We start from the raw sequence: 128,493 nt of genomic DNA, 5'->3' as shown, positions 1-128,493 counted from the left end.
AGACTTCATTACACCAGAGAATAGTCACTACCACATTAACTATGTAGAGACTTCATTACACCAGAGAATAGTCACTACCACATTAACTATGTAGAGACTTCATTACACCAGAGAATAGTCACTACCACATTAACTATGTAGAGACTTCATTACACCAGAGAATAGTCACTACCACATTAACTATGTAGAGACTTCATTACACCAGAGAATAGTCACTACCACATTAACTATGTAGAGACTTCATTACACCAGAGAATAGTCACTACCACATTAACTATGTAGAGACTTCATTACACCAGAGAATAGTCACTACCACATTAACTATGTAGAGACTTCATTACACCAGAGAATAGTCACTACCACATTAACTATGTAGAGACTTCATTACACCAGAGAATAGTCACTACCACATTAACTATGTAGAGACTTCATTACACCAGAGAATAGTCACTACCACATTAACTATGTAGAGACTTCATTACACCAGAGAATAGTCACTGCCACATTAACTATGTAGACTTCATTACACCAGAGAATAGTCACTACCACATTAACTATGTAGAGACTTCATTACACCAGAGAATAGTCACTACCACATTAACTATGTAGAGACTTCATTACACCAGAGAATAGTCACTACCACATTAACTATGTAGAGACTTCATTACACCAGAGAATAGTCACTACCACATTAACTATGTAGAGACTTCATTACACCAGAGAATAGTCACTACCACATTAACTATGTAGAGACTTCATTACACCAGAGAATAGTCACTACCACATTAACTATGTAGAGACTTCATTACACCAGAGAATAGTCACTACCACATTAACTATGTAGAGACTTCATTACACCAGAGAATAGTCACTACCACATTAACTATGTAGAGACTTCATTACACCAGAGAATAGTCACTACCACATTAACTATGTAGAGACTTCATTACACCAGAGAATAGTCACTACCACATTAACTATGTAGAGACTTCATTACACCAGAGAATAGTCACTACCACATTAACTATGTAGAGACTTCATTACACCAGAGAATAGTCACTACCACATTAACTATGTAGAGACTTCATTACACCAGAGAATAGTCACTACCACATTAACTATGTAGAGACTTCATTACACCAGAGAATAGTCACTACCACATTAACTATGTAGAGACTTCATTACACCAGAGAATAGTCACTACCACATTAACTATGTAGAGACTTCATTACACCAGAGAATAGTCACTACCACATTAACTATGTAGAGACTTCATTACACCAGAGAATAGTCACTACCACATTAACTATGTAGAGACTTCATTACACCAGAGAATAGTCACTACCACATTAACTATGTAGAGACTTCATTACACCAGAGAATAGTCACTACCACATTAACTATGTAGAGACTTCATTACACCAGAGAATAGTCACTACCACATTAACTATGTAGAGACTTCATTACACCAGAGAATAGTCACTACCACATTAACTATGTAGAGACTTCATTACACCAGAGAATAGTCACTACCACATTAACTATGTTGAGACTTCATTACACCAGAGAATAGTCACTACCACATTAACTATGTAGACTTCATGACACCAGAGAATAGTCACTACCATATTAACTATGTAGAGACTTCATTACACCAGAGAATAGTCACTACCACATTAACTATGTAGAGACTTCATTACACCAGAGAATAGTCACTACCATATTAACTATGTAGAGACTTCATTACACCAGAGAATAGTCACGACCACATTAACTATGTAGAGACTTCATTACACCAGAGAATAGTCACTACCATATTAACTATGTAGAGACTTCATTACACCAGAGAATAGTCACTACCACATTAACTGTAGAGACTTCATTACACCAGAGAATAGTCACCACCACATTAACTAGAGTGTTTATGATTCATTTAATGTTGTCTTCATTGATAAAACATTGTTTTGATAAATAAGGACGTTTCCCCGTGACTCCTAACTCTTGTAGGAGTGTAATCTCATCTCCTGACTCCTAAAGGTTGCTTGTTGTCTCCTCTGCAGAAGAGTAAGATTAAAGGGCGCGAGTACACCAACATCAAGTACTCCCTGTCCGACCTGTCGGGGGGGGAGCAGAGCCCGCTGCCCCCCTGCACCCCCCTCCCCACCTGCACAGAGTGAGTACCTGACCCCCCCACACCGCCGGGCTGAGGGCCGCCCGCTTAGTTCCGTATGTGTGTGGCTGTGTGTGTGTGGCCCTGATGCAGAAGAGCTTCAGATGAGATTGACCTTTGACCCCAGGGCTCTGGCAGTTCCGGGTAAATGAACTGACCTGCTGCTCATTTTAGAACGATAACAATAATAAAAAATGTCTGCGTGTCGTCTGCGTACCGATGGCCTTTGGGTTAACAGCTCAGTCGGTCAAGGAACAATGAAAACACTCGACACGAACAAATATATAAATAAATAGATTTTTTAAAACGAAAAGCAGTGAAGTCGTTTCTCCGTTTTATAATCCAAGCCGTCACAGACGGGATGTGAGTGGTGGTCTTGGTGGTCTTGGTGGTCTTGGAGGTCTTGGTGGTCTTGGAGGTATTGGTGATCTTGGTGGTCTTGGAGGTCTTGGTGGTCTTGGTGGTCTTGGAGGTATTGGTGGTCTTGGAGGTCTTGGTGGTCTTGGTGGTCTTAGTGGTCTTGGACGTCTTGGTGGTCTTGGAGGTCTTAGTGGTCTTGGAGGTCTTGGTGGTCTTGGTGGTCTTGGTGGTCTTGGAGGTCTTGGTGGTCTTGGACGTCTTGGAGGTCTTAGTGGTCTTGGAGGTCTTGGTGGTCTTGGAGGTCTTGGTGGTCTTGGTGGTCTTGGTGGTCTTGGTGGTCTTTGTGGTCTTGGTGGTCTTGGTGGTCTTGGTGGTCTTGGAGGTCCTGAAGCTTCGGCGCCGCATGGAGATCAAAGGGTTTGATGTAAATGTGTTCTGAGGTGAATGAATCTGTTTCTCTCTTCAGGATCTCCATCCCTGAAAGCTTCTTCAGGCAGCCTCACCTCGACGCCTGAGACCCGCTGGCCTGACGACACACATACACACACACAGAGACTCCGGCTACTCCTCCTCTTACGTGAGCGTTCTCCCTCTCGTTGACCTCTGACCTCTGTGATGATCCTCTGAAGCCGAACGCCACTAAACCGACGGGTTGTTGGGCGCGTCGACTCCTCGGGGGAGGAGCCTCCTCCAGACCTCCGCTCGCCTCCTCTGCTTGTCTTTGTTATGACCAAAGGACACGAGGAGTTTAGCACGCCTCCATTCGGCCTGCTCTGAAGCGGCGGAGACACGCCCCTCTTTGTGGTTCCCTGAGTGGGGACCTCTTATAGCGTAACACCAGATTTGCTGATGATTCCTAATCCACTTCTAGACATGAATTCCTTTTTGTTCGTTGCTGCCAGAACTGCCTTGAAGAGGAACTTAAATTCAGGCCTTTCTTTGTTATTTTCTTGTTTTTCATCTTCCACGTGGTTAAATGATTTTTTATTATATATTTTTTGGGGATACACACCGTGTCTGATCCATTCCTGAGCGCAAGCCCAACGGCCTTATATATATTATATATATAAATATATTATATATATATTAATTAATATATATATATATTAATTAATATATAAATATATTAATTAATATATAAATATAAGCTAACCTGCGGTTTAGAGGACGCGTGTTAACATTTCAGGCCACGGCTGCCAGAAAAGAAAACTGTTTTGTACCTTTTTGTATTTTTGTTTAAAGTGCGTATTACTTACTTTTTCTTTTTTTCTCCATTACTTTGTGTTTTATTATTTTTGTGTTATTTTTTTAAAGAAATGCCTTTTTTGTGAACCATTTGCCTATTTTTGAGCACCACATGTACTTAATGTTAAGAGTTTAAAGAAGCGATCACACGATATTGGTCATCAACACACACACACACACTATCCAAAACACTCATTTCAAAGTACTTATTTTATTTGAGTCTTCCCATCATGCAGCACTTCTCCTCAGTGAACCGCTTCGTTCTGTAACTTTAGAAACTGAACCGCATCATGAAAACAGTGGTTTTTCTTTGGGGGGGGGGGGGCCTCCTCCTCCTCCTCCTCCAACAAGTGTCCTCTTAGATGATTCCTCTCCTGCGGTGAAAGTGTGTGTGTGTGTGTGCTCTCCCCATTGACCGTGTCAGCGCTGTTGATGCATAGACGTGCCTTCTATGCATATATGCCTATGTGTGTGTATGTGATAGCTATTAAAAGTATATTAAAATAAACACAACAACAACAACAGTGCTCTTTTAGTTCCATCGCCTTTCAAGAACCTGTAAACACTTAAATGTGAATTCTGCAACAAACAAAAAAAAGGATGAAAACAACCGGTGATCGCAATGCAAACAAACTATATTTTTTAACATGTATATTGTACACGAGTACCTTGGTAGAGGAGATTGTACTTACTAAAATAATATCTACTTGCCAATAAGATATACTGTATATTCCTACAGCTTTCCCTGTGTGACCCACAGGGGGCGCTCTCCCCGCTGCAGAGGGTTTATTGTATGACTGTTAACCCGGTTAACTTCCTCAGTAACAATAAATGTCTCTCGCCTCATTAACGTCTGGGTGCTTCTGTTCAGCCATTTAGTTACCTTTTATTTTAATATACATGTATATATATATTTATATACATATTTAAATTAAAGATATGTATATAAATAGTTATATATATAAATATTTATGTATATATCTTTGTTTTTTTTGTTCAGGGTGAAGGTGCCATTTGGGTTTGAGGTATTTGATTTAAGGAGTTTTCTTTTGTTGTTTGAGACTGTAAATGTTTAGCTTCTTTATTTACACTTTAAATTTTTTTTTTTAGAAAAGAAACAATTTATATAATATTTTTATTGTATTTGTAATTTTAAGGGTGGAGTTGCCCAAGAAACTGTCCAGAGGTTTAAATAGTGTCATTCTCCAGGCAGCATATTACAGTAAATATGACTAATATAATAAATACTGTATACAATATATATTTTTTAATATTCATATTATACAAAAATATGTGAATATACATTTGAAAAAGGCAAAAATATTCTGAAAATATAAATTTTAAGTATTTCGTAATACTAAAAAGGAGTGAAGTGGTGAACATACATGTGAGCCCTGAATGAAGTGAGCACTGAAAGGAGTGGAAGTGACGTAAAGACTCATCCCTCACATGGATGTCCATATCTCCAGACGTGTAGTTCCACATCCGGCCACTAGATGTCCTCAGCCTTCAGTCCCCTGCTCTTCATTGGGTATTGAAACCAGCCCCCCCCCCCCCCTGCTGCCAGTAAGGTTCTTTATCTATTAAAGTTGGTTTGTATAATATGTTTTATTTAACTGATGTTTAACTGATATTTATTTAAAAAAGGCTTTGAATTAAATATTTTCAAGGGTTAATGCAACAAAATAAAAACTTTAAGTATTATTAGATATACTTTGATGTAACATGTGAAGTTTAAATGTTAGAAATATTTATATCTATTTATTGAAATACTTACTCAGTCGTATAATTGTATTATTTATATGTTTGTAATATTTCATTTTTAATTAATGAGCATCTCTTCTCTGTAAAAAGCTAAACACGTTTTATGAAGTGTAAATCAAGAAGCTACGGTTGTAAAGGAACCTAGGTCACGTGACCACGTCTCCTCCACTAAGCTCCTAGTGAGGACACTTCGTCGTCTCCTTTGCACTCGTTGAGATTCACCTGAGGGGCGTTCACTGACCTGCTTCATGTCAGACGACTGAACGTTGGATCTCCTCTAAAGAACTCAAAGAATATGATGTCGAATTAAACAGCATTCGAGTTAACACGCAACACACACAAACATGCAACACACACAAACACGCAACACACACAAACACGCAACACACACAAACACGCAACACACACACAAACACGCAACACACACAAACACACACAAACACGCAACACACACAAACACGCAACACACACAAACACGCAACACACACAAACACGCAACACACACAAACACGCAACACACAAACACACAACACACGCAACACACGCAAAACACGCAACACGCACAAACACGCAACACACACAAACACGCAACACACACAAACACGCAACACACACAAACACGCACAAACACGCAACACACAAACACGCAACAAACACGCAACACACAAACACGCAACACACACAAACACGCAACACACACAAACACGCAACACGCACAAACACGCAACACACAAACACGCAACAAACACGCAACACACACAAACACGCAACACACACAAACACGCAACACACACAAACACACAAACACGCAACACACAGAAACACGCAACACACACAAAGACGCAACACACACAAACACACAACACACACACATTAACACAAAACACTGCAACACACATTATTGGAGGACGCCCTTTAAAGGCGACGACCACACGACACTCAAAACTATTTAAAATAAAATGTATATCCATAATTTGATGTTCGTGATATTATTTTTAGTTATTTTTTCTAAGTTATCAGTAGTTCACATTTGTCTTTTATTAATATTTTTACTATGACTGTTTCTTTTGGTTTTCTTTTCTTTTTCCTATTCTGGTTTTATGTTGTTGTTGCTTGTACGACATTTTATGTTTTCATTCATATGTGTGTGTGTACTGTCTGTGTGCCTGTAGTAGTAGTGGGGGGGGGGGGGGGCTAAAGGGTTAGGGGAGGGGCTAAAGGGTTAGGGGAGGGGCCGTCCAACTCCTCATCTCAGAGGAGCCTACAGACCTCTTTGGACGGTCCTCCATTCGTACATTTTTTTTCTGTTAATGTCTGCCAGTATGAACACGTTATGTATGTACTTATGGAAAATAAATTACTTACTTACTTACTTACTTGCTATATCATGCCACTGCAAGCTAATGTGTTGAGACACACTCACACTCACACACACTCACACACACACACACACTGTGGCAACCCGGGGGACTTGGAGGTGAGATTCTGAATAAAATCAGGAGACTCAGCGCAAAATAAAGTGTCTTTTAATAAAACGTATAGGAGAAGGGGGGATGGGCATCTAACGGCAACAAAGGATTCTTCCCGGTCTTTGGTTCTGATCTCCTGTCTGGGACGAGCAGAGCAGAGAGGGGAGAGGGTCCAGTTCCCTCCGGTCTGTTGCAGCTCCTCTCCTGAGGTTCCCCCGTTCCTGCTCCTCTCCTGAGGTTCCCCCGTTCCTTCTCCTCTCCTGAGGTTCCCCCGTTCCTGCTCCTCTCCTGAGGTTCCCCCGTTCCTTCTCCTCTCCTGAGGTTCCCCCGTTCCTTCTCCTCTCCTGAGGTTCCCCCGTTCCTTCTCCTCTCCTGAGGTTCCACCGTTCCTTCTCCTCTCCTGAGGTTCCCCCGTTCCTTCTCCTCTCCTGAGGTTCCCCCGTTCCTGCTCCTCTCCTGAGGTTCCCCCGTTCCTTTTCCTCTCCTGAGGTTCCCCCGTTCCTTCTCCTCTCCTGAGGTTCCCCCGTTCCTGCTCCTCTCCTGAGGTTCCCCCGTTCCAGGCCGTATGTTCACAGCAGCCCAGCCACACCGAGATGCTCTGTTCCTCCAGATGGGGTCAGACTAATGGCTGTCCTCCAACGCAAGGGGCTGCCTAACACCTGGAGGACACAGCGCTGCCACAGGAGCTGCCGCTGAACTGTATCCAGGTTTTGATGGAGTCAGGACCAAGTCTGGCCGCTGTGTGCGTCCCCCAGAACGCTATGGAACTGTTGTCTGAACTGTTGTTGTTTCTTCTGTTGGATTAACGAGCATGTTAACATGAATGGGGAAAGTATGCTGTTCTACTTGTTATAGTCCTCACTGTTACTCCTGTTTATTACCATCACCTGTTCATATTTAGTATAGGTTGGTATGTGTGGCTAAAGTATACATTCAGCTATGTTGAAGCGAGGACGCTTCTTTTGTAAGGGGGGGAGATGTGTAAGAGTAGATTCTATGATATAAACCTAATTACATGTATGACCACTAGTCAGCGCTGTTCAGGCGCCGGCAGGGGTGAGGGTGGAAAAAGAGAAGGAGAGAGGAGGCTTGGCGGTACAGTTGGAAGTGGAGTGACAACTAAAGTTATGAGTAAAACCCAGAACGGCTTGGACTGAGTTATTCCTGCGCACACCCCACATCGCTTACAGTTGTTAACTGTTTGCACTTTATCACTTATTACTATTATTATTAATCGGACAAGTTAGCACTTACACTTGAGCACTTTTTAATATATATAAAATAAATATATATTTATATAAATATAAATGTATTTTAAAAATATATATACATATTTATATTTCAACAAATATAAAAATAAATGTATATATATTTATAAAAAAATTATGTATTTATATTTATATTAATATATTAATATAAATATATATATATTAATGTGAGTATATATACATATTTATATACATAAACATGTATATATATTTATAAATATTTATTTACATAAATATATAATTATATAAGAGACAAACGTACTTCGATCTTCAACGAATTGAAAATTGACCATAAAGATGACTGACTTCTTCCCGCTGCAGACGTGGTCAACAAACGCCCCGAGAGGGACGTGGAGGAACAGCGACGACCCGTTTCGCCGCGTGGCACCAGAACCAACCCGCCGGTCCACAGCCCCCCCCCCCCCCCGCCAGACCCCACAGAGGACTCGGACGTCTGCGACTCGGACAACGACGCCAGTGAGACGATCTTTCCCTCTTAGCCGCTCGGCTGCAGCGGCTCGGTTCTGTGGACTCGCTCGGTGGTTCGTGTGGATCGGGGCCCGCGAGGAGAGAACTCCCAGGACCGGAGCTCTGGAACCAGTCCAATGTGGATCGGCTTTGGGGGGCCGGAGGTCTGAAGTGTGTCTGTCTCCCTGCAGCCACTCTGGGGTCTCTGGAGTTCAGCCTGCTGTACGACCAGGAGGACCACGCGCTGCACTGCTGCGTCGCCAGGGCCAAGGTACTGCATGGGGGGACGGACCACATGGGACCAGATGGGACCACATGGGACCACATGGGACACTATTAGACCAGATGGGACCAAATGGGACCACATGGGACCACATGGGACCACATGGGACACTATTAGACCAAATGGGACCACATGGGACACTATTAGACCAGATGGGACCAGATGGGACCAGATGGGACCACATGGGACACTATTAGACCAGATGGGACCAAATGGGACCACATGGGACACTATTAGACCAAATGGGACCACATGGGACACTATTAGACCAGATGGGACCACATGGGACCAGATGGGACCACATGGGACACTATTAGACCAGATGGGACCAAATGGGACCACATGGGACACTATTAGACCAAATGGGACCACAAGGGACACTATTAGACCAGATGGGACCACATGGGACCACATGGGACACTATTAGACCAGATGGGACCAAATGGGACCACATGGGACACTATTAGACCAAATGGGACCACATGGGACCACATGGGACACTATTAGACCAAATGGGACCACATGGGACCACATGGGACACTATTAGACCAAATGGGACCACATGGGACCACATGGGACACTATTAGACCAAATGGGACCACATGGGACACTATTAGACCAGATGGGACCACATGGGACCACATGGGACACTATTAGACCAGATGGGACCAAATGGGACCACATGGGACCACATGGGACACTATTAGACCAGATGGGACCACATGGGACCACATGGGACCACATGGGACACTATTAGACCAGATGGGACCAAATGGGACCACATGGGACCACATGGGACACTATTAGACCAGATGGGACCAAATGGGACCACATGGGACACTATTAGACCAAATGGGACCACATGGGACCACATGGGACACTATTAGACCAGATGGGACCACATGGGACCACATGGGACACTATTAGACCAGATGGGACCAAATGGGACCACATGGGACCACATGGGACACTATTAGACCAGATGGGACCAAATGGGACCACATGGGACCACATGGGACACTATTAGACCAGATGGGACCAAATGGGACCACATGGGACCACATGGGACACTATTAGACCAGATGGGACCAAATGGGACCACATGGGACCACATGGGACCACATGGGACACTATTAGACCAAATGGGACCACATGGGACACTATTAGACCAGATGGGACCAAATGGGACCAGATGAGACCACATGGGACACTATTAGACCAGATGGGACCAAATGGGACCACATGGGACCACATGGGACACTATTAGACCAAATGGGACCACATGGGACCACATGGGACTCTATTAGACCAGATGGGACCACATGGGACGAGAGGAGAGGAGGAGACGAGACGAGACGAGATGAGAGGAGAGGAGGAGATGAGAGGAGAGGAGAGGAGGAGACGAGAGGAGAGGAGGAGAGAGGAGACGAGACGAGAGGAGACGAGAGGAGAGGAGGAGAGAGGAGACGAGAGGAGAGGAGGAGAGAGGAGACGAGACGAGACGAGAGGAGACGAGAGGAGAGGAGGAGAGAGGAGACGAGAGGAGAGGAGGAGAGAGGAGACGAGAGGAGAGAGGAGACGAGAGGAGACGAGAGGAGACGATTAAAGAACTGAGGAGACGAAACTCAATCAAGTCGAATCCAATAAACGTGAAACTAGATTTAGAGTCCAACATCAAACGAGTTGAATGTAGAGCAACGTTTAATATGTCCTCACTCGAGCACTTGATCACTTGATCACTAGAGCACTTGATCCCTAGAGCACTTGATCCCACCCTGAACCCGGCGTGGGACGAGACGCTGGTCGACCACGGCGTCACCGCCGACGAGATGTCGCGCGAGACTCTCCGGTGAGCGCCGACCTTTGACCTTCTCCTTCCCGCGGCGGCGCGGGCCTCACGGCCTCCTCCTCGTCCGCAGGCTCTCGGTGAGCGACGAGGACGAGTTCATCGGAGAGACGCGGGTCGCTCTGAAGAAGCTGAAGTTCGACCAGAAGAAGAGCTTCGGCGTCTGTCTGGAGCGAGCGATCCCGGTGAGACGAAGGGGGCGTGGCCTCGGCGGGTCGAGAAGGTCGAAAACGGACCGGAGCGATGCATTTAGGAATATTTTAGGAGCGTGCAACGATCTTCTCATTCATGCAGTTCAATTTTCTTTCAAAATAAAAGCGCGAAACGCAAAAGGCCGACAAGGCCGCGCCCCTCTCCGGCCTGCAGCCTCCATGTGAAGCCTTTTCTATTTCTTGGGAGTTGTTCCTGATCCGATGTGAGGTCAAAGGTCAGGGATGTCTATGTGTGCAGATTGTAAAGCCCTGAGGCTCATTTGTGATATTGGGCTATACAAAAAATGTAATTAAGCTACATTTAGCTTAGCTTAGCATAGCATACAGATTGGTGTGACGGGAGGAGATGCTTTTCCCAGCTGCTCCTGAACGCATCATCTCACTCTTCCGGTAAGCTCTGGTTGCCAGCTCAACAGCGAGCATGACTTCTTCTTCTCTCCCTCCCGCTCCCTCTTGCTCAGTGTGTCTCATGTCTAGTTATCCCCCTGCCTCCCTTAATGATAACGATACATGCAACAAGTGTAGTTTATTTGCTAGGTTGGAGGCAGGTCTAAGTGGGTTAGATGCACGGCTCCGCGCTATCGAAGCTCAGACAGCTATGCTAGTTAGCCCGCCCTCTCCCGTAGCCGGCGCGGAGCTACAGTCAGCTGATAGCTGTTCCCCGGCGGTAACCGTGCAGCCGGGTGGTTGGATAACTGTTCCAGGAGTAGTAAGTCTACACAGAAGCCCGCTGTGCACCAACCACTTCACGGTTCCAACCAGTTTTCCCTGCTCAGCGACCCGCTGAGGAACACACCCTGGTTATCGGGAGCTCTATAGTCAGGAAGGTGACGTTAGCGAAGCCGCGGACCAGAGTCGTGTGCCTCCCGGGGGCCAGAGCGGGCGACGTGGAGTCTTGTTTGAAGCTGCTGGCTAAGGATAAGCGGAGATACAGTCAGATTGTAATACACGCCGGTGGTAATGACGCCCGAGCCCGCCGCTCGGAACTCACTAAAATTAATGTGGAATCGGTGTGTGCTTATGCCAAGACGTTGTCGGACACCGTAATTTTCTCTGGCCCTCTCCCAAATTTGCAGACAGACGAATTGTATAGCCGAATGTCGTCTTTCAACCGCTGGCTGTCGAGGTGGTGCCCCGCGAATAATGTGGGCTACGTAGACAACTGGAAGACTTTCTGGGAAAACCTGATCTGATGAGGAGAGACGGCATCCATCCCACGTTGGACGGAGCGCGTCTCATTTCTGCGAATATGACCAAGTTGATCACCGGACTTAATCTATGACAACCCAGGGTTCAGATCAGGAACCGGGAGCAGAGTTGTAGTTTAACACCCTTCTCTGCTCTTCCATTCGAGCAGTTACCCACCCATGACTTTAGAGTAGAGACTGTGTCTGTCCCACGGCCACTTCAATTAAATAAATCAAAAGTAAGCAGAAGAGGAGTCGTACACAATAACCTTATACAAGTTAACACCATTATTTCAGCAGTGCAACAAAATAGGTCTATTAAATGTGGTCTCCTAAATATTAGATCTCTGTCATCTAAAGCTGTGTTACTAAATGATTTGATATCAGATAATCACATTGATTTATGTTGCCTAACTGAAACCTGGCTGAGCCATGAAGAATATGTCTGCCTGAATGAATCGACTCCTCCAAGTCATATTAATACTCACATTCCTCGAGGCACCGGTCGAGGAGGTGGAGTAGCAGCCATCTTTGAATCGAGCCTATTAATTAATCCTCAACCAAAATTACACTACACCTCATTTGAAAGCCTTGTTCTTAGTCTTTCACATCCAACCTGGAAAACACTACAGCCAATTCGATTTGTGATTCTGTACCGCCACCAGGTCCATATTCAGAGTTTATATCTGAATTCTCAGAATTTATATCAAGTTTGGTTCTTAAAACCGATAAAGTTATTATTGTTGGAGATTTTAATATCCATGTGGATGTTGATAATGATTGCCTGAGTGCTGCATTCATCTCCTTGTTGGACTCGATTGGCTTCTGTCAGAGAGTACAGAAACCCACTCACAGCTTTGGCCACACGCTTGATCTTGTTCTTACTTATGGCGTTGACATTGAGCATTTGAAGGTCTTCCCACAGAATCCTCTTCTGTCAGACCACAACCTCATAACTTTTGAATTTATACTACCGGAGTGTACTCCGTTAGTCAATAGTTTCTACACCAGATGTCTAACTGACAGTGCTGTAGCTAAATTTAAAGAAGCGATTCCTTCTGCATTTGATTCAATACCACGTCTCAATATAACAGAGGACTCCTGGTCTAACTTTAGTCCGTTCCAGATTGATCATCTTGTTGACAGTGCCATAGGCTCTCTGAGAATGACACTGGACTCGATAGCCCCTCTGAAGAAGAAGACAGTGAGGAAGAGGAGGTTTGCTCCGTGGTCCCTTTGGGGCGGCTTTAGCTCAGTGGGGTAAGAGGGCCGTCCTGCAACCGCAGGGTTGTGGGTTCGATCCCCGCTCTCCCCATTAGTTGCAAGTCGAAGTGTCCTTGAGCAAGGCACTGAACCCCCAGTTGCTTCCCGGGCGCTTCACCGCAGCCCACTGCTCCTTAATAACTAAGGATGGGTTAAATGCAGAGAACTAATTTCCCCTTGGGGATTAATAAAAGTGTATATTCTAAAACCTCAGACCCGCAAACTGAAGCAAACGTCACGAAAGCTTGAACGCATATGGCGTTCAACTAATCTCGAAGAATCCCGCTTAGTTTGGCGAGATAGTCTTAAAACATATAAGAAGGCCCTCCGTAATGCCAGAGCAGCCTATTACTCATCAGTAATAGAAAAAAATAAAGACAACCCCAGGTTTCTCTTCAGCACTGTAGCCAGGCTGACAGAGAGTCACAGCTCTGTGGAGCCGAGCATTCCTATAAACCTTAGTGGTAATGACTTTATGAACTTCTTTAATGAAAAGCTTTTAACTATTAGGGACAAGATTAATATTCTCTTGCCCTTAACCAGTGCCAATCTGTCCTCAAGTGGAATGGCCTTGGAAACCGCTGTATGCCCTGGTGTATATTTGGAGGGCTTTTCTCCCATCAACCGTGACCAATTATCTTCAACGGTTTCTACTTCGAACACGTCTACCTGTCTCTTGGACCCCATCCCGACGAGGCTGCTTAAAGACGTTTTGCCTTTAATTGGTGGCTCTCTATTAGATATTATCAATGTGTCTCTGCTAACAGGCCACGTACCACACTCCTTCAAGGTGGCTGTTATTAAACCTCTCCTGAAGAAGCCCACTCTGGATCCAGAGGTGTTGGCTAACTACAGACCGATCTCTAACCTCCCCTTCCTCTCCAAGATCCTTGAGAAAGTGGTCGCAAATCAGTTGTGCGACTTTCTACATCATAATAGTTTATTTGAGAAATTTCAATCAGGATTTAGAAAACACCACAGCACCGAGACGGCACTGGTGAAAATTACAAATGACCTCTTAATGGCAGCAGATAAAGGACTCCTCTGTCCTGGTCTTGTTAGACCTTAGTGCTGCATTCGACACCATTGACCATGACATCCTGTTACAGAGACTGGAGCAGTCGATTGGCATTTCAGGCACGGCACTAATTTGGTTTAAATCCTACTTATCAGATCGATCTCAGTTTGTATTTGTAAACGATGACGCTCGATAACCACCAACGTTAATCACGGAGTTCCACAAGGTTCTGTGCTTGGACCAATTTTATTTACCTTATACATGCTTCCTTTGGGCAATATTATCAGGAAACACTCCATAAACTTTCATTGTTATGCAGATGATACTCAACTATATTTATCGATAAAACCAGAGGAGAGCAACCAACTCGGTAAAATTCAAGCATGTCTTAAAGACATAAAAACATGGATGACCTGCAACTTCTTGATGTTAAACTCAGACAAAACCGAAGTAATTTTAATCGGCCCTGAGCACCTCAGAGATCAATTATCTGGTGATGTGGATTCTGTAGACGGCATTGCCCTGGCATCCAACACCACTGTAAAGAATCTTGGCGTTATCTTTGATCGGGACTTGTCCTTTAACTCCCACGTAAAGCAAATCTCAAGGACTGCATTCTTTCATCTACGTAATATTTCAAAATCAGGCACATCTTGTCTCAAAAGATGCAGAAAATTGGTTCACGTTCGTTACTTCGAGACTGGATTACTGCAATTCCTTATTATCAGGCTGCTCTAATAAGTCTCTTAGGTCCCTCCAGTTGATCCAGAATGCTGCAGCTCGTGTTCTCACTAAAACTAAGAAAAGAGATCACATCACTCCTGCACTAGCTGCTCTGCACTGGCTCCCAGTAAAATCAAGAATCACTTTTGAAATTCTTCTCTTAACCTACAAAGCCTTGATTGGTGATGCACCATCATATCTTAAGGAGCTTGTAGTACCATATTGCCCACTAGAGAGCTACGCTCACTAAATGCGGACTACTTGTAGTTCCTAGAGTCTTAAAAAGTAGAATGGGAGCCAGAGCCTTTAGTTATCAAGCTCCTCTTTTATGGAACCAGCTTCCACCTTCAGTCCGGGAGGCAGACACAGTCACCTCGTTTAAGAGTAGACTGAAGACTTTCCTCTTTGACAGAGCTTATAGTTAGGGCTGAATCAGGTTCACCTGGTCCAGCCCCTTGATATGCTGCTATAGGCTTATAGCTGCCGGGGGACGTTTAGGATGCACTGAGTACCTATCTCCTCTTTTCTCTCCTTAAGGATGAATTTTCATCTCTCAATCACACGTTACTAACTCTGCTTTCTCTCCGGAGTCCTTGTGACTTCACGTCTCATGGGGTCATCGGTCCCTATGAGTCGGCATAGATCCCATCTGCCTGATGGATCATCGAGGTCTGGGTCGTGGAATTCCTGCTCCTGACTGCGCCACTGTCCTGTTGAGACTCCGCCCACTGTTGAGACTCCGCCTCCTCCTCCCCACCGCCATCTGCCTGATGGATCGTGGAGGTCTCCATCGTGGAATATGCCTACTATGAACTATTCATACACTCTGTCATATTCATTGAATGTATTTTAACTCTAAATCTGTCCTTCTGTACACATTACATCTATTGCATCTGTCCATCCTAGGAGAGGGATCCTCCTCTGTTGCTCTCCTCCAGGTTTCTTCCCTTTTTTTCCCCCTGAAGGGTTATTTGGGAGTTTTTCCTGGTCCGATGTGAGGTTTTGGGGCAGGGATGTCTATGTGTACAGATTGTAAAGCACTCCAAGACAAATTTGTAATTTGTGAAATTGGGCTATACAAATAAACTGAATTGAATTGAATTGAATTTAGAAGCTGGACTCCTCTTCCCAGTCTTCATGCTAAGCTACGCTAACCTCATCAGCTGCTGGCTGCGTCTTCATCGTGGACACACGGCAAGAAGTCAAACAGGGCCCTGATGATGATGGTGTATTCTCTGTGCAGGTGAAGAAGGCTATCTGCGGCTCGGTCCGAGGCATGGCGCTCTACGAGGACGACGTAAGATGTTCTCCGGACTGTTCCGCAGTGCTCCGTGTTTATCGACCTGCGTATATCTTCCTCCTCCGGGCCGTCAACGTCTCACACGCCGACTCCATACCGATCTAATTAAGCAGATCCGGTGTCAGACGTGATGGATCCACGTTAAAGTTCTTCATCGATATCATGAAGGTGTCCCCGTTCACGGCCTCGCTGCACCTCATGGGGATTCATCCGAAGATCACATGTTTGAGACCAGCTGCTTCACGAAAATACTTTAACAAAAATGAAACTATATATTTGTGACTCATCACAGAAAGGAAATACCAAACTAGACTGTATGTATATATTTTCTTGTTATATATATATATAAATAAATATATATTTATAAATATATATTTATTTATATTTAAATACATTTAAAAAATAAATGTATATATATTCATATAATCTTTTATAAAAAAATTAATGTATGTATATTTATATATACATTTTCATATTAATATATATTCATGTGAGTATATATACAGGACTGTCTCAGAAAATTAGAATATTGTGATAAAGTTCTTTATTTTCTGTAATGCAATTAAAAAAACAAAAATGTCATGCATTCTGGATTCATTACAAATCAACTGAAATATTTTTATTCTTTTAATATTGCTGATTATGGCTTACAGCTTAAGAAAACTCTAAAATCCTATCTCATAAAATTTGAATATTTCCTCAGACCAAGTTAAAAAAAAGATTTATAACAGCAAAACAAAATCAAACATTTGAAAATGTGTTTCCAGGTGTTTCGAGTTAATTAGACGATTCAAGTGATTTGTTTAATACCCTACTAGTATACTTTTTCATGATATTCTAATATTTAGAGATAGGATATTTGAGTTTTCTTAAGCTGTAAGCCATAATCAGCAATATTAAAAGAATAAAAGGCTTGCAATATTTCAGTTGATTTGTAATGAATCCAGAATGCATGACATTTTTGTTTTTTTAATTGCATTACAGAAAATAAAGAACTTTATCACAATATTCTAATTTTCTGAGACAGTCCTGTATATATGTTTATCATAAATATATATATATTGATCTGTGTGTTTGTGTGCAGATGACGGGGTCGTGTTCTGGGGCATCTGATGGTGGGCGTCGTGCGCTGCGCCCACCTGGCGGCGATGGACTCCAACGGGTACTCCGACCCCTTCGTCAAAATGTAGGCGCTGCACTCGTCCTCCAGGGTCAAACGAACGGTCCCAACATGTGGGGGGAACGAGCCGATCGGCTTCCGACGGAGAGGTCGTGAAGCTAGGAGATGCTACGGTTAGCTTAGCACAACTACTAGAAATAAGGGGAAACCGCTAGCCTGTCTCTGTAGACATAAAAGAAACGACCTTGGATTCCCAGTCGTTATGCTAAGCTAAGCATCCCTTAGCTTCACATGTAACAAACACACTTTAGCAGAGAGCCCCTTCCTGTCATCACCACACGCTGTCAACCTTCTAGTATGATTGAAATGTGTTCGCCAGTTCATGTTTACTTTGAATAGCACATCAGAGGTGAGTGAAGCTCAGGTTGTGTTTCTATTTGATGTTTTAAAAGCTGGATTTCAGGTTTAATGTCATGGTTTTAGAGTCGATGCAGAGTGTGAGAGGAGGGATGAAGCGTGTTGATAAGCATCGTGATGTTTATTTGTCATGCTGCAGATGTCTGAAGCCAGATATGGGAAAGAAAGCTAAAAACAAGACCCAGATCAAGAAGAAGACTCTCAACCCGGAGTTCAACGAGGTTTCATCTCAACTTTATTTCTGCACCAACCGAACGTCTTCTCCCTCCCCCGACCTCTGACCTCACCGCTGTTCCTTCGCTGTGTTTCAGGAGTTTGGTCAAACACGGCGAGCTGGCCAAGAAAACCCTGGACGTCTCCGTCTGGGACTACGACCTGGGCAAGTCCAACGATTTCATCGGTGAGTCGTTCCCGATCCGCCCCGTGGAAACGTCTCCTGACACCTCCTCACCCATTGGACGCTCACCTGGAGTTCACGTTGTGGTTTCCAGTCTCCTGTCGTGTCGTCTGGTTCACACGTCGTGTTCCTTCAGGAGGAAGAGGAAAAACTGAATTTTAGATCATGCAGCGCGATCGTTTACATTGATGCTAAGCTAACGTTGTTGGTCCAGACCAATGAGCAGCCTCGTGGGCTCCATGGACGCCTTCAACTCAGAAACATCAGGGCCTCCCGGCGGCTCGTTGGTGGCGTTGAGTGAACGAGCCGCCGGCTGCACGACGTTGGTCACATGTGGTCAAACTATTCACGTCCGCTCACGGTGAACGCTTTGGGATCCTCCCCCTGCCGTCGGCTCCGTGTGACATCGAGCTTTCTGATTGGTCTTCACTTTTGGTCCCGAATGAAATATCTCCGCCACAAAGAGGCGGACGGCGCACAGCAGGGGCGTCAGGCTTCAGCATCACGGCCGCCTCTTAAAGGGCCGGTGTAACTATATAAACTACTCCCGAACATATTGTTAAATAACTCTCTTTGCATTGGATTATTGTTTGTTTGAGTGTAGAAATAGTGCACATCAGAAAATGTCCCTAATATTATAACATACATCCATTTAATTTGAAACCTTCAAAATAAAAGCACGGGATATTCTTCTTACATTTCTTTTAGAAAAGGTGATCGCGTATCTTTCAAGCCATCAGGGGCCACTTAAAGTGACATGACGGGCCGGATTCGGCCCGCGGGCCTCGTGTTTGACACCGCGCCGTACAGTTGTGATGACTTCGGTGACCTCTGACCTTGTCCCGCTGCAGGAGGCTGCCGGCTGGGCATCCAGGCCAAAGGGGAGTGTCTGAAGCACAAAGACAAGAAGATCGAGCGCTGGCACGTCCTGCTGCACGACGACCCCGCCCACTTTGAGGACTGACCCCGCCCCCTCCTTCTCTCTCATGCATTTCATTGGTTCCCCCTCCAGTGACGACAGAAGGAAACTTTTTCCCCGCTTTGTCCCCAAAGGTTCAACGTTCGTCTTCAGGTGACCGACATGGATGTTGACCTGTGACCTCTGGGTTTCTTTCTTTTTTTTAACACTAAACTTCATCCATTTTTAAATGATACCACGTCATAAACTCACAACACATTTTGTGAAGGCGGTGACTACCCCCCCCCCCCCCCCCCGCTGCATCCGCTTCACTCCCGCCATCCAGCGCCTGTTAAATATTAAGTGTGGGATGTTCGTGCAAGAATGATGTGAACAAACTCACCTTTACGTCCTCGTCGTCGTTGTTGTTGTTGTTGACGTGTGCTGCGTCTCTTCTCGTCGTCACGGCGCCTGCAGCTCGTGGAGCGCTCCTCTGAAGAAACGCTGCTGCATGAAGATGTTGATGTTGATGCTGATGTTGATGTTGATGCATGTCTTACCGTAGTCCTGATGACTAAAGACCTCATGGCACCTCCTTTGGCTCCGGTGTTTTCTCGAGGCGAGCTCTGGACCAATGGGAGAGGACGCCGCCTCCTCCCGTCAGTGGGTGAAGGTTCACGGCTCTTTGATCTGTGTCTCATCAGTGAGTTCAGTTAGAAAGAAGAAAAAGAATTAAAGCGGTAATCAATACCGTGCCGAGTTTATTCTGTATTTATTATAGAACGTTTATTCTGATTCTAGGAGCAGTCGAGTGGTTGTAGAGTCGGTTTGTTCTGTGTGTTCAGTCACTTCCTGTCGGTGTATGTTCTACCTGTGTGGTTGTTGGCCCCGCCCCTAATTGAGTCAAACCTGTGTCCAATCAGCTGCACCTGCCGTGTGTTCGATGACGTCACGTTTATTGTTAAACAAGCCAAAAGGTTTAGGGTCTCCGGTTGGAGAGATCATATCACGGTTATGGATCATAACTATTGATTAGTTTGTCACATATTTATTTAAGTCTGTCACATTTGCGTCAGGCCGATGTCTGTGATGTGCGCGTGAGAGAGAGGGGGGAGGGGGGAGGGGGCGGGGTGACCTGACAGGTCACGTGATTCATGCTGATTTGGATGTTGCGTTTGTTTTAAAACCAGTGGCGGCTGGTGAAATTTTTTTTTGGGGGGGCGCAGTTGGGCGACGCGGTTTAAATAGCACTCAACAATGAGAAGAAAAGAGGTTTTGAGTAGAATATTGTAAAAACCAAAGCTTTATTTCAAGAACACAGCGTGCTCATCAACACTGTCCAATAACAACTATCAACACACTGTAACTTTGGGCATGAGAGGTTCAGAGCAGAATTCTTTAAGAAACATTGGGTTGGGTTTTAGAGGTTTGCAAAATAAAAGAGTTTCACCCTCACATGAAAGAGGTTCAGAGCAGATGTTACAGATGTGGAGCGGGCATGGAAGAAGTCGGCTCAGATGGTGGATTTTCCCAGCACTTATTTATTCTGCAGAAGACAACAGAACACACACATTTGCCTTCTGATCTGTCTCTGCACTTCCACTTCCTCAGCAAAATAAAACCATTGTCCATGGAAGACAGGACCACATTAAATCTAAATAATAACAATTCTCATCAAAAACCATGACATGTAACATACAAGGGAAAACAGAGACCCTAATGGACAAAATAAATAACTACATGAGCTAGAGTCATTTCAGCAGAAACAGAGAAAATTCTAACTTTGAACAAAAGGAAACACATAACTGCAGAAGACAACAGAACACACACATTTGCCTTCTGATCTGTCTCTGCACTTCCACTTCCTAGACACGCAAAACACAATTTACACAAGGAAAATATACGTCGGGCGACGGATGTAGCTAAACAAACGGTGCCAAAGTGGCTCAATGAGACCGCCACCAAACGTATATGTTGACGGTCTAAATGACACGACAGCTGGACGCCGTGATCGTATTTGCGACCATTACTGTATGTAACATAAACGGTTAATTTGTATTAAAGAATATAGCCAAAATAGTGCAACATCGTTTTTCACTCAACTCACCCTCAGCAATATAAAACCATTGTGAGCAGGGTTGCCAGGTCTGTGTGACAAAACCAGCCCAATGGCCAATCAAAACCAGCCCAAAACCAGCCCAATATCAGAACTCAAAATATGCCCGTGCCAAACCATATACACTGCTTTTAAAGTCCAACAGCATTGCTATCATTGCCAAATGTATTGTAATATCTACAAAGTAACAACATATGTTTAGTTTGCCAGCATTAAAAGCAGTTTTCCCTAAACAGTTATTTCCCCTATGTCCTAAAATGGCCTTGTGTAATTAGATACAGTATATTATCATAAATAAAGTGTGTACGTGCTGATCTGGAGTCAGTTTGGTAGGATTTGGGTATGAATAAATTATTTCATTTAAAATATGGATTTTTATTTAAAGATATTCATGTAATTTGCATGCAAAATAGGTCTACCGAACCAAGGACAAAAATTCAACCCAACACTTCAAAAGTGGCGATTCCAGGAAAACCCGGACCTGGCAACACTGCTCTATGGGCTGAGGAACATACGGGTCTCTGATCTGCCCAATAATCCAATCGCGTGCGCACATTTGTGCGCCCCAAGATTCCCGGTTTCATCCGCCAATGTGAAGCCGGTCTTTGCCAAAACGACTGAAATGTTGTATCAATGCCGTACACACACATTAGAACAGCGCCTCGAAAAAGGGGAGGGGCTTCTCTCCGTGATAATGGCGATATATTATATTTTTTCACATTAACTTAAGTTGTTGTTGACAGGGGCTGACGGTCTCCCACACACATTTAGCGCGTCAACACGGTATATTTACTATTTAAATGATTTGGCATATCATGTTTTTTGACAGATTTATTTTTTTTCTTCTTCTTCTTTTTTTTTCATCTCCAAATTTTAAGAGGGGCGGCGCCCTAGCGCCCCCTATGGACGAACCGCCACTGTTTAAAACCCGTCCGCGTGCGCGCGCCTCCGCCTCCCCATCTCGTTTAAAACCGACCTGTCTTGACGTCCTCGGGGAGTGAGACAGGTGACACAGGTGTCCCGAGCTCTGCAGCCACCATGACGCACGTCGCTGCCCTCCTCTGCCTCGTGTTGCTGCCGTGGCCCGCGAGCCGGGCAGCAGCCGGAAGCTCCTCGGTCCTCTGCATCCGGAGCGCGCCGTCACCAAACGGAGACGCCCACCTCACCTTCCTCCGGCGCGCCCCTCCGTCCCCGCGACTCTACCACGGCGCGTGGTCCCGGGAGCGCGCTCTGCTCCACTGCGCGTGGAGCGACGACGCGGCGGTGATCCGCGACTATGTCTCCGCGTGCCGGGAGCGCGCGCACGAGTTCTCCAAACATTCGGATGAAGCCGTGGAGTCCGTGTTGTCGGCGGCGGAGGAGGAGCTGTGCGTGCCCGTGGGCGGCGCGCGCACTGCGGGTGAGAGGCCGGAGAGGAGCGAGGATCATAAAGGTCGCCCCGGAAGGTCAGAGGTCAAGACTTGTCCGCGCGTAAAGCGCGCGCTCACGATACCCGGGACTCTGTGGTGCGGCTCTGGCAACAATGCGCCGTCATATGCAGATCTGGGTGAGTCGGTTTCAAACTGATTATTGATTATTGACCATCATGCCCGGCGGTCACGAGATGATTAAAGAGAAAACAACAAACAGAACCACGTGGACCAGCAGGGAGAGGGGGCGGAGCCTAATGCAGCCGGTTTACATCTGCATGGTTTACATTAGTGTTTTCTTCTTCTTCGAACTTTTCCTTCTTCTTCTTCTCTATCGCTGCTGCTCATTACTGCCCCCTACAGTCAAGTGTTGAAACTGTTGAGTCACGTGACCAGCTGGACGGAGATGGCAGCATAAAGCTCAGCTCCTAGCCCAACCTTGTCAAATAGTTGTTTAATTGGTTCCAACCTCGATATTTTATACTATTTAAAGATAGTTAAAGTAGAATGGCAGGCAAAGGCAGATCTCAACGCAACGATAATGATGCCATTGCAGAGGCAGTGCTGGAGAAACAGAAAAGCTACTTCGAGCCACGCTTTGCTCGGATCCAACAGGTGGGGATCGACAACGACGAGAAGCTAACTGCTCTCCATGCACAGCATCTCTCACTGCGAGCCTCGGCTCGATCAGGTCGGAGGTGGACAGCCTAAGAACTACGGTGGAAAGTAACTCAAGCGCTCTTGACAGCCATGACCACGCTTTGAAGAGCTGGAAGTGAAGCTAGCAGATATGGAGGACAGAAACCGAATGTGCAATATTGGTGTCATTGGTTTGAAAGAGGGGCTAGAAGGCTCTAGCGCAACCCAATATCTCTCTCCCTGTCTGAGTGGTTCCCACAACTGGCAGATCTTCAGATCGATATTATGAGAGCTCACCGAATCGACAGTGAACGGAAGAATAATGTCACAACTAATCGCACGTTGATGTTCAACGTGCTTCGCTCCACAACCAGGCAGGCGGTTCTTCGGGCTGCGCGGAGACTCCCACCATCGATGGTCGGAGAACTCGCTTCTCCCGGATTACAGCAGCTACAGTCAAACGCCGCCAAGCTCTTCGTCAAGCTATGGATTCAGCTCGCACCAAAAGGCTCTGGACTCTTTCCTGCTCCACCCGGCAACCCTGGAGATCAAGGAAGGCGCCCAGTATCGAGCCTTCAGCTCCGCTGGAGATGCTGAGCAGTCCGTGAGCCGAGCTCCCTCTCGCCCGCCTGCTGCAAGACGACGGCGGACCGACGGCTGCTGCTCACAGGACCGACGAGAACGCACTGGAAGAAGTGCAGCACTCAACTGTCTGCCTGACGATGGACCCTCGGTTCGTCTCAATATCCCAGTTCTAGTGTTATTACATTGTCTGCTTTGTAGAGACGGAATGCCAGATTGAACTGTCTTCCTATAGCCTGCTCGCTAGGCTTGTTAGGCTAACATAAGTTAACTACGAGGCCATTACGCCTTCGCTTTCTCTGCTTTTTACTGTTGACGAGGAATCTGTTTATTTTACGTTAATTTAATGTGGAACCAGTTAATGTTGTAAACCAGGTACATATGGGCTATGTGTTCCTTTTTACTGCCCCATATCCACTCTGGATCACAGACCTATTCTGAGTGTTAGCTTTCTAGCTATGTTTCCCCCGCCTCCCCCTTTGTCTCATTGTCATGTCGGCCGTGTTCCCTGTCTTGCGTGATGTGTGTTGTGACCCAGCTTTGGATGCAATATTGTTGGGATTCAACGAGGTGAAGGGCGATAGCAATATGCTTCTCCACTTAGAGCGCAGCCTCTTTGATAATGGGTGATCTTACATTTTTAGTTTGGAATTGTGGTGGACTGAATGCCCCTCATAAAGGAACCAGCTCTTTAGGCTTACTAAAAAAGAGAAACATTGACATTGCATTCTTACAGGAGACTCATCTGCTGCAGGCTGATACCGGCCGTTTAGCCAATAGATTCTATCACACAATTGCGTCTTCCTCAGCCAGCACAAAAACGAAAGGAGTAGCCATTGTTGCTAAACGAAATCTCCCACTTAAAGTGCTGTCCTCTTGGTCACATGACACAGGCAGGATTGTGATCTCCGTGATAGAATTCAATACTCGGAAAATTGCTCGTGTCAGCTTATGCGCCGAATGTTTTTGATGGAAACTTCTATAATACGCTCACCAAACAAATGCTGGAGTTAACGAACTGTTCCTTCATTGTTGGTGCGGATTTCAATGCTGTTTGGGACCCAAGTATTGATCGGTCAAATGCAAAGGCCACAGGGGAGCAGGCACAGGCCACAGGGGAGCAGGCACAGGCCACAGGGGAGCAGGCACAGGCCACAGGGGAGCAGGCACAGGCCACAGGGGAGCAGGCACAGGCCACAGGGGAGCAGGCTCAGGCCACAGGGGAGCAGGCTCAGGGGAGCAGGCTCAGGCTCAGGGGAGCAGGCACAGGCCACAGGGGAGCAGGCACAGGCCACAGGGGAGCAGGCACAGGCCACAGGGGAGCAGGCTCAGGCTCAGGGGAGCAGGCACAGGCCACAGGGGAGCAGGCTCAGGGGAGCAGGCACAGGCCACAGGGGAGCAGGCTCAGGGGAGCAGGCTCAGGGGAGCAGGCACAGGCTCAGGGGAGCAGGCTCAGGGGTGCAGGCACAGGCCACAGGGGAGCAGGCTCAGGGGAGCAGGCTCAGGCCACAGGGGAGCAGGCTCAGGGGAGCAGGCTCAGGGGAGCAGGCCACAGGGGAGCAGGCACAGGCCACAGGGGAGCAGGCTCAGGGGAGCAGGCTCAGGGGAGCAGGCACAGGCTCAGGGGAGCAGGCTCAGGGGTGCAGGCACAGGCCACAGGGGAGCAGGCTCAGGGGAGCAGGCACAGGCCACAGGGGAGCAGGCTCAGGGGAGCAGGCACAGGCCACAGGGGAGCAGGCTCAGGGGAGCAGGCACAGGCCACAGGGGAGCAGGCTCAGGCCACAGGGGAGCAGGCTCAGGCCACAGGGGAGCAGGCACAGGCCACAGGGGAGCAGGCTCAGGGGTGCAGGCACAGGCCACAGGGGTGCAGGTACAGGCTCAGGGGAGCAGGCTCAGGCTCAGGGGAGCAGGCTCAGGCTCAGGGGAGCAGGCTCAGGCTCAGGGGAGCAGGCACAGGCCACAGGGGAGCAGGCACAGGCTCAGGGGAGCAGGCTCAGGGGAGCAGGCTCAGGGGAGCAGGCTCAGGCTCAGGGGAGCAGGCTCAGGCCACAGGGGAGCAGGCTCAGCCTCAGGGGAGCAGGCTCAGGCCACAGATGCTCTGAAGTCATGGGCCAACAGTTTAGGGCTTATAGATACCTGGCGCAGTGAACCCCACCTGTAAGGATTACTCCTTCTTCTCAGGTAGACATAAATCTTTTTCCAGAATAGATTTTCTTTTTGCATCCCCTCATTTATTCAACTCAATTGATAAAGCGGTGTTACTTCCAATGGCACTATCTGACCATAAAGGGGTCTTCTGCTCCACCACCCTAGGCCGACTGTCTCAACGTGCTGCTAGATGGCGTTTCAATACCTCTTTATTAAATAATGAATCCTATGTCACACAATTCATTGCAGAATTCCAGACGTTTGCAGAAATTAATGTTGGCTCTGTAGAAGACCCAAGGATTCTGTGGGACGCAATGAAAGGTTTTATTAGGAGCAATACCATTCTATTCTGCTCTAACGCACGCAAAGCTAGGACACCAACTGTGAAACCTTGAATCTGAATTCACCAGATTAGACTCATTGATGCAAACAAACTTTACTGACCAAATAGCTTTAAAACGATCACTAGTTAAGAAGGAAATAAACAACATTCTGAAACGCAAATCTGAATTCCTAATTCATAGAACGCGACAGCGCTATTACTTCCAGGGTGCTAGACCTAGTCATTTACTTGCCATGAGAATCAGGTCAAGTGACCATTTTTCAGATATTCCGGCTGTTAAATCTTCAGATGGCAATATCAGAACTGACCCTGTTGAAATAAATAAATCTTTTCAGACATTTTATTCTAATTTGTATCAATCAGAGGTTACTTTGGATAAAACCCACTGTGACGGATGGTTAAATCAGCTTGACTTGCCCAAGTTATCAGTGGAGGAATCAGCTGACTTAGACAATTTGGTCACTAGAGACGAACTAAGAATGGCAGTACAGAATATGCAAAGGAACAAATCACCAGGTTTTGATGTAACTTTTTGGGAACAGTTGGGTCCATTCCTTCTTGACATGATTAACTTCTCTATTGGAAAGGGTGAATTCTCAAGGGATGTTAACACAGCTCTGATATCCTTCCTCTTGAAAAAGGATAAGGATCCTCCAGAGTGCTCTAGCTATCGTCCTCTTAGCCTGTTAAATTCTGACTTGAAAATATTTGCTAAACTCCGAGCCCGTCGTCTGGAGTCTCATATGTCAAAATTAATAAACTCTGACCAAACAGGATTCATAAAAACGAGATTGGCGGCAGATAATGTTCGACGCCTTCTCCACATTATTGATGCTGCAGAAGTAAGACACCAATGTCACTTCTCTCTTGACGCAATGAAAGCTTTTGATAGACTTGAGTGGCCATTCTTGTGGTCAGGCTTAGAGGTGATGGGCTTTGGTAACACTTTCATTGGCATGATTAAAGTCATGTATTCTAACCCTTCAGCCCAAGTCTTAACAGGACGCACCTCCTCCTCTTTGTTCCCCGTTTCCAGACCTTCACGCCAAGGTTGCCCCCTGAGTCCTGCACTATTTGTCCTCTCTCTTGAGCCTCTGGCTCAAGCCATTCGCCAATCTGTCGTGGTGTCACCAATATGCATTTGAAATACGCAGCATCACCTCTCATTGCTTGCGGATGATGTGATGGTCTTTTTGGAAAACGCCTCTCAGTCTCTTCCACATCTTCAATCCTTATGCGAGGAGTATGGAAGCTTATCAGGCTTCAAAATTAACTGGTCAAAGTCTGCTTTGCTCCATCTAAACCACTCTGCGTGCAATTCAATCATCTCTGCCAACATCCCCATTGTTAAACAGTTTAAATACTTGGGTGTTGATGTTTTTCCTTGTTTAAACAAGATTATTAAGCATAACTACTCTATTGCTCTGAACAACATATTGAAAGATATGGAAAAATGGATGAGTCGTCCTATGTCTATTCAAGCCCGTGTCTCTGTGGTTAAAATGAACATCTTACCCAGGATTAATTTTGTGAGCTCTATGCTTCCTCTTTCTCCTCCTTCTGACTCCTGGCATAAATTAGAGGCAGCAGGATCGAAATTCATTTGGAAAGGCAAGCGGCCACGACTTAAAAAGTCTACTCTACAGAGGAGAAAGGAGAACGGTGGTCTTTCAGTTCCCAACTTTAAACTTATTTTTGGTCTTTTGTCTTAAGGCCTCTTCATGGTTTGACCCAGATTCCTCAGTGTGCTGGCGTGCTTTAGAAAGTGCTCTGACAGAACCATGGTCACTTCATGACGTTCTTTTTGCCAATATCTCTAACAAACAGTGCCAGCTGCGCTTTGGCCCCATTGTCTCTCATCTTATCAAAACCTGGAGATTGGTTGAAACATATTGCCATGGACCATGCAATTGGCAGACACTCTCTCCACTATTCAACAATAAAGCTCTCCTGATTGGTGGGAGGCCCATAACAGCTCCGCATTGGGAACAGAGGGGGGTTCATTATCTAAAAGACATTTTTAACGAGACCGGCTTGTTATCTTTAACTGACTTACAAAACGCATTCAGTCTCCCACGTTCCTCATTTTTCTTTTACCTTCAATTAAGATCAGCGCTCAAGGCGTATGGTGTCCCCTGGCAGAGAGCTTTGCCCATCCATCCTATCCGGAGATTATTTACAATGCAGGCAAAAACCAGCGGTGTGGTATCTAAGCTCGATCAGTTTCTGGTGACACCTGGCCGCCTCAGCCTTCCTATGGAGAGGGTCTGGGAACGGGATTGCCCAGACCTGGTCACTGGTTTTGACTGGCATGATGTATGGTCTAATATCTCAGAAGTATCACGCAATCCAGACCATCAGCAAATTCACTACAATTTCATTCATAGGACGTATCTCACCCCTGTGAAAATGCATCACATGAAAATAATTACCAGTCCTTTATGCACTTTCTGCCCACTAAACACTCAAGGAACATATCTTCACATGTTCTGGGATTGCTCCCCTGTTTGTCAGTTTTGGAACAATATTGCGTCCAAGTTATCTGTCTTGATTAATGTTACTGTGCCTGTCACTCTGTGTTTTGATTCTAAATGTTTTTGATTCAGACTTTCAGCTCTCTAAAATCCAAATGCGTGTTGCATTTGCTGGACTTACAGCTGCTAAGAGAATGATTGCAACCCGTTGGAAACCACCTCATGACTTGTCTGTTCGAACATGGACGCTTTCCTTTTTGGATGTGGTATATATGGAGATCTCTCCAGCTCGCATCAATGGAGCATCAGAAAAGACTTTGGACACTTGGGTCAACATTGCTGACTCTTTGAAACATATGCTGTCGATGTGTGCTATCGCCCCTTACTTCTAGTTGAACATGTCCTTGGTCCCTATCAATGTTATTTGTCTGTCTGTCTCTTGTGTTGTGTGTATATTTATGTCCCCCCCCCCCTCTTTCCTCTCTGCTTTATAGTTCTGAGAGACTCCTTTGGTCTCAGCATATTGTTTGTAATTTGAAAGGGCACCATGTGTTGGTGTTCCGCCATCCTGTGTGATTATGCTAAATAAAAACATTTGATCGCAAAAAAAAAAAGTGTTGAAACTGTTTGTTCCAGGAGTAAATCGTAACATTTTGAAATCTTGTCGCTGAACGACTCGAGATGAAGACAAAACATTTCAACTTTAACAAGTCGTGCAGAAACACCGACAGGCCACGCCCCCCAAAATGATCACGATGAACGTAAACAACAACAAGAAGATCTGTCTGTCATCTGAATGAAATCGCAATTGTGTTGTGGTGATCGTATTGATCTGGTGATCGTATTGATCTGGTGATCGATGCGTCTCGCAGGAGTCTTTGCCGACACCGACCGCTGCTGCCGGGAACACGACCACTGCCAGCACAGCATCCCGTCCTTCAGCTCCCAGTTCGGAGTCTTCAACAGGAACATCTTCGCCATGTCTCACTGCGACTGCGACGACAAGTACGGAACCTACTCGCCGCCACTCGTGTTTCCTGTTGTTTCTCTGTCTCTCCCTCTCTCCCTCTCTGTCTCCCTCTCTCTCTCTCTCTCACTTTGTCTCTCTCTGTCTCTCTCTCCCTCCCTCTCTCTGTCTTTGTCTCTCTCCCTCCCCCTCTCTCTGTCTCTCTCTCTTTGTCTCTCTCTCCCTCTCTGTCTCTCTCTGTCTCCCTCTCCCTCCCTCCCTCTCTCTCTCTTAACCCAGACGCTCCGCCGCTGCAGGTTCCGCGTCTGTCTGCAGGCGGCGGGCGGCCGGGTCTCAGCGGTGGTGGGCTACATGTTCTTCAACCTGCTGAAGGTGCCCTGCTTCCTCCTCTCCTCCCGACTCCAGTGCACCGAGAGGAACTGGTTTGGCATGTAAGCAACAAGAGGAAAACGTCTCTAAGCTAACGCAGGGAATCAAAACCTTGTCTCTTTAGTTGTTCTGGTCCTACTGTTAGGAGACAGAGCTAGGCTAGTGGGTTAGCCCCCTGTAGCCAGTCGTTATGCTAAACGGCTGCAGGCCAGTTAGCTTAGCATGTGCTCAGCATGTGCTTAGCATGTGCTTTCAATCCTTTCATTACATTTGATTTAGCCGACTCTTTTACCCAAAGAGACATACATCATGTTCTACAGACCGTAGAGCAGCTCCGGGGAGCAGCTCAGGGTTGCGTGTCTTGCTCAAGGGCACATCGACTGAGCCAGAAGGTGAGTGTGTGTCTTAGCCGCGAGGCGTTTAAATGATTTCCCCCTCCGGTGTGACCTGCAGGTGTAAAGAGCGTAAGATGGGGATCTATGCCGTGGTGCACCCGCCCACCCGGTACCAATCCCCCAACGCCACCGCGCCCACAGGGACGCTCTGGACGGCCGCCCTCGCCCCGCCTTCCTGGAGCTCCGACTCGGCCTCCGGCGGCAACGTTAGCGCCATTAGCAATGTTAGCGCGGTTGGCAACGTTAGCGCCGTTGGCAACGTTAGCGCTGTTGGCAACGTTAGCGCTGTTGGCAACGTTAGCGCGGTTGGCAACGTTAGCGCCGTTAGCAACGTTAGCGCTGTTGGCCACGTTAGCGCCGTTAGCGCGGTTGGCAACGTTAGCGCCGTTGGCAACGTTAGCAACGTTAGCGCCGTTAGCGCGGTTGGCAACGTTAGCGCTGTTGGCAACGTTAGCGCGGTTGGCAACGTTAGCGCCGTTGGCAACGTTAGCGCCGTTGGCAACATTAGCGCTGTTGGCAACGTTAGCGCGGTTGGCAACGTTAGCGCCGTTAGCAACATTAGCGCTTTTGTCAACGTTAGCGCCGTTGGCAACGTTAGCAACGTTAGCGCCGTTGGCAACGTTAGTGCTGTTGGCAACGTTAGCGCTGTTGGCAACGTTAGCGCCGTTAGCAACATTAGCGCTTTCGTCAACGTTAGCGCCTCTCCATCGGAGGGCCTCGCAGCACCGTCAGCGGAGAGGGAAGACGAAGCGGGGAACACTTCACCTGCCGGGGAACAATCTGCGCCGGATGTCGCAGGTATTGAATCGTAATAATCTCGTAAAAGTTCCCAAACCCCCGACGGTAACCGTCGTCTCCGCAGCGAGGCGGCGCTCTGAAGGCGGCGCCTACCGGGACCGAGACCCGGCCTCCACGACCCGGAGGTCAGGACCCCACTCTGACACACAGACGGTCAGAACCGCAGCTCCACAAGAGACTTGTTGAGCATCGTTTTGAAATCACTCGCTTGCCTGAGAAGTAGAGTGACCGGCGTAAACAGGAAGTAGAGTGACCGGCGTAAACAGGAAGTAGAGTGACCGGCGTAAACAGGAAGTAGATTGACCGGTGTAAACAGGAAGTAGAGTGGTTGCTCAGTTCAGTTTGTGTCGGTCTCTTTTGAATAATAAAAGGTAGAAATATTTAGTGTGTGTGTGTGTGTGTGTGTGTGTGTGTGTGTGTGTGTGTGTGTGTGTGTGTGTGTGTGTGTGTGTGTGTGTGTGTGTGTGTGTGTGTGTGTGTGTGTGTGTGTGTGTGTGTGTGTGTGTGTGTGTGTGTGTGTGTGTGTGTGTGTGTGTGTGTGTGTGTGTGTGTGTGTGTGTGTGTGGTGTGTGTCTGTTTCCTCCAGTGTGTGTCTGTTCTCCAGTGTGGGGTCCTGAATCTCAACCAGTGTGTGTCTGTTTGTTCCAGTGTGTGTCTGTTTGCTCCAGTGTGTGTGTGTTTGTTCCAGTGTGTCTGTTTCCTCCAGTGTGTGTCTGTTTGTTCCAGTGTGTGTCTGTTTCCTCCAGTGTGTGTGTGTTTGTTCCAGTGTGTGTCTGTTTCCTCCAGTGTGTGTCTGTTTGTTCCAGTGTGTGTCTGTTTCCTCCAGTGTGTGTCTGTTTCCTCCAGTGTGTGTCTGTTTGTTCCAGTGTGTGTCTGTTTGTTCCAGTGTGTGTCTGTTTCCTCCAGTGTGTGTCTGTTTCCTCCAGTGTGTGTCTGTTTGTTCCAGTGTGTGTCTGTTTGTTCCAGTGTGTGTCTGTTTGTTCCAGTGTGTGTCTGTTTGCTCCAGTGTGTGTCTGTTTGCTCCAGTGTGTGTCTGTTTGTTCCAGTGTGTGTCTGTTTGTTCCAGTGTGTGTCTGTTTGCTCCAGTGTGTGTCTGTTTGCTCCAGACTCGTCCAGACTCTGTCCAAACAGAGCCGGCTGACCGAAGTGCAGACGGTTCTTCTGGGCCGCGTTTCTCAATCCTGCTTCGTGCCACGAGACTGCACAGTGGGCAAAATGTAAGTATGTGATCAGTGTAAAAATAGTTTTTCAATTTCTCAATTAAAGTAATACATTTTGTGTAGGGCTGTGAAACGATTAAAAATTGTAATCAAATTAATCACAGGTTTCTGTGGATTAATCATGATTAATCCCATATTACCGATATTCTCGGTATATTTTTGTGAGACCATAAAGATTTATGACAAAAGACGGATATATACATTTATACACAGGGGTGCACATCACTCTTTCAGTGAGTTACTCAGGTGAGTACCAGGAGATGGTGTTTGGTACTCACTCCATATGTAGCGTCAGCTTTTGTGAAGTCCACCTACGGGGGGGGGGGGGGTTCTAGTGAGAGTGTGGCGCGCCGGCATCGGAGCTCTGCCGCGCGCGAGCCGAGAAGAGTTGTTGACAATGTGCGCGCACACGCCGGCATCGGAGCTCTGCGGCGCGCGAGACGGAGAGCCGAGAAATGTTAACGCGACACTAGAGACAGAATGACACGCTGCTGTAGAGACGACCAACAACAGACGTATTGGAAGCTCATTCTGCACATGCGTTAAAAAAAATTAGCTAATTAATCCTGTAATTTAATCATAACGCGTTATTGTTCACAGCACTAATTTTTAATTAATTTTAAAAAAAAAAATTACAAATATTTTGTATTAAATAATTACAAAAATAGATTTTATATATATAGTGTGTGTATACATATATATGTGTATTTATTTATTTTGTAAGTATATTTTTATTTTATCTATATTTATTTGTGTGTTCGTGTGTGTGTATATATATATATTTATTTGATATATAATATTTATTTATTTATTTTATAGAAAATAAATATATATACTTCTTTTGTGTGTGTGTGTGTGTGTAAATATGTATTTTATATATATCATTTTCTTCTTCGTGTACCAGCTGTACAGCGGACCTGGTGCGGGCAGAGCTTCCTCTGGAGGACCGGACGAGCAGAGCCGACGCGGAGCAGCAGCGCCCTCTGCTGGCCGGCCAGCAGGAGGCAGGCAGGGCGGACAGGAGAGACGGAGCCGTCCGGCTCCACCGGCTGTGTCTCAGGCTGCTCCGCCACAACCGGACCAGAACGCGGGGTCAGGGGTCACGTGGGTCGGCTGTGAGGACGAGGAACATCACGGAGGGGCCAAGTGATGGATCTCACTGAGAGGACCCGATGTTATTCCAGGTCACTTTCATTTAAATCCAGCTCTCATTTTTATCTTCTTTTTTTTTTGCACTTTTCTTTTATGAATGACCAGATTCATCATTTCAAGTTTTAATTCATTCATGGAAGAACAAACCACACTACTACGAGGAAAACTGTTAACTCTGAATTCAAACAAGATGTTAAAAAAAGAAATGGGGAAAAAATGAGGAAACTGGAAGTTTTTAAATAAATATGACCTGAAACAAACTGAAGTATTTATGTAATATGGACCACTTTGAGTCTCTTTATCTATTTGGTACAGATATTCGCAGTCCCCAGAGGATGAACCCGACAGATTAATTGACCACAAGCTCTCATGAAAAGCGTCCGTGAGTTTGATATCAGTTTAACTTTTCCTTCAAAAATAATGAGATTAATCACCTGTTTGAAGGCCGTTGTGGATATTTGTAATGTGTTGTAGATTTATTCAAATTATGTTATTTGCAAAGCTAAAGTAAGAGAAACAATTGTGTAAATAAAAACTCTGATATAAAACTGAAATATTTGATTCCCGATGCGTGAAGAAACTAAACGACTTAAAGTAACAGTTCGATTGTTTGGGGGAAGACTTTGATCCGGTTAGCCTAGCTTAGCATAAAGACTGGGAGGAAGGGGAAACTATCCTGCAGCGTAAAACATCTAATTGTTGTTTTTACACTTTTAGTTTGTTGTGTAATGTTGGTCCTGTAAAAATGAAGCTAACTGATTAGCCTAGCTTAGCATAGAAGACTAAGTGGCTAAAAAGGGCTAACGTTGCTTTGGTTTGTTTGAACTCGTACAAACGGAAATGTAAAACTACAATTTATAGAAGCTCATTTATTGTAATCATTGGAAAAATGAATCCCAGTCCAGGTAACTCAACTCCTCCGTGACGTCACGAGCAGGAATTGAACCCTCCGCAGGACCCGGATCTCTTCCTCTCATCACGTGGTGAACGACTCAAAGGACTCCAGACTCCTGGTTTCAAGTATTATTACCAGCATGAAGTACTTAAAGTATTACAAGTGGCCCCTTAAAGAGAGTTATTATAAACTGAGTTATTGGAGTAACTGAAGTTCTGTATATATAAGTTTAGATACTCTGTGTACTTTAAACTCAAATTATTCAAACTGTTTACCGGACGAATAAAAACAATTTCAGATTAATTAAAATATGAAATCCAAACTTCCTGTTTGTGGATTAAAGTAGAATCGACCAATCCCGTCCGCTCTAGTGTGACGTCATCGCGACGCGTTGATAATGAAACACCGTCAGGCCCGGGACGTTGTGCAGGAAGTACAATGTGTGTATAAGTACACACTATGTGTATAAGTACAAGAGTCCTGGTGAATATCATCACCACTAATAACAGAGTGGTGCCTTCAGGCGTGTGTGTGAGAGTGTCTATGAGTGTGTGTGTGTGTTTGTGTTTGTAAAGCTCTGATGAAGTGACCCATGCCCCCCCCCCTTCTGCTCCTCAGACCTGGATCTCCTCCTCTTCCTCCTCCTCCCCCTCCTCTTCCTCCCCCGTGGTGACGAGGGTCTCCGGCCTCAGCAAGGCGGAGTTCCTGGAGTGCGTGCGTGCTGTCTCCTAGTCTCCTAGTCTCCATCTCTGTCTCCTAGTCTCCATCTCTGTCTCCTAGTCTCCATCTCTGTCTCCTAGTCTCCATCTCTGTCTCCTAGTCTCCATCTCTGTCTCCATCTCTGTCTCCATCTCTGTCTCCTAGTCTCCATCTCTGTCTCCTAGTCTCCTAGTCTCCATCTCTGTCTCCATCTCTGTCTCCTAGTCTCCATCTCTGTCTCCTAGTCTCCATCTCTGTCTCCTAGTCTCTGATTCTCCGTGTCCTGACTGAAGGCCTGAGATCATTTCCTGTCCGCTACCTGCTCGCTATACATTCGTCTGATTAATTATTAATTATCTAATTAATTATTGTCCGACGCCACTCTGTAAAGATCTCTGTGTTTTCCAGTCGTCGCGATTTTATAAAAGCTGCTGAAAAGAATACATGAGGACGAGGTCGGGATGTTTTCTACTGAGCGTCGGCGAGGGACCTTCAGGTCCTGCCGACTTTACTACGAACCAGACTCATATTTAGAGATATGGAAAGACCTGGACAAATAAAAAATTTCCTTTCCTTGTTTTTGTTTCCATAATTAATTCTGTTTCCACTCATAAACTCACCAGAGTCCAGAAGTCGAAATATTCATGTGAACTAAATACATAAAGTACTGTCGTTAAAGGCCTGTTGAGGTACTTGTACTTCTACTCACAACATTTCACTTTAATTTAATTGATATATTTACTGGTTACTTTATATATTTATATTTTCCACAACATGAGAGCAGTTAATGAAACCTGAAACATCATAATAACTCTCTTACTGGATAATTTATACAAAAGTCTGTATATTAAACTTTAAAAATGTAAAATCAAGAATATGTGGAAATCTGTATTTTTGTGTGCAGAGGATATTGTAATTTAAAAAAAAGTTTTAAACCATCAAACAGTTTATGAAGCGCTTAAAAGGATCATGATGCACAGATCGAAAAAAAATAAAAGAATTGTCTCATCCTGAGACTTTCAGTTACAAAAAACATTTTTTAAATGTAAAAACAATCAGACGCCACAGCTGGAACAAAAAAAGGAAATAAAGATCAAATACATATCAGATAGCAGAATAACTTTAGAAATAGAAGCAATAAATACAACCAAATGAGAGTTATGACGATAAAATATATTTATTCTACAAATATTGGTAAATAAATATGAAGACATGCTAAATCAATTCCAAGAGTTTCAGACACTCGAGACCTTTCTTCCCCAAGTTGCTGATTTAATATTTGTCATGAAAGAATTTAAACAAACACATTCAGACATATATATATATATATATATATACACACATATGTCGGATTTGCAGAAACATTTGATCAAATAAATCATATTTCTTAGAGGATTACAATGAAAGTAAGTAGTTAGTAAGAACTCAGATATTTTACTTTAGTAAATGTGAATATAGTAATACCACAGTGTATAAATACTCTGTTACAAGTCAAATGTAAAAATCCTACTTGTAAAAGTACGAGTATTAGCATCAAAATAAACTTAAAGAACCTAAAGTAAAAGAACTCTGAAATGCAGAATGTAATATACCATATATATATATATCTATACTATATATATATAGATATATATAGTATATATATAGTATATATTTTTATATATATAGTATATATATATATATAAAGCTGAAACTCATTTTTATTACTGGGGAAATAAATAATATTAATATATCAGCATAAATTTGTTGATTTATATATTTGCAAACTTTGCAATAATAATCAAATAATGATGTAAAATACACGTAGAGTAAATAAAAAAAAAATGATTTCATAAAGTAGCATTAAATGGAAATATTCAAGTTGAGTACAAGTACCTCACAATTGCAATTAAAGTACATTTATAGTGAATGTACTTTACTTTCTAGCACCGTCAAAAGTTCAGGAAGTGAATGTATTGTGTCTTTTCTTTCTTTTTATTCCAGTGTGTCTCTATTTAATTAAATATTAAATCATATCAAAGGTATTTCCCCCTTAGCCAATCGCAGTTTTCCTGGAGGGCGGACCGAGCTTGTTGATAATTCTCTCTGGTGTCCGTCCCCAGCGCGCAGGCGCAGCCCGGGTGACGAAGATGGTGTTCATCAAGGAATAGTGAGTCCACAGAGTCGTTTTTAAACGCGTCTTTTGGGGCATTCGCGGTCTCGTCTCCGTCCATCCGACTTTCTAACGTTATTGACTAAAGACGCGCGCGTCGTTCGGCGCCGTCGGCCGCGTGATCCCCCCACGGAGCCCGTGAAGCCGCCTCGCGCACCCCGCTCTGCGCGAGGCGGCTCGGGACGTGGATAACGGGACACGCCGGTCTGCGGCGCTGCTAGCTCCGAGCTAGCGGATAATTAGCTTCCTCGTGGAAACGAGAGCCGCGAATAAAAACTACACGAGCGCGCGCGGTTCCGTCTGCGAGACTCTAACGGGTGGGACCCTCTGGCCGCTGCCCGGTTACCGGCTCGTTATGGCGTTATACCCCCCGTTAAGCTTTTGAGTGACAGATTAAGGCTCCTTTTTAGCTGCCGCCGCTAGCGTGACAATCATCTCCCCGACCGCGGGCGTGCATGTGTGTGTGCCTCGCGCACGTTTCGACGCACGTTAACCGGGTCCAACCGGAACGTGGGCGGTTCTGTGTGAATTCGGCCGTACTTAGAGGACCGGTGCCGGTCCGCGTTGCGGTTGTGCCCTTCAAGCCGGATAACGGGACTTGTTGTAGCCGAGGGGCGTTAAACTAGCTCCGCTTGACCCGCTCCCCGTGCTGCGTTCAAGCACCGCAGGAAACCAGCGTGTTGGTTGTGCTTTTGTTCTTATAAAGAAGCCTGGAGACGTTTGCATCTGCAGCTTTGCATCTGTAGCTTTGCATGCTGTGTTTCTGCAGCGGCGACATCCACCGATATCCATGGAGTAGTAGTCCTAATACTTCTCAGAATCTCACTTTAATTCACACGGTACGGAGAGAGAGAGGCACGAGACCAGCAGGTAAAACCAGATATAACTACAGGAAATAACGCAGATATATTGAAGATGATTTTAACCAAGTGGTCAGTTAAAATCAGATGATGGAGAATATTTTCTCTCTAATCTAGTCAGACAAATCATCATGTGGTTAATCTCGATTCCTTCATAGCAGGCCTCTTGTTTACTTGTTTACTGCGGATAACTGAAAACATGGTGTCCGATCTTGGAGACGTATGCATCTGGAGCTTTGCGTCTGTAGCTTTGCATCTGTAGCTTTGCATGTTGTGTTCCTGCAGCAGCGACATCCACCGATAGCCATGGAGTAGTAATAATAATGAGTTGTCCCCCAATACACGAGAACACAACATTAAAATACCATTCGGATGAGTTGTTTGTTGTTGTTTACTTTCAGCTGTCGCTCTGTGTGTTTTAGGCACAGAATCAAACGCATTACTTCTTAATATAAATACATCGTTTTACTTGATGCTTGTTTCTGAGAGGGAACACAAAGTTGTAATCTTGCATAAATGCAAAATAAACGTGTGTTTAGTGGCTCACTTTGTTCCACTGACTGCAGACGTGCTTCAGATCTCGTCAGTGACTCCAGAACGGATCCTAAATACCGGTTTGATGTTCTGCTGCTCCGGCAGCTGACCTCTCACCTCTAGCGTGGCTGAAGCTGTTGAAGCTGCTCTCGATTCGCCTCCCGTGAGGAGGACTTATCGTAACTACGCTAACCTGCACGACCTCTCGACCTGCGACTCGTGACAGATTTGTCCTTTTCTATAATCCAACAAATCTATTTCCAGTGTAAACCTGCTGCAGCGTGAACGCCGTTATTCTGGATTTATAATGAATATTAGTGACTATTCTGGATGCAGTTGGACAGACGCTGGTCTCTCTGGAACAACACAGGAAATAATCAAAGTGAAGCGCAGGTTGTTCTTCTTGCTGACTTGATCTAGAAGCAAAAACACAAATGCTTTTGAATGATAATCCTGAGTTACAATCGGAGCGATGAGAAGACAGCAAATCTATCGCTGCTTCCACAGATTAACGTCTCAGCTCTGTCCAAAAAGCTTCAATTTAAAATAAAAACGATATAAAAACTGATAATTTAGCTGATTTATTCTCCTTGGATCCTTTCTGCTGTAAAGTTCCTGTTGCGGGTCCGATTGACCGTATCCATCGTCTTTGACGAGGCTGTTGCACGACGTCACGACGGCCGAGTTGTTTACGTCGGATCTGACCGTCTTCTTGTCCTGAAAGCAACGGGGAGGAAAGTGAATTCCTTCATGCTGTAACAGTGACATATGGGCTAAATATGCACCTGTTTAAGTCTTGTCTGTTTGGACAAGATATATATATATATATATATATAGAGAGAGAGAGATACCGTTTCCCCTTTAAATCAGGTGTATATATCTACCTGATTTAAAGGGGAAACGGTATTTGTTGGTAAAGCCTGACAAACAGGACATCCTGTTTCTATATTTAACTTTTCAGGCGTCTGCGTCTCCAGTTGATGCCGGTTGCATGGTGGTGATTGTGTAGTTCATCGTTCATGAACACAAAGCCCCGCCCCTCTTCCTGGAGGCGTCATGTGTCTTGTGGTGATTGTGTCTCGCTTGTCTGTTGTTAAGATGGCGCGGCTGTGTCCAGACGCCGTCGAGGTAGCTCCGCGGAGATTGTGCGCTCTTTTAGTTTTTGTGTTTATTTTTAATGTTTTCTTTGCCACAAACACATCGGCACTAACAGCATACGACCACAGCACACTTTTGGACATAAACTTTTGCGCAAAACAAGGGTTTTTGTCCACTTTTTCCATCGATCCAGCGTGGCCGGCAGAGATCGTACGAGCGAACCACAACAACAACAGTGGAGCCGCTACTACGGGAGACGACGAAAACATCGAGGGAAACGGAGCGGAATTGGAACAGACTGAGAGTTCAAGCCCACCGCCACCTCTGCCCAGCATCCTTCTTGCTAACGTCCAGTCTCTGGAAAATAAGATGGATGATGTTAGGCAAGGATCAGATTCCAACGGGACATGAGGACTGTAATATCTTTGTCTGGCGGAAACATGGCTGACCCGCTGGTGCCGGATCGAGTCATATGCCCAACCGAGTCCTTCTCTGTTTTCCGTGCAGACAGAACGGAAGAGTCTGGTAAATCTAAGGGTGGAGGGGTTTGTTTCATGACAAACAACATGTGGTGCGCCCCCAAGAACATAAAGACCCTTCCTCGTCCCTGCTCCGAACCTGGAACATCTGACGATCTCATGCCGTCCATTCTACCTTCCCCGGAGTTCAGCTCGGTCATCACCACAGCCGTCTACATACCACCACAAGCGGACACCGACGTAGCACTATCGGACCTACATGATGTGTTATGTCGGCATCAGAACAAGTATCCCGACGCGGCTGTGGTGGTGGCTGGGACTTTAACAAGGCAAACCTAAAAAGTCATGCCGAACTTTCACCAGCACATTACGGTGCTACCAGAGGGAAAGAACGTTGGACCACTGCTATCGCCATTCAAGAGAGGCTACAAGGCTGTCTCTCTCCTCCGCTCGGAAAATCAGACCATGCCGCCATTTTTCTGCTTCCGGGTACCGCAAAAGATCGCGCGGAAGCGGTAGTGACGAGGAACGTGAAGCGGTGGTCTGACCAATCAGAGGCTGAGCTACAGGACGCTCTGCGTGTCGCCGACTGGGACATGATCCAATCCAGTTCCAGTGACGTCAGCGAGTTTTGAAGTAGCAATGAGCCTCATAGCAACGCTGGCGGACACCATCGCCCCACGGTAAAAGTTAGGGTCTTTCCTAACCAAAAGCCGTGGGTTGATAGATCCATCCGTGAAGCTGTGAACGCCTGCATTGCTGCCTATAACTCCGGTCTTGTATCCGCAACATGGACGAGTACAAGGCAGCGGTCTATGGACTGAGGAGGGCGTGAAGGAAGCCAAAAGGAGGTACCGAGACAGAGTGGAATCACAGATGGAGCAGCGCGACACCAGGCGCCTATGGCAGGGGCTACGGACTATCACAGACTACCAGAGCAGACCCCGCGCTATGGTGAGTGCCGACGCATCCTAGCGGACGACCTGAACTCATTTTATGCACGGTTTGAGGCTAGCAACAACAGCGCTAGCTCGCCGCTAACAACAACACGTTAAGCGTAGCCGAGGTGAGTTCTACCGCTGGGGATGAACACACACTCTGTGACCGAGCACAGTGTGAGGAGGGCTCTGTTGAGGGTGAACACCAGGAAAGCTGCAGGTCCAGATGGCATATCTGGGCGAGTACTGAAGACCTGTGCTAACCAGCTAGCTCCAGTGTTCACCACAATATTCAACCTCTCCCTGGCTGAGTCCGTGGTCCCCGCCTGCTTCAAGAGATCCACTATTGTCCCTGTGCCCAAGAATGCTTCTCCAGCATGTATGAATGACTACCGAGCGGTGGCCCTCACCTCGGTGGTCATGAAATGCTTTGAGAGGCTGATAAAGGACTACATCTGCGCCTTCCTCCTTCCTCCATGGACCCGCTGCAGTTTGCTTATCGCCCAAACAGATCCACGGATGATGCTGTCTCCCAGGTACTGCACACCACACTCTCTCATCTGGACAGCCAGAGGGGGCTATGTGAGACTGCTGTTCATTGATTATAGTTCAGCTTTCAACACCATAGTCCCTCCAGACTGGCCGGCAAGCTGATTGAGCTGGGACTGAACACCCCTGTGTGCTTGGATCCTGGACTTCCTGACCGCCAGGCCACAGGTGGTCAGGGTGGGCAGACACACCTCAAATCCCTCACCCTGAACACAGGATCCCCCAGGGTTGCGTCCTCAGCCCCTACTGTACTCCCTGTACACACATGACTGTGTGGCCAGGTTCAGCTCCAACACCATCATCAAGTTTGCGGATGACACAGTGGTGGTGGGCCTGATCTCCGACAACGATGAGAAGGCCTACCTGGAGGAAGTTGCTGATCTGTCACTCTGGTGCCAGGACAACAGCCTCATCATGAATGTCACCAAAACTAAGGAGCTGATTGTGGACTTTAGGAGGGTACAACAACAGAGGACGTACTCACCACTGGGGATTAACGGGACTACTGTGGAGAGGGTGAGCGGGTATAAATACCTGGGAGTCCACATCACCGAGGATCTGACATGGTCAACAAACACAGACACTCTGGTGAGAAAGGCAAGGCAGCGCCTCTACCACCTCAGGCAGCTGAGGAAATTTAAAGTTTCCCAGAGGATCCTTCAGTCCTTCTACTCTGGAGCTGTAGAGAGCGTCCTGACAGGAAGCATCACAGCCTGGTTTGGCAACTGCTCCGCTCAGGACAGGAAGGCTCTGCAGAGAGTAGTGCGTTCGGCTGAGCGCACTATTGAACTACACTCCCACCCTGCAGGACTTGTACACCAGGAGGTGCAGAACCAGAGCCGGCAGGATCATGAAGGATCCTCACCACCCCAACAACAGACTGTTTCAGCTGCTGCGGTCAGGCAGGCGCCTCCGTAGTCACGCTGCAAGAACAGAGAGACTGAGACGGAGTTTCTTTCCTCAGGCCATCAGGACTGTGAACTCCGACCTCACCAGGACCCCCACATAGACCCACACAACTGCCCCTCTTAGGCACACACACACACACACACACACACTTACTGTAAATATTGTGTTGTTTTTTATTGTAAATAGTGTGTACTTGTTGCCCTTGCACATTCCTGCTGAGCATTGCCACTTTCATTTCACTGCACACCCTGTGTGTGTATGTGACAAATAAAAAACATCTTGGTTGTCGTGGTGATTGTGTCTCGTGGTTGTCGTGGTGATTGTGTCTCGTGGTTGTCCTGTAGCTGCTGACTGTTGGAGACTAAACTGATTTTCCACTTCATTTCTTTACCCCAGATCTGGTCAGAGTGAAGTTCCTCCACAGGCTCCTCAGTGCCGTTCACACTCTGACACATGATGATGTTGTTGTTGTTGTTTTCTCTCTGTACACACTAATGTGTTCCTCTTTGTTGCCCCCCAGCCGTGTGGTGTTGCCGGTCTCTGTGGAGGAGGTGAGTAACCGCTGTCCCGACTGCTCGGCTCCTATAAGATGCGTATTGTTATGCGGCTGAGTGCTGCGTTGCCTAGGAGACGGGTCCGCCTGTTGGAGAGCGCCGTGTGACGTCTGGAAACAACGACCACGACCGTCTCTCGTCGTCTTTCTCTTTGCAGGACTCGCTTCTTCCTGTTTTTATCCACCCTGCAAAAACAAACCCGACCGGCGAGCCCGGCCCGAGGTTCTTTCCTCTCCGGTGCCGTACCGTACCGGAGAGACATGGCGAGCTTCCTGGAGGCGGCGCCGCTTTCACTTTCACTGACGCTCTGATCCAAAGAGACGTACAGCCTGCTCCTTTCACCCCGTGGACACGGCTGCAGGGAGCAACTCTTAGTGCCTTGCTCAAGAACTTCCAAAACAGGCGTTCCAAAGCTTTTTCAGGAGACTAGAACACAGCCTGAATTTCCTGTGTAGCGCCAAGTGGCTGTTAGTGGTACTGCATCCTTAACTTCAGGGCCCTGCGGGAAACAATCACAGGATTCCTTCTTCCTGCAGTTCACCTCCATTTTTAATCTTCTTCGTCTTCTTCTTCCTCTTACTTCATCTTCTCCTTCTTCTTCCTTGTCTTATTCTCCTTCCTCTTACATCTTCTTCGTCTTCATGTTCTCTTTCTTCCCTTTCTTCTTCTTCTTTTTCTTCGTGTTCTCTTTCTTCTTCTCCTTCCTCTTACTTCTTCTCCTCCTCCAGTATCAAGTAGGGCAGCTGTTCTCGGTGGCCGAGGCCAGTAAGAACGAGACGGGCGGCGGCGAGGGCATCGAGGTGCTGAAGAATGAGCCGTACGAGAAGGACGGGGAGAAGGGCCAGTACACGCACAAGATCTACCATCTCAAGAGGCAAGTGAAGGGTTCTCCAGGTGAAGGGTTCTCCAGGTGAGAGGTTCTCCAAGTGAAGGGTTCTCCAGGTGAGAGGTTCTCCAAGTGAGAGGTTCTCCAAGTGAGAGGTTCTCCAAGTGAGAGGTTCTCCAAGTGAAGGGTTCTCCAGGTGAAGGGTTCTCCAAGTGAAGGGTTCTCCAGGTGAGAGGTTCTCCAAGTGAAGGGTTCTCCAGGTGAAGGGTTCTCCAGGTGAGAGGTTCTCCAAGTGAAGGGTTCTCCAGGTGAGAGATTCTCCAAGTGAGAAGTTCTCCAAGTGAGAAGTTCTCCAAGTGAGAAGTTCTCCAAGTGAAGGATTCTCCAGGTGAGAGGTTCTCCAGGTGAAGGGTTCTGCAGGTGAGAGATTCTCCAAGTGAAAGGTTCTCCAGGTGAAGGGTTCTCCAAGTGAGAGTTTCTCCAAGTGAAAGGTTCTCCAGGTGAAGGGTTCTCCAAGTGAGAGGTTCTCCAAGTGAGAGGTTCTCCAAGTGAAGGGTTCTCCAGGTGAAGGGTTCTCCAGGTGAGAGATTCTCCAAGTGAGAAGTTCTCCAGGTGAAAGGTTCTCCAGGTGAAGGGTTCTCCAAGTGAAGGGTTCACCAAGTGAGAGGTTCTCCAGGTGAAGGGTTCTCCAAGTGAGAGGTTCTCCATGTGAAGGGTTCTCCAAGTAAAGGGTTCACCAAGTGAGAGGTTCTCCAGGTGAAGGGTTCTCCAAGTGAGAGGTTCTCCATGTGAAGGGTTCTCCAGGTGAAGGGTTCTCCAAGTGAGAGGTTCTCCAAGTGAAGGGTTCTCCAAGTCAGGTTCTCCAGGTGAAGGGTTCTCCAGGTGAAGAGTTCTCCTGAAAGGAAACCGTTGCCGCCGCTGGGTGACATCACAGAACTGAGGTGGCGTCAGCTCGACCTGACGATGTCCAGACGCCGTTACCTGTTGGCCGACGCCCCCTCCCGGAGCGAGGAACCGAAGGAGGGCGACACATGAGACCTGTAGCCGTGGCAACGGGAACGCCATCTGGTTTTCCCGCCCTCCCCTCTGGAAGCGGACGGCGCTCGACAGTAGAAGCGTGTTCACATGAAGCCGCTGACCCCCGACCCGTAGACTCTGTAAGAGAAGTGGCCGTCGTCGTGGTGATGACGTCGTCGTGGTGATGACACCCGCCGGCCTGACGTTTTAAAATGTCACGTTGGGGATTACAGCCGTCACCATTTTGTTTTTTCTCGCAAACCGGTGAACGTGAAGTGACCATATATGGACATGATGCAAGTCTGGTAGAGAGGCCTGTCAATCAAAGCAGCCCATTCATAAAACCACCTCTTATTATCACCAGAGTAACTGGTTCTTCTGGTTCTTCTGGTTCTCAACAACAAGTTAATTTTAAGTCTCCTCCCAGAATGAATCCTCAGCGTTCACTCGTCTCTGAAGACGAGTCCTGGACGTAACCGTCTCCATCGAGTGATCGATTGTGTGGCTTCCTGTTGCTCCGCAGTAAAGTCCCCGGTTACGTGAAGATGATCGCACCAGAGGGAGCGCTGGTGTTCCACGAGAAGGCCTGGAACGCCTACCCGTACTGCCGCACCAGTGAGTACCCGCCCAACCGGGGCTTACCACCTCATGCTGTGTTTTCTATGCCAGTTGAAATAGATTCTGTTTGTATTGACTCTGTTGTCTCTCCTCTTCCTTTCCTCTCCCTCCTCTTCCTCTCCTCTTGTGTCTCCTCTTTCTTTCCTCTCCTCTTGCCTCTCCTCTTGTCTCTCCTCTTCCTCTCCCCTTATCTCTCCTCTTCCTCTCCTCTCTCCTCTCCTCTTCCTCTCTTGTCTCTTCTTTTCCTCTCCTCTTGCCTCTCCTCTTGTCTCTCCTCTTCCTCTCCTCTTGTCTCTCCTCTTCCTCTCCCCTTATCTCTCCTCTTCCTCTCTTGTCTCTCCTCTTCCTCCTCTTGTCTCTCCTCTTCCTCTCCTCTTGTCTCTCCTCTATCTCTCCTCTTATCTCTCCTCTTCCTCTCCCCTTATCTATCCTCTTCCTCCTGCCGCTGCAGTCGTGACGGTGAGTAGTTTTTATGTCTTTTACTTTACGGAGAAGTTTGCTCTGATTCACTTTTTAAAACTTGTGAAATAACATTTAATTGTTCAAAAATAATAAATATACTTATTTAGGCTCACAGTATGTGATCAATTGTCATAGAAATGTCAATAATAAGACTATTAGACAATAATAAGACTATTAGGCAATAAGACTATTATACAATAATAAGACTATTAGGCAATAATAAGACTATTAGACAAAAATAAGACTATTAGACAATAATAAGACTATTAGACAATAATAAGACTATTAGGCAATAATAAGACTATTAGACAAAAATAAGACTATTAGACAATAATAAGACTATTAGGCAATAAGACTATTATACAATAATAAGACTATTAGGCAATAATAAGTCTATTAGACAATAATAAGACTATTAGAGAATAATAAGACTATTAGACAATAATAAGACTATTATATTTAATATTTTTGTATTTGATTTGTCATTTGTGTTGTGTGTTGTGTATGCATGTGTGTTGTATATGTACATATATATTGTTTTGTATTTTACTTTTATTTTACTTTGTATACTTCTATATCTTTCATCCCTGTTTCTTATATTTTGTGTTTTTTTTAATTTATTCTTGTGTGTTTGGTTTATTGGTGCTGCTACTGTCACGACAAATTTCCCCTTGGGGATTAATAAAGTATATATCTATCTATTTATCTATCTATCTATTAGAGAATAATAAGTCTATTAGACAATAATAAGACTATTAGACAATAATAAGACTATTAGACAATAATAAGACTATTAGGCAATAATAAGACTTAGATAATAATAAGACTATTAGAGAATAATAAGACTATTAGGCAATAATAACACTATTAGGCAATAATAACACTATTAGGCAATAATAAGACTATTAGGCAATAATAAGACTATTAGGCAATAATAAGACTATTAGGCAATAATAAGACTATTAGACAATAATAAGACTATTAGGTAATAATAAGACTATTTGACAATAATAAGACTATTAGGCAATAATAAGACTTGGGCAATAATAAGACTATTGGGCAATAATAAGACTATTGGGCAATAATAAGACTATTAGGCAATAATAAGACTATTAGGCAATAATAAGACTATTAGACAATAATAAGACTATTAGACAATAATAAGACTATTAGACAATAATAAGACTATTAGGCAAGAATAAGACTATTAGACAATAATAAGACTATTAGAGAATAATAAGACTATTAGACAATAATAAGACTATTAGACAATAATAAGACTATTAGGCAATAAGACTATTAGAGAATAATAAGACTATAAGACTATTAGAAACTGATTTAAAGTGTTTTCTTAGATTTTTATGGAAGAAAAAACAGACAATCATATTAAATGTTATTCTTATTTGTGGTTATTTATTGTTAAATTTTTTAAACAACTATTTACAATTGTTAATGAAATTCTTTACATGCATACAATTATTTCTTTGTTTTTTTCATAATATTTATTTTTATTTATTGATTTTTGTGTGTGTGCCTACCTAAAAAGCTATTAAATGATCATAATCCTCAGAGGTCATTGTGGGTCATCTGTTGCCCCTCTAGTGACATCAGGGTCAGCATTATATTTCTTAGGGGCAGGTTGACCTTTGACCTGCTGTGTTTGCGGCACTGATTGTAACTTTAATGATATAAAGATGGTAATAACGGTGTAATACTGGGATATTTTGCCGGTAGAGTACCCGGTACACGGGTACTACGGTGCAGCAGACGTTCACCTGCACGCTAACGGAGGTTTAACGTAGACCTGAGCTGCTCCGCTAGTTCCTGCATGAAGGTCCTGATTGGTTAATGGGATTCAGGCCGTGGTGTCAGAACGTCTCACGGCTTCTCGCTCCTCCTCTCCTCAGAACGAGTACATGAAGGACGACTTCATGATAAAGATCGAGACGTGGCACAAACCCGATATGGGGACGATAGAAAATGTAAGTGTGGTTTGTTTTGTTATTGCCCTAAAACACTTTGTCCTACATTTCCCACAATGCAACACAGCAGCCATCTTTCATGCATTCTCCCTGACTCCATGAAGTGAAATCAGGGGAGGAAAAGGTTGAATCTCATTTGTTTACTTCATTTGCTCGGCGCAGGTTTGAATAAACAAAGTGTTGTTGTGTTCCCAGCATGCCGAGCAGCGCTTCACCCGCCTGTCTTTTCTCTGTCAGGTCCATGACCTGGACGAGCAGACGTGGAGGACCGTGGAGGTGTCGCCCATCGACATCGCCAGCAGAGAGGAAGTCACCCACGGCGTGAGTTTGTTGTTGTTGTTGTTGTTTTAATGCCGTTCACAAAGCGCGCAGCAGGAATGTCTCCACCCCGAGGAGGAAGAGCAGCCAGAGTCTCTTAAGTCTTGTGTTGCCTTCAATGTCTCCACGGATCAACTCAACTCAAGTTAACTGCATTCTCTCTCCTGACCACCAGAGGGCGACTCCTCTGGTTGTATAGAAGTCTATGCTTCATGTGTTAAAGCTGCATTCTCTCTCCTGACCACCAGGGGGCTCCTCTGCTTGTATAGAAGTCTATGCTTCATGTGTTAAAGCTGCATTCTCCTGACTCCACCAGGGGTTTGACAACTTGTATAGAAGTCTATGCTTCATGTGTTAAAGCTGCATAGACTTCTATACAACCAGAGGAGTCGCCCCCTGGTGGTCAGGAGGGTAAGTCCGTTTCTCTCAGGATCCTAAACTTCAGTGTTTTTCTTCTCGTTTCAGGACTACAAGCCAGAAGAAGACCCCGCTCTCTTCCAATCCGCCAAGACGGGCCGAGGACCCCTCGGACCCGACTGGAAGGTAGAGACGTGGAGGCGGAGCTTCCCCAGCTGCTGTCTCCCTGTCTCTGAGTGTTTAACGCTCTCGCCTCCTCCGCAGAACGAGCTGAAGACCGACTGCCCCTCCATGTGCGCCTACAAACTGGTCACGGTGAAGTTCAGATGGTGGGGCCTGCAGACCAAAGTAGAGAACTTCATCCACACGGTAAAGACTCACGTGGACTTATTATACCTTTTTAATGCAGTGGTTTATGATGTCATCATCTACATTTATACGAGTGGAAACACTTTAAATACACCTGCAAGTGTGCACTTTATAAATATCACAATTTTTACATGTTCAAATATTATGTGATTATTATATGAATTGCTTTGATTTTCTGTGAGTGTAGTTCCTCTTTTGGACAGCAGGGGGAGACATTTCCTTCAAATTGAAGGCAGAGACGGTTGATTTTTTTTGACTACAATTTGGGGGAAACGATCCGACGTGGACCCAAAAACCAGGAAAACGACGAGTCTTGATATATTTGTCGTCTTCTGGTTCCTCCTCACAGCAAGAGAGGCGTATCTTCACCAACTTCCACCGCCAGCTGTTCTGCTGGATCGACAGGTGGGTGGGCCTGACCATGGAGGACATCAGGCGGATGGAGGCGGAGACCCAGAAGGAGCTGGAGGAGGTAAATATCTCACCGGGGACCGGAGGGGAGTTCTCCGTGGTGAATGGTGGATGATGACATCATCTTTAACCCTCTTTACTCCCGGTCAGATGCGACAGAAGGGAGACGTGCGAGGCACCTCTGCAACAGACGCGTAGAGGCCGGTGGCTGTAGGTCAAAAACACTAGAGGCAGGCTGAGTAAGTCTCACCGTGGGGGGCTGCATGCGCACGGACCGCCTCCTCCTGCCGCTGGCTCACTAGCTCCTCCCCTTTTCTGTTTTTAACTCCACTTCATTTCTCACCTGCCTGACATTTTGTTTGTTGCTCGTGTCGCTCGACGCTCTTCATCAACTCACAGCTTCACGTTCTCGTCTTCACGTTCTCCTGCACTCGTCTTCACACCTTGCTGTCACTGTTTTCCTTTCTGTCTGTTTTCCGACGGCACTGAACTTTTTTAAAAGTTGGAATTTCTGCAAAGTTTTAGATAAAAAGAATTAGGCTGCACTAATATTATTATTATTATTATGCTATTAATAGAATTAGATTCTACTGGTGGCTGTGGCTGACACTTATCCCCAATATCTCCATCCGCAGGTTTTCAGATGTATTACACAGCGGGCTTAAGGAGGGAGGAGAGGAGAGAGGAGAAGAAGGGAGGAAGAGGAAGGAGTGAGGAGAGAAGGAAGGGAGTAGGGAGAGGAGGAGAGATGATAGAGGATATAGGTGGGATAGAGGAGGAGAGAGAAGAGATAGGAGGGGAGAGAGAGGAGAGAGAGAGGAGAGGAGGGAGAGGGAGAGAGGAGGGAGGAGGGAGGAGAGAAAGGGCGAGAACTTCATAAAATGTGACGACAGACTTTTCAAAACTTTGATTTGACCGTAAAAAGCCTTTTCAGTGCAGCCCGAGCTCGACTGTTTGTTGTGCAGGTGGAGGCGCCGCTCTAACTCCTCCCCCTCTCTCTCCCCTGCTCTAACTCCTCCCCCCCTCTCTCTCTCCCAGCTGCGTAATACAGGTCCGATTCGAGGCACCAGTGCTGCTCATGAGCAATGAGGCAAATCAACCAAACCCGTCACGATGACGTCATCAGAGACAACGTCCACCACGATGAGGAGGAGGCCTGGCGCTGCGTCTTCTCCTCCCCGTCTCCCATGATGCATCGGGGGGTTTGATGATGAAGATTGGTTAACAGTACTGTACAGATTCTACCCCGATCACAAGCCTCCTGTTCACAACAGAAAACATGGTGTCGCATACATATATATACATATAAATATATATATATGTGTGTGTGTGTAAATATATATAGAAAACAAACAACACAAAAAGAAGAAAACAACTCTTTGCACAGAAATGGCCTGATATGTAAATGTTAGTTTATTATTACAATGGGCTGTGTTTGTATTCAGGTGTGTGACCCGTGACTCAGAAGGTCAACAACGCCTTTTGGAATCCATTAGAATGTTTTTCGGTTCAACATTTGGTCTCGGATGACTTCAGCAGGTTTTGGACCGTTTATTCCCACCTCCCCTCGTATTCTACCCGTCTGTCCTCGTCCCTCAGTGTCGTCTGTACTCTAGTCCTGGTGAAGATGTGTCTGGATGTTCCTCCTCCTCCGGCTCCTCTGTGTGGACCTTAGTCTGGAATATGGATGCTTTTTTTATTTTTCATTGTTTGTTTCTTTTCATTTTGAGGCTATGGTTCAAAGCAAAGTTAATAATGCTCATGCATGATGGATAATTCTCTGCTAATGTCCCCCCCGACCCACCCCCATCCTCCTCTTCCTCCTCCTCCTCACAAGTGTATGTGGACAACAGCAACTCCTCGCTAAACTGTCATTGCATGTGTGCAGCAGCTGTCACTCAAGAGAGAGAGTCTGTACCATATGCCTGTGTGTGTGTGTGTGTGTGTGTGTGTGTGTGTGTGTGCGCTTGTTAGTGTTACCAGCCGCCTTCAATCTTAATGAATCATGGTCGGGTGGAGTCTCCACAAAAGCTTCTTTTATTTAATTTTTATATATATATATTTATTTATATGTATATTAAAATAAAAGAAGCTTTTTTTTCAAATATATATATTTTTATATATATATATATATCCCCTCCTGGTGTTGGTTGCAGCTGTGGATCGACGAGCGCTCTGTGTGTTTCTTAAATTTGATTTAATTCATCTGAACGGTTTCTGGTTAAACATTGAATAACTTAGTTCCATCTTTTTATTTAATAATGTTGTTTCTGCTGGTTTGACGCGTCCCGTTGGCCCCTGATCCTCTGGAGGTGCTCCATGTGTTCTCTGATCATGTGATCCAGACTGAGTGGGTTTTATGTCTCATGGTAACCAGTGTGTGTGTGTGTGACCGACCGGTTTAAAAGAGAGTAATAAGTGTACTTTATAATAGGCCCATTGTAGAAATGGACACGTACATACAAACACTGACTTGAATGGACGACTCGCTGCGACTACGTGAGTCGGGTCCGTCGTTCAATACCGCTGACGAGGCGGCGCTCGTGAACGTGCACGGCCCGGAGACGGGCGTGCACGAGCGTGCACGAGCCGCTAGGTCAGTACGCGAGAGGTTTCCTAAAAATAAGATGAATAATGAAACGACTCCACATTTGGATCTGCATGCTCAACAGCTTTTTATTTAATTATTATTATTTTCATTTATTTTTGTTTGTTTGATCAGGCTATATATATATATATAATATAAGTGTGTATATATATATAAATGTATATTTATATATAATATAAATGTATATATTATTTATATATGTAATATATATTTATATATCTTTATTTATATATAAATAAATACATATTTAAATAAATAAATAAATGCATTTTAAAAAAGGAGGGGAGGGGGGGGGCTTTTCCTCAGAATCAAACCCCTCAGATCCCAGACTGGGAGTGAAGAGCCTGACCGGTTTGAGGATGTCGGGGTCCCGTAGGGGGTCGTGTGGGGGCGTGGCCAGGGTCTGACTCTGGGGGGGGTGGGGCTAAAGAGCTGAGGAGCCCAACACACGGCTCTCTTTACTGTCTTTGTCGTGATCATGAACACGCACTTGCAAAATCTACTGTTTTTGTGTTTGACAGATTCACGCCGTACTCTTGTTTTCTCTTTTCTGACAACATTCAGGGGACTTGGAGTGAATGTAATACGATTAGTTCATGTTTGTTTTGTTTCCACGGCGCTCAGGCTGTGACATGAAGGTCTCGACGGTGGAACATAACTATATCTAATAAATTTGATCAAATAAGAGAATCATGTTTCCTGTGTGGGCGTCTCGTGTTGGGGTCGTCAGGGGTCGCCTCCTGTGAAGGGCTTCAACAGACTGAGGATTCAGGGATATGATAAGAGACTCAGACGGTAACGATATCCTTCAAGTACGTTAGGGTCAAACTTCAGGGAGGAGGGGAGAGGAGGGAGGAGGGAGGGGAGAAGAAAGGAGAGAGGATGGAGGGAAGATGAGAAGAGGGAGAAAGTAGTCTACAGTTTTACATATATATAAAGTAAAAATGTATATCTCGCAACCCTTCTCCAGCTGCAACATATAACATAATCATAATATACATTATTCTGAAATGAGTCATTTTACTTTCACTTCTTTAAGTTTATATACTTAATACAACGACATCATACCTTTAGTAGGAATAGCACATACGTGTAGAGTCATAGAGTACTTCTACAGCATTACACACTTCAATGCACACACACACACATGTAACGTTAACTTCTATGGAGGACTCAAAATGACATGTATAAATAAATAAATGCATGAATAAATATAGGAATAAATATAAATAAATAAATGCTTAAATAAATATAGGAATTAATAAATATAAGTTATAAATCAACAGGACATCATTAAATAAATATATCTCTACATTTCTGTATTTCTTCATTTATTTATTTCTCTATTTACGTGTCCACACGTATTTCTTCATTTATTCATGTGTGACATTTACGTGTCCGTCTATTCAAATGAGCTGGGGCGGTGCGAACCTCTGTCTGAAGCATGATTGGTCACAGGAGTGTGATGCACCTGGTGTGTTGTGCTCTACTACTTCTGCCTGGCACATGACGCTGAAGTTCACTCGCTCAGCTAACCGTTAGCAGAAGTTAGCCTAGACAGCTTTTTGACTTCAGCCGTTTATCATTTCCAAGAACACTGAGTACAGACTCGTGTTCTTTTGGAATCTGGTCTTTGGAGTCTGGTCTTGGGAGTCTGGTCTTGTGAGTCTGGTCTTGGGAGTCTGGTCTTGGGAGTCTGGTCTTGTGGGTCTGGTCTTGGGAGTCTGGACTTGTGAGTCTGGTCTTGGGAGTCTGGTCTTGGGAGTCTGGTCTTGGGAGTCTGGTCTTGGGAGTCTGGTCTTGGGAGTCTGGTCTTGGGAGTCCGGACTCTCAGGACGGTCTTTCTGGTCTTGTGACGTCACCACATCAACTGTTCTTGCTCATGAATTTACTCCACTTATTCACTGTAAAATACTTTACAGTGGAGTAGAATGTGTTGCGGTGTTCACTGTTTGGCGTAGGCTACGAATAAACGGTAATAACTAGTGATGGTGAGATGAAGCCTCATGAGGCATCGAACCACTTCAGCCAATTGGTTCGAGAAAGGGTTCATTTCTCGAAGCTTCATGTGCTCACGACACCCCCTAGTGGCCAAGTGCATAATCACAGGCAGCTGTATCTGAACCACATCATGTGATGCATTGAATGTGTGTGTGTCTGTTATGGCTGTTGGGAATGACTATGAATTACAAAAATGTATGACCAAATCATTTCTGTACATAAATGATCACATATGTGCATAATAAAATATTTTTTGAATGTATTCTGTGTGTGTAAATGTTCCCAAAATGGTAGTATCATATGATACGGCAGGTTGTGTAATAATGTTATTATGTAACTTTAGGAAAATGGCATGGGCTTAAGCAGGCAGAACAGTGTGTGTGTGTGTGTGTGTGTGTGTGTGTGTGTGTGTGTGTGTGTGTGTGTGTGTGTGTGTGTGTGTGTGTGTGTGTGTGTGTGTGTGTGTGTGTGTGTGTGTGTGTGTGTGTGTGTGTGTAACTAGGAAGAGGGGACTGAATATGCTTGTGTAACTTGGACAGTGATGTACAGGACAAGGGACATTTTATTCATTTTTTTCCAGAAATAACAGTTTCTCAACAGTTCCATCTTATCACCTATCCTTCTCTCCTCACTCTCCTAACTCTCCAAACTCTCAACCAACAACCCACATGTTGAATGGAGCCTGAGGGGTTTATATCGCTGTCAAACCTCCCGGCAAAATCTGAACCGCTTCCCGAAGCAGTCACGTGGTACAGCCGGGCAGCGAGGCTTCGGACGTCATCATGTTTGGCTCCTCCCCTAAATGAAGCAAGCCTCGATACGCGCTTCGAGGAAACGCCCCCTCCATCACTCGACACACGCTGCGAAGCGTCGGCACATCTCGTAACAACACTAGTAATAACTATACAACGTCTCGTAGCTTTCCTGACCCAGGGTCGCTACAATATGAAGTTATGAATCTTAACCTTCAGTCAAATTGACGTAACGTTATCTTTTAATAAATAATAAACTCTTTGTGCTCTTTAGATCCTCCAAAACCTAATTATATCTCATGTTTAGCCGCTACGGAGACGTCAGAGCCAGCGGAGCATTTCAAAAAGTCCTGCCGAGATCAGGCTTCTCTCGGGGGCCACACAGCGCGCTGAGCGCCCGGAGCTCAGAGGTCCCGCGAGCAGGACCCCAAATCTCCGTCGCATATCCTTATTAGGCTGAATCTCGATAAACCGACCACAGATTTGATGCTTAAACAACTAACTTCTCGGCTGAAACCATCCTTAAATTACATTCCGTGACTCAACAACAGTAGTTTTTAGAATGTACAGACAAGAATGCATAATAAACGCTGTTCGTCTACAGATCCAAGTGCTAGGGATCGATTGCTTCTGTCTTGCTCCCCGACTTGACCAATCCTGTTCAACACTGAGGTTCGGACCGCCCAGCTCATTTGAATATACGGACACGTAAATGTCACACATAAATAAATGAAGAAATACAGAAATGTAGAAATGCATTTATTTAATGATGTCCTGTTGAGTTACAACTTATATTTATTCATTCCTGTATTTATTCTTGTATTTATTCATGCATTTATTTATTTATTTATTTATTCATACATAAGTCAATTTAAAGTCCTCCATAAACTTCAACCCGTGAACTCGTGCGAGGCAGCGAGCATTGCGCATGCGTGAACACCCCCCCCTCCCCGACCCCCCCCCCCCAGCAGGTAAACTCCACCATGGCGGCGGCGCGAGGACATGTGCAGGATCCCAACGACAGGAGACTCAGACCCATTTACGGTAAGGACTCACCGGGGACTTTGAGACGTGTCTATGTGTGCGGGGGGGAACATCCTCTTTACCGGGGCCGGTTGGAGCCACCGGGAGCCGGCCGGGCCCCCGGTGAGGCCTCGCGACAGCTCCGAGACCACGGTGTCTGCTGCCTCGCTGCGCCCAGTGACAGTGCACCTTCCCCGGCCTCACACTGGCCGTTTGACAGCTAGCTAGCTAGCATGCTAATCTGTCAGCCAGCCGGGCTACAACCGGGAGTGCTTTGTTTTAGTTTTTTAAAAGAAAAAATAAATAAGTTTGTTTATTCATTATTATTGTGGTTTACGTAATTTGTTGTTGACTGGGGTTTCCGGTCTGGATTTCTGTAGCTAGCTCTTAGCTCCCGGTTAGCATCAGGTTCATAACAGTGGAAGGACAATGCTTCATGCTAACTAGCATGGAGCTGTCACATCCATGCAGAGAGGGGCTGATGCTCAATAACTCTCGTGCTCTGTGTCAGCGATGGAAGAAGTATTCACATCAGGTACTAACACCACACTAGATGTACTTCATTATACAAGTACAATGCATGCCTTTTAAAAACGTGGATACAAGTATGCATCAGCAGGAATGTCCTCAAAGTATGAACAGTAGTCCTGCTTGAACACTCATAATGTGCCACAACTGTACAAAGCTCCTGAATAAATGAGTATGTTGCAAGTTAACTCTTTTATATCCTGTTTATTATAATTATAATATATTCTACATCATGCATCGGTTTGCTATAAAATCATCATATGTGTGTAGCGTAACCGTAAAGGTGCGAGTTGTTCGTGAGTAGATCCCACGAGCAAAGTCAACGGACGGACGCGGATTGGGAGTTGAGAATATTTCAACTTTGGCGAATATTCGCAACTCGAAAGCCAATCGGCATTGAGCTGCTCCTCCTGGTGAATCCAACCGCTGCTCTAGTGGAGCTGAAGAGACATTCAGAGGTACAGGTGAGGGTCACCGAGCTGTGTGAGCCTACGGGTGATGTCATATATATATATATATATTAATGCTTTGAACCAAAACACAGGGGCGTTGGATGTTCAGACGTGTGTGTGATGTCCTCAACGAGCACTAGTGCTTAGTTCTTCATGGTGGATGAAGGAAATTATATAGATTTTTTTATGGAGATAAGTCCCGCCCCTCGCTTTTTCGTGCGGGTAAACTGTCGCGAGTGCGAACACGGCTCAACACGTCATCCTTTAGTTCATCGTGAACATGAAAAACTCATCCGACGAGAAATCACATTACAAACGTACTGGAGTACTTTCATGCAATTTTTCAGTTGCCGACCAGTTTTCTTCGGGACGCTCCGTCGTGAAAGCGTTCAGCGGCGGTACATTTCAAAATAACAGCTCGTCGCTCATAAATAAGTCGACTCGCCAACTTTCGGTTCGTCCAGAGAGAGAATAGACGTGACGTCACCGCGGCCCAGCTGTCCCGAGGTGTCTCCATTTGTGCCCGTCTGCGTACTTTACCATTTCAGAACCATTCCGAAAGAGTTTACGGAGGCGGCTTTACTGGGGATAAAGAGGCGGGGCCTAAAACAATAATGTAAAATACTAATTAATGTCTTAAAAACTGATTTTGTCCGAGTGCCACAAGGTTCACACTTTCTAAAATGGTCCGATCTCCTAGATCTAGTGGTAATACACGCATAGTTACATCCTGTCGCAGTCCAGCTTAATCTGTACTTGGTCTAAAATGTGATGATGTCATCATTGATGTGATGATGTCGTCTTGTGTTTCCCCAGATTACCTCGATAATGGCAACAATAAGATGGCGATACAGCAGGCGGACAAACTGCTGAAGAAACACAAAGACCTGCACTGTGCCAAGGTGAGCGGCCGGGTCGTCGACTGCTGACGTCGAACGTCTGAACGGAGCGATGAGAGACTTCTATACAACCAGAGGAGCCCCCTGGTGGTCAGGAGAGAGAATGCAGCTTCAACACATGAAGCATAGACTTGTATACAACCAGAGGAGTCACCCCCTGGTGGTCAGGAGAGGGAATGCAGCTTTAACACATGAAGCATAGACTTCTATACAACCAGAGGAGTCACCCCCTGGTGGTCAGGAGAGAGAATGCAGCTTTAACACATGAAGCATAGACTTCTATACAACCAGAGGAGCCCCCTGGTGGTCAGGAGAGGGAATGCAGCTTTAACACATGAAGCATAGACTTGTATACAACCAGAGGAGTCGCCCCCTGGTGGTCAGGAGAGAGAATGCAGCTTTAACACATGAAGCATAGACTTCTATACAACCAGAGGAGTCGCCCCCTGGTGGTCAGGAGAGAGAATGCAGCTTTTCAGAACTGGAGGTTACTGCCTGGCTACCACAAACACAACATTGTGGTAAAGCCTTTCTGTGAACTGTTGGTTTAATGTGAAGAATAAAATAATGTATTCATATAGTCTCCCTCCCTCTCTCTCTCCCCCTCTCTCTCTCCCTCTCTCTCGCCCCCTCTCTCTCTCTCCCTCTCTCTCCCCCCTCCCTCCCCCGTTCAGGTCCTAAAGGCCATCGGCCTTCAGAGGACGGGGAAGCAGGATGAAGCTTTCACTTTGGCCCAGGAAGTGACGGCTCTAGAGCCCACTGACGACAACTCGCTGCAGGCTCTGACGATCCTGTACAGGGAGATGCATCGTCGTGAGTCCACACACACACACACACACACATACTCACACACACTCTCACTCACACACACACGAGCTGTGGAGTGGCCGCCTGTTGAACTCGGTGTCGTCCACAGCGGAGTTGGTCACCAAGCTGTACGAAGCCGCGGTGAAGAAGGTTCCCCTCAGCGAGGAGTACCACTCCCACCTCTTCATGGCCTACGCCCGCGTCGGGGAGTACAAGAAGATGCAGCAGGTGAGGAACTCACGGGAATACAAAGATGGAGGTGTAATCAGAGTATTGAAGAGAGGATGTTGACGGCTGCCTCTCGGCCCTGTTCACAGGCGGGAATGGCCTTGTATAAAATCGTCCCCAAGAACCCGTATTACTTCTGGTCTGTCATGAGTCTGGTGATGCAGGTATGGCCGGATGTTTTTTAACATCCATTTTTTTCAACTATTACAGTCCCTAAATATTGTCATTATTACTAATAATGATACAAAATGATGTTTAAAAATGTCCCAAAATTGTTACAAAAAGTCAAAAGTTTCAAAAAGTCCCATCAAAACGTAAAAAATCATATTTTTTTAAGTCACAATTTATTCTTCAAAAAGTTAAAAACAAAATTTCAGTCACCATTTTTTTTTCTTGAAGTAACATATATTTTTTTGTCTAAATGTTTTCTTTAAAAAGTCCCCAAAACAATTTCAGTCACAATTTTTGTCTACAAAAAGTCACAAAATTGTTTCAAAAGCCCAAAATAAAAATATAAGTCACAGAATTCTGTTACAAAAAGTCCCAAACTGTCGATATGACTGAGCGTGCCGCTGTGTTGTGCAGGCCATCTCGGCTCAGGACGAGAAGCTGTCCCAGACCATGTTCCTGCCTCTGGCCGAGCGCATGGTGGAGAAGATGGTCAAGGAGGAGAAGATCGAAGCGGAAGCAGAGGTGAGTAGCCGTGACCCGAGGAGGAGGAGGCGGGTTTATTCTCTCCGTTTTGCACTGTAACAGAAAAGTGCTGTGAACAACTCAAACGTGTCTTCAGTGCAGAATGTTTACGTCTTTAAACTCGAGTTTAAAGACGTAAACATGAAACGCTTGAAGAGGTTTCTCCCCGTTTCAAAGTTTTTTGGGGAGTTTTCCTGAACCGATGTGAGGTTGTTGAAACTGTTTCTACATTTTATTTTATTGTCTTCCCGCGCCCTGTAGGTGCAGCTGTATTATATGATCCTGGAGCGTTTGGGAAAGTGTGTCGAGGCTCTGGATGTGATCAGGGGTCCACTTGGTGGTAGGTGTCCGCGTGTTTCTTCATCAGAGGTCGATGACGATGACAGTTACTAGGAGGAGCTTTCAACTGCTTGTGTGGCGGTCTCTGGCGGGGGAGGGGGGCCACGGGACAACCAGAACCGGGACACACTGTCGGACCCGGCTGCCAGAAAAGAAAAGATCTTTCTGAAGGGAGTTTGGCGGGAACACTACCGCCTCTGTCCACAGAGGGCGCCAGAAGCAACGTAGCGTGACAGCTCCCCGCAGCGACTCCAATCGGCTTCTGTTTAAATGTGCCGGTGTTCTCCAGCTGCAGTCCTTTTAGAGAGACGTCTTGTTTTAAGTGGCAGGTTTAGAAATGACGCAGAGCAGCAGAAGTAAAACACTCATGCACAAAGGTTTTTTTATTCAGAATTAATAAATGATATAAAATGTGTGTCTTCAGAGAAGCTGACCAGCGAGCTGCAGAGCAGAGAAACCAAGTGCATGAGTCTCTACCGGAGACTCCAACGCTGGCCGGAGTGCAACTCGCTGGCCCACAAGCTGCTGCTCAAGAAGTGAGTCCAGCACACACACACACACACACACACACACACACACACACTGAATGAGACTTGTGAGAGGCGGACCGTGTGTTCCTGTTTCAGTCCTGACGACTGGCAGTTCTACCCCTCCTACTTCGACTCTCTCTTCCACCTCATCGATCAGTCGTGGAGTCCTCCGGAAGACGGCGAGCAGTGAGTACACACAGTTTTTAAACAAATATAAATAATCAATAAACCAACTTTTAATTTTCTAAGACAAACTCCCCCTCCTCCGCTTTAAAACACAGAAAGAATGAAACATTGATCGATGAAATCGTGACTTCTGTCCTTTAAAAAAATCTCTCAGCGATTATGAAGAGCGAGTTTTACCAGACAGATTATAATATAAATGTAAATATCTGCTCGCCGTGCCCAGCTGTCCGGAGGGTCCGGTCCACCACACCGTGGCCGAGGTCGCGAGCTTCGTGGAGGAGAGGATTCTGGGGGAGGACGGCAAAGACTCGCGCTCGCTCCGAGGACCGTACTTAGCTCGCCTAGAACTGATTCACCGACTGAGGGAGCGGGGGGGCTGTCCCGAGGAGAAGCTGCTAGGTAAGAACACACCAGCCCCCCCCCCCCCCCCATGTGCTTCATCCTTCCTGTGTGTCTTCAAACAGGCGACCCTTTAGAGCTGATGGTGCAGTTCTTTGTGAAGTTTGGAGACAAGCCGTGCTGCATCACCGACCTCAAAATATACCTCCACCTGCTCTTCCCCGAGCAGCACGTGACGGTGAGTCCAGCGGCGTCGTTGTGATTGACGGGAGGCGGGTCTTAAAGCACGCTTACCCCCCCCCCCCTACTGTTCCCTGTGTAGTTCGTGAACCGCCTAGGGGAGGCGGTGCCCCTGGGGCCACAGGGCGACGACGGCTTGGCGTTCCCCGAGGACACGCGGGCGCTGCAGAGGCACCTGTGTGTGTGCCAGCTGACCCGAGCCCTCGGGCTGCACCACGCGCTGCCGCCGGGCGGGAAGCTGCGGCTCATCGCCGAGCTCAAGGCCCACTACCGCCACGGCCTCCAGTTCGGTGAGAGCTTTAACCCCAGTGTTATTATTAGTTATTTATTCTCATTATGTTTTTTTATTTGAAAGTCAGCATGTTTTTTTTGCATGTGCAGATTTTTAGATGATGCTTATTTTAGAGACATATTTACAGCAAGAAGTGTAAAACAACAAAGAAAACAACGTATAACTAGTGAGTGATCTATTCTCTATTGTTCATTCATGAAAATAAAATCAGGTCTATGAGGATCTTTCACTTGTTTATCGGCCTGGAAGCGACGGAGTGCTTTTTAAATGTGTTTCTTCCTCCGTCTTTTTTCACGCGTACGAAAAGAAGCGTGAACAACTTGAGTTAACTTTCTGCTTCTTGACACGTTTCTCTTCTCGTCCGTCTCATCACGGCTTCCTCTCGTGTTCTTTTTATAAAGAATAAATCATAACAAGAATAAAGCTGTTCTATTCTCATGAAAGAAAAGAGGATTCACACCTTGTAGCAGCAGCACTTTGTAGAAAAGAGATAAATAAGAAGACAAGACGTACAAAATAGTGCCCAAGTTAAACTATAGGGATGAAATATAACGGATAGAAAATACCTAAATGAATAAACAAGATCAAATAAGAAAACATCAAAGAGAAGCTCGACACAACTGTTTCAAAAAGTTTTTAAAAAATATTCAAAGTCACAGAATTGTTTCAAAAAGTCACAGAATTGTTTCAAAAAGTCACAATTGTTTCAAAAAGTCTCAGAATTCAATTCCCAAAAGTCCCGCTCTGTTTAAAGAATGAAGATGTTTCTGTGTTTCCATGTTTCTGTCTTTCTATGTTTCTGTGTTTCTATGTTTCTTTGTTTCCGTGTTTCTGTCTTTCTATGTTTCTGTTTCCGTGTTTCTGTCTTTCTATGTTTCTGTTTCCGTGTTTCTGTCTTTCTATGTTTCCGTGTTTCCGTGTTTCTATGTTTCCGTGTTTCTGTGTTTCTGTGTTTCCATGTTTCTGTCTTTCTGTGTTTCCGTGTTTCTGTCTTTCTGTGTTTCTGTGTTTCCATGTTTCTGTGTTTCCATGTTTCTGTGTTTCCGTCCGTGTTTCTGTGTTTCCGTGTTTCCGTGTTCCCATGTTTCTGAACGCTGCCGCGGTCCACAGGGTCTGACGCGCTGCAGACGGAGCTGCAGTTCTCCGACATGTACTGCCTCATGGCGGCTCACGTCTACATCGACCTGTGGAAGGAGACGGGTGAGCCGTGTTCCTGGGACATCGCTCCTGTTCTGTGGGCGTCTCTAAATGTTGTTGTTGTTGTTGTGGTGGCTGCAGGCGATGACAACATGGTGTGGCAGAGCCTGGGCGTGCTGCAGGAGGGTCTGGCCAGCAGCTCCTCCAACGCCCAGTTCAAGCTGCTCACGCTGCTGGTCTACTGCCACCTGGGCGCCTTCGAGCCCGTGGTGGAGCTCTACTCCAGCCTGGACGCCAAGCACGTGCAGCACGACACCATCGGGTGAGGGGCAAACCTCCCCGGGAGGGATTTACCCAGAAGCCATCTGCTTCGGGCCGAAGCCGACGAGCTGAACGCAGTCGCCGCGGTCGGGTTTTCATCTTTCCGACGGTCCTTGAACACATCGGCAAAAAGCAGCCGATGAGCAGCTTTAAAAATACGCTTTACTCAACGCGGCTCGTTTTTTAAAGTGAAAAACAAGATCGAGAGAAAAAAAAGTGCAAAAAGCCGCCGCATGTCTCGAGGCTGGGAGGAAACGTGCTGACGCTCTTTGAGCTCTGAAGTGATTTAGTGAGTTAAGTCGACTAAACGCTTCACGCCTTGAACCAACGGGTCCGCCCCCCGAGGCGTTCGATGAGCGTTGGAAACCAGAGTTACATGTTTTCTATTCTTTCTCAGCTTCCTGTTGACGCGCTACGCCGGCTCTCTGGGTCAGTTCGCTGCTGCCTCCCAGTCCTGTAACTTCTCCCTCAGGTTCTTCCACTCCAACCAGAAGGATGTGAGTCCTCTTCTTCCTCCTTTTTCTCTTCTTCATTTGACTTTAAACATCTTTTAATGCGTGTTAACTTTCCTCCTCCTCCGCATCCTGCTCCTCTGCTCCCTCTTCCTCCTCCTCCTCTTCGTCGTCTTCATTCTACTTTAAACATCTTTTGATGCGTGTTAACTTCCCTCTCTCCTCCTCCACTTCCTCCTCTTCATTGTACTTTAAACCTCTTTTAATCCCTGTTAACTCTCTTCTTCTTCTTCTTCTTCATTCTACTTTAAACATCTTTTAATGCGTGTTAACTTTCCTCCTCCTCCTCCTCCTCAGATCTCAGAGTACATCATCCAGGCGTATAAGTACGGGGCGTTTGAGAAGATCCCAGAGTTCATAGCGCTCCGGAACCGGCTGAACCAATCGCTGCACTTCGCCCAGGTGCGCACGGAGGGGATGCTGCTGGACCTTTTCCTGGAGGCCGACATGTGAGCGCGCAGCATCCATCTGGAGAGACTTCTGGCCTGTTGTTGTCGTCTTATTGTTGTGTACTTGTCTTCCAGTGTGTTGAGCCTGGAGGAGAGTGTGAAGGCCATGTCGTTGTCTCCGGAGGAGGACGACATCCTCTGGGACACCATGAGGGACAACAGGGACCTCACCGTCTTCACCTGCTGGGACCCCAAAGACAGGTATGTTTTTATTTAGGATTCAAATCACAACTCTCGTCTTAGTCCGGTGGCTCTTTATGAATGCACGCAAATATTTATTTACGTTTATTTCAATGCAAAAAAAATTGTTTGTGCTAAAGTTTTAAATAAAATGAGGGAAGAAATATCTACTTTTTAAATGTGTCCAGTATCTAATTCACAGTATTAAAAATATATATATATATAATAATAAAAAAATTAAGAAATAAATTAAAAATAAATATTATATATATACTGTATATATTTTTCTTTTTTTATAAATAAACATTCGAAATAAATAAAATTACTATTTGTATGTGTGTGTGTGTCTATATATATATATATATAAGAGAGAGAGATATAATTTTTTTATGAATAATAAAAAGAGTGAATGAATAATTTCACAATAACACAAACTAACCAACCAATGGAGGCAGAGCACTCTGAGTCTTTTAGTCAGTGGAGTCTGGCGTCTTTAAAGAGAGCCGAGACGAACTAATGCAGATTACTCTGTGCTCTTTTATGTCGTTTTAAACCTGGTTGTTGTTATTGTTGTTGACCTCTGTTCCTTCTTCCTCCCCCAGACAGCTGACCGAGGAGCACCGGCGCCGCTCTCTGGAGGAGGAGACGGTCTGGCTGCGGTTGCGCTCCCTGACGCTCCGCCTCCTCGCCGCGCTGGCCTCGCCGGGACGCGCGCCGTCGCGGCAGAACTCCGACACGGCCAACGAGAACGGCGTCGCCAACGACAACGGGACCCCGTCGGCGCTCGCCGGGCTGCTCGCCCAGCTGCAGCGCGCCCTGCAGACGGCGGCTCGGATGGCGGAGAAATGCACACAGGTGGTCATCTCTCTGTTGTGATTGACGGGAGGAAGTACACACACAATACACACCGCTGTAACGCGTGTTGTTGTTGTTGTTGTTGATGCAGTATCCACTCCTCGGCCCCCCCGCCACCCGCCTGGCCTCGGCTCTGTCCAGCGGCAGCTGTCAGTGTCAGGCTGCAGCCCTGCAGCTGTCGGTCCACCTGCAGGACCTGGAGAGCGCCGGACTCGGTGAGGAGAGAGAGAGAGCCGTCGATCGCCCGCCTCGCCCTCCTCCTCCACTCACCGCTCCCTCTCTTTTCTTCCCCTCTTTCACAGACGAGTCGTCGGAGCTTCAGACTCAGATCTGTAACGGCTTCCAGTCGTTAGTCGTTCAGCTTCGAGGTGAGCGGCGTCCCGACCGCACAGCTTCCTGTTCTCGTCTCACGCCGACGTCCCGCTTCACCTTTTCTTTTCTTTCCTCAGAAATACTGAATAAAGGCGAAGGGGACTTATTGGAAATGAAAGGAGGCAAATTAAAAACCCGACCCTCCTTATTAGAAAACCTCATCTTCTTTGTCGAGGTGAGAAATATTTATTTATTTATTCCTCCTGCAGACTGTCGGTCAAAGTCACGTGATGTCGTTGTGCGTGATGTCGTTGTGCGTGATGTCATTGTGTGTGATGTCATTGTGTGTGATGTCGTTGTGTGTGATGTCATTGTGTGTGATGTCATTGTGTGTGATGTCGTTGTGTGTGATGTCGTTGTGTGTGATGTCATTGTGCGTGATGTCGTTGTGTGTGATGTCATTGTGCGTGATGTCGTTGTGTGTGATGTCGTGCGTGATGTCGTTGTGTGTGATGTCGTTGTGTGTGATGTCGTTGTGCGTGATGTCGTTGTGTGTGATGTCATTGTGCGTGATGTCGTTGTGTGTGATGTCGTTGTGTGTGATGTTGTTGTGTGTGATGTCGTTGTGTGTGATGTCATTGTGTGTGATGTCATTGTGCGTGATGTCGTTGTGTGTGATGTCGTGTGTGATGTCGTTGTGTGTGATGTCGTTGTGCGTGATGTCGTTGTGTGATGTTGTTGTGTGTGATGTCGTTGTGTGTGATGTCGTTGTGTGTGATGTCATTGTGTGTGATGTCGTTGTGTGTGATGTCATTGTGTGTGATGTCGTTGTGCGTGATGTCGTTGTGCGTGATGTCATTGTGTGATGTCGTTGTGTGTGATGTCGTTGTGCGTGATGTCGTTGTGTGTGATGTTGTTGTGTGTGATGTCGTTGTGTGTGATGTCGTTGTGATGTCGTTGTGCGTGATGTCGTTGTGCGTGATGTCATTGTGCGTGATGTCGTTGTGCGTGATGTCGTTGTGTGTGATGTCGTTGTGCGTGATGTCGTTGTGTGATGTATTGTGTGATGTCATGTGTGTGATGTCATTGTGTGATGTCATTGTGTGTGATGTCATTTGTGATGTCGTTGTGTGTGATGTGATGTCAGTGTGATGTGTGATGTCGTTGTGCGTGATGTCATTGCGTGATGTCATTGTGTGTGATGTCATTGTGTGATGTCAATGTGTGATGATGTGTGTGATGTCATTGTGATGATGTGCGTGTGATGTCAATAGCGTGATGTCATTATGCGTGATGTCATTGTGCGTGATGTCATTGTGTGTGATGTCATGCGTGATGTCATTGTGTGTGATGTCATTGTGTGTGATGTCAATGTGATGTGATGATGTGATGTCATTGTGTGTGATGTCATTGTGATGTCATTGTGCGTGATGTCGCTGTGTGTGATGTCGTTGTGCGTGATGTCACAGCGTGATGTCATTGTGCGTGATGTCATTGTGCGATGTCATTGTGTGTGTGATGTCAATGTGTGTGATGTGTGATGTCATTGTGTGTGATGTCTGTGATGTTGTGTGATGTCGTGATGTCATTGTGTGTGATGTCAATGTGTGATGTCGTGTGTGTGATGTCACAGCGTGATGTCAGCGTGATGTCAGTGTCGTGATGTGCGTGATGTCATGCAGCGTGATGTCATTGTGCGTGATGTCATTGTGTGCGTGATGTCGTTGTGATGTCGTGATGTCATTGTGTGTGATGTCGCCAGTGTGATGTCATTGTGATGTCATTATGCGTGATGTCGTTAGCGTGATGTCATTGTGTGATGTCGTTGTTGTGTGATGTCGTTGTGTGATGTCAAGCGTGATGTCGTATGGTGATGTCGTCGCGTGATGTCGTGAGCGTGATCGTGTGCGTGATGTCGTTGTGTGATGTTGTTGTGTGTGATGTCATTGTGCGTGATGTCATTGTGTGTCGTGTGATGTCGTTGCGCGTGATGTCGCCAGCGTGATGTCACAGCGTGATGTGCTAAAGCGTGATGCGTGATGATTTGTCGCGTGATGAGATGTCATGCGTGATGTCGTGTCGTTGTAGCGTGATGTCGCGTTGTGCGTGATGTCGTTGTGTGTGATGTCACAGCGTGTGATATGTCAGTGTGATGTCGTTGTGCGTGATGTCGCAGCGTGATGTCGCGTGCGTGATGTCACGTGATGTCATTGTGCGTGATGTCGTGCGTGATGTCGTTGATGTCGCCAGCGTGATGTCGTTGTGCGTGATGTCGTTGTGTGTGATGTCGTTGTGCGTGATGTCACGTAATGCGTGATGTGGGTGCGTGATGTCACAGCGTGATGTGTTATGCGTGATGTCATTGTCGTGATGTATGCGTGATGTCGTTGTGTGTGATGTTATGTGATGTTGTTGTGTGTGATGTCGTTGTGCGTGATGTCGCGCAGCGTGATGTCGTTGTGCGTGATGTCGTTGTGCGTGATGTCGTTGTGTGTGATGTCATTGTGTGTGATGTCGTTGTGTGTGATGTCATTGTGTGTGATGTCATTGTGTGTGATGTCGTTGTGCGTGATGTCATTGTGCGTGATGTACGTGATGTGTGTGATGTCATATGCGTGATGTCATTGTGTGATGTCATGCGTGATATCGTTGTGGTGATGTCGTGGTGTCGTGATGTCGTGATGTCGTGATGTCGTGATGTCGTTGTGTGTGATATATTTGTGTGATGTCATTATGCGTGATGTCGTATGCGTGATGTCATTGTGTGATGTCATTGTGTGTGATGTCATTGTGCGTGATGTCATTGTGCGTGATGTCGTTGTGTGTGATGTCATTGTGCGTGATGTCATTGTGTGTGATGTCGTTGTGCGTGATGTCATTGTGCGTGATGTCGTTGTGCGTGATGTCGTTGTGTGTGATGTCATTGTGCGTGATGTCGTTGTGCGTGATGTCATTGTGCGTGATGTCGTTGTGCGTGATGTCATTGTGCGTGATGTCGTTGTGTGTGATGTCATTGTGCGTGATGTCGTTGTGCGTGATGTCATTGTGTGTGATGTCGTTGTCAATAAAGTGATGTCGCGGTGTGTGATGTCAACAGCATGTCATTGTGTGTGATGTCATTGTGCGTGATGTCGTTGTGTGTGATGTCATTGTGCGTGATGTCATTGTGTGTGATGTCGTTGTGCGTGATGTCGTTGTGCGTGATGTCATTGTGCGTGATGTCGTTGTGTGTGATGTCGTTGTGCGTGATGTCATTGTGCGTGATGTCATTGTGCGTGATGTCGTTGTGCGTGATGTCGTTGTGTGTGATGTCGTTGTGCGTGATGTCGTTGTGCGTGATGTCGTTGTGCGTGATGTCGTTGTGCGTGATGTCGTTGTGTGTGATGTCGTTGTGCAGACGGTGTGCATCGTCTTGTGGACGGCGAGTCACTGTGCCAAGATCCTCCGACCGCTGAAGACCAGCCTACAGAAGAAGAAGAAGAAGAAGAAAAAGGATGTGAACACGGCGCTGGTATGATGACCGTACAGGTTCCATGAGTCAAAGTACCCTAGAGTTCACCTCTGACCTCAGGACGTGTGTCTCTGGCAGCCGGCCGTGGTTTGTGGGTTCCAGGAGCTGACGGGGAGCTTGCAGGACCTGCTCACCCAGGCTGTGGAGCACATCAGGGGGCAAGAGACCGGCATCACGGCCCTGCAGCTGGCCGGCCTGAGCCTGGAGGGAAACTCACAGGTGAGCATGCAGACCACAGCTTCATGTGGTGAGCTGCATTCTCTCTCCTGACCACCAGGGGGCGACTCCTCTGGTTGTATAGAAGTCTATGCTTCATGTGTTAAAGCTGCATTCTCTCTCCTGACCTCCAGGGGGCGACTCCTCTGGTTGTATAGAAGTCTTCATGTGTTGAGCTGCATTCTCTCTCCTGGCCACCAGGGGGCGACTCCTCTGGTTGTATAGAAGTCTATGCTTCATGTGTTAAAGCTGCATTCTCTCTCCTGACCTCCAGGGGGCGACTCCTCTGGTTGTATAGAAGTCTATGCTTCATGTGTTAAAGCTGCATTCTCTCTCCTGACCTCCAGGGGGCGACTCCTCTGGTTGTATAGAAGTCTATGCTTCATGTGTTAAAGCTGCATTCTCTCTCCTGACCTCCAGGGGGCGACTCCTCTGGTTGTATAGAAGTATTCATGTGTTGAGCTGCATTCTCTCTCCTGGCCACCAGGGGGCGACTCCTCTGGTTGTATAGAAGTCTATGCTTCATGTGTTAAAGCTGCATTCTCTCTCCTGACCTCCAGGGGGCGACTCCTCTGGTTGTATAGAAGTCTATGCTTCATGTGTTGCGCTGCATTCTCTCTCCTGACCACGAGGGGGCGACTCCTCTGGTTGTATAGAAGTCTATGCTTCATGTGTTGAGCTGCATTCTCTCTCCTGACCTCCAGGGGGCGACTCCTCTGGTTGTATAGAAGTCTATGCTTCATGTGTTGAGCTGCATTCTCTCTCCTGGCCACCAGGGGGCGACTCCTCTGGTTGTATAGAAGTCTTCATCTGTTGAGCTGCATTCTCTCTCCTGGCCACCAGGGGGCGACTCCTCTGGTTGTATAGAAGTCTTCATGTGTTGAGCTGCAGTCTCTCTCCTCCAGGACGAGGAGTCGTTTGCGAAGGCTGCTATGGACAAAGTGCAGAGCAGTTACCTGCGCTCACTACAGGAGGCGGGAGATCTGCTCAAGAAGAGAGCGGAAACCATAAAGAACCTCAAGATCTGAACCCTCCCACCTGAGCCCCCCCCCCCCCCCACCAGCTAACTGAGTCCTACAATCCAAACTCACCTCCTTCCTGTCCTGCAGATTTCTCAACTCAGCAGTTTGTGAGCTCTCAATCTGGATTTTTATTTTCTCGTCTTTCACCTCAAACACACACAGACACACACACACCACGGGAACATGTTCGACTCCTCTAGCACACAAAGCTTGGAAGTAAACTCGTGAAAATGAGGAATAAAGACGTGGGAAAGACATTCATTTTTTTTTTTTTACTAAATCAAAACAAATAATGCAAATATAGGAAATAAAGACTAAAGCCGCTTTAGATGACGTAATCTAATAAATTATTGTACATAGTAAAGAACTACTACCACAACTTAAAATAAGATTATGAGACACAATAATGTCCGTTAAGTTGCTTCTTTTTATGCCTCACTTTGTTTTGTTTCCTCTGGTGAGAACAATCAAAGCAACACACACACACACACTCTGGGACTGTTAACACTAAGGAGTAAAGGTATGTCATTGCTGTTTCTCAAAGAGCGGGAAGGCACAATATTCACGGACTCCTGCCGACGGACGTTTCCCCTCGTTAAAGAATTATTTTGTCACAATCTTTTTCTTTTATGTTTTATTTGTTGTTTTTTGTGTATCTTGTGTGTGTCTCCTTGAAAGTAGTTGCAGTATTATAAAGAGCAGTAGTGGGATGAGTTCAGAGGACGTATGTTTTTTATTTTGAAGTCTGACTTGTTTCTTTTATACCAGGAGAAGCTCAAACACGTCGACTAAAACACACACTGACTGAATCCTTTCACACTTCTAATTATTTAAAAGTTCAATGTGCGGTTATGTTCATCCCTTTTGTTTTTTTTAACTCCAATCCACGAAATGTTACTGCTGCAAAATGCATCGTTATGCAAAGATTAATTATCTTGTGACAAAACTATTAAGTGAAGAAATAAGTAGAATGTGCGATGATGCATGTTTTGACAGTTTGGACTTTGACCCAAACTACGGAAGCCCGGAGAGGACAAAAAACATGGCGGTTGTTCTATTTTCTGAATCTGAGCCAAATGTTTTCTCTCCTGTTTTTTTTAACTTAAAATGTGACTTTTATTTTGTTGTGTAGAATTCATCAATCTGCAGATTGTAGCTGCATTAAAAATTCCATATTTTAATTTGATATTTGAGAAATTTGGCAACTCCTGGGATAAAATAAGAGACAGACCTGTAAATTGAGAGTACTGAAAATACTGCAACGCTTTAATCGGCGTTACTTCCTTCAAAGAAACACTTCCAGGTTTCCACTTATTTAGAAAAACAAACTGTTTTGCTATAATAGTTAGTGTTTGTTGTTGTAGTTCTCATTATGGCCACAAGAGGCTCTAAATACGCCTAAAAGCATGAATTATTTCCTTTCAGGTGAGTTTATATTTCCTCTCTAACTTGTTTAGAGTTCTTGAAGAAAGCATGAATGTTTTGCACATCAGCCCCCTGTGGCCACAATGAGTATTACAACAACAACCCCATTTTTTATGGACTTTTTACATGCAAAACTTTATTTCTCCTGTTTTACAGACGACATAGGACAACCAGTTATTTAGTCTTAAGCCCAGAAGAGGAAACACAACTTGGATCAATTAGAAAACAGAGGATTTTGTTCCCCACTTCCCCCTCTGGGCTTCCGTACCTCTAGAATATATTCTGGACTAAATTGTAAATTTAGAGTTGAGGAAGCAGTGCGATGTTTTGTTTTTTTAAACAGCGGCTGCAGTCGACGCCAAGATATCTGTCCTGTGTTCATGTGTTTGTCATTCCCTTTAGAGCCCCGCCCCATAAAAAGTCTCATTGAATCAAAACATTCTTCAGCATCTTCTCCGGTTATTCATCACCAGTGAGACGCCGTCAGACGTCGTTTACAGAGGTCACACAGAGCACTGATGGACGGCTGCAGAGCGTGGGCCGTCTTCGTTTTGTTTTGCTATTTTTATTAAGACTTTGACAGCGATGTGAAGATAAACGATGGATCCTCCCTCCTTCCTGTTCATCTTGCATACAAATCACATCTGCTAATAAATGACTTTTTTCTTTGAACCTCCGAGCCGTCTGTCTGAGTGGCTGCAGAGAAGATGTTTGCGATACGACCACATGTTGCTTAGGATTGACAATCTGGAGCGCCATCTCGCCCTCCTCTTTTGTGAGAAAATGGAAAACAGAAACACTAGAATGTCCAAGCTTCTTTTTTTTTCATAAGAAATAAAAGTAATTGTGAGAATTTGGTTGTGAAATGTTTTCGCCCCTCTATGTATTTCTATTTAAATGTTAATGATCTGATAGTGAAACAAAACCATTTAATGACGTCACCGTGGCAAATAAAAAAAAATTCAGGATTAATTGAGACAACTGTAAATTCATTTTTTTTTTTTAAGAAAATGGTATCCTAAATTAATAGATCAATATAAAGTAGATTTATATTATATTCATAAATATATTGATATATAGATATATTTATATATATGTGTGTATGTACACTACCGTTCAAAAGTTTGGGATCACCCAGACAATTTTGTGTTTTCCATGAAAACTCACTTTTATTTATCAAATGAGTTGCAAAATGTATAGAAAATATAGTCAAGACATTGACAAGGTTAGAAATAATGATTTGTATTTGAAGTATTAATTTTTTTCTTCAAACTTTGCTTTTGTAAAAGAATGCTCCTTTTGCAGCAATTCCAGCATTGCAGACCTTTGTCATTCTAGCTGTTAGTTTGTTGAGGTAATCTGTTGACATGTCACCCCACGCTTCCTGAAGCACCTCCACCAGTTGGATTGGCTTGATGGGCACTTCTTGAGGACCATACGGTCAAGCTGCTCCCACAACAGCTCAATGGTTGAGATCTGGTGACTGGCCACTCCATTACAGACAGCAAGCTGCCTGCTTCTTCCCTCAAGAGTTCTTCACAATGTGGAGGTGTGCTTTGGGTCATTGTCCTGTTGGAGGAGGACATTGGCTCCAATCAAGCGCTGCCCACAGGGTATGGCATGGGCGTTGCAAAATGGAGTATTAGCCTTCCTTGGCCAAAATCCCTTTTACCTGGTACAATCTCACTTTCCCAGCACCAGCAGCCCCAGACATGCGGCCTCCACCATGCTTGACGAGATGGTGTCAGGCACTCTTCAGCATCTTCTCACCTGTTCTCGTCTCACAAATGTTCTTCTGTGATCCAAACACCTCAAACTTAGTTCATCTGTCAGAACACCTTTTTCAATCTTCCTCTGTCCAATGCCTGTGTTCTTTTGCCCATACCAATCTTTTTCTTTCCTTCCCATCTTTTCTGCATTGTAAACCAGCACTTTTGCCTCTTTACTTCTGGCAGGGGGCCCCTCGGGTACCATTAGAACTGCCATTAGGACCTTCGTCTGTTTCTCAAACTTAGAAGACTTTTAACAAGAACTTTTTGACAAAGTCAGATCCTCCATTTACCTTTCCCTGCTCCAAAGGGGGAACCCCGTTTGTGCTTTCTCTGAAATCCACACGGTTTTTGGAACATTTTAATTTCTTTGAAATTTTCCCATTGGCGCAACTGCCTAGAACCCTTTTGTGACTCACCTCCCCCCATGGTTTTTTCACCAGTTTGGGGGCTCCCCAAGAACCCCAAAAATGCTTTCTCCCAACAAAACCCGGGCCAGACTTTCCGGGGAAAAAATTAAAGCCCAGCCCTTTTGTTAAATTGGAGTACAAAAAATTCCTGCAACCCTCTCTAATGTTTTTACAATCTCAAACTTTTCCTTTAAAAGAAAACACTTCCATTTCCCCAACTTTTTTAAAAAAACAAAAACTGGTTTTCAAATTAAAAATTAAATGTTCTTTGTTTAGTATCTTCTTAAGGGCCACAAGTGCTTTTTTTTAAATACCCAAAAAGGCATGAATTTTTCCTTTCGGGTAATTTATTTTCTCTAATTTTGTTTGATTCTAAGAAAAATAATGTTTTGACACCCAGCCCCTGGGGCCCACAATAATTATTTTACCCAACAACCCCAAGGGATTTTTACATTACAAAACTTTTAATTTCTCCCTGTTTTCAGACGCCCTTTAAGGAAAACCAGTTTATTTAGTCTAACCCAAGAAAACACAACTTGGACCCCAATTAAAACCCCCGGGGTTTTTGTTCCCGTTTTCCCCTTTTGGTTTCCCCGTATTCACCATTTTTCTCTTAAATTATCACCAGTAGCCCCGCCTTCAGTTTTGGGGACTTCAATTTCACCCCAGACATGATTGGACCTCAGACTACCCCGTTTTGTTTTCCCATTTTTATTGACTTTTGACACATTAAATGTCTAAAAGGATCCTCCTTCCTTCCTGTTCATCTCATAAAAATTCACATCTCAATAAATGTTCTTTTTCTTTGAACCTCCGGCTGCCTTCTGATTCCTCAGGAAATGTTTTTGGGACACCCAACATGTTCCTTGTTTGACAACCTGGGGCCCCATCTCAGCCCTCTCTTTGTAAAAATGTTCCTACAAACCAGAAACCCTTTTGTGTCCAAGCTTCTTTTTTTCTTTAAGAAATTTTTTAATTTGTAAATTTGGTACTGTCAAATGTTTTCGGCCTCAAATGAAATTCTCAAATTTAAATTTAATGATTTTAAAATGAAAAAAACCCTTTTTTAATGACTTTTCATAAAAATAATTCGGATTTAATTTAGACAAATTCATTTTTTTTTAAAAAAGGGTTTTTAAATTAAATAATCTATAATGTTTAATTAAAATTCAAAAATTTAAAATTGTTTAATTTAAATTTTTTTATGTACCCCCAAATTTTAAGGTCATTTTAGAAAATTTTCTTGTTTTCCATAAACTTCACTTTTTTTTAAACCCCAAATGGTTTAAAAAATGTATAAAATTAGCAAGCCCTTTTGACAATTAGTAATGATTTGTATTTAAGAAATTAAATTTTTTCTTCAAACTTTCTTTTGTCAAGGAATGTCCTTTCGCTTCCACATTCAGCCCTTTGGCTTCTTTTTAATTTTTTATAATCTTTTACATGCACCTTCCTGACCACCCCCCAAAATTTATTGGCTTGTCCACCCTTAACCCCTTTCCGGCAAGTGCTCCCACAAAAACTAAATTTGGGAATCTTACGGGACTCCATTCAGACACCCCAAGTGCCTCTTCTTCCCTCAATGTTCTTCACAATGGGGAATGTCTTTGGGGTTCATTGTCCTGTTTTGGGAACTTTCCCCAAATCAGGTTTGCCCACCGGGGTACAGGGCTTAAAAAAGGGATTTTAGCCTTCCTTTTAAATTTAAAATCCCCTTTTCCTTTTGGTCCCAAATCTCCATTTCCCAAGACCAAAGCAGTGCCTCAATGACCCCCAAACCAGGGTTTTTTGCCCAATTTGGTGTAAACCCACTCTTCAGCATTTTTCCCCTTTCTCTCTCCAAATTTTCTTCTTGTGAACCCCAAAACACCTCAAATTGGGGACACCCTGTCCAGAACCCCTTTTTCCCCAAATTTTCCTTTTGTCCAATCCCTTGTTCTTTTGCCCATCCAATTTTTTCTTTTTTTTGGCCCATCTCAGATTGGGCTTTTTCTTTCCATCTGCCTAAAGGCCCACACCCCCGTCGCCTTTTCAATGTCCTTGACAGGGCTTTTTGGGTACCATTTAAAGAACGGGCCATTGGGGCCCTGGGGGCTCAAATTTCTCAAACTAGGGCCCTCTAATGTACTTGTCTTCTTCTATTGTGCACCCCTCCCACTTCTCTTTCTCTCGGGTTAACCCGTTTGTTTTTGTTCTCTGAAGGGGGTTTTTAAGTACACACCCGGGGGACTTTTTCTTTCTTTGCAATTTCTACAGGGTACCTTTTTTCTAAGAACAAGAATGATTTCCAATTTCATCTCGGGACTTTTTTTTTCGGGCCAAATTTTAGGCATGTCCCCAAATGTATCTCTAGTAACAATTTAGCTAAAAAGGGAAAAAGGGGGTTTTCTAATCCCCAAAATTATCTTCTGGGCATTACCAAAACCCCCAAATGTACCTTGAACACTGGAGTGTCCTAAGGGAAATTTTGACCTCTCGTACAACCTCGGAATTTTCATTAAAAACCCAGCCCCTTTTCCACCTAGAATGCCCCTTTTCCCACATTAACAAAAATTCCCCCTGATTTAATTTAATGTTGTCTTCATTAAAAACCATCTTTTCTTTGAAAAATTTGGGTACATTTTTTAATGATCCCAAAATTTTTGAACCCCATGTAAAAAATTATAATTATTATTAAAATTTTATATTACTCTTATAAATTTTATTTTTATCTCTATGTATAAATTTAGTCTTTTTGTTCCCACATCTAGTTTTGTTTTTACAAATTGGGCGTTTTCCACTGTACTCCTCGGGTACTTGTTTTTCTCAAACTTTTATTTATTTGGCCTCTCCCTGCACACCAAGAACCATTGTCTCTGACCTCCAAACAGGCCCCCTGGCTACATCTCGGTCTTGTACCTCAAAGCTTATGATTTTATTACAACCATAATTGTTTAACACCTTAGAAAAGTGTTTTTGGACAAACATCTGGGTACTGGCCCAAGATTTTACATCGGGGGCCTCTTAATTTACATCTCAGTTTTTCTTGTGTACCCTCGGTTTAAACAACTCTCAGCTTCTCTTAATGTTCTCAGTACATGCTCCCCTTCCCACTCAGTAATGTCTCCAATGTCTTTCCCCATCCGCCCTTTTGGACTCTCCGGGCCCAGCCTCCCCTTTCCAGTACTCACCTTAGTACTCCCACTGTACTACTACATCTCAGTACATGTACTCTCTACTGTACTACATCTCAGTACATGCTCTCTCTAATGTACTACATCTCTCAGTACATGTACTCTCTAATGTACTACATCTCAGTACATGTACTCTCTACTGTACTACATCTCAGTACATGTACTCTCTAATGTACTACATCTCAGTACATGTACTCTAATGTACTACATCTCAGTACATGTACTCTCTACTGTACTACATCTCAGTACATGTACTTGTACTACATCTCAGTACATGTACTCTCTACTGTACTACATCTCAGTACATGTACTCTCTACTGTACTACATCTCAGTACATGTACTCTCTAATGTACTACATCTCAGTACATGTACTCTCTAATGTACTACATCTCAGTACATGTACTCTCTAATGTACTACATCTCAGTACATGTACTCTCTACTGTACTACATCTCAGTACATGTACTCTCTACTGTACTACATCTCAGTACATGTACTCTCTACTGTACTACATCTCAGTACATGTACTACTAATGTACTACATCTCAGTACATGTACTCTAATGTACTACATCTCAGTACATGTACTCTCCACTGTACTCATGCTCTCTACTGTACTACATCTCAGTACATGTACTCTAATGTACTACATCTCAGTACATGTACTCTCTACATCTCATCCTCAATGTACTACATCTCAGCATGTACATGTACTCTCTACATCTCAGTACATGTACTCTCTACTGTACTACATCTCAGTACATGTACTCTCTAATGTACTACATCTCAGTACATGTACTCTCTACTGTACTACATCTCAGTACATGTACTCTACATCTCAGTACATGTACTCTACTGTACTACATCTCAGTACATGTACTCTCTAATGTACTACATCTCAGTACATGTACTCTACTGTACTACATCTCAGTACATGTACTCTCTACTGTACTACATCTCAGTACATGTACTCTCTACTGTACTACATCTCAGTACATGTACTCTCTAATGTACTACATCTCAGTACATGTACTCTACTGTACTACATCTCAGTACATGTACTCTCTACTGTACTACATCTCAGTACATGTACTCTCTACTCTATCTCAGTACATGTACTCTCTAATGTACTACATCTCAGTACATGTACTCTCTACTGTACTACATCTCAGTACATGTACTCTCTACTGTACTACATCTCAGTACTTGTACTCTCTAATGTACTACATCTCAGTACATGTACTCTCTAATGTACTACATCTCAGTACATGTACTCTCTGTACTACATCTCAGTACATGTACTCTCTACTGTACTACATCTCAGTACATGTACTCTCTAATGTACTACATCTCAGTACATGTACTCTCTAATGTACTACACCTCAGTACATGTACTCTCTACTGTACTACATCTCAGTACATGTACTCTCTACTGTACTACATCTCAGTACTTGTACTCTCTAATGTACTACATCTCAGTACATGTACTCTCTAATGTACTACATCTCAGTACATTTTGATTGATTGATATATTTATTTGTCGTTTGCCAGAGTACAGGTACAAAAGCATCGAAATTACAAGAAAGGGTGGATGAAAGATTACAGCATAACATGAGGGAAGAAGGCGAGAAAAAACACCAACGCCCCGACTATGCCCCGAGAGGGGTACAGTGTGGGAGCAGGAAAAAAACACCTTAGCACATAAGCACATACATTTAGACATGACTTGCAACGAGTAGGAAGGGGGGAGGGGAGGGAATCCAACTACTGGGTGATCTAAGCCCATCCATTGGGGCAGAAGGTAACCAGCACCGACAAGCAGCCAGCCGGTCCGGCGCCAACACAGCAGCGCCAGCCACAGCCCCGTCCGGTCACACTGGGGGTAAGAAGCAGGCGAAGGCGTGGGATGGGGGGAGGGGGGTAGTGAATGCAATCAGTATTATTGAAAGTTCGTGTGTGCGTGTTCTGGTATGTCGTCCTCCCCCAGGCCACAACAGACAAAGTTCTCAGTCCGCAAGATGGTCGTTGCCATGGAGATAGCCTTGAAAGGTCCTGGGGAGAAAACAACCACAGGTGTCTGTGGATAGGGGGAAGGGAATGAGAGAGATTCTCACTTCAGTGATCTTCGGGGGAGTTGTTGTTCCAGTAACGGCCTTGGCCAAGGCCCGTCCTGGTAAGGGAGCCGAAAGCAGATAAGATTGGGATTGTTTGGTCTTCCAGTAGCTGCATTTCAATTTTTGCGCAACCACTATTCCTCCATCTTCCTCCCGTTTGCCAATAGGATTTCAAATCGATCCACTTTCATTTGCAGAGCCGTCAGCTTCTCCACGATGTTATCATTCTGGCGGTTTAATGCCACAGTCTGAGTGCCAACAACTCTACCCAACGCGTCAATCATGTCGGGCAGCCTTAGGGGGCTTTTTACAGCTGTCACCGTTTCCTTAATTTTCCGATAAGCCAGGGCAGCGCCAAATCCAAACAGCAGAAATCCTGTAATCATAGTTCCGAATAGGTAGATGTCTTCTACGTCCTCCACGGAGAGTGGTGCTAGGCACAAGACCCGCCACTTCGCCCACGCGTCCATCGTGTATCCAGCAACATTCGTCCCAGCAGGACAGGCAGGTTCCCCCGAACCCGGGCTTCTCGTCGAGAAGATGGTGTCAATTGCGTTTAAGGACCAGTTGATTACGTCCATGGTTTTTAGTTCGAAGAGCGATGCGTAGAGAGTCTCTCCAGTATAGAGACAGACAAGTACTCTCTACTGTACTACATCTCAGTACATGTACTCTCTAATGTACTACATCTCAGTACATGTACTCTCTAATGTACTACATCTCAGTACATGTACTCTCTACTCTACTACATCTCAGTACATGTACTCTCTAATGTACTACATCTCAGTACATGTACTCTCTACTGTACTACATCTCAGTACATGTACTCTCTAATGTACTACATCTCAGTACATGTACTCTCTAATGTACTACATCTCAGTACATGTACTCTCTAATGTACTACATCTCAGTACATGTACTCTCTAATGTACTACATCTCAGTACATGTACTCTCTACTGTACTACATCTCAGTACATGTACTCTCTAATGTACTACATCTCAGTACATGTACTCTCTAATGTACTACATCTCAGTACATGTACTCTCTACTGTACTACATCTCAGTACATGTACTCTCACTGTACTACATCTCAGTACATGTACTCTCTAATGTACTACATCTCAGTACATGTACTCTCTAATGTACTACATCTCAGTACATGTACTCTCTAATGTACTACATCTCAGTACATGTACTCTTATGTACTACATCTCAGTACATGTACTCTCTAATGTACTACATCTCAGTACTTGTACTCTCTAATGTACTACATCTCAGTACATGTACTCTACTGTACTACATCTCAGCACATGCTCTCTAATGTACTACATCTCAGTACATGTACTCTCTGTACTACATCTCAGTACATGTACTCTCCAATGTACTACATCTCAGTACATGTACTCTCTAATGTACTACATCTCAGTACATGTACTCTCTACTGTACTACATCTCAGTACATGTACTCTCTACTGTACTACATCTCAGTACTTGTACTCTCTAATGCACTACATCCTCAGCACATGTACTCTCTAATGTACTACATCTCAGTACATGCTCTCTACTGTACTACATTTCAGTACATGTACTCTCCAATGTACTACATCTCAGTACATGTACTCTAATGTACTACATCTCAGTACATGTACTCTCTACTGTACTACATCTCAGTACATGTACTCTCTAATGTACTACATCTCAGTACATGTACTCTCTACTGTACTACATCTCAGTACATGTACTCTCTAATGTACTACATCTCAGTACATGTACTCTTGTACTACATCTCAGTACATGTACTCTCTACTGTACTACATCTCAGTACATGTACTCTCTAATGTACTACATCTCAGTACATGTACTCTCTACTGTACTACATCTCAGTACTTGTACTCTCTAATGTACTACACCTCAGTACATGTACTCTCTACTCTACATCTCAGTACTTGTACTCTCTAATGTACTACATCTCAGTACATGTACTCTCTACTACATCTCAGTACTTGTACTCTCTGTACTACATCTCAGTACATGTACTCTCTACTGTACTACATCTCAGTACTTGTACTCTCTACTGTACTACATCTCAGTACATGTACTACATCTCAGTACATGTACTCTCTACTGTACTACATCTCAGTACATGTACTACATCTCAGTACATGTACTCTCTACTGTACTACATCTCAGTACATGTACTCTCTACTGTACTACATCTCAGTACATGTACTCTCTACTGTACTACATCTCAGTACATGTACTCTCTGTACTACATCTCAGTACATGTACTCTCTAATGTACTACATCTCAGTACATGTACTCTCTAATGTACTACATCTCAGTACATGTACTCTCTACTGTACTACATCTCAGTACATGTACTCTCTAATGTACTACATCTCAGTACATGTACTCTCTACTGTACTACATCTCAGTACTTGTACTCTCTACTGTACTACATCTCAGTACATGTACTCTCTACTGTACTACATCTCAGTACATGTACTCTCTAATGTACTACATCTCAGTACATGTACTCTCTAATGTACTACATCTCAGTACATGTACTCTCTAATGTACTACATCTCAGTACATGTACTCTCTAATGTACTACATCTCAGTACATGTACTCTCTAATGTACTACATCTCAGTACATGTACTCTCTAATGTACTACATCTCAGTACATGTACTCTCTAATGTACTACATCTCAGTACATGTACTCTACTGTACTACATCTCAGTACATGTACTCTCTAATGTACTACATCTCAGTACATGTACTCTCTACTGTACTACATCTCAGTACATGTACTCTCTACTGTACTACATCTCAGTACATGTACTCTCTACTGTACTACATCTCAGTACATGTACTCTCTACTGTACTACATCTCAGTACTTGTACTCTCTAATGTACTACATCTCAGTACATGTACTACATCTCAGTACATGTACTCTCTAATGTACTACATCTCAGTACATGTACTCTCTACTGTACTACATCTCAGTACTTGTACTCTCTAATGTACTACATCTCAGTACATGTACTCTCTACTGTACTACATCTCAGTACTTGTACTCTCTAATGTACTACATCTACTTGTACTCTCTACTGTATTACATCTCAGTACATGTACTCTCTACTGTACTACACCTCAGTACATGTACTCTCTACTGTACTACATCTCAGTACATGTACTCTACTGTACTACATCTCAGTACTTGTACTCTCTAATGTACTACATCTCAGTACATGTACTCTCTAATGTACTACATCTCAGTACATGTACTCTTATGTACTACATCTCAGTACATGTACTCTCTGTACCATCACCTCAGTACATGTACTCTACTGTACTACATCTCAGTACTTGTACTCTCTAATGTACTACATCTCAGTACATGTACTCTCTAATGTACTACATCTCAGTACATGTACTCTCTACTGTACTACATCTCAGTACATGTACTCTCTACTGTACTACATCTCAGTACATGTACTCTAATGTACTACATCTCAGTACATGTACTCTCTACTGTACTACATCTCAGTACATGTACTCTCTAATGTACTACATCTCAGTACATGTACTCTCTACTGTACTACATCTCAGTACATGTACTACATCTCAGTACATGTACTCTCTACTGTACTACATCTCAGTACATGTACTCTCTAATGTACTACATCTCAGTACATGTACTCTCAATGTACTACATCTCAGTGTACTCACGTACTCTACTGTACTACATCTCAGTACATGTACTCTCTGTACTACATCTCAGTACATGTACTCTCTGTACTACATCTCAGTACATGTACTCTCTGTACTACTGTACCATCTCAGCACATGTACTCTACTGTACTACATCTCAGTACATGTGCTCTCTCTAATCTACTACATCTCAGTACATGTACTCTCTACTGTACCACATCTCAGTACATGTACTCTAATGTACTACATCTCAGTACATGTACTCTCTACATGTACAACATCTCAGCACATGTACTCTCTGATGTACTACATCTCGCTACTTGTACTCTCTACTGTACTACATCTCAGTACATGTACTCTCTACTGTACTACATCTCAGTACATGTACTACATCTCAGTACATGTACTCTCTACTGTACTACATCTCAGTACATGTACTACATCTCAGAGGTACTTGTACTCTACTGTACTACATCTCAGTACATGTACTACATCTCAGTACATGTACTCTCTAATGTACTACATCTCAGTACATGTACTCTCTACTGTACTACATCTCAGTACATGTACTCTACTGTACTACATCTCAGTACATGTACTCTCTAATGTACTACATCTCAGTACATGTACTACATCTCAGTACATGTACTCTCTAATGTACTACATCTCAGTACATGTACTCTCTAATGTACTACATCTCAGTACATGTACTCTTATGTACTACATCTCAGTACATGTACTCTCTAATGTACTACATCTCAGTACTTGTACTCTCTACTACATCTCAGTACATGTACTCTACTGTACTACATCTCAGTACATGCTCTCTACTGTACTACATCTCAGTACATGTACTCCTAATGTACTACATCTCAGTACATGTACTCTCTGCTACATCTCAGTACATGTACTCTCTACTGTACTACATCTCAGTACATGTACTCTACTGTACTACATCTCAGTACATGTACTCTCTACTGTACTACATCTCAGTACATGTACTCTCTACTGTACTACATCTCAGTACATGTACTACATCTCAGTACATGTACTCTCTACTGTACCACCTCAGTACATGCACTCTTCTCACTGTACTACATCTCAGTACATGTACTCCTCTGTACTACATCTCAGTACATGTACTCTCTCTGTACTACATCTACATGTACATCTCACATGTACTCTCTACTGTACTACATCTCAGTACATGTACTCACTGTACTACATCTCAGCACATGTACTCTCTAATGTACTACATCTCAGTACATGTACATGCACTCTATGTACCACATCTCAGTACATGTACTCTCTGTACTACATCTCAGTACATGTACCTCTAATGTACTACATCTCAGTACATCTCAGTACATGTACTCTCTAATCTACTACATCTCCGTACATGTACTCTCTAATGTACTACATCTCAGCACATGTGCTACACATCTCAGCACATGTACTCTCTAATGTACTACATCTCAGTACATGTACTCTCTACTGTACATCTCAGTACATGTACTCTACTTACTACATCTCAGTACCCCCACTGTACTACATCTCAGTACATGTAGTCTCTACTGTACTACATCTCAGTACATGTACTCTAATGTACTACATCTCAGTACATGTACTCTCTACTCTACATGTACTCTCTCACTGTACTACATCTCAGAGGTACATGTACTCTCTACTGTACTACATCTCAGTACATGTACTCTCTACTCTACTACATCTCAGTACTTGTACTGTACTACATCTCAGTACATGTACTCTCTAATGTACTACATCTCAGTACATGTACTCTCTAATGTACTACATCTCAGTACTTGTACTCTCTACTCTACTACATCTCAGTACTTGTACTCTCTAATGTACTACATCTCAGTACATGTACTCTCTAATGTACTACATCTCAGTACATGTACTCTCTACTGTACTACATCTCAGTACTTGTACTCTCTCCTGTACTACATCTCAGTACATGTACTACATCTCAGTACTTGTACTCTCTACTCTACTACATCTCAGTACTTGTCCTCTCTCCTGTCCTCGTCCCTCCAGCTGAAGGCATGTCGGAGGAGGACCTGCAAGACAAAGCTCTGGGCGTGGCCAAACACGTGCTGGGCGGGAAGACGGAGCTGGAGCGCGAGGCCGTGCTGCAGCAACACCTGGGCAGCCGGGCCATGGGGGACATGGTCATCGAGACCTTCGAGCCCGGCCCAGGTAAACACAACTTCTACAGGAACGATGTCACACCTTATTGTCTCAACGTTGTTAGACATCGTCAGGTTGTTAGACTCGCTCTGAAAGGATGAGGCTGGAATATCTCATGAAATGACCAACAAATAACGAGGTGTTTTGTCATCCTGATGAATGTTGATGAGTTCCATGACAGTCCATGAGCCTCCCTGTGGTGCTTTCATCTGTTTGGCTCTTAAATAACTTCTTAACTGTATTTTAATGTCTCTTTTTAACGTTTTTATGTAAGTCGCCTTCTTGCTGAATAAATAAGCTGAGCCTTTTCATAGGAACCGATGTGCTCGGACCCCAGAGACAGGAAGTCAGACCGTATTGTGAGACGGACGGACACGTTATTTTTGTATTTTCATGGGATTTGTTCATATTCATGAACTTATGAGCAGCTTTCACCCTTTTTAAATACATTGAACAACGCACTGCCCCTCGCCCTCAGATAAAGGAGGAGGTGGAGACCCTGGCGGTTCATCAGCAGATCAGGACGGAGAACCTCAGGAAGTTCTGGAGGGAACCGAAGCTCCACAGGATGCCGCCGAGGCGCCCGGCTCGCCCTCCAAGCAGCTGCTGGACCAGATGTCCTTCTTCAGCGGGAACCCGTCGGTGGAGATCGTGCACGGCATCATGCACCTGTACAAGACCAAGTGAGACACGCACACACACACACACACACAGGGACCTAAAGCCGACTTCAAAATAACAGCGGCCCCCATTCGGTTAGTCAGTCTGTCACGAGTAGATGAGTAAATAAATGCAAATACATGCACGAATAAATAAGAAAATTAAAATATATTAATTAATAGATTCAATAAATTATAATTTAAGTAAAATAATACCTCAAAAACATTGTATCTTAATAATAAATGATTAGTCAAATGTAGTGATAAATAATACATTTCCTATTTGTAATAATAGCAGACCACCTCTCTCAGGACATTCTGGTGTGGAGTTTCAAAATAAAAGTCCCATAAACGCAAGTTACGTATGTAACTATGGTTCTATTTCATCCTTCCTGACCGCCAGAGGCGGTGCTTAGCACTGGATATCTTCCGTCTTGCGCATAGCAGGTCGAGTATTAATAACAACAAAGTCACCCGTGACCTCGGATGACCCGCCCACCGGGTATAAGTTCCGGTGTCATCCCGAGATCAGTTCTACGGAATCTTCTCGCGAACTCACGAGATTCCGAGTGACTAAGAACTCTGGCGGTCATCCAGGATTCATAGTTACATACGTAACTTGCGTTCTATTTCATCCTTCCTGACCGCCAGAGGCGGTGCTTAGCACTGGATGACTTATATCAACAGAGTCACGAGGAATCCCAAGGAAACTACCTCATATGACTCAAGCAGAGGATCTGGACCACCTGCAATGCATGGAGGGTGTTCCCGTTCACTCTGTAGTCTCTGGTGAATGTGCGCAACGATGCCCCTGAGGCTGTTGCATACATATGCACCTATATTCCCTACGGGCATACCTCTCAGGGTCGCCCGTGATGTGGGAACGCCGTTGGTAGAACAACACCCTGCTCTGGATGGCAGAGCACGGACGTTCACCACCTCTGCACAGGCAATGGCCTCCACTATGTAGTGGAACAGGCACTGTTCTGCAGTGGCATAGCCCTTCTTAGATCCACCCTAACTGACTAGTTATGGTGGTCAAGCTGTGCAGGCTGGACAGGCTGGTTGAGACCCGAGCGTGCCAGCACCTTTGGGGGAAGCCACTGCTTTAGGCCGCAGTGTGACACCCGAGCCATCTGAGTTCCCCTCAGACAAGGCTCATTGACCGACAGGGCGTGTAGCTTGCCTACTTGCTCTGCCGCAGTTATGGCAAGGATGAAAGGTCTTTGCCGACAGCAACCACAGCTCTGCCTCTGCCAAGGGAGGCGAGCATAGGGTGTCCAGTACCCCGGGCAAGTCCCCTGGAGGAGCCCTCGGGGGGGGGCTCAGGGGATAGTCACTGAGGCCCTCCTTATGAAGAGGGACACCAGCTTGTGGCTGTTCCGCATCATTGTCGGCTTTAGCATGCTGCCCTGAAATGGCAGCTATGTAGGCCCTCAGGATAGAGGCAGACATGCCCTTAACTAGAAGGGATGACGGAGGCGTGAGTACCGTAGGCACGAGGCACCGTACTGGGTCCCTCCGTCCGCTGGTCGGGAAGCGGCTTCGGTCTGCACGTCTCGTAGACGGATGGCACTCCGGCATTTAGAATAGTCCTTTGGACTGATTCTGTTCAGCTGCTTCTGCTCTCCTGCGGCCAAGCCCTTTGTTGGGCGCGGCCGGGATCGGGATGGCAGGTCCCACCCTCTAGCTGTGCTAGGGGTCCCGCATGTCAGCGAGGCACCGTGGCGTCTCACAGCGAAGTCTGTGCAGCCAGGGGAACCAAGTCCTGGCTGGACGCAAGGGGGCCACCAGCAAAATTCGGTGGCCCTGTTGAAGACCCCGAGTAGTTGGCAAGATCAGCGGAAATGTGGGAACGCCTGGTTCCGTTCTCCTGGTCGCTACCTCGCCCGACAATTGGTCAGGTGAAGGGTTACCGGAGTAAGAAAAGTCAGAAGGGCACGGGAGCTCCGTAGCAGCTCTGCCGCCCTAGAGGCCCCTGAAGGTTCAAGCCAACACGTGGTTGAGGCGATGTCTCGCCCAACAAGTACATATTCCCTCCCAAGTATGGCAGGAACTGTTTGAGCGCTAGGTGCATGGCCTGTGGCTCCAGACCCAAGTGTCGCGAATAGACTGTCCTCTGGAAGTCCTGTACCGCCAGACTGCGCCCCACTTCGAGAGGCGGGAGTCTGCTGTGGCGACCTCCAGCGGGGCGGACCCCTTCCCTGGGGATACCCTCTGACGGGTATGCTCTCACCCTCAACGGGGATAGAGCCGAGGGCACCACTGTGACCCCCATCTTGTGCCTGTGGCCCCTGGCGAAGGCTGTTAGGCCCTCCATGCGAAGGGCGCCGCGACAGCAGCCCAAGCATTTGCCCCATAGGCAAGGAAAAAAGGGATAAAAGACCACTGCCTGCCCCCTCAGAGAGTACCTACCTGCTTGAGTGACGGGCAGGCCCACTTAGTGGCTGCATCTAGAGCTATACCAATGAAGGTTATGCTCCGAGAATAGCTCAGAAAACTCCTTATGTTCACGAAGGCCCAACCAGGCAGCGTGAGAAAGAGTGTAAGACAGCTGATGCAGCTGTCAATTTACCCGATAGGCAAGAAGAGAGGATAAAAGACAGCCATCTGCCCCCTCAGAGAGGGGAAGGCTGCAGAGGATGCTGTCCACCTGTCTGAGTGACGGCCAGGCCCGCTTAGTGGCTGCATCTAGAGCTACACCAATAAAGGTTATGCTCTGAGAATGGCTCAGACAGTTGTTTGTTCACGAAGGCCCAACCGGCGGCGTGAGAGAGTGCAAGTAATGCACTGTGTGGCCCTAAATGGGTATGGCGCACATATCAGCCAGATCGTCCAGGATGGCAGTTTCCTCACGCCCTGGTGATTGCAGGGCGGCAGTAATGCCCTTTTGTAGAAACTCCTGGGGAAGTCCACATGGAAGAAGCCTGGGAATAACGGCTTTGGAAAGCATAACTGAGCAACCGTCTGTGAAGCATTCTAGGAGCCTGACAAAAGGCCCCCTTAAGTCGACAGACATGAGCCGATCTCCTCTGGAGACCACACGAAGGATGTCTGCTGGGCTCAGCCTGAGAAAGTCAAGACGTGGCGCCCTCGAGTCTGCGGGGTGTGGACACGGTCCTGCGAAGACCAGATAACTGCTGCCTGGTCTAACCGGCTTGCACCGTGCGCTGCTGCGCCTGTAGAGCAGGTCCCCTGATTTCACTGGGACAGTAGGGAGGTTGTTCCTACATGCCTCCGACAAGGGTGCCTGCGCCGGCCAAACAGCTGGTCTGAACCCTGGAGAGCATTAGGCGCCCAGGTTCTCTTGACGTAAGTGCACATGCCTGCAGCGAAGCATCACTGAGGCTGTAGTCAGGTATGACATAGGAGGGGGAGTTGCCGTGTAGTAAGCATGGTAAAATGGTCACCTGAGAACCGACTGGGCTCGAGGGCACCGGTCATCCGGCCTCGGAGTCCCTTTGGGGAAAACCGATGGATGCGATAGTCAGCTCAATGGATGGCATGGGACGAAGGCCACATTTGGCCATATCCTGCATGGACGCCGGGGTTCGGTGATCTGTCGTAAGATGGTAACCCCTCAGATAGTCTCTGGAGGGAGACTGAAAAGGTGGCAGGGCCGGAATGCCCTGAAGAATGCACTAGCGTGCGTGGGGTTCCGGCTGCTGTATATCCAGCAGTTCCTGTGCCCTGCAAATGACGAACCCGATGGGGCCGTCGACTGCCCCTACAAGGGCTATGGCCTGAGGAATGGGAACCAGGCCCAGAAGCGTGGGGGCCGCTCGTCCCGTCCTCCAGTAAGGAGATTGGTGGACACTGCCACTGGGATGTCCTCCTTGGGAATGGATCAGCCGTGGGTGGATCTGATGCTTCAGTCCTCCCTGCACTAGGGTGGCGACTTATCTGAGCTAGTTCTGCGGTCAGCAGACCTACTCTATAAGCTAGCATGCCCGATTGCACTGCTAGGGGAGCCCCTGCGGCTCCTAGCCGGCGCTTGCAACTGGTCGGCTGGCCTGGAGCTGACCTGACCTGTCTGTTGGGGTCCTAGCAGGAGCTAGAGCGAGCGCACTCCGCTACTGCAGCGCAGGTCCTGTGGAGCAGGACAGAGACAGCCCGTCTAGTGAGGGTATCAGCCACCACTGGCCTCACTAGTACGGTAGCTGTAGCTGCTGGGGGCCGCAGCAGTAGCACTCCGCTACTGTGGCCCAGGTCCTGTCGAGCAGGACAGAGACAGTCCGTCTAGAGCGAGGACACCTCTTCAATACAGTAGCTGTGATTACTGGTGTCCTATCAGTAACCTTAAGCGAGAGCACTCTGTTACTGTGGAAACGGGTTCCGTGGAGACAGTTTAGAAAGCGGTCTAGAGAACAGCCTCTCTCTTAGAGAGAGGGAGTGAGGACACGCTTGACTAGTACAGCAGCTGTAATCACAAGCATCCCACGAGTAGCCTGGGCGAAAGCCTGTGCTACGGGGGAGCAGGTCCTGTGGAAACAGTCGCAGTGAGAGGGCAGGTCTCTTCGAGGACCCTCTCCACTAGTATGGCAACTGTACTTACTGGTGCCTCCCAGTCAGCCTGAGCGAGAGCTCTGCGCTACTGTAGACGCTGATCCCGTGAACACGGGTCAGAACCAGCATGTCTAGTGAGAGAGTGAGGACACACTTCACTCCTCTGGTCTGTCAACATTAGCGTGGCATTAGTTGGCCTGAGTGGAGACGCTCTGCTAGCTGCAACAGCGGCGATGTCATGGAGGTACATGTGCAGTATGCATCAGTATCGACTTATAGCCTCCTTAGCGTCCCCCCGGTGAGCCTGAGCGGGACGCTCTGCTCACTGGAAGCCGGTAGCAGTGTAGCAGTGTGGCATCCAGCCGCAACGAGCGGACGCGCTCTCGTTAGCGCTGTAATCGCCCACCAGTAGCCTGAGCGAGAGCGCTCCGCTACTTGGGCCGAGGTCCTGTGGAACAGGAGGTAGCTGTCGGATTTAGCGTAGGCTCCGTTAGCCTGAGTGGACACACTCTGCTAGCTATGCACGGCGGCAATGCTACCAAAGTCAACACACACGCTATCCCACCGCTACAGAGAGCCGGTCGCGCCGGTGTAGCAGCACCGAGCGGACGCGCTCCCGTTAGCACACAGTTAGCAGGAACGAGAGCTCTGCTCCTGTGGGATATGCCGTCATAGGCAACAATTGTATTCGATCTCACCCGATTGAAGCTTCGCGGTGAAGGCGCTCTGGTGAAGACCGAAAAAGACTCGTGCGTTCTCCGGTCCGCCTCGACGGACCGCCGTAGAGAAACGCAACGTCCTCCTCCTCCGAGGAGGAGAGCTCGTCACAGCCTCTGGAGGGCGACGGATCGCAACTCCGACCATTTGGTCACAAGGCTCCCCGCGACGAGCTTCAGTTAAACTTCAGCCTTAGCTGATGCCTGCGTTTGCGAGAAGATGAAAAAGGACTGGTCTCGGGATGACACCGGAACTTATACCCGGTGGGCGGGTCATCCGAGGTCACGGGTGACTTTGTCGTTATTAATACTCGACCTGCTATGCGCAAGACGGAAGATATCCAGTGCTAAGCACCGCCTCTGGCGGTCAGGCAGGATGAAATAGAACTGCAATTTAAAACTAATTTTTTTTTCATCATCAGTTTTTAACCTGGGATGGTAGTTATGTCATTTATTATCATTATGATGTAATTTATCTGCTTTGTTCATATTGTTATTACTGTTACGGTCTCTGTTTTTACCATGTAAAGTATCTTTAAGTTCCTTTTCTTTTAAAGCGCTTTACAAATTTATATGTTATTATTATTAATATAAAATGTCACTTTACACAAATCATAAACAGTTGTTATTTTCGAGAAATACTGCTTTTTGAAAAAATATCTACCTTTTTATATATCTATATTCTTTGCGATAGTGGAGAAAAAAAACATTTTAATAAAAAAACAAAGACATTAAAATGATTGTGCTTTTATTTTGGCGGGAGATCAGTTTCCTTGTACCTCCATGAATCAACGTGTTGTTGTTTGTGCAGCAAGATGACGTCCCTGACGGAGGCCGTGCGGCGCAGCGCCATGGTGTGCATCCTCAGCGTTCCCGCCACCATGACCAGCCACGACCTCATGAAGCTGCTGGCGCCCTTCAACGACGTGACGGAGCACATGAAGATCATCCGGGACTCCACCCCCAACCAGTACATGGTGCTGCTCAAGTTCTGCTCGCAGGTGAGGGCACACCTGGGCGCTAGAGGTCACAGTCATGTTGGGAGATTGAGACTTGTCTGTGGTGTGTTCACGTTCTGGGAGAAGGGTGGGAAACCGGAACTCCCAGTTTACTATTCGCTGTATTTATCTTCTTCTTCTTCTTCTTCTTCCTCCAGGCCGATGCAGACAGCTTCTACACGGCGTGTAACGGCCGTCCGTTTAACTCCATCGAGGACGCCGTGTGTCAGATGGTTTACGTGGAGCGAGCCGAGGTCATAAAGTCTGAAGAGGTACAAATAAAGTTGTTTTGCTTCACTCCCCTTTTTTATCTTTTTATTTAATCATTAACTAAATATACATAATTTTTATTTTTATTTCTTTAACTCAATATATATTTTTTACTATATATATATATATCTAAGTTTTATTTTTTACTTTTTGTTGGACAAAAACATTTTGGACACCTTAAATTTTTTTTTTGAGCATCAGGATTTTAATATTTCAATATCACGAGGAGCTGGTTACTGATGCTCCTCCCCCCCCCCCCCCCCCCCCTCCAGGGCGCCAGCCTGCCGGTGATGGAGCTCACCGAGCTCCCGAAGTGCACCGTGTGTCTGGAGCGGATGGACGAGTCGGTGAATGGCATCTTGACCACGCTGTGTAACCACAGCTTCCACAGCCAGTGTCTGCAGCGCTGGGACGACGCCACGTGAGACACACACACAATACCTTTACTTTCGATTCTTTAAGTTCCCTTTGGTGTGAATATGTTTGTACTTCTACTCGTATCACAGTATTTGTATACACTGTAGTGAGTACTGCTTGAAGTACTACTTGTCGTACTACTCACTTGAAGCCCACAGGACTGACGGCGCTCTGTGCCTCCAGGTGTCCGGTGTGTCGGTACTGTCAGACTCCAGAACCCGTGGAGGAGAACAAATGCTTCGAGTGCGGCGTGCAGGAGGTGCAGCTCTCTCTGATTCACTCTCACATGTATGTGACGGTCTCACCTCCTCATAGTGTCTCCTCCTCCCCCCCCCCCCCCTCTCTAGAACCTGTGGATTTGTCTGATCTGCGGTCACATCGGCTGCGGCCGCTACGTCAGCCGCCACGCCCACAAGCACTTTGAGGAGACACAGCACACGTACGCCATGCAGCTCACCAACCACCGCGTGTGGGACTACGCCGGAGGTACGGGCCCCGAGGGGCCTTCAGGGTGACTTCAGGGTGATGCTGCCGGTTTGTCCACTAGGGGGCAGCAGAGCACCGAAACTACTGGAGAGACGGCACTTTATAAAGCTGTTTATTATTATACAGAATGATCCATTTCAGATTCATATATTTTATATGACTGGATTATATCATTTTATTATATTAAATGTGGAGCTCATTTTAATGACTTTACTCTTTGTTTTTCCCCATGAGAAGGATGTCTGCTTCACAGCCGCATACAAATTAATATATATATATAATTAATTTATATATTCATATTTAATGTATATATATGTATATATTTATATATAAATAATTGTATGTATATTTAAATATAAATGTATTTATTTGTATATATAAATAATTTTATATTTATTTATATATGAATTAATTTATATATAAATTATCTTTTATATATATTTATAAATTAATTTATATATATGAATTAATGTATATATTATTATTAATATAAACTGATGGCTAGTTTAATATATAATAACAAAGCATCAATTATGATTTTATTTCTAGTTTTCATTAATAATCTGAAGCTCAAACTAACCTTCAAAACATCGCTACTGTCCCTTTAAATGAACATTCTCTTGACTAGTTCATTTCCGTGTGCTCCGGTTCCAGATAACTACGTCCATCGCCTGGTGGCCAGTAAGACCGACGGGAAGATGGTCCAGTACGAGTGTGAAGGAGACACCTGCCACGCCGAGAAGATCGACGCGCTGCAGCTGGAGGTGAGCGCCTCCTCTCGTTGGAATGTGCGAGTCCGACTCAACCCTGACTGCATGACTCATCGTGTGTGCAGTACTCGTACCTGCTGACCAGTCAGCTGGAGTCCCAGAGGATCTACTGGGAGAACAAGATCGTTCACCTGGAGAAGGAGACCACGGAGGAGGTACCCCCCCCCCCCCCCTCAGTCTGTTGGGTGGGGTTGATTGTGGTGTGATCGTTGTCCACGTTCCCCTCAGATGAACAACATGAAGGTTAAATTCAAGGAGACTCTGGAGCGCTGCGACAACCTGGAGCGGCGGAGCGGAGAAATAGGCAAAGAGAAGCAGGCCATGGAGAAGAAGTGGGTGGAGGCCAGAGCGACGCTTTACTTCCTGTGTTCACATCGCTTAAAACAGGAAGAAGAAGACGTTTCTGTTTGATTGTCTGTTTGTTTGCTGTCAGTTCCACAAAGCAGGATATATACACTACCGTTCAAAAGTTTGGGATCACCCAGACAATTTTGTGTCTAACATTAAAAATCACACTTTTATTTATCAAATGAATATAAAATATAGTCAAGATATTGACAAGGTTAGAAATAATGATTAATATTTGAAATATTAATTTTGTTCTACAAACTTCAAGCTCAAAGGAAGGCCAGTTGTATCGCTTATATCACCAGCATAACTGTTTTCAGCTGTGCTAACATAATTGCACAAGGGTTTTCTAATCAGACATTAGTCTTCTAAGGCGATAACACAATGTACCATCAGAACACTGGAGTGATGATGAAATGGGCCTCTATACACCTCTGGAGACATGTCATTATAAACCAGACGTTCCACCTAGAAGAGTCATTTACCACATTAACAATGTAGAGAGGGTGTTTATGATTAATTTAATGTTATCTTTATTGAAAAAACAGTGCTTTTCTTTGAAAAATAAAGTCATTTCTAAGTGATCCCAAACTTTTGAACGGTAGTGTACATTAATGTATGTATATATATATTCATTTATATATAAATTAATGTATATATATATTCATTTATATATATATTCATTTATGTATATATATATATATATTCATTTATGTATATATATATATACACGTACATATGTATGCATGAAGCAGACAAATAGTTGGTTGCCCAAATAGATAACAAAAATAAATGTTATATATATTACATTTTTCATATATATTTACATTTTTTTAATATACGTTTTATATAATCCTTTTTATTTTTATATGTATTTTAATGTGTGTGTGTGTCCTGCAGGTGCACTCAGCTGCACACTCGAGTGGTGAAGCTGAGCCAAGAGCTGAAGGAGGAGCAGGAGATGAACCGCTGCCTGAGAGCCAATCAGACGCAGCTGCAGTCACAGCTGGCGGAGGAGGAGCGCAAAGCAAAGGAGACTGGTGAGCGAGGAGGAGGCTCGGTTGGTGCCTTTTCACTTGTTTATATATATATATAATTATTAAAAAATTGAAATATATTTTTTACAACAAAAATATATATATATATATATTAGTGCTGTGAAAAATAACGCGTTAACTCAGTTAATTAAATTACAGGTTTAACTAGTTCTTTTCTTTTAACACATTTAACGCATGCGCAGAATGAGCTTCCAATCCGTCTGTTGTTGGTCGTCTCTCCAGCAGCGTGTCATTCTGTCTCTAGTGTCGCGTTAACACGACTCAGAGCTCCGTCTCGCGCGCCGCAGAGCTCGGATGCCGGCGTGTGCTCGCACATCGGGACGAAAAAAAGTCACTTGCCCCATTTTAATCGTTTCACAGCCCTAATATATATATATAATTTCTTAATGTGTGTGTGTATATAATATATATATATATTTTTTTTAATTTATAAATATTTTTTTATATATATATATTTCCATATGTGTGTTTGTGTATATATATATATATTTTTTTCTCATTTATTTATTTATACACACGCTGTGTGTAAATATATATCATGTGAAGGGAAGTGATTCTCTGGATGTTTACTTCTACAAAGAGGCGCTTCTCCACTCTGAGGACGATACTGACGCCAACATTTGTATTTTTATTTATTTATCAATGCAAGAATCTGATTGGCTGTTGGAGGAGGAAAAAGCTGCAGCTCTAAAAACTAAACTTGTCTTCACGGTCACTGTTTCTAATCTTTTATTTCTGACTCACACGGCAATATTTTTTATTGTGAAGCTTCATTTATCTCCACGTTCCCAACACGAGTCTGACTTCAGTTATTGATCGTCTCTTCCGGGAGGTTCTTCTCTGAGTGTTTCACCATCTGGCGTCGAGCTGCTCGGCGCCGGATGTTTAGCACGACTATGTGACTCATTGTTTATGACGAGCGTATCGTGTGTGTGTTCCTTTAAGGCCACACAGCTGTGAGGCCACGAGGTTTGTTTACGCTCCGGAGAATATCATCTTTTAGAAGATATGGGGATATTCTTATAATAACGGGTAAAATAAAATACTCTGTGTATATTTATATATATGAATATTTATCTTGATAGATTTTCTGCGTTGCAAAAAGTTAAACAGAAGTCAATATTCAGGACGTCACGTCCTCTTAACCCTTGTGTTGCCTTCGGGTCAATTTGACCCGATTCAATGTTTCACCCTCCTGTCGCCTTCGGGTCAATATGACCCGATTCAATGTTTAACCCTCCTGTTACCTTTATATTTACTAACATCTTTTACCCTTGAGGTCAATATGACCCCAGCTATTAAAATCTCCAGAAAATTATGAGAATTAATATTGTTTTCCAAGTTTAAGTGTGAGGTACTTTATGTTTGTTTGTTGACTCCCGAAAGAACACCGACATTAAACATTGAATCGGGTCAATTTGACCCGAAGGCGACAGGAGGGTTAAATATTGAATCGGGTCAAAATGATCCGAAGGCAACACAAGGGTTAAAGGGACAGGACAGTATTTTGTTCCTCCGTACTGGTTAACGTCCACTCTTTTGCTTTTTATTATCTATTTGTATATATATATATATTTGTTTGAATTTATATAAATTTATATTTATATACATTTATATATATTTTGTTTATGGGATGGAGTGTATTAAATGCCGTATAAATGTAGATCTGTTTTGATCGTAACGTGAGGAGACGTGAATGTCCTGAACGTGGGAGGAGCCTTCCGGGGCGTCCTGTCCCTTTAAGAGGCGACTGACGTACGGGGTTTCCCTGCAGGCGAGCGTAAGGACGGCGCCATCGGGGAGCTGCAGGAGCAGCTGAGGGACGTCATGTTCTACCTGGAGGCGCAGCAGCACATCGAGCACCTCCCCCCGGAGGCCCGCAGCGAGATCCAGGAGGGCCAGATCAACATCGGGGCCGGCCCGGCAGACGGCGCCGCGGCAGGCCACGCCTCCTCCCCCCCCTTTTCTGGCAGAGGGAGGAGGGGCCGGGGCAGGAAGAGGAGGTAACCTCCTCCTCCATCAGACGTTGGTGTTACCAGAAGAAACTTCATGACATACGAACAGAAACACCAGAGTACCATGTGGAGTACTTTCTCCTGAAGCCGGAAGATGAACATTTGTTTGTTTTTGTTTTCTTAAATCCGGTGAAATGCAGAAATTATTTTCTTTCTTTTTTCCAAAAATTTTCTCCAAAAGAAGTGAATTTGACTTGTTTTATGTTTTCGTACCACGAGTTCTCCTCATGATAAGAATTATGATTTAGATTGAGGAGCATATTTATCATCAGTACTTCAACTTGAGTATCGTGGTACTTGTACATAACTTGAGTATCGTGGTACTTGTACATAACTTGAGTATTTCGATGCTACATTGTAGTTTTACTCCTCCAGGTTTAAGTAAAAAAAGTTTTGACTTTGTAACTTTACAGGTTAATATGTTAGTCAACGCCTGTTAGCTTAGCATAAAGACTTGTTCTCATGCTACATGCTAAGCTAACTGTTGGCGTAGCTTCAGATCACAATGTGTGTGTGTGTGTGTGTGTGTGTGTGTGTGTGTGTGTGTGTGTGTGTGTGTGTGTGTGTGTGTGTGTGTGTGTGCGTGTGTGCGTGTGTGCGTGTGTGTGTGTGTGTGTGTGTGTGTGCTGCATAAAAAATAAAAAGGTCCTTTAAAAAGTTTAGTTTCTGTTGGTCACAGCTCGATGTCTGATTGGCTGCTGCAGAAGCACAACTGCCCCTCCTCTTCCTCATCGCCCTCCTTTCTCCTCTTCCTCTTCACAACCCTAACAGTTTACTCACAGCAGCCCGTTGAACAGAAACTGTGAATGCTTCCTCTTCCTCTCCTCTTCCTCCCCTCCTCACACCGTCGTCATGTGTGTCTCTTCAGCTCAGCTTGGTTGCCATGGACACCAGTAGCCGTCCAGGTGGAGGTGTTGTCCGCGTAGTGAGGAAATGATATGTATGCAAACTGCTTTTGCATTTCTATTTACGCCACAAACAGCTGAAACTAGGAGTCACGGTTACTATCCACGTATTTTATTATCCACATATCACGCAATAAATCAGTTTCCCAAATATATATAAATTAATGTATATGTATTCATTTATATATATATTAATTTATATAGATATATGTGTATATATATATTTATGTATAGATATATATGTGTGTTTTAATATTTATATTTATACATGCTACACCTCAGATGTCTGATTGTTATCTCTGGTGCCTGAACGCGCCTGGAGAAGTTTTAATTGTGTTTAAACATTTTATTTAGTGTTTTATGTTTTGCTCATTCTGCTGTAAGTGAAATAAAATATCAAGACTGAAATACTGATACTTCATCATAGTATTAACTGTAGTTAACACAACTTCAGACAGGATGAAGTTCTCTCTGACAAATAGAAATATAATTAAAGCTGCAAGCAGCGATGAACGGGTCCTCTTCCTGCTTCGCACGTCGGGGGTGCTGGCCGGACGCCGGCCCCCTCGGCCGAGAGCGCACGCACGGCGTTCGGGCGTTTGACCGTTCGTCACGCGACACTGATTTTACTTTGCTAGTCGGTGGCGCTTTGACTGAGTGAAAAAAGGCTTGTTGATATCCTCAGGCCTTGAATTCTACGAAGCATGAGAAGTTTGGAGCAGATTTGAGCGAGTCCAGGGTTGCCAGCAGGGGGCGCTGTGACAATTTGAACATATACATGCATCATGTGTATCCATGTGAAGTCTAGACCTTGTCATGTAAATTACATGTGAATGTGATTCAACGTGTCGCTACGAGCTCCACAGGGAAGCATCATCAAGGGCTTAGGTCTATTCTGGTATATTTTGAGAGGGATCTGAATAATCTGCGAGGAGCAGTGTATAAAAGTAAAAAACATGTACCTTCCTAGTGCCACTAGTTGGCGCTACCACCAGAATAAAAAATTAGCATATGGATGTCTTCAGGGACAGTATGTCATGAGGTATGAGAAATATGGAGCAGATTACATAATGTATGGCCGAGTTACAACAACGTACATTTTCATGGCGAATGGCGTTTCTTTGCCGGTCCGGCAAACGCACATAGTTTAATATTTTTGAAATCTTTCAAAGATTTTCAAGACAAAGGTCTCAAGACCCTACTGCCCAAGTTTGGAATGAATCGGGTTTAAGCACTAGGAGGAGTTAACGGTTTTACAACCCCTAAAAACATGAAAAAAGGCATAATTTGAGGGATTGATTGTAGCGCCCCCTAATGTTCAAATATTATGAAAAAATCAAGGTAGGTTAAGGGCGTCCTTGTGGACATAGGCTACCAATTTGGTGAAGATAGACAAAGTGATTTGGAAATTAGGGTCTTTACATATTATACCACACCCCTTGGATGTTCATTGGTCCATATCTTCTGAAAACAATGACCTATCAACAATCTTTCAAAGATTTCTGATGGCATCGAACCGATAATGAACCACAGCAAGTTGTGTATGATTCGGACCAAGCGTTTCAGAGGAGTTAAACAAAAAGTGTTTTTAAAAAAATTCAAAATGGCGGAAAATCTAAGTAGGCGGAGCTTAGGGGTCTGAGAGGCTTTTTTGTAGAGCAGGTCAATTCTGACCTGTGGACCAAATCCCAAGTCAATCGGTCATCGGGGGAAGAAAACTATTGCTTTTGAAAAAAAGAGTTTGTAGGGGGCGCTATTGAGACATTTCTTCATAAACAAATACGAAAACTCAATCTAAAAATTTTCACCAGTCTGCTTGTGCATGTGGAATTTCACTCTGCTGGGGCGCACGGTGTGCGGGCAGACGACGTTTGAGTGGGACTATGAATAATAATAATAATCAATCGAAAAACAATAGGTTCCTCTACGACGAAGTCGACGAGGACCCTAATTATCAACTGCATTTTAACTTTGAAAAACTCGTTATTCTGCTTTTTAAAAATTGTAATAGTTTATTTTTTTGCAATTAATCTTGAATGATTAATTTCACTGATGAATGTTAAATTAATATCTGAAGCTTAAATGCAAAACAATAAATCCCTTAAAGTGTTTGGAGCTGATCTGCAGCCAGCTGGAGTCACGTGGAAAGAGAGAGAATAAAAGAGGAAGAAAGGGGAGGAGCCAGCGATGGCTCTTCCTGTGAAGCTGCTTCTCTCTGTAGGTGAGACAACTCTTCTTCCTCTTCTTCCTCTTCCTCTGTTCCGGTGAGCTGGTCGCTCTGCTCTCCTGTCTGTGTTTCAGCTGCTTGGAGGACGAGAAGAACTGAGAGGAAAGAGGTATTTACTCTTTACTCTGTACTCTTTGCTCTGTACTCTTTACTCTTTGCTCTTTACTCTTTACTCTGTACTCTTTGCTCTGTACTCTTTGCTCTGTACTCTTTACTCTTTGCTCTTTACTCTTTACTCTTTGCTCTTTACTCTGTACTCTTTACTCTGTACTCTGTACTCTTTACTCTTTGCTCTTTGCTCTTTACTCTTTACTCTTTACTCTGTACTCTGTACTCTTTACTCTTTACTCTTTGCTCTTTACTCTTTACTCTTTGCTCTGTACTCTTTGCTCTTTACTCTTTACTCTGTGCTCTTTACTCTTTGCTCTGTACTCTTTACTCTGTACTCTGTACTCTTTGCTCTGTACTCTTTGCTCTTTACTCTTTGCTCTGTACTCTTTGCTCTTTACTCTTTGCTCTGTACTCTTTGCTCTTTACTCTGTACTCTTTGCTCTGTACTCTTTGCTCTTTACTCTGTACTCTTTACTCTTTAGTCTTTACTCTTTAGTCTGTGCTCTTTACTCTGTACTCTTTCCTCTTTAGTCTTTACTCTTTCCTCTTTCCTCTTTAGTCTTTACTCTTTCCTCTTTATTCTGTACTCTTTAGTCTTTACTCTTTAGTCTTTACTCTTTACTCTTTTTTTACACAGAAAATATCATCAGGGAGTTATAAAATGTTTGGTATGCGGCCCTCAGGCTGAGAGGAGCACCTCTGATTCTCTCTCTCTTTCTGTCTCTCTCTCTCTTTCTGTCTTTCTCTCTCTCCTGTGTCTCTCTCTTTCTGTCTCTTGCTTTCTTTCTGTTGTCTGTCTCGCTTTTCCTATCCCTCTCTCTCCCACCCCTCTTCCTCTCTCACACCCACCTCTCTCTCTCTCTCCCACCCCTCTCCCCCCCACCTCTCCCTCTCTCTCTCTCCCCCCCACATCTCTCCCTCTCTCCCACCCACCTCTCTCTCTCTCCCCCACATCTCTCCCTCTCCTCCCACCCCTCTCCCTCTCTCTCCCACCCCTCTCTCTCTCCCCCACCTCTCCCTCTCTCTCTCCCCCACATCTCTCCCTCTCCCACCCTCTCACTCTCTCCCACCCCTCTCCCCCACCCCTCTCCCCCACCTCTCCTCTCTCCCACCCACCTCTCTCTCCCTCTCTCCCACCCACCTCTCTCTCTCCCACCCCTCTCCCCCCCACCTCTCCCTCTCTCCCACCCACCTCTCTCTCTCCCACCCCTCTCCCCCCCACCTCTCCCTCTCCTCCCACACCTCTCTCTCCCACCCCTCTCCCCCCCACCTCTCTCTCTCTCTTTCTCTAAATTCTTTCGTGCTGAATTCAAGAGGCCCCTCTTCTCTCCTCTGAGCCGGAACAAAGGGAACAAAGAACAATGGTCTCCTGGTGTTATTATTGTCCTCTAAGAACATGATCTGGAGTTATAGTTATTATCCTGACCTCCTTCTGGGTGTAGCTGATAGTTCCTCCTCCTCCTCTTCCTCCTCCGTTTCACGTTCTGCAGGATGTTTTGATAACGATGGTCCAACAGGAGCTGAACGTCGTTGAATCAGAATTCACTTTTAATTCAAAGTTAAAGAACCACGGAGACGCTGGAAGCTCCCTGGGGCGCGCTTCACGGGCACGAGCACGTGCACGTACATGTGCACGTGCATGCGTGCGTACATGCATGCGTGCACGTGCACGTGCACGTATGCGCGTACGGCATGCGTACATGCGTGCATGCACGTGTACATGCGTGCATGTACGTACGTGCACGTGTACATGCACGTGCACGGGTACATGTACGTGCACAGGTACGTGCACGTGCACATGTACGTGCACGGGTACATGCACGTGCACATGTACATGCACGTGCACATGTACATGTACGTGCACGGGTACATGCACGTGCACATGTACATGCACGTGCACGGGTAAGTGCACGGGTACAGGTAAGTGCACGGCTGTTCCTGAATGAAGCGCTTCCTTCTTTCTGCAGGAACGTTCTCCAGAGGATTCTATCTCTGGTTCTGATCATACACAGATATGTTATCTCATTTCTAGTATTGATATATATTTATATATAGTTTTTTAAAATATATATATATTTAATATATGTGTATATATATATATTTAATGTATATATTGAATATATATATATATATTTAATATATATTTATATAAATATATATATATTTTTATATAAATATGTTTATTATATTTAATATATAAATATATATATAATAATCTGAAGCAAAGTAACTAAAGTTATCAAATAAATGTAAATATTTCTCTCTGTAGTAGAATAGAAGTATAAAGTAGCAAAAGATAACTTAAAGTACAAGCATCTCAAAATAGTTTTTAAGAACAGTACCTGTTGTTTTGTTCATGCTAAGCTAAGCTAACCGTCTCCAGCTTCATATTCAGCAGACGGACACACGAGGTGTATCGATGTCTGTTGTGCTTGAGGGCGGGACTACTGTGATTGACAGGTCTCGACCTTCAAACAGCCTCGGGGCGCGAGTTGAAGGTCGCGACCTTTCACAACCTCGACGTCTGCAAAGAGAAAATCGTGAGTGGTCAAACCCGGCCGGCGAGCTTTTAAAGCCGATAACGTGCACTAGCTAGCGCGCTACGTGAATATATAAATATATATATTTAAATAAATGCTTTCTCTCTGCAGATGAGCGACCAGGACAGCAGCAGCTCGGCCTCCCAGACGGAGGGCGAGGTGGAGACCGGCGGCCTGTCCAGCTTCTCCTCGTCTCTGCGCGCCGTCGTACGCATCAAGCAGAAGTACCAGGCCATGAAGAAGCGGCGCCTGGAGGCGGCGCTGCCGGCGCTCGGCGGCGACGGCAGCTTCACGGGAGCGCCGACGAAGACGAGCCCCAAGATCTTCACCTTCGACGAACTGGCGCCGTACTCGTCCTCCTGCTCCGTCCCTCAGAAGAAGAAGAGGAGGAGGAGGAAAGGGGTGCAGTACCCCACCAGGGGGCGGCGGCGAGCCCCTCCCAAGCCGGCGCCGAGCCGAGCCAAGTACTGCCTCTACCTGCTGTGCGTCATCGTCTTCGTCCAGGTGAGACGAAGGGTGTACATATAGAAATGTATTTCGGGCGGCGGTGAGTCATCGTCTCATTTCACAACTCTTTGTTGACGTATTCCCTCCATGACGTCAGGTCAGTGAGAAGTCTACGCTTCAGCTGCATTCTCTCTCCGGACCACCAGGGGGCTCCTCTGGTTGTATAGAAGTCTATGCTTCATGTGTTAGAGCTGCATTCTCTCTCCTGACCACCAGGGGGCGACTGCTCTGGTTGTATAGAAGTCTATGCTGCATGTGTTAAAGCTGCATTCTCTCTCCTGACCACCAGGGGGCTCCTCTGGTTGTATAGAAGTCTATGCTTCATGTGTTAAAGCTGCATTCTCTCTCCTGACCACCAGGGGGCGACTCCTCTGGTTGTATAGAACTCTATGCTTCATGTGTTAAAGCTGCATTCTCTCTCCTGACCACCAGGGGGCGACTCCTCTGGTTGTATAGAAGTCTATTCTTCATGTGTTAAAGCTGCATTCTCTCTCCTGACCACCAGGGGGCGACTCCTCTGGTTGTATAGAAGTCTATGCTTCATGTGTTAAAGCTGCATTCTCTCTCTTGACCACCAGGGGGCGACTCCTCTGGTTGTATAGAAGTCTATGCTTCATGTGTTAAAGCTGCATTCTCTCTCCTGACCACCAGGGGGTGACTCCTCTGGTTGTATAGAAGTCTATTCTTCATGTGTTAAAGCTGCATTCTCTCTCCTGACCACCAGGGGGCGACTCCTCTGGTTGTATAGAAGTATATGCTTCATGTGTTAGAGCTGCATTCTCTCTCCTGACCACCAGGGGGCGACTCCTCTGGTTGTATAGAAGTCTATGCTTCATGTGTTAAAGCTGCATTCTCTCCTGACCACCAGGGGGCTCCTCTGGTTGTATAGAAGTCTATGCTTCACGTGATAAAGCTGCATTATCTCTCCTGACCACCAGGGGGTGACTCCTCTGGTTGTATAGAAGTCTATGCTTCATGTGTTAAAGCTGCATTCTCTCTCCGGACCACCAGGGGGTGACTCCTCTGGTTGTATAGAAGTCTATGCTTCATGTGTTGAAGCTGCATTCTCTCTCCTGACCACCAGGGGGCGGCTTCTCTGGTTGTATAGAAGTCTATGCTTCATGTGTTAGAGCTGCATTCTCTCTCCTGACCACCAGGGGGCGACTCCTCTGGTTGTGTAGAAGTCTATGCTTCATGTGTTAAAGCTGCATTCTCTCTCCTGACCACCAGGGGGCGACTCCTCTGGTTGTATAGAAGTGTGTACATTAATGTGTTTTCTTCCAGGTGTACAACGCCATCGAGAACCTGGACGACCACGTCCTCCGGTACGACCTTGACGGTCTGGAGAAGACGTTGCGCCGCGAGGTGTTTGGCCAGCAGGGGGCGCTGGAGGCGCTGCTGGCCCACCTGAGGGACTACCTGTCCACCTACGTCCACAACAAGCCGCTGGTGCTGTCGCTGCACGGGCCCGGCGGCGTGGGCAAGAGCCACCTGGGGCGCCTGCTGGCGGCGCACTTCCGCTCCGTGGTCGGCGAGGCGCTGGTGCTGCAGTACTACGTGCTGCACCACTGCCCCCTGGAGGCCGACGCCCCGCGCTGCGCCCGCGACCTCGCCGCCCTCGTGTCGGCGGCGGTGGAGCGCGCCGAGGAGGAGGAGAAGATCCCGCTCTTCGTCTTCGACGAGGCGGAGCACATGCACCGGGACCTCCTGGACGCGCTGCTGCGCCTGGTCGCCGCCGAGCAGTCCAACGAGTTCCTGAACGCCGTCTACCTGTTGCTGAGCAACCTGGGCCACGCCCACGTCACCAGGCACACGCTGCACAACTCCTCCTCCGCGGCGGCGTCCGGTCGCCAGGGCGACGTGGTCAAAGAGCTGACGCCCGTGTTGCGCAAGTCTCTGGAGGAGCTCCACCCCCTGTGGCTGGAGGCGGAGCTCCTGCCCCTCGGCCTCCTGGAGAAGGGTCACGTGATGCAGTGCTTCCTGGAGGAGATGACTCGGGAGGGCTTCTACCCGGACCGCGCCAACATCGAGCGCCTGGCGGGGGAGGTCGAGTACTACCCCGCGGTCGGGGGGCGCCAATACTCGCAGACGGGCTGCAAGCAAGTGGTGGCCAGGGTCAACCTGCTGTGAGCCGGAGGCGCCGCAGCGAAGAGGAAGAAGACTCTGGGAAACGTGGCGAGAATCCTGTGAAGAGGTTCGGACGCGTTTTATTTGTTGTTGTTGTTGTTGTTGTTGTTTGCCTCCAACAAAGGAGCACAGCGGTACGGACGGGATTCACATCTTGGGAATATTTTCTTTAGTTTTTCTTTTTGTCTTCATCTCAACGAGGGGACGATGTTGAGATGAAGACTATCGGATGGACCGAGGGGAACGTTCCTGATCCGCAGAGGATGAATCATCATCACCACCACAGTGAGCTCAACATTTGTGAAATATCTGTCAACAATTATACAGGCGCAAGTATTCGAGGTCCTCAGAGGATGAACCCTCAAGATGGTTCACGATCCCGTGACCTTTCATTTAGTCCCACACGCAAGTTACCATATTTAGTTCTTCATCTATCGGATGGACCGGCGTGACCGTTCCTGATCCCCAGAGGATGAACCCTCGTGACTTCAATGATCAGATTACTTTTAATCGAGCGCAACATTTGTGGTTTTTAGAGTGAAAAAAGCTCAAAGATGGATTTCTGTGAAATATGGAGGTCCTCAGAGGATGAACCCTTTCATTTAGTCCCACAAGCAAGTTACCATATTTAGTTTCTGAGTGAATCGTTGGGGCGACTTGAAGGTTTGTCCGCTCCTGGTCCCCAGAGGATGGACCCTCGTGACTCTGGTGAGCATCTGACCATTTGAGTGAAATATCTCGTCAACTATTATACAGATTATCATTCAATTTGGTTCAAGTATTCAATGTCCTCAGAGGATGAACCCTCAAGATTATCGATCTCGTGACCTTTCATTTAGTTTTTGTAAAATGTGATGCGACATGAATTGAGACATTTCTAAAGACTTCATTATAACGGTAATAGTCCGTTTATTTATTAAATCCTTCTGCATGGATATACACTGCATTACATTGTTATTACATTGTTATTACATGTATTCAGCTACATCCAATACAAACTTTAATCTTTAGTGAAATTTAAGACATTTAATTTCACCATTTGAGATTTTTCCTTGTGACGAAACAAAAAGAATCTTGAAGGAAAAGTTTGACATTTGGGAAAAACGTTTACTTACCAGTTTATTTTCTGTGTGGTAAATATTAAGCTAACACCAGAAGCCGACTAGCTTAGCTTAGCATAAAGAATGAAAACAGCTAGAACACCAGTTTGTGTTCAGATTCAACAAAGTTGTGTAACTTTGGACACATTATTATTATTATTAGCTGTTTACTGCGACGTCCAGTCTTTATGCTAAGCTAACTATCTACATCTTTAGGGTACGGACATGTGTGGTATTGATTTTCTCATCACTCTTCCGCGAATAAGTTAATGATCCAAACTTTTCCTCTGAGGCTGCTGTGAGCAGCTGTTTAAAGGATAACACTGCGCCTCAGACGGGTGAGCTTTATTCATTTAAATGCTACAATAACGAGGAGTTTGTTTCCGTTTAATCCAAACATTTAAAATAACAGCAGTTCCAAAAATCAGCTCCCATTCAAAAAATTTAATTTATTGATTGACCAGCAGAAATTTCATTTCCAAAAAGTATTTTTATTTTATGAAGAATTCAGCTTTAACACATATTCAATCTTCCCTGTCCTAAAAAGTTGTATTAATTAAAAGAAAGTTTATTTATTAAAAATAAGAGTTTTATTTACTGTTTATTTAAATTGAGGATTTCTTGTTATTTTTAAGCCGTTCAAAAACTTTGTAAAATATTTTGATGAGAAAAGAACGACGACAACTTCTGAGACATGATTTATTTTATTATTTGAATTCCCTTAATTGATTGACGTGGAAAAATATGGAGGTACTGTTGCTATGTGACAAAGAAAAACTATTTTTATAATCACGATGACACAATTAGATGAAAAACACGCTGAGGCTCAGAGGTCGTGTGGGAGCATCAACCGAACGTCGCTGGCCCTTTAATTCAATAACTCCTTCATTCAAAGCTCGATGTCTTCAGTCAGATGTTCGTGTAACATTTAAACGGATTAAATAACAAACACTCGGCACCATTTGGTTGTGACCACGACAGGGGAATAAATAGTGTCACTTCCACAACTCGGGTGTGTGAGGGGGAGGAGCTACATGATGGTGAGGGGGCGGGGCTTCTTTCTCCTGTCTACGCCTCTAGCTCGAAGCCCATCCCGACCTTGTGACCTCCGGCGTTGAAGTTCTTCCCGTCGATCAGAGCGGAGAGCGTGACCTTCACCCCTGGAGAGAAAGGAGGATTTATTGGATTAAAAAAAAGAATCTCCCAGTTTTACGTAACAGTGTAAATCGAATTAATTACATTAAAATGTTCTTGCAGCAAAAAATATATATTTACCATTAAGAACTAATAAATGTAATGAACACATTTATATTTATAATAGTGTTCAGGTCTACAGAGAAAGTGTTTCAGTTAAATGCAACAATGTAGTTAATTAAATTAAATGTTTTCAATGATCTTTTTCTTTGTGCGCTACAATTAACTTTCTTTACTCAAAATAAACGAGCGTTGGTGTGAAGCGCTTCGTTTATTGTGTATTTTCTCGCTCCGACGTGTTCAGACGTGTTCTAAACGTGTTCTAAGCGTGTTTTCGTGCCGTTGCCGGAGTGTCGCTCCGTTTCCGGTTTCTTCAGCTCAAACCGGTTCCTCCTCCAAACCGGTTTGAGCTCTAACCGCCGTCGCCACTGTCGAATTATTACAATTAAACAAAAACCAGCCGCCTGCGCTGACCCGGTAAACAACTTGCTGTCGACCAATCGGTGAAGAGATAGAGTTCATCCTCGGATTGGTCCGCTTCGGTTCTTAACACTTTATGAACCCCAAAAAACCTCGTCACGTCTCCTTTATTTGGCGGTCCCTGAACGCACCACGTGGTTCAGCAAACGGAGCTTACACATTTTTTTTTAATTCCACGTGTTCATTTGAAATGTTCGCCCAAAATAAAACGTTTACTTTAAATCCGCTTCCATAAAAAAGAATTACATTCTCACAATATATAAATACATATATATAATTGAGCTTCCATTTTTATTATTTTGACATTGCTTAAAACTTCTGAATATATAGATTCCGCTGTTTTCCAATTTTTGTAAAATTAATTATCACAGAAACTGTTTAAAAATCAAAAACAGATAAATAAATAAAACGCCTTTAAAGAGCGCAGGGGTCAGGGGTCCTACCTGGCCGGAGGCTCTGAGTGTAGCCGACTCCGATCAGACTGGCGTTGTTCACTTTGGCCTGCGGGGGGAACCAGACGTGAAAACCCAAACACAGAATATGTGCGTGTGGGGGCGGGGCAAGGGGCGGGGCCACTCACGGAGAGGGAGGCGTCTTTGTCCAGCTTGTACTTGGCGGCGATGCCGAAGCGAGTGTTGTTGCTGCCGGCCGTCCACGCCAGAGTCACCGCCGTCTCCAGCTCCTCGTTCACCTTCTGGTAGATGGAGCCGCCGAACTCCGTACCGTCGTTACTGAGGACAACAACACGTGAGACTTCTATACAACCAGAGGAGTCGCCCCCCGGTGGTCAGGAGAGGGAATGCAGCTTTAACACATGAAGCATAGACTTCTATACAACCAGAGGAGTCGCCCCCCGGTGGTCAGGAGAGAGAATGCAGCTTTAACACATGAAGCATAGACTTCTATACAACCAGAGGAGTCGCCCCCGGTGGTCAGAAGAGGGAATGCAGCTTTAACACATGAAGCATAGACTTCTATACAACCAGAGGAGTCGCCCCCCGGTGGTCAGGAGAGGGAATGCGGCCTCCTCCTCTCCGGCGTTCACTCACACGTTGGTGTGCAGCTGGAAGTCTCCGGCCCGGTACCCCAGGGCGAAGTTGTTCTGGGTCAGTTTGGACTTGGCCGTGTCGAAGGCCATCTGGTAGCCGGCCAGCCAGCCCTCGTAGCCCAGCACGCCGGCGGCGTGGACGACGGGACCCTCGAAGTCCACGTCGCAGCCCAGGTTCATGAAGTCGCGCTTGTAGGCCGACTTCAGCTTCCCGCTCTTCTTACTGAGACACGGAGGTTGATGGAAGGTTAAAGGTCACTTCCAATGTAGTTATTCGTTTTTGAAAACAGCAGCTAATTTTAGAAATACACATGTAAACTATGCCAAATATAGATTATTATTATATAACCTCACCCCGTGTTGGGTACAAAAGACGTGTCCAAGGCCACCTTCAGTCCCTGAGTCAGCTGTGACACACACACACGTTAAGAGTCTCACTCAGACCCTCCCGTGTCCCTGCAGCGCCCCCTGGTGGCCGTGCGTACCTGGTCCTCCACCGACACCTCGGTGCTCAGCGTGTTGTCCGTGTTCCACTTCTGGTTGAAGTTCAGGCCGAGCTCCTTCATCTTGTATTTGGTCTCCAGGCTGCCGGCCGCCTTCCCCGTGTCCGTGTTGCTGGAGCCGGACGTGTTGAACTCCTGGAGGACAAGGTCACGTCAGAGGTCAGAGGTCACCAGATAGTTCCACCAGCAGATCATTGAATCGGTATTTGTTTTTCGCTAATTTGTAACATAAGTTTCCATCGGTGGTTTCCTGAGACGCGTTGAGAAATAAAAACATAATATATCTGCTTCAACTCGTTTGATAATTAATAATATAAGCCCCTCTCCAGCTGGATGCACAGTTTTATAGAAACACACCAACATAAAAATAAACCTTACATTTTTTACCAATAAAGAGTAAATATAAAGTTACGGCCCTCGTTATTACAACTAGGGATGCACCGATCCGATCGGCGCCGATCCATATCGGCCGATATTCCCATTAACGGTTTTGATCGGCGTTCTAAAAACGGCCGATCAGATGACGTAACATCTGAGAGAACTATGAGACGTTTCAATCGCGGCGCATCGCAACGGAGACGATGCGCCCGGCGAGGGCCGCAGAGGTCAGAGGGGATCCTCACCACCGAGCGGCGTCCCCGTCCCCCGAGTTGAATCTCTGGGTCGACTCAGCCGACTCTCACATGTCTGCCCCGACAGACTGATGCTCACGCTAAACACATTCCATCGGGAGCGAGAGGGTTTGATCAAGTTAGCGGAAGGATTTAAGTGACAACTTCCGGTTTTGCAAAGTTAGCGGAAAGAACCACGTGAAACAACATCCGTTTTTCAAAATAAGATGTCGACAAATCATACACGAACATATAAAAGTAAACAATGAACTGATTTTGTATCTTTAGAGATCGTTTCTGAGATTTAGCTTAAATTATGCTAACATTAAAACATTTTTACTGTACCAAGGAAGAGTTTATAAAAATAAGTCAGACTTTTGTATGTTAAACAAAGTCCTGTAAATAGATTTCCCCAAGAGTTCCAGGAAATGAATGATGCAGATGTGTTCCATACGTATCTGAAATCCCCTACAATAGCAATCAAACAATTTTAATGTATCAATTAGGACATTTTTCAAAGTAAAAGTCCTAAATGTTTAAAGAAATCTGTAATTTCTTTAATGTTTGAGTTGCTTTATATATATATTTCCTCATAGTCCTCATAGCAATAATGCTACACAATAAATAGAATGCTTCAATCGACACCGTGATCGGTGATCGGTATTATCGGATCGGCAGATACTGATTTCAGTGATCGGCACCAAAAACCTGATCGGTGCATCTCTAATTACAACATAAATGATTCACAGAATGTAAAGAGACGATGAATTATTGAAAATATACAGAAATAAAACGGCCCCTGAGCATGAATACATGCATCAGAAACACGACACACGGACGACGTGATGAAGATGATGAGAAATTATAAAACTTTAACCAAATTAAATAATAAAATACCCAATATCTTCCTTAATTGAGAATGGAACTGTTTCCATTGACATACTTTGTTCAACTTTCTGTCTTTTATAGTCGTATTAATTTAACTTTTAAATTGAGGAACAAGCGTCCGTGAAAATAACCAGAGTCTTTATTTACATATCAGTGAAACACTTGACGTCTCAACGTCTGTCAAACGGGGAGAAAACGCGTAAAAGAAAATGCCAGGCCGACGATCCCTCAAGTATTCACAAACAAACTGTAAATTAAAGCTTGAAGGCGTTTGTTGCTTTAAAAGTCAAAACGAGAGTTTAGAAACTCCCAGAAACCTAAAGAACGTTTTCACGGGACAGTAAAAGCTGCTTCTCGCTGGTTCTGCAGGTTTATATCCGGTTGGCCACACGAGGGCGCTAGAGAGTTGAGAGGATCCTCGAGGGGATCTATCCTCCGAGGACAATGAACGCACAACGTTTACCGGCAATCCATCCCATAGTAGTCTGGAGCAGAAGATAATCAGTATAATATAATATATATAATATTTATAGTATATGTAATTAAATGTATATAATATATGTAATAATATATATATAATATTTTTCATATTTATAATATATGTAATAAAATATATATATAATATGGTATTAATAATATATTTAATATAATATATTATGATTTACAGTTGTAGTTGAACTACAAGTCATCTTAAAAACCTGGAGACACCACAAAGACGACGAGTTAAGATCTGATTGAGTAAAGAAAACAAACTGATATTCATGCTGTATGAACGATCACAACAACAACAGACGATACAAAAAGAAGCCCAGGATGTTGAGTGATCGTGATGATAAACGGCGGTCGCTCCGACTCGTCTTACCATCTACAAGAGAGTCCAGAGGAGCAGCGGCAAGGACACACACACACACACACACACACACACACACACACGTACGTACACACACACACACGGTTACAGGTTTTAGGCGGAGGATTATTTTGGTGCTACGCCAAGGTGACGGTGGCACACGGGGAGGAAAACAACAGGTTTGAAGAAGAAGACTCCTCACCACTCCACTCTGGGACTTGGTCTTCAGGTCCAGCTTCACGACTCCGAAGCCTTCAGACAGAAGATGTAAAAATACGTCAATGGAAACGTGGAAGTAAACATCTGGAGACGCTAACGTAGCTTAGCATGACGTCCTGCACATGACACCTGTAGAGCATGTTGCTGTCACATGACACCTGTAGAGCATGTTGCTGTCACATGACACCTGTAGAGCATGTTGCTGTCACATGACACCTGTAGAGCATGTTGCTGTCACATGACACCTGTAGAGCATGTTGCTGTCACATGACACCTGTAGAGCATGTTGCTGTCACATGACACCTGTAGAGCATGTTGCTGTCACATGACACCTGTAGAGCATGTTGCTGTCACATGACACCTGTAGAGCATGTTGTTGTCACATGACACCTGTAGAGCATGTTGCTGTCACATGACACCTGTAGAGCATGTTGCTGTCACATGACACCTGTAGAGCATGTTGCTGTCACATGACACCTGTAGAGCATGTTGCTGTCACATGACACCTGTAGAGCATGTTGTTGTCACATGACACCTGTAGAGCATGTTGCTGTCACATGACACCTGTAGAGCATGTTGCTGTCACATGACACCTGTAGAGCATGTTGTTGTCACATGACACCTGTAGAGCATGTTGCTGTCACATGACACCTGTAGAGCATGTTGCTGTCACATGACACCTGTAGAGCATGTTGCTGTCACATGACACCTGTAGAGCATGTTGCTGTCACATGACACCTGTAGAGCATGTTGCTGTCACATGACACCTGTAGAGCATGTTGCTGTCACATGACACCTGTAGAGCATGTTGCTGTCACATGACACCTGTAGAGCATGTTGCTGTCACATGACACCTGTAGAGCATGTTGCTGTCACATGACACCTGTAGAGCATGTTGCTGTCACATGACACCTTTAGAGCATGTTGCTGTCACATGACACCTGTAGAGCATGTTGCTGTCACATGACACCTTTAGAGCATGTTGCTGTCACATGACACCTGTAGAGCATGTTGCTGTCACATGACACCTGTAGAGCATGTTGCTGTCACACCGTAAAGCTCCAAGGTGTGTGTGCGCCCCCTGCTGGCCGCCCCCGGTGTTACACTCTACTCACCGTAGCCTTTGCTGAAGATGTCCTTGGCGGCTTTGCCCAGGTCTGCGTATGAAGGAGGGACGGCCATCGTGCTGAGGAGAGAGCAGTCATGGGATCAGCGTCTCTGACCTTTGACCTCACATCGACCAACACGTCAGGAAGCTGCTCCGCACCTGGTGTGATGATTAAAGTACCTGTCGGAGGACGTAAGCTGGTCTAATAAATAACCTGCTGCACGCGGTATCCTGTCATCAGAGTATTTATCCTGTGCATATCAGATACTCAGACATGTATTCTGTAGAAGAATACACGTGCACTATATATGTTATACTCTACCTGCACTGTGTACTATATCCTGTACGCTGTATACATCTAGTGTATTAATACCCCTTACTGGCTTTTCCATATTACGTTGTTATATTATATTCTGCATATTATTTACATAACGCTGCACAAAATAACTTTCTACTACTTTTTCTAACATAATTGACAAAATCTCTCCCAATATCGTCAATATTAATTTTGTATTTTAACTTCCAATACTCTATTAGTTATCTGTATTGTCTCTTTTGAATTTATTCTTTTTCATTGTATTTTAATTGATCTCTTTTTTACTTTAATTGCTTTTGTATTCTCTTTGCATGTCAGTACTGTTCCTCTTAAACTTAATACATGTTATTCTGCCGTTCATTCATATTTATTCTATATACATATTTGAATTCTTCTGTTGTCTTGAATGAAACTTCCTTCGGGATTAATATCATCATATTTCATTTTGCACATCTGGTCAGATGTTGAACTGCATTAAAAAATATATATAATCAGTTTGAAGGTGGGCTGCAGGGACACGCTGTTGTTTTGAGAATGAGACACAAACAAATACACACGTGACCCAACAGGAGAACAAATACACACGTGACCCAACAGGAGAACAAATACACACGTGACCCAACAGGAGAACAAATACACACGTGACCCAACAGGAGAACAAATACACACGTGACCCAACAGGAGAACAAATACACACGTGACCCAACAGGAGAACAAATACACACGTGACCCAACAGGAGAACAAATACACACGTGACCCAACAGGAGAACAAATACACACGTGACCCAACAGGAGAACAAATACACACGGAAACACTTCAAGTCGCGCAGAGCAGAAGCTGCAGAACAAAAGGCTCTCAGGGTTGTAAAAGAAGATGAAGAAGAAGGGCCCTCATCTTCCTCATCCTGCTGCTGATGTGGTCAACTGGATTAGATGTTCCCCCATAAAGCTGCACTTTGCTGCACTGCGCCTCTTGTTTTGGGGACAAAGGACAGCAGATGGTGCAGAGAGGTGTGCGCTGCAGGCTAGCTGCGAGCTAACGAGCAATACAAAGAAACGCTCGCGACAGATGCACCGACTGGCTTCTATAGCTCACGTTAGCCTAGTTAGCTGCTGCTGGTTGCATTCACACCTTCACGAGCTGCACACCGGGCTAATAAACCTGCTACATGCGAGAATATCAAACGGGGAAAGCGAACGCGTCACATTAGATAACTGCCGTTAGCATAAGCGCCCACGATGCTAAGCTAACCTTGGAGGGGATATTTGTCGCATACATCGTTACGCGCGTGCAATACAGCTACGTATTTAATATAAGTATGTTTGTTTCGTCTCCTCACCGGTGGCGATGTGTCCGGAAGGGGAAGTCTGTGGAGTCTGGACTGTCACCGGCGCGATGCTGCTGACAGCTAGCTTAGTTTAGCAACGTCTATAGGGCACGATGAAGGAGACATAGGGCGCATGCGCAGTAACGAGGGAGAAACACGAACAAAGAGTCGATACGAGGAGCAAGATGGTGATCCCACAGACCCGCGAAAAGAAACCTCAACCGAGCGGTTGCGCGCCAGGTAGATAGATAGATAGATAGATATATACTTTATTAATCCCCAAGGGGAAATTTGTCGTGACAGTAGCAGCAACACACAAGAATAAAAACAAAACACAAAATATAAGAAACAGGGATGAAAGATATAGAAGTATACAAGTAAAATAAAAGTAAAATAAAATACAAAACAAAATATATATGTAAATAAATATACAACACACATGCACACAACAACACTGACAGATCAAATCAAATACAAAAATTGTTTTAAATAGACAGTGTGCAAAAAGCAAAGTGTGTGTATGAGTGCAGAGCAAATTAAGTGAAGTGTGTGTGTATGTGTGAAGTGCAAACAAATGAGATGTGTGAAGTGCAGATCAACATAGTGTAAGTATTCAGTTATTGTTGTAGTTATTGCACTATGGTCTGGCAAGAGGTGATCTGTTATAGAGCCTCATAGCCGCCGGCAGGAATGTTCTCCTGTATCTGTCCTTGTGGCAGCGGAGCGTGAGGAGACGTCTGGAGAAAGTCCTCCTCTGTCCCTGTAGGAGGTGGTGGAGAGGGTGGTCCGGGTGGTCCGGGTTGTCCAATATGGACACAAGTTTCTTCAACGTCCTCCTCTCCACCACCTGTTCCAGGTGCTCCAGCTGGCAGCCGATGATGGAGCCAGCCTTCCTAACCAGTTTGTTGAGACGGCTGGTGTCACCGGCTCCGATGCTGCTCCCCCAGCAGACAATGGCAAAGAGCAGCACACTGGCCACAACCGACTGGTAGAATAACTCCAGCATCTTGCTGCACACGTTGAAGGATCGAAGCTTCCTCAGGAAAAAGAGTCGACTCATCCCCTTCTTGTACACAGCGTTGATGTTGGCCTTCCAGTTCAGTCGATGGAGACGCCCAGGTACTAGTCCTCCTCCACCAGGTACTGGTCCTCCTCCACCATGTACTGGTCCTCCTCCACCAGGTACCGGTCCTCCTCCACCAGGTACCGGTCCTCCTCCACCAGGTACCGGTCCTCCTCCACCATGTACTGGTCCTCCTCCACCAGGTACTGGTCCTCCTCCACCATGTACTGGTCCTCCTCCACCAGGTACTGGTCCTCCTCCACCAGGTACTGGTCCTCCTCCACCATGTACTGGTCCTCCTCCACCAGGTACTGGTCCTCCTCCACCAGGTACTGGTCCTCCTCCACCATGTACTGGTCCTCCTCCACCATGTACTGGTCCTCCTCCACCATGTACTGGTCCTCCTCCACCATGTACTGGTCCTCCTCCACCAGGTACCTGTCCTCCTCCACCAGGTACTGGTCCTCCTCCACCAGGTACCTGTCCTCCTCCACCATGTACTGGTCCTCCTCCAATTCAATTCAATTCAGTTTATTTGTATAGCCCAATTTCACAAATTACAAATTTGTCTCGGAGTGCTTTACAATCTGTACACATAGACATCCCTGCCCCAAAACCTCACATCGGACCAGGAAAAACTCCCAAATAACCCTTCAGGGGAAAAAGGAAGAAACCTGGAGGAGAGCAACAGAGGAGGATCCCTCTCCAGGATGGACAGATGCAATAGATGTAATGTGTACAGAAGGACAGATTTAGAGTTTAAATACATTCAATGAATATGACAGAGTGTATGAATAGTTCATAGTAGGCATATTCCACGATGGAGACCTCCACGATCCATCAGGCAGATGGCGGTGGGAGGAGGTGGGCGGAGTCTCAACAGTGGGCGGAGTCTCAACAGGACAGTGGCGCAGTCATGAGCAGGAATTCCACGACCCAGACGATCCATCAGGCAGATAGGATCTATGCCGTCTCATAGGGTCCGATGACCCCATGAGACGTGAAGTCAAAAGGACTCCGGGGAGAAAGCAGTGTTAGTAACATGTGATTGAGAGATGAACATTCATCCTTAAGGAGAGAAAAAGAGGAGATAGGTACTCAGTGCATCCTAACGTCCACCGCAGCTATAAGCCTATAGCAGCATATCAAGGGGCTGGACCAGGGCAAACCTGATTCAGCCCTAACTATAAGCTCTGTCAAAGAGGAAGGTCTTAAGTCTACTCTAAACGAGGTGACTGTGTCTGCCTCCCGGACTGAAGGTGGAAGCTGGTTCCATAGAAGAGGAGCTTGATAACTAAAGGCTCTGGCTCCCATTCTACTTTTTAAGACTCTAGGAACTACAAGTAGTCCCGCATTTAGTGAGCGTAGCTCTCTAGTGTGGCAATATGGTGCTACAAGCTCCTTAAGATATGATGGAGCATCACCAATCAAGGCTTTGTAGGTTAAGAGAAGAATTTTAAAAGTGATTCTTGATTTTACTGGGAGCCAGTGCAGAGCAGCTAGTGCAGGAGTGATGTGATCTCTTTTCTTAGTTTTAGTGAGAACACGAGCTGCAGCATTCTGGATCAACTGGAGGGACCTAAGAGACTTATTAGAGCAGCCTGATAATAAGGAGTTGCAGTAATCCAGTCTCAAGTAACGAACGCGTGAACCAATTTTTCTGCATCTTTTGAGACAAGATGTGCCTGATTTTGAAATATTACGTAGATGAAAGAATGCAGTCCTTGAGATTTGCTTTACGTGGGAGTTAAAGGACAAGTCCCGATCAAAGATAACGCCAAGATTCTTTACAGTGGTGTTGGATGCCAGGGCAATGCCGTCTACAGAATCCACATCACCAGATAATTGATCTCTGAGGTGCTCAGGGCCGATTAAAATTACTTCGGTTTTGTCTGAGTTTAACATCAAGAAGTTGCAGGTCATCCATGTTTTTATGTCTTTAAGACATGCTTGAATTTTACAGAGTTGGTTGCTCTCCTCTGGTTTTATCGATAGATATAGTTGAGTATCATCTGCATAACAATGAAAGTTTATGGAGTGTTTCCTGATAATATTGCCCAAAGGAAGCATGTATAAGGTAAATAAAATTGGTCCAAGCACAGAACCTTGTGGAACTCCGTGATTAACGTTGGTGGTTATCGGCGTCATCGTTTACAAATACAAACTGAGATCGATCTGATAAATAGGATTTAAACCAAATTAGTGCCGTGCCTGAAATGCCAATCGACTGCTCCAGTCTCTGTAACAGGATGTCATGGTCAATGGTGTCGAATGCAGCACTAAGGTCTAACAAGACCAGGACAGAGAGGAGTCCTTTATCTGCTGCCATTAAGAGGTCATTTGTAATTTTCACCAGTGCCGTCTCGGTGCTGTGGTGTTTTCTAAATCCTGATTGAAATTTCTCAAATAAACTATTATGATGTAGAAAGTCGACAACTGATTTGCGACCACTTTCTCAAGGATCTTGGAGAGGAAGGAGGTTAGAGATCGGTCTGTAGTTAGCCAACACCTCTGGATCCAGAGTGGGCTTCTTCAGGAGAGGTTTAATAACAGCCACTTTGAAGGAGTGTGGTACGTGGCCTGTTAGCAGAGACACATTGATAATATCTAATAGAGAGCCGCCAATTAAAGGCAAAACGTCTTTAAGCAGCCTCGACGGGATGGGGTCCAAGAGACAGGTAGACGTGTTCGAAGTAGAAACCGTTGAAGATAATTGGTCACGGTTGATGGGAGAAAAGCCCTCCAAATATACACCAGGGCATACAGCGGTTTCCAAGGCCATTCCACTTGAGGACAGATTGGCACTGGTTATGGGCAAGAGAATATTAATCTTGTCCCTAATAGTTAAAATCTTTTCATTAAAGAAGTTCATAAAGTCATTACCACTGAGGTTTATAGGAATACTCGGCTCCACAGAGCTGTGACTCTCTGTCAGCCTGGCTACAGTGCTGAAGAGAAACCTGGGGTTGTTTTTATTTTTTTCTATTACTGATGAGTAATAGGCTGCTCTGGCATTACGGAGGGCCTTCTTATATGTTTTAAGACTATCTCGCCAAACTAAGCGGGATTCTTCGAGATTAGTTGAACGCCATATGCGTTCAAGCTTTCGTGACATTTGCTTCAGTTTGCGGGTCTGAGGGTTATACCAGGGAGCAAACCTCCTCTTCCTCACTGTCTTCTTCTTCAGAGGAGCTATCGAGTCCAGTGTCATTCTCAGAGAGCCTGTGGCACTGTCAACAAGATGATCAATCTGGGACGGACTAAAGTTAGACCAGGAGTCCTCTGTTATATTGAGACGTGGTATCGAATCAAATACAGAAGGAATCGCTTCTTTAAATTTAGCTACAGCACTGTCAGTTAGACATCTGGTGTAGAAACTTTTGACTAACGGAGTACACTACGGTAGTATAAATTCAAAAGTTATGAGGTTGTGGTCTGACAGAAGAGGATTCTGTGGGAAGACGTTCAAATGCTCAATGTCAACGCCATAAGTAAGAACAAGATCAAGCGTGTGGCCAAAGCTGTGAGTGGGTTTCTGTACTCTCTGACAGAAGCCAATCGAGTCCAACAAGGAGATGAATGCAGCACTAAGGCAATCATTATCAACATCCACATGGATATTAAAATCTCCAACAATAATAACTTTATCGGTTTTAAGAACCAAACTTGATATAAATTCTGAGAATTCAGATATAAACTCTGAATATGGACCTGGTGGCGGTACAGAATCACAAATCGAATTGGCTGTAGTGTTTTCCAGGTTGGATGTGAAAGACTAAGAACAAGGCTTTCAAATGAGGTGTAGTGTAATTTTGGTTGAGGATTAATTAATAGGCTCGATTCAAAGATGGTTGCTACTCCACCTCCTCGACCGGTGCCTCGAGGAATGTGAGTATTAATATGACTTGGAGGAGTCGATTCATTCAGGCAGACATATTCTTCATGGCTCAGCCAGGTTTCAGTTAGGCAACATAAATCAATGTGATTATCTGATATTAAATCATTTAGTAACACAGCTTTAGATGACAGAGATCGAATATTTAGGAGACCACATTTAATAGACCTATTTTGTTGCACTGCTGAAATAATTGTGTTAACTTGTATAAGGTTATTGTGTACGACTCCTCTTCTGCTTACTTTTGATTTATTTAATTGAAGTGGCCGTGGGACAGACACAGTCTCTACTCTAAAGTCAAGGGTGGGTAACTGCTCGAATGGAAGAGCAGAGAAGGGTGTTAAACTACAACTCTGCTCCCAGTTCCTGATCTGAACCCTGGGTTGTCATGGATTAAGTCCGGTGATCAACTTGGTCATATTCGCAGAAATGAGACGCGCTCCGTCCAACGTGGGATGGATGCCGTCTCTCCTCATCAGGCTTTCCCCAGAAAGTCTTCCAGTTGTCTACGTAGCCCACATTATTCGCTGGGCACCACCTCGACAGCCAGCGGTTGAAAGACGACATTCGGCTATACAATTCGTCTGTCTGCAAATTTGGGAGAGGGCCAGAGAAAATTACGGTGTCCGACAACGTCTTGGCATAAGCACACACCGATTCCACATTAATTTTAGTGATTTCCGACCGACGGGCTCGGGCGTCATTACCACCGGCGTGTATTACAATCTGACTGTATCTCCGCTTGTCCTTAGCCAGCAGCTTCAGACAAGACTCCACGTCGCCCGCTCTGGCCCCCGGGAGGCACACGACTCTGGTCCGCGGCTTCGCTAACGTCACCTTCCTGACTATAGAGCTCCCGATAACCAGGGTGTGTTCCTCAGCGGGTCGCTGAGCAGGGAAAACTGGTTGGAACCGTGAAGTGGTTGGTGCACAGCGGGCTTCTGTGTAGACTTACTACTCCTGGAACAGTTATCCAACCACCCGGCTGCACGGTTACCGCCGGGGAACAGCTATCAGCTGACTGTAGCTCCGCGCCGGCTACGGGAGAGGGCGGGCTAACTAGCATAGCTGTCTGAGCTTCGATAGCGGGCCGTGCATCTAACCCACTTAGACCTGCCTCCAACCTAGCAAATAAACTACACTTGTTGCATGTATCGTTATCATTAAGGGAGGCAGGGGGATAACTAGACATGAGACACACTGAGCAAGAGGGAGCGGGAGGGAGAGAAGAAGAAGTCATGCTCGCTGCTGAGCTGGCAACCAGAGCTTACCGGAAGAGTGAGATGATGCGTTCAGGAGCAGCTGGGAAAATCAGCGATTGTCGATTGAGATCAATACAGTCTGAGGTCAGAGCTCCCGGACCTTGGGAGAGATTCATTTACTTGTACTGGTCCTCCTCCACCAGGTACCTGTCCTCCTCCACCATGTACTGGTCCTCCTCCACCAGGTACTGGTCCTCCTCCATCAGGTACCTGTCCTCCTCCACCAGGTACTGGTCCTCCTCCACCAGGTACTGGTCCTCCTCCACCAGGTACTGGTCCTCCTCCACCAGGTACCGGTCCTCCTCCACCAGGTACCGGTCCTCCTCCACCAGGTACTGGTCCTCCTCCATCAGGTACCTGTCCTCCTCCACCAGGTACTGGTCCTCCTCCACCAGGTACCTGTCCTCCTCCACCAGGTACTGGTCCTCCTCCATCAGGTACCTGTCCTCCTCCACCAGGTACTGGTCCTCCTCCACCAGGTACTGGTCCTCCTCCACCAGGTACCGGTCCTCCTCCACCAGGTACCGGTCCTCCTCCACCAGGTACTGGTCCTCCTCCATCAGGTACCTGTCCTCCTCCACCAGGTACTGGTCCTCCTCCATCAGGTACTGGTCCTCCACCAGGTACTGGTCCTCCTCCACCAGGTACCGGTCCTCCTCCACCAGGTACCGGTCCTCCTCCATCAGGTACCTGTCCTCCTCCACCAGGTACTGGTCCTCCTCCATCAGGTACTGGTCCTCCTCCACCAGGTACTGGTCCTCCTCCACCAGGTACCGGTCCTCCTCCATCAGGTACCTGTCCTCCTCCACCAGGTACTGGTCCTCCTCCATCAGGTACCTGTCCTCCTCCACCAGGTACTGGTCCTCCTCCATCAGGTACTGGTCCTCCTCCACCAGGTACCGGTCCTCCTCCATCAGGTACCGGTCCTCCTCCATCAGGTACCTGTCCTCCTCCACCAGGTACTGGTCCTCCTCCACCAGGTACTGGTCCTCCTCCACCAGGTACTGGTCCTCCTCCATCAGGTACTGGTCCTCCTCCACCAGGTACTGGTCCTCCTCCACCAGGTACTGGTCCTCCTCCACCATGTCCACGTCCACTCCCAGGACACTCAGAGGGGGAGGAGCTCTTCCTCCTGAAGTCCACCACCATCTCTCTGGTCTTGGCCACGTTCAGCCGCAGGTGGTTCTCATCGGCCCACTTTACAAAGTCACTCCCCACTGCCCTGTCCTCCTCCTCCCGTCCATCCCTAATACACCCGACCACTGCAGAGTCATCAGAGTACTTCTGCAGATGGCATGACTCCGTGTTGTACTGGAAGTCACTGGTGTACAGGGTGAAGAGGAAGGGAGACAGAACAGTTCCCTGTGGGGCTCCAGCATCACTGACCCTCGTTCAGCACACGGCCCATTCTGACAAACTGTGGTCTGCCTGTGAGGTAGTCAGTGATCCAGGAGATGGTGGACGCGTCCACACGCCACCGCAGCTTCTCACTCAGCAGCAGTGGCTGGATGGTGTTAAATGCACTGGAGAAGTCAAAGAAAGTGACTCTCACAGAGACACCGGTTCCATCCAGGTGCGACTGAGCTCGTTGCAGCAGGTAGATGATGGCGTCGTCCACTCCCACATGAGGCCGGTAAGCAAATTGCAGAGGGTCCAGCGATGATTTCACCTGCGGCCGGAGGTGGGCCAAGACCAGCCTCTCCAGCACCTTCATCACATGGGAGGTGAGGGCGACCGGTCGGTAGTCATTGAGGCCAGATGGTGCTGACTTCTTTGGGACAGGGACCAGGCACGACGTCTTCCACAGCACCGGGACTTCCCCCAGCCTCAGGCTGAGGGTGAAGAGGCGCTGCAGGACACCAGACAGCTGGGTGGGCAGGTCTTTAGGACCCTGGGGCTGATGCCATCAGGACCTTCCGCTCTGCGCTGGAGTAGTTTCTCCAGCTATCTTCTCACCTGGTCAGTCGTCACAGAGAGAGGGGGAGGGTGGAGGAGCCCATTGATGCTGAGGGCTCGGTGGATGTGCAGCTCAGCAGGGGGGACAGAGGGGGAGGTGTGATGTGTGGAGGAGACAGGAGAGGGCTGTGAACTGAACCTGTTGAAGAAACAGTTGAGCTGGTTGGCCCTCTCCAGGGAGCCCCCTGGCTGTCTCCCTCCCACCTTGAAGCCAGTTATCTGCTTCATCCCAGACCACACCTCCTTTGTGTTGTTCAGCTGGAGTTTGGCCTCCAGCTTCCTCCTGTAGGAGTCCTTGCCCTCCCTGAGCTTCACCTTTAGGTTGCGCTGGGCTCTCCTCAGCTCATCCCTGTCTTCAGACCTGAAAGCAGCTTTCTTCTTGTTAAGAAGCGCCTTCAGGTCCCTGGTGATCCAGGGCTTGTTGTTGGGGAAGCAGCACAGTCCGTGATGGGATGGTGGTGTGTTCTGTTAAGTTGTAATAGTTTATTTTGATAACATCTGCAGAGGTCTTATGGTTTAAATTAATACATATAGAAAGATGTTATAATAGACAATATTAAGGAGAATATTGATATTGTTATTAATGTATTTTGAAGCATAGGGGTAATGTTTACTCTATGCAAATGTAAATGGCAAGAATTAATGTATTGCATGAGAGTGACTGTTAGTATTATAGATTGACGAAGCCGGTTGAAATCCGTGACGTGACTTACAATGACAAGAGACTTTTATTGTGAAGGTGACTTTAATTGACCGGACTCTTATTGTGAAAATACCGGAAGTGAGGTTTGACCGGAAACAGGAAGAGTATAAGACGGCGTGTTTTTGTAGGGAACGTCCTCTTTTTCAGGTGAGCTCGACGGAGGAGGCTGTGAGCTCCCAGGTGGAGCTGGGAGCCTGCAGCCGGGACACGAGGGAGAGCGCGTTGAATGTTTGATTCACTTTTCTTGCCATTAAATGTTGATAACTTAATCCATGCGTGTCCGGAAGCCTGTTTCTCCACCATCTGCGTAGTGCCCCAGTTTCAGAATACCTTACAGTTCACAGAACTTGATGTATTCCGTGATGCAGTCGGTCATCCTGTTGATGTCCTCCCCGTGCGGTCCACACAACACATCCCAGTCCGTTGACTCGAAGCAGTCCTGTAGAGCGTCGTTAGCCTCCAGAGACCACCTCCTCACAGTCCTGGTGGTCACAGCCTCTTCACCAGAGGAACAGACCTGGTGTCAGCCGGACCAGGTCATGATCAGACCTGCCGAGGGGGGGAAGGGCAGTGGCGCTGTATGCGTCCTTAGTATTAGCATACAGCAAGTCCAGAGTGTTATTGTTCCTTGTTGGGCAGTCAATGTATTGATGGAAGGTTGGCAGAGCTTTTTCCAATGTGGTGTGGTTAAAGTCACCAGTGATAGCCATGAATGCTCCAGGCTGATGATTCAGCAGAGCAGACACAGTGGAGTGGATGGTGTCCACAGCTTCCTCAGCGTCAGCTGATGGCGGCACGTACACGACAACCACAATGGCGGACGTGAACTCTCTCGGCAAATAGTACGGGCGCATCCCCACGGCCAGCAGTTCAATGTTCGGGCTACAGAAGCGCTCCTTCACGCACACATGGTCCGGGTGGCACCACCGTTCATTCACATAAACAGCGATCCCGCCCCCCCTCTTCTTACCGCTCTGTGTAGCGTCTCTGTCAGCCCGAACAGTCCTGAAGCCGGGCAAAGACGCGCTGTGATCCGGATAGTCCGCGTGTAGCCACGTCTCAGTGAAGCACAAGAGACTGCTCTCACGGAAGATCCTCTCAGACATTACCAGCGCCGAGCTCATCCGTCTTATTCGCCAAAGACCTCACGTTCCCCGTTATGATCGCCGGTACCGAGGGTTTGTATCTCCTTGTTTTAGCCCTCCGCTTGACACCCGACCTGCAACCGCGAGCCCTCCTCCGTAGCTCCAGCGGGATCTCAGGTCTGTCTCCAGGCAGAAGCTTCGGCCTGCACAGCGATCAGCTGAGCGAGTAGACGACGGTCCCCGTCATTGTTTTGCTGTGGCTCTCCGATACTCACGACAAAGTGAACAAAAGCCACAGTAGAAGTTTCGAAAAAAGTAGTTATGGTCCAGTGTCCGACCGTAACTAAGACAAACGTGAACGAAAAGGAAAAGAAAAAGAGAGGAAAAGTGCAAAAAAAGACAATAAAATAAAGCAAAACGCCACTACTGAAACAAGCAGCCGTTGGCACGGCGCCATTTTACAACGTTTTACAACGTTTAATTGAAGCCATTCAGGTACAGAAAATGATCAATAAAACGTGATCGAGGGTACAAACATATATTTGTTTGTATTTACATAGCATCTGTGACAAGTATGTTACGGGCTGTCTTCTGTGTTTTGTATTGGTGATGATATGTCCCTTTGGAGATGCCGTAGAAATAAGTAAGTAGCTGAAATTGGGTGGGGTTACAATTAAATAAAGAGAGAAGCTGAACTTGTCATTTTTAACACATAACCTATCGTAAACAGTTCTACGAACATAATTAACTTATTTATATAATATAACAGCTCGTTACGGAGATAACGCACTGCAGACCCGGGAAGAGTTTATTACGGGGCGCACCGCTCAAGTTTGCCCAGCAGAGGGCGCTAACGTCACACAACACGCTGAAATAATATTTTAACTGTGATGTTACATCATAATACTAGCCACATTCAGAAGACGTGCAATTAAGCCACTGTTTAACAATACATATATAGATAATGTATGTGTGTATATATATATATATTATCATCTTTGTTTTATATCATTCTAAAATACAGTTCAGAATGAAATGTTGGCAACAGAGCCGTCATTAAAAAAAAACTTCTGATTCAGCAATTTCTCGCTGAACCAGTTTCTTGACTTAAAGGTTAAACACCCTCAAGTGTAAATTTAAAGTAAATACTTGAGTTTAAAGTCGCAACAGAATTTAATTTAATTCAGAGTACAAACCAAACGTTTAAATAGAGGTTTAATTTAATCTTTCAAGATAGTTTCTTTACTTAGTTGCTATTGATTTGAAGTTTCATTTGGTTTAAAAAATAATCCTAGTAGGTGCAAGACTAAGTGTCTTTCTGCCAATTTCCACCTTTTTTAAGCTAGTCTACATACATATTCATCTTATATACCCTCATGCCATGTTCATGTCATAGTTACTGGTTTCCCACTTGTAAATAATGTTAATGTCAACATCTAAGTTGTATTTATGGCTCGGAAACCTAAAAACTATATTAAGTGACCTTAAAACCAATTAAACATTGACCCATCACATCGGCCTTAAATGTAACCCAACCCACAAGTAATGGATGTGATGTAATGAGGTTGAAATAAGTAACTAAAGCACTGGTCACAAAATAGTCTAATTAATAAACTCAAGGTGTTATCTATTCTGTTTTTAGTACACATTATTAAACAAGAGAGAGATGATATTTACTAGACTTTACATTTATTTTGTAATAATTCCTACTGGAATTAAAGATAAACTAGTGCAGTGCTTCCTCCAGGGAAGTGAAGAAGAGTTGAGTTCATTCAGCACTCAGCAGCAAATAACATGCTTCCCTGAAGCTCCGCCTCCAGCTGTCTATTCAACATGTATTAATATTTAACCTGTAAAGAGTCCAAATCTTTTCCCTAATTAAACTCTGTTTAATTAGTAAAAGGTGGCACATGTTGCATCACCTGCTGTGATCTTTTTAAGATGAAATAACCAACAGGTTCTTGAGAAGGACTTACAAAATAGTCATAATAACGGTACATATTATTATTATTATGTTATTAGTACTACTAGTAGTAGTAGGTATATAGTGACAGCCATACAATTATTATAATGACATCATTAGAATATTTATATAAAGATCTAATGTTAACAGTAAAAGTATTGCAGTTTAAAAACTGTTGATGCTACATAAATAAATATATGTATATATATTTATATATATATATATTTATATATGTATATATATAAACAGAGGATGAATACACTTTATAAATATATATATATATATACTTTACTCACGTATTGAGGTATTTGGCATTTCCCATTAGTAAAAATATATATTTACTTCACTCAGGTTTTGAGGTACTTGGCATTTTTCATTTATTTTGTACATATATAATAAGATGTTCCCATATGAATCTGTGAACCAGTGTGCGAAACATCGCCCTCTGCGGGCGACGCGTGGTATTGAATGTAATTCAATCTCCCCGGTCCTCCTTAAAAGCTCGTGTCAAACATGGCGTTTCTTTCCTCCTCTTCTCCCCACGTCGCGGGTCGGACACGTCGTGCCCCGCCCCGGGTGAACACTGACTCGACGTTTATCTGCCTCCCTCTCTCTCTCCCTCTTTGTGTGTGTGTGTGTAACTGTCGTTATCAAGTCCAACGGTCAGTGTTCCTGCACCGGGACTCCTGCACACTGCATCCCGGGCTCGGAGCGTGCTGACTGGGGGGTTTGAAGCCAACCGTGCACCGTCCCCGGATCGAAGGAAAAGTTCTGCAGGTGGAGGAGGGGGGTGTGTGTAGAGAGAGCGAGAGAGAGAGGAGTATCATGTCGGGACTACCGGGATTCGTGAACCCGTTCCCCAGGCCCCGGTGTCTGGCGGCGGCTGCGGCTCCGTTGGGGAAAGCCAAACTCACCCACCCGGGGAAGGCGATCATGGCGGGTAAGCACAAGTTCACGGAC

General features: G+C 45.4%; 9 protein-coding genes across 12 annotated transcripts in view; 8 read left to right on the top strand and 1 right to left on the bottom strand.

Annotated features, from left to right (window-relative positions):
- Window positions 1-4,621, top strand: part of ptpn11a (protein tyrosine phosphatase non-receptor type 11a) — a 19,625-nt gene extending 15,004 nt beyond the window's left edge. The window contains exons 14-15 of the mRNA XM_056432625.1: window positions 2,061-2,173; window positions 2,997-4,621. Of these exons, the coding sequence (XP_056288600.1) occupies window positions 2,061-2,173; window positions 2,997-3,045 (162 nt within the window). The 3' untranslated portion in view covers window positions 3,046-4,621. The remainder of the gene's footprint in view (window positions 1-2,060; window positions 2,174-2,996) is intronic.
- A 3,326-nt stretch (window positions 4,622-7,947) lies between these two features.
- LOC130204927 (rabphilin-3A-like) lies at window positions 7,948-19,801 on the top strand. The gene is made up of 10 exons (XM_056431936.1): window positions 7,948-7,972; window positions 8,598-8,753; window positions 8,936-9,015; window positions 10,773-10,876; window positions 10,947-11,058; window positions 16,520-16,573; window positions 17,671-17,762; window positions 18,253-18,369; window positions 18,428-18,513; window positions 19,362-19,801. The coding sequence occupies exons 1-10, from the start codon at window positions 7,948-7,950 to the stop codon at window positions 19,472-19,474; spliced, it is 939 nt and encodes a 312-aa protein (XP_056287911.1). The 3' UTR covers window positions 19,475-19,801.
- Window positions 19,802-22,502: 2,701 nt separating this feature from the next.
- pla2g3 (phospholipase A2 group III) lies at window positions 22,503-36,191 on the top strand. Its single transcript, XM_056432189.1, has 6 exons — window positions 22,503-23,070; window positions 29,992-30,124; window positions 30,383-30,517; window positions 32,755-32,865; window positions 33,773-34,052; window positions 35,534-36,191. Exons 1-5 carry the CDS (start codon window positions 22,563-22,565, stop codon window positions 34,029-34,031), a joined length of 1,146 nt encoding a protein of 381 aa, XP_056288164.1. The 5' UTR covers window positions 22,503-22,562; the 3' UTR covers window positions 34,032-34,052; window positions 35,534-36,191.
- Window positions 36,192-37,711: 1,520 nt separating this feature from the next.
- pitpnb (phosphatidylinositol transfer protein, beta) lies at window positions 37,712-53,345 on the top strand. Its single transcript, XM_056432614.1, has 12 exons — window positions 37,712-37,763; window positions 43,654-43,684; window positions 44,416-44,561; window positions 46,054-46,145; window positions 46,600-46,607; window positions 48,518-48,592; window positions 48,830-48,913; window positions 49,376-49,453; window positions 49,532-49,636; window positions 49,986-50,108; window positions 50,198-50,286; window positions 51,086-53,345. Exons 1-11 carry the CDS (start codon window positions 37,744-37,746, stop codon window positions 50,243-50,245), a joined length of 810 nt encoding a protein of 269 aa, XP_056288589.1. The 5' UTR covers window positions 37,712-37,743; the 3' UTR covers window positions 50,246-50,286; window positions 51,086-53,345.
- Window positions 53,346-56,378: 3,033 nt separating this feature from the next.
- Window positions 56,379-72,576, top strand: naa25 (N-alpha-acetyltransferase 25, NatB auxiliary subunit). The gene is made up of 24 exons (XM_056432879.1): window positions 56,379-56,452; window positions 58,228-58,313; window positions 58,985-59,123; window positions 59,227-59,345; window positions 59,435-59,509; window positions 59,931-60,038; window positions 60,300-60,378; window positions 60,802-60,913; window positions 61,004-61,093; window positions 61,317-61,492; window positions 61,558-61,670; window positions 61,755-61,962; window positions 63,075-63,164; window positions 63,243-63,423; window positions 63,820-63,919; window positions 64,232-64,383; window positions 64,459-64,584; window positions 65,166-65,418; window positions 65,510-65,633; window positions 65,721-65,786; window positions 65,868-65,965; window positions 69,128-69,241; window positions 69,320-69,460; window positions 70,363-72,576. The coding sequence occupies exons 1-24, from the start codon at window positions 56,392-56,394 to the stop codon at window positions 70,483-70,485; spliced, it is 2,934 nt and encodes a 977-aa protein (XP_056288854.1). The 5' UTR covers window positions 56,379-56,391; the 3' UTR covers window positions 70,486-72,576.
- Window positions 72,577-73,642: 1,066 nt separating this feature from the next.
- Window positions 73,643-98,862, top strand: brap (BRCA1 associated protein). The gene is made up of 14 exons (XM_056431935.1): window positions 73,643-73,647; window positions 78,995-79,137; window positions 85,148-85,309; window positions 85,779-85,983; window positions 91,993-92,182; window positions 92,338-92,451; window positions 92,722-92,870; window positions 93,050-93,125; window positions 93,214-93,352; window positions 94,007-94,116; window positions 94,188-94,277; window positions 94,351-94,454; window positions 95,371-95,510; window positions 97,303-98,862. Exons 1-14 carry the CDS (start codon window positions 73,643-73,645, stop codon window positions 97,533-97,535), a joined length of 1,860 nt encoding a protein of 619 aa, XP_056287910.1. The 3' UTR covers window positions 97,536-98,862.
- Window positions 98,863-100,702: 1,840 nt separating this feature from the next.
- On the top strand, window positions 100,703-106,970 carry tor4aa (torsin family 4, member Aa). 4 transcript variants are annotated; one of them, XR_008833893.1, is made up of 4 exons: window positions 100,703-100,784; window positions 103,438-103,830; window positions 105,118-106,027; window positions 106,162-106,970. XR_008833893.1 is itself a non-coding variant. In XM_056432585.1 (3 exons), exons 2-3 carry the CDS (start codon window positions 103,438-103,440, stop codon window positions 105,961-105,963), a joined length of 1,239 nt encoding a protein of 412 aa, XP_056288560.1. In that variant the 5' UTR covers window positions 100,703-100,784; the 3' UTR covers window positions 105,964-106,970. The 4 variants fall into 4 exon arrangements, 2 of the variants coding, with proteins under 2 accessions (XP_056288560.1, XP_056288561.1); XR_008833892.1 differs by having other exon boundaries at window positions 106,134-106,970; XM_056432585.1 differs by having other exon boundaries at window positions 105,118-106,970.
- A 775-nt stretch (window positions 106,971-107,745) lies between these two features.
- zgc:56235 (Voltage-dependent anion-selective channel protein 2-like) lies at window positions 107,746-115,728 on the bottom strand. Its single transcript, XM_056432587.1, has 9 exons — window positions 115,619-115,728; window positions 113,969-114,039; window positions 112,837-112,886; window positions 110,268-110,420; window positions 110,137-110,189; window positions 109,784-110,005; window positions 109,315-109,465; window positions 109,178-109,235; window positions 107,746-108,220 (listed from the first exon to the last, which is right to left on the bottom strand). Exons 2-9 carry the CDS (start codon window positions 114,033-114,035, stop codon window positions 108,129-108,131), a joined length of 846 nt encoding a protein of 281 aa, XP_056288562.1. The 5' UTR covers window positions 114,036-114,039; window positions 115,619-115,728; the 3' UTR covers window positions 107,746-108,128.
- Window positions 115,729-128,046: 12,318 nt separating this feature from the next.
- The window catches only part of slc25a1b (slc25a1 solute carrier family 25 member 1b), a 7,124-nt gene continuing 6,677 nt past the window's right edge, over window positions 128,047-128,493 (top strand). Inside the window, exon 1 of the mRNA XM_056433293.1 lies at window positions 128,047-128,473. Within this exon, the coding sequence (XP_056289268.1) occupies window positions 128,359-128,473 (115 nt within the window). The 5' untranslated portion in view covers window positions 128,047-128,358. The remainder of the gene's footprint in view (window positions 128,474-128,493) is intronic.

Source organism: Pseudoliparis swirei, chromosome 15 (genome assembly GCF_029220125.1).
Source record: "Pseudoliparis swirei isolate HS2019 ecotype Mariana Trench chromosome 15, NWPU_hadal_v1, whole genome shotgun sequence".
Taxonomy (NCBI): domain Eukaryota; kingdom Metazoa; phylum Chordata; class Actinopteri; order Perciformes; family Liparidae; genus Pseudoliparis; species Pseudoliparis swirei.
Note: the sequence above shows the minus strand (reverse complement) of the source record. Positions and strands in the feature narration are given on the sequence as shown.

What these genes read in the sequence shown, in the direction of transcription:
- pitpnb (XM_056432614.1), top strand. Translation starts at nt 37,744, where the DNA reads ATGGTGTTCATCAAGGAATA. An exon ending in ATATGGGGACGATAGAAAAT is followed by an intron (nt 48,593 to 48,829) that starts GTAAGTGTGGTT and finishes TTTCTCTGTCAG; the next exon opens with GTCCATGACCTGGACGAGCA. An exon ending in CCCTCGGACCCGACTGGAAG is followed by an intron (nt 49,454 to 49,531) that starts GTAGAGACGTGG and finishes CCTCCTCCGCAG; the next exon opens with AACGAGCTGAAGACCGACTG.
- tor4aa (XM_056432585.1), top strand. Translation starts at nt 103,438, where the DNA reads ATGAGCGACCAGGACAGCAGCAGCTCGGCCTCCCAGACGGAGGGCGAG. An exon ending in GCGTCATCGTCTTCGTCCAG is followed by an intron (nt 103,831 to 105,117) that starts GTGAGACGAAGG and finishes GTTTTCTTCCAG; the next exon opens with GTGTACAACGCCATCGAGAA.
- zgc:56235 (XM_056432587.1), bottom strand. Translation starts at nt 114,035, where the DNA reads ATGGCCGTCCCTCCTTCATACGCAGACCTGGGCAAAGCCGCCAAGGAC. An exon ending in CATCTTCAGCAAAGGCTACG is followed by an intron (nt 112,887 to 113,968) that starts GTGAGTAGAGTG and finishes TTCTGTCTGAAG; the next exon opens with GCTTCGGAGTCGTGAAGCTG. An exon ending in AGGTGTCGGTGGAGGACCAG is followed by an intron (nt 110,190 to 110,267) that starts GTACGCACGGCC and finishes TGTGTGTCACAG; the next exon opens with CTGACTCAGGGACTGAAGGT.
- brap (XM_056431935.1), top strand. An exon ending in AGGTCATAAAGTCTGAAGAG is followed by an intron (nt 92,452 to 92,721) that starts GTACAAATAAAG and finishes CCCCCCCTCCAG; the next exon opens with GGCGCCAGCCTGCCGGTGAT. An exon ending in AAGCAGGCCATGGAGAAGAA is followed by an intron (nt 94,455 to 95,370) that starts GTGGGTGGAGGC and finishes TGTGTCCTGCAG; the next exon opens with GTGCACTCAGCTGCACACTC.
- naa25 (XM_056432879.1), top strand. Translation starts at nt 56,392, where the DNA reads ATGGCGGCGGCGCGAGGACATGTGCAGGATCCCAACGACAGGAGACTC. An exon ending in AGTACAAGAAGATGCAGCAG is followed by an intron (nt 59,346 to 59,434) that starts GTGAGGAACTCA and finishes CCCTGTTCACAG; the next exon opens with GCGGGAATGGCCTTGTATAA. An exon ending in GTGCAGCACGACACCATCGG is followed by an intron (nt 63,424 to 63,819) that starts GTGAGGGGCAAA and finishes ATTCTTTCTCAG; the next exon opens with CTTCCTGTTGACGCGCTACG.
- LOC130204927 (XM_056431936.1), top strand. Translation starts at nt 7,948, where the DNA reads ATGTTGAAGCGAGGACGCTTCTTTT. An exon ending in GCTGCGTCGCCAGGGCCAAG is followed by an intron (nt 9,016 to 10,772) that starts GTACTGCATGGG and finishes TGATCACTAGAG; the next exon opens with CACTTGATCCCTAGAGCACT. An exon ending in TCCGACCCCTTCGTCAAAAT is followed by an intron (nt 17,763 to 18,252) that starts GTAGGCGCTGCA and finishes GTCATGCTGCAG; the next exon opens with ATGTCTGAAGCCAGATATGG.
- pla2g3 (XM_056432189.1), top strand. Translation starts at nt 22,563, where the DNA reads ATGACGCACGTCGCTGCCCTCCTCTGCCTCGTGTTGCTGCCGTGGCCC. An exon ending in GAGAGGAACTGGTTTGGCAT is followed by an intron (nt 30,518 to 32,754) that starts GTAAGCAACAAG and finishes TGTTTGCTCCAG; the next exon opens with ACTCGTCCAGACTCTGTCCA. An exon ending in GACTGCACAGTGGGCAAAAT is followed by an intron (nt 32,866 to 33,772) that starts GTAAGTATGTGA and finishes TTCGTGTACCAG; the next exon opens with CTGTACAGCGGACCTGGTGC.